This window comes from Cryptomeria japonica, chromosome 3 (assembly GCF_030272615.1).
Source record: "Cryptomeria japonica chromosome 3, Sugi_1.0, whole genome shotgun sequence".
Taxonomy (NCBI): domain Eukaryota; kingdom Viridiplantae; phylum Streptophyta; class Pinopsida; order Cupressales; family Cupressaceae; genus Cryptomeria; species Cryptomeria japonica.
Window position 1 is genome coordinate 876,812,592 of NC_081407.1, and position 136,999 is coordinate 876,949,590.

Sequence of the window (136,999 nt, forward strand, 5' to 3'; positions counted from 1 at the left end):
ATGGTCATAAGTCAAAATATTGTAGAATGAATGTTAAATGTCATGCATGTGGAAAGTTTGGACTTTTTCTAATCATCGTAGGTCAAGGAATGACACTGAATATGTCAAAGCAATTCAAAAGAACAATGTTACATGTTATGCATGCAACAAAATAGGTCATATTGCTAAGTACTACAGAAGCAAGACTCAACTGATTAGCAATGATAAAGATTATGAGAAAGGAAAGAAGAAGGTAGATGCAATACAACAAGATCACACTAAGAGATGGGTTAGACAATCTGAAGAACCAAGTGAAAATGCAACAACATCGGTAACTCCACCGATAGAATAGAGCATTCCTGCACCAGCAGGAAATTCCATAGGTAACTGAGGCATAGGCCTTAGGGGTTGGCAAATTCATTGAAAATATTGCATATTCCCCTAGAGGAGATTGGAAGAGATCTAGAGAGTTGATTTCATCATTGTTGAAAGTTCACCTGGCATAAGACTATGAAACCGACATCCAGTAGGGTAGATCACGAAGCATTTATGATAGAGAAATATTAGGGTTTATTCGCTGATAAAAGGGGAAAGTGGATTCATTTTCACTCACCTTTCCATTCAAACATTCAGAGTAAAGTAAAGATGAATTTTAGGCGAATTAAGAGTGAGCAAAGACAGTTTGAAAAGATTTCAAGAAGTTATCTAAGAAGCACTCAATCTTCCAGCGACGTTCACTTTCAATTATTCTTCAAAAATGGAATCTAGATCTTCAGTTCCTACTTTTTTGGCAAATCCAACCATTATTGAAGTTAAGGATAGGCTGAGGCCCGTATTCAATGAGGTTCTCTTGATTGCTAAGAAAGAAGACTTTGCAGGAGCATTTTATAGGGTTTGTGATGGCATGATGTATGTTGAAGATGTGAGGGCATACATTCACTGCACCCTGGAGGATCTGGGCATAGAGGAAATCAAAGGCATGTATCAATCCATCATACTGGGCATCTCTAGAACCATCAAGACGTAATACAAAGCAATTGAGGATCTAGGGTTAACCAGTATTATGTACATACCAGAATTCAAAGATGAGATCATCAGATATGTTCTGAGCATGGTTCAAATGAGTTCATCTAGCTGGATCACCCTTACATGATCATCAAGGAGGCTATTCAAGAAGTCAGCGGCTTACCCAAAGTTGGACAAGAACCTGGCAAGAAAATTTCCAACAATGAGGCTGAGAAACTCACCGGTGCAACTCATGATAGAAGATCAATGGGGATCAGCACAATCACTTACACTAATGTGAAATTTGCAAGCATGATAATAGGTTATAAGGTAACTCAATCTAGCCAATTGAATTCTATTGCTAGTTCTTGCATTCATGTTGTATATCAGATGTTGACGAATGATGCAAAATATGATTTATGTGAATGGTTGAGGAGTGAATTGATGTTGAACCTTGGAAAGATCAAGGGAGTTAAGAAAGGAACTTTTACATACAGAAATTTGATTGTGTTGTTTAATGCTTTACTTCCTGAATGAGCTATCTCATCTAGGGAAGAAGTGTTGGGCTCATGACATACTAGTAGGTATGCAGATCAAGGAAGAAATTATTGGTCTTGCTACTGGAAGAGATGAGAAACTTTGGGGTTATTTCAAAAAATTCCAAGAAAACATGAGGCAGAGGGAGAGGTTATCAAAGAATATTGTGGAGAAGTACTCCACTGATATTTATTTCATGGGAAACACTAATGAAACCCTCATGGAAGTAGTTGAACCAAGGACCATATGGGTTACAAAACTTGGATATGAGGTGGATGATAACATTCTAGACCTCTATGCAAAAATGCTGCTAGATGCCCTATTGGATGACAAAATAGAGAATTTTGGCATGACAGAAGAGAAGGCCTTTGAAGTCAAAACTGGCTTCAACAGGAAGAGAAGGGAGAAGAAAATAGAAAAGATGTCTATATTTGTGCAGAATGTCATTCACATAATAGATACTGAAATGGGTTATGTATCCAAAATGGTAGCAGAACCGGTAGTGGCTAGTATTGCAGAAGTAAAGAAGCCTAAAGCTTACATTTCTACCATCACTTCTGACTCTGACCCTGAGGAAAATGAACCTCTAGCTTTTAGAAGGGTACAAAGGAAGAAAGTAGATCAACCACCGGTAGAGTAGAAGAAGGTGAAGCCTAGGAGGAGACATATTAGAAAGGCAACTAAACCTACTGCACCGTCACCTCCGGCAAGGAAGCCTATACAAAAGAGAAAAATAGTTACATCTACTTTGGCAACCCCAAGCAAAAAGAAGAAGAGTGATGATATTGAGTCTGGTAAGACCAAAATGACCTATGTTGAATTAATTGATAAAATTACAAAGGATGTAATTTTGAAAAATGTATCTATGTATTATGAGGATTTAGAAGAAAGTGGGTAGAATGAGATAGAAGAGGCAATTTTGTTGCATATGGATATTTATAAGAAAGCCTTAGTAGAAATTTTGAAGGAAATACCTTTGTCATTGTACAATAAACTAGATGTGAGAAGACTTGACGCAGTCAAGAGAGATAGGGAGATCAAAGAGGTAGAACTTTTGACTTTATGTGGTGCTATTAGTAATGATGAAATGAAGAGATGTATTGATGTTGCTAATAGGACAATTTTTAGTAGTAAACCCTGACAAATAAGCCTAATAATGGGCAGAGTTAATGAGGTGATAAATGAGACCAGTGAGGGTTGGGAAAAATTCTTCCAGAAGAATCCAAACTTTCTAACATCTCATGAAGAGTTTGTTAAGGCAACAACTTCCACTATTCCAAATAAATCAAAAGGCAAAGGTATTTTGGAAAGTTCAACTCCAATTTTGACTAAACCGACAGTAACTATAGATATATAGACACAACCGATAGTAAAGGAAAGTGTACAGTCTATACTGGCACAAACTATTTTTGAGCAAGGCAATGTACATGATATTGTGAATATTGTGGATAATGCTCCACTAGCAGTAATTGACATTGCACCAAGTGGTGAAGCCACCAGTGCTAAAGAAGATAAGGTAAAGGGAATTCAATCTACATCGACAGTTCATAATGATTCCTCGACAAAGGTTTTGGCAATTGACACTTCTCAAGTTGAGAAAAAATCAGTCACTGAAATGAGTCAACCCGAGTTAATGATGATGGCTACTCAGAAACTATTAAAGGAGGGATCTATAAATAAGTGAATAATAGATCAATCAGTTACAGTTTTGCATAAATTAATCCCTGATTGTCAGATTGAGAATAAAGCGATCCCTTCCAGCAAGGTTAAAATACTAACAGAGCACATATCTAACAATTTTCAATCACTGCTGCAGATATCATACCGACATGCATTAGAAAGATTTTCTATGGCTAACAAAGCCATCTTTGACCAGATCATTAAAATAGAGAAAAATAAAATTGAAGCTAAACTCATTCTTATTGAGAATTGTTTGAAACAATGTACAAAAATATACAGGGTCTTTTTTAACATAGAAATTCTTACAACAAATGTAGATAGGAGATTAAAGGAATTACATGATAAGATAGCTAGCATTGCTAATTATTTTGATGGATTAACCTCACTGACAACATCTGTTGATGGAAAAATTTTGTCCTTGGAGAACCAATTTTTTGCTTTTGAGAAGGAAAGAGAGAAAGGAGTCTTAGAAGATTGGTGAGTCCCAGATTGGATTCACTGGGTGTACATAAAAGAGAGTGTATGGACATGATTGCTAAACCCACACCGACATAATTCAAAGAGAAGGAAACACTAGCACACTTACTAAGTGAACTAGAATACATATCTGAAACTTTTTAAATCGGCTCGGATACATACCTACAGTTTCTGGTTATAAGGCTTACCCAAAAATTTTGAACTTAGTCAAGCTTCGGTAAAACAAAGAGTATTTCTCAGGGGGAGCATATTTCAGTTGAACCGACAGGAATCCATTTTTCACATGAGTGTTTCCATAAATGCCAAAGGTTGGGAATTGACACTCATCGGATTCATTTTGTTGTCATTGATGGCAACAAGATAGAATGGAAGTCATATACAAGCATTAGGAGGCATTTATCGACAGACACCGACATTGGAGTATCCAGGGTTACACAAGCACCGACATTGGCACCGGCATCAAGTACTTAAAGGAAGCCGACATCAAGGAAGATTTATTTAGAAAATCATTTTGTAATAATTGTCAAGGCCGAAATTGAATATCTTATGTAATGTATTATAAGCTGACATAAGACATATTGTTTGTAATGGGTATATAGGTCAGTGTGTTAGGTCATTATGATATATTATGATTTTATGTGAGGATTGAACTTGTGGATGTGGATTGTGAATGTGAAGACCATTTGTATGCGAATATTGTATCATGCAATGATCTGTAAACTTTTTGTAAGACATTCTTGGAGGGAAGCTGATACCAGTAGTAGTGTTCAGGGTTTATGAACCGGTAAAGAGAAGAGCTAGAACCGGAACACTATTTGGCATAGCAGATGCTTTTTGTGAGTTCATTTTCATTGTTTTACTTCAGCATAAGCTTGTAGTCAGTGAGACTCTTTAGTGATGAGCAGTGTGCTCTAGGCAGTGTGCCTTCCTGCATGTGCAGGCCCCCATTATATGTAATATCTTTCATATGGCCAGTGAACTGATATTGTGGGTCACAAATCCCACCATGGTTTTTCCTCTTTGAGGTTTTCCATTTATAAATTTTTTGTTATGGTGTTCATTCATGTGGATGGTTTATTTGCTTTAAGTTATGTGTTTATTTGTTTACCAGTTTATATGTGTATGGTATAAAAGGATAAAATCTTATCTTATCGGCAGAACACTAATTCACTCTCCCTCTCAGTGTTCTTTGATCCCAACAATTCCTAGTTTCCTCTATCTTCTTTTTGACACCATATCACTCATAGGTCTTCATAAACCCACACAAATTTTCTAAAGATAGTAGTACATATTCTTATTATGCATCTAGAATCTAAGTCTTGTTAGCCTATAAGACATCATAATTAACAAGTGACTTCATCTTCATGAGACTTCGATTTCATGATTCAAAAAATTATCACATATGACCTTCAAAATTGTGATGGTCCCATAGCTATTATATCTCAATTTTCATTCCTCATCCTTATAGCTTCATGTTATGTAGAGAAATAAAAAAAAATCTCTTGATTTAAGGTTATGCTCTTGCTATGTTGGTCATGTCTTTGTTTATATAATTTTCATGTTATTTGAAATTATTATTTAATTATTTGAAAAACTTTGATCCTTTAGTCAATTGATATTATTCCTTGCTTTTTCATCATAGTTATCAAAAGCCACTTCTAATATACTACAAATAAAATATCTTAAATATGCATCAATAGGTGACTTATTGAAAATAATTTATAATATTTAAAGGCATTAATCCATCCTATTTCTTAGGAAAATTAATACCCTACCCCATCATGAGCTTCACTTAAGGATGTACTGAGAAATTCTAGTTCGCCATGGATGAAAGATTGTTTTTTTAATTAAACTTTTCTATCAAGATTTAATATGTAGAAAAAAAATTACCAACTAACCTTGTATCTCTAACTATAATTATGGATTTAAGAAACCCAAAATCCCATGTATAAATTACTAAAAAATATTTTAGTTAGTTATTTTCTTCTGATAGTATTTCTACAAGAAATTGAAATACACATCTTACATCATAGTTAAAGTACCATAAAATAGTAATTAGTCACATCTTTATTCATTGGAGTCTACCACTTATAAATTCTTCCTAAATAATTTTTCACAGTCTTGTGGGGATAAAGGTATAGAAAATCCTTCTTTCCTCAATTTATATTTAAATTAATTATAATAATTGTTATAAATTATAATAAATATTTCTAGTCCTTACTCTATTTTAGGCCAAAGCATATCCCTTTATCAATGAGGCATTAGTTTTCCAATACAAAAGTGACCATCGCTTTGGAAGTGTACATGTTCCCTTTTTTAAAAGCTTGTGTCCTCTTGGAAGACATAATTTTAATACCTTAAGACCTTAACAAGTAATCCATTTTAAAGAGGATCAACCATTATTTTCCTTGTACATTAACTTGTCATACAATTTATTAATGTATTCTACTTAAGTTCTTATCATTTAGATAATCTTCTCTTTAATATTATATTGGTTTTTAAATTATAAATGAGTTACCATATAGCCATATTCAAAATATATGACCTAGCAAAAATATAACACAACATTATGATTTCCTTTTCTATCTCCTATGATATTATAGTTCTTCTTCAACAAGATATTGCATGTTTTATAAACATTTATTATGATCACTTTTCACTCACCACACTTGCAATAATTTTTATCTTCTTTTAAATATTCTCAAAAATTATTATTCCATTGAATGTTATCAATATTAAAGAATTGACCTAGAATGTTCATTCTCAAGGTCTTTCATGAGGTGTGTCCTGTAAAACACATTCTATAATTTGATAGTATGTATACAGATGGATTGAAAAATTTAAGTTATTATGCTTTACAATATGTGGTTTCCCCTTGAAATAATTCTTATTGAATGGGTGGCCAAGGTTTTCTTGTCACATAGGATTCACCTTGATGATGTCTAAAATTAGAAGGTATTTTTTCTTTTACATTACTAAAGTCAGACATGTAAAAGCCCTCCTCAAACATTCCCATTTCTTTGTCTATACAACCTTGATACTTTGCACACTTTATACTTAAGTATACAATATTTTGGTTGAAATCTCTTTATCTCTCTACAGGGTGAACTTTAATGGGGTAGCTTTCTCATGCTAAAATTTATTGACAAAAACAATAGGCTTGTTAGGTAATCTTTTTTTTTTTCAAGCAAGATAATTATTTTTAAAATCATTTAGAAAAATGTGTCCGTGTTTAAATTTATCTTCTAAAGATCTAAAGGAGATCTTCCATTCAATTTTTACCATGAATAGTATGATATGAAAATGTTTTATTATCCTTGAAATGGTCTATCATAAATTTAGCTATTTACCTATAAGATACATAGCTAGTTAAAGAGAGGCATGGTATTACACAAACAATAATACGGGGATTTTATTTAAATATTAACTATCCCTATTGTCAAATATTGTGGTATATATGAAAAAATTGTAAGGCTATATCTAGTAGAGATTACAAATACAAATGGATTGATACAACCATATTGTGAACTTATTAAATTTTTAACTAGTCCTTTTCCAAATAGATAATGTTTTATTTTTTGGGTCCAAATATGATAAATAAAAACTATTATGGTAGCATGTGATTTCACCCAATTTTAATTCAATTTTTATATATATAGTTTCATAGTGAATAAAAATTAATATTTTAATATCTTGGAAGAGTATTTGATCATTGTGCAACTTAATATAATTTGGTCATCCATCACCCATCTCTAACATTAAAAGTTTGTGATATCTAATCTTTTTGGTTTATATTTAACAAATTTATTATGAATTTGCACCTATGCGATAGGAGGACACTTTCTTAAAAGTTGGAAAAATAGATTGATGTTATAGCTCTACTTTAGTCTCCCATTCATAGAAAAGTTTACAAATAGATTATGGTTAATTTGTATTATAATTTTGTATTATATATTATATCATTTCACTATATGATAGTAATTATTTATGTGGACATGCATATTTCTCATATGTTAATATTGATTATATATTTTGATTGATTAAAGAAGGATAGGCCCAAACCTTTTACAAAACCACTAAAAAGAAACTATTGGGGGTGCATGAGGGATGCACCTCGAGAAAAAGACCAAACCATAAACAGACACAAAAAGAATGATTGAAAACCAAAACAAAATCATTACACAAATAGATAGAAAAAAACTAGACAATCAACCACCCACCAAAGATGCAAAGAAATGGTCTACTAAGTGGGGTACTATCATCTCTCGATTCATGGCATAAAACTTTAATTTTATCAAAAAAGAAAAAAAGATTGTTGAAGACATTCCCATATGACATAGAAACAAAATCTAAAGTAGCCTTCACAGTGGAGGTGATGGAGTCCAACACAATTGTACCTAAGATTACAAATGTTGCTTCCTCTTTTCCTTCCTCCTTTCAATCTCATTTTGAATGGCATTCAGAGAGGAAGAGTGATTTGTTACCATTTCTTTGCTTAGGATAGTCATCTCCTCAACATTCTAGTTTGGGGCTCCATGGTTTTCCTTCAAATCATGAATATCATACCTTTCATCCCTTAGATTGATGTTTGCTTGATCTCTTTGAGTTTATCTTCCATGACCTCCCAATTTTCTAGTTGTCTCGCCATGTCATTATTTGCCATCCAAACCCTCTCATCTTTTTCTTCCATAGCCCAACTGTCTTCATGAGCCTCAACCTCAGCAACTACTTCTAGCCCTTTGATCTTTTTCTTGGTGACATTTAGCTAGGAAAGGAGCCAACAAATGATAACATCTTGTTTATTGATGATCTCACATAGACCATTAATTTTATCAAACAAATAAGGGGAATCAAGATTAAGGAAAAAATAACCAGGGAGTAGAGAAAGGGGACCTAAAGGGGGCTTTCTCCACAGAATCAACTAAATACCAATCTTAACCCATAGTCGAGGAAGAATAAGATTCCTCAAAATCCTCTTTCTCCTCAAAGTCCACTAAATCTATTTCCTTAAAAGGGGGAGCAAGGATATTTTCTTATTTCGCCACATGAAGAGGGTTGAACCAGGTGGGGATTTGTTTAATCTTAGATGATAAGGCCATAACGGGGTCAACCTTAGGAATAGGGGTTCTAGAAAGTTCCACCACCAGGTTCGAATAAGAAATGATACTAGAAGAGATCATAGGGGTCCAACTAGATAGGGTCAAAGGCAAATGAAACTTATAAAGTATCAAAATTAATCCTTGGTGAAAAGGGAGAGTATTCTTGGCTCTAGTCAAAACAATTGACTAAGATAATGAGGAGAAAACATAGAACAAGAAATTTATTTTAACACCATACATGAGATGGTTCAACTTGGGAAAGAGGTGGGTGTGAAAATGTTTGAACCTCCTATTCAGTGTGAAATAATTCATGATAAAAAATACCATATCTTTCTAAGCCATAGGGATATCCTCTCTATTGTAGCCACTCTAAAGCCTCAAGACACCTTCACTTGGTTTGAAAGTCTCTTGAGGTCATCCTTATAAGTATCCTTAGGATTTCTAGGGAAGATCACACCATCGAAGGATACACTAGTAACAACACCAATACTCTTTGCAAAAGTTGTAAATATATGCTCCAATTTTAACTTCGCCTTTCTCCAATGATTGGTCAAATTCCTGTGAGAGGGCATGGTCAAAAATCTTCATCACCTCCATATAGTTCATGTGATTACATTTCACCATCTTCAACCATAGATTTCCATTATTCTTGAAGTGATCCTAATTGTTTTATTTAGTTTGTATTAGGTCACCACCCATAGCTAAATTTTTCACAAAGAAACTAGAGGGTAAAAATAGAGAGAGAATCCAAAAACTAGAAGTAAGAAAGGGACAACACAAGTTGGTATTGGGCTAGGATTAACTAATGTTAGTATTAAAGGCCCACAACCAAAACAATAAGTAATTGGTTGATAAGGTGGTTATGACAAGAAGTAAAAAAGGAAATCTTAGGATTATTCTATATCATTAGGACTTATGTCAGCTAAGATAGTGGCATAAATATTAGCAAGGTGTTCGTGTAAATCCATCCATATTTTAATATGACTGGAAAAAGAGCTAAGATTAGCTAGCCTATCTGCCAACTTATTACCTTTCCACTATGTGATTAATTCTAACTTGGTCTAACATAGGGAGAAGATCAAGACATTTGGAGATGAGGTATCCTGATTTCCTATCTATCTTAGGTGTCTTTTTAATGGTGTTATTAGAATCACCTTCAATAATGATTATTTTGATTCCTCTATCCTTCACAATCACAATTCCATCATAGACTGCAACCAATTCCACAAAGTTTGAGGTTTGAACTCCAAGATTAGTTTCGTAGGATAGAATCATTTTACCATTTGAGTCCCTTATGACCCCACCCCCACCCAACCCACCTAGGTTACCTCTCAATGAGCCATCAAAATTGAATTTCAACCAACTGGTATTGGGGGGACCATTTAATTGTATTTCTAAAACCAATAGGAGGAGGAGTGAAGATAGAAAAATAATTCACCAAACTCCAACTTCTAGCAATCTGCTAATCTAATGATGAGGTTGAACGGGAGTGCTTGGTCTTCACAAAACATTCCATATTCTCTTTAATATTGTTAATTATGGAGATGGATGAAGAATCCCAATAACATTTTATATCTTTGAATAGTCTATTGTTGTGTTCTTTCCATAAATTCCATCCAATATGAAAGAAGGTCTGTCACCAAAGTTCCATCACGAGGGGGTGAGTTGACATAGGATATCAGTTCTAGAAACACTTTCTTTAGGATCCTTATTCCAAACCTAGGCAACCAAGAACATATTGGTAATTGTTTGTCTAATATTCTCAGAGAAAGGACAGTGAAACATAATATGATTTATACTTTGTTCCTCCTTCTCGCACAACACACATCTATTCACGAAATAAAAAACTTATTTCTTTAGGTTGTCAATAGTAAGGATTTTATCATTGCAAATAATCCACCAGAAGAAACAAACCTTCAAAATAATTTTCACTATCCAAATATTTGACCAATTAAAAATATGGGGTGGGTGATAGAGAAGCAAGTTCAAACCCCAAATTGAAAGAGTACTTACCATCCTTAGAGGAGACCTAGAGCAACTTATCTTCATCTTTCAATTTGATAAAACTGAGATTATTAAGAATCCTAAGAAACTTCTCAGGAGTCATTCTCATCAGATGATCAAAGTCCACGGAGTTAATTCTCCACACTGTAGAGGAAGAATTGGTGATCCACTAGTCTTTGACATAGCTCCCAAATCTGTCGGTTAATTCTCTTTCAATAGCTAAATAGAAGGGGTGAAACTCCAAGGGGATAGGGAAATAGCACAAATATTTCCAGAACCTTATACTACTCCTATTTCCAAACTACCATAGTATACCTTTTTGAAGCAACACTCTAGTCTTAAGAAGGTTGTTCCAGACATGGGATCCCCTAGGAACAATATTAGAGACCAAGAATGCATAATTGACCTTCCAATAAGTTATTTGTTATTCATCACTATTGACCAATTAGAATTCTCAAATAGAAGCCCCTGCCCAATCTTCAGCACGAGGGCCATATTTAGCAAACATGAGTCTCTAATATTGACTATATGTTATCATTGTACATTTTAGAAAAAAAATATTTATTACACATTTATCATGTATCAATCTATGGGTATAAAGTGTTATAATTAATTAAATTCATAGTTATGTATAAATTTTTAAAATTTTAATATATTTATTATGTACTTATAAATAAAGTTCTATTAATTTTAATTTCACATTAATTCTTGTTGGTGGTTCGAATAGTAATTGAATATATGAAATGAGTCATTCATCTTAGCTCTTGACCTTGCAAGTTTACCCTTAATTCTTTATACACGAAAAATAAAAAATAAAAATAAACACGTATCGGACAATAAAGATAGTCAAAGAAGAGCCTAATTTCATTGACTAAAAAAAGTGACATTTTAAAAAGAGACTCACTGTAATTCTATTTTAAAATCTTCGCTATTTAATAATATGATTGGTATAAGATGACAGTCCGAAGAAAGACAATGTAACTCAAACTCCTAAATTTACATATCAAAATATGCTTTGAAAAATAGTACACATCATCTACTCTAAGCTCTAATAGGATAAGTCTCACTTCCTTTAGACATCCATTAGATTGACGATGACAATCCACCCCTTGACGATGATAACAAGTCGTGACTCCATAGATTTGAACAACTTTTAAAAAGCACAAGGGACCTCCTGGACCCTTCCATATCCTACCAGAACTCATTTCCACGTTCAACGATCACCTGAAAAACACCAGCCCCAGATAATGCCAAAAAACAAGGATAATTCTCCAAGCTAGAAGACTGAGCAGTGCTACAAATATTGGTGGATTTTCAATGTAATAGATGACTGAGGAGGTAAATTGTCCTACGTATATTTCACTTTCAGTAGCAGAGCCGCTTCTGACAATTGAAATCCCTGCGAAGGAGGGAAACTAAACCATCGTTCGCCCATTTTCTCGAGCTTGACTAATTATAACATCAAGAATTCAAGTGAGAAAGGAATCTAAATCAAGGAAACTACGACTGGACTAGACAGAACTGTAAAACACAGAGGTTGACTGATCCTCATATTCCTTATCTTAAAATTGTTTTTAATTTTGTGAATAAGAATTCAAATTGTCTAGAGTTAACTATTCTACCTAACCATTACAGAGTTAAATAGTCAAATAGCCAATAATAAATGTTTGTTTTATTTTTATTGATCAAAATTATTTTTGATTGTTGAATTGAATTTTATTTAAGAAAAAACAGTCAAAAGAACTTTCCATCTATATCTTAGCAAAAAAAAATATGCTATTTTTATTGACCAAAATAAACTTTGACAGTTAAACTAAATTATGTTAAAAATAACAGACGAAAAATAATTTAACATCTCATATATAGAAAATAATTTTTCTCTCTTGACTCAATTAATTAGATTTAAAGATAACAAGAACTAAAGACCATGTATATAAATATCTTAAAAATTCTTTTGTTAAGAAGAAATAAAACACTATTTATGTTTTAAGTCGTTCACATCAAACACGCTTCTCTGGGTTTTCCCTTCCTGTTTAATAGAGATAGATACACCTTTGCACAATTATCTTAATTTTGTGAAATGAGAAATCTAACGTTTTGTGTGAAGATTGATTTTACAATTGTTTCTTGTCAATTAAAGCTTTAATCAACAAAACGATCCACTCGATGTCAATTACAAAAAATTAAATATCTCGTGTACGAGAATTGTTGTGTTCCTATAAATGACTCCACTCATAATGTCCACTTGGAAAGTATTGCAAAATTACAGCTTTCTAAAGATGCGACTAATATTATGTACTAGTCTTTAATAATGGGTTAAGATTATGCCATCTATTATGGTTGAATTCTTAGAGGTTTGACTCCTTTATGTTTGAAATTTTTAGGTGATGATAACGAAATGGATTGGTTTTCTGTGTAGGTCTTTAAGTTATTGTGAGTCAACTTAGCTCATAATTGTGCTATTTAATATCATGAAGAATGTGATAATTAGTTGAGAATCTGATGTAAAAGGTTATTGATCTAAAACAATCTAGTATTATGAAGGAAGAGAACTAGATCAACAACCATTGAAAGGGAGATATTAAATATTAAGGATTTCAAATTTGTCATGATGTGCATGGGGTTTGCATTCCTTAACGGGTTTTTTATTCTTGCAATTTACTTTCTCAATAGCCTATGAAAGGATTTTCAGGTGATAAGCAAGTTCTAAGGTCTAGGAGTCAATTGGATTTACAAAATGAAAGATTTCACTTTGGCAAAATATTATGATTTTGAGGAGAATAATGTCGCAGTGAAGAAAGAGTAAATATTTGCACAAGCCTATGAACTAATTTTCTTTTACTTAATTACATCAATGTTCTTTATAAAACTGTCTTCTTCAAATTCGTGTGGATATTTTTTATTTATTCCCTACATAAGGAATTATAATGGTGTCTAAAGTTTGAGTGTTGCACAACAAACAAAATTGATGTTTGGACGTTTGACAATTGATTTGTTTGACATTTGGGTTGAATTGTTAAGATTCACACATTAAATTGGCTTCATTTGTGTTGACGTGTCTATGACTTCCTCCATTCAAATATATGGAGAGTTTCACACAATTTGATATCAATGATATGTATCTAAAGAAGTTATAGGTTGAAGTGTGGCTAATGTGGATCAAAGAGAAGATTTGTTCTTGAAACTTTGTTACTTTGTATTTACTTTCCATCGAATGTTTTTGGAGGTATAAGATTGACTTTTTGATCAGTCCATCATTCATTGACATCAATATTGTCCTTTTCTAATAATGCTATGGATATCTCAAACATTACTTGTGCTTTTGAAGCCATCTTTGTTACACCTGAGAAGTCCTCAAAAGATTCATATGAGTCATCAAATGGATAAAGTCTAACAAGATCATTTTAGAGGCTAGCGACATCGGAGGATGGAAGAATTTTCATCATCTCAAGTTAGCTTTTTTCTTTGAGATGATGTTTTCCTTGAGAAGCGTTTTTTGTTTTAGTATTTCTTGCTTTCAATTTTCCTTTTGATGGCGGATTTGAAGAATACATGTGTTGTGAAGATTATATTTTGGTGATAGGTTTGAGATTTGGTGTTGAGCTCAATATGGATTGTTGTTGAGCGAGCTTTAGAGCATATGATTGAGAATTATACCCTTTCACAGTCATTAGACAATGATATAGATCTTTTGTATCTCTTAGGGATCATTGTTGAATAATTCAAGACTACGATTCGAGAGTTCAGGATTGAGAGCTTAAGAACATAGCTCAAAGCTACAACTTTTTGAGGGTCAAGAGACAACTTGATGGAGATCCACTTGGTTCAGGATTAGCTTCTTCAAAAGAGGTTCTTTCAAAAATATGTATTCATATAATGTAATCACCAAGTTTTGTTGTGTAAGCCTTAAGGGGAGTTACTAGGTAAAGTTTTAGGATCAATGTAATAAGGGGGGAATGTTGGTGTAACTATGTAATGTTCTATTACATTGATACTGAGTCGTTAAGAAAGGTTTGGATATCATATAGTTATACCAACCATACATCTCCCTTTATATGTGTATGCACCTGCCTACATGTTAATAGATCAATCAAGTTTTCATAATTATGCATTTTCAATTTTTGTGAAACTTGATAAGTTTTTCTTAAATAATTTATAAAAATGTGTTTTTATTGAAATTTATCTTTCTAAATATCTAAAGGATGTCGCTAATTTATTTTCTACAATGAATTGGGTGCTATGTAAATATTATTTTATCATTGAAATGGTCTCTAATATTTTTTCCGCTACCTATATTATAAAAAGCTATTCAAAGGAAGACATGGTGTTGCAAACATTGTAATATGATGAGGCTTGTATTCCAATATTAGTTATCATCATAATAATTTATTGTGGCATTTATAATAAAATAATAAGGATAGATGTAATAGAGTTTACAAATGGCTTGATAGAGCCATGCAATTGACTATAATTTTTTTAGTAGTACTTCTATTCAAATTAGGTAAGTTTTGACTCTTGGGGTCTTAAACAAATAAATAAAATCTATCATGGTAGAATGTGTTATTGTATTTTCACTTGACTTTGATTCTATTTATATGTACATATAGTTTCAAATTGCACACAAATTATTATTTTGATATCTTAGAATTAAATTTGATTATTGTGCTACTTATTATTTTTTGTCCCCCATTACCCATTTCTAACATTATGAAAATGTGATAACTACTCCTTTTGGATTGACATTTTACCAATCCCTTGCCATTTGGCACCTATGAGATAAAAGGGAACTTTCTTAAAAGTTGGCAAAAGATAGAGGTTATAACTCTAGTTTAATCTCCCACCCATAGGAAGTTACAAATAAATAAGTGTCAATTTACATTAAAATTTTATATTATATATAATATCATTTTACTACATTGTAGTATTTATTATGTAGAGTTCCATATTTCTCATGGTTAATAATTATTTAAATGTTATTTTTGTACAAATCCATAAAAAAAAATTTAGTAGATATTGATAGAAAATGTTGTAATTAATTAATTGCATACTTGAGTATAATATTTTCTATTTTTCATAATTCTTTTATGTTCTCATGGATAGATTCATATTATATTTACTTCCACATGATTTGTTGTTGATGCTTAAATGGTAATTGAATGTATGAAATTATTCATTCAACTTGGCTCTTGGTCCAGCTAATTTACACTTACGTTTTTCTAGACAAAGAAAGACATGTCTTATTTATATTCATTAATGGGTCACAAGGATCTAAGGAGAAAATTAAAATAGTCAAAGAAAAAGGTTGTTTCCTTAGTTCAGAAAGATGAAATGCCAATAGTGGACTCATTTTAGTTTTATTTATAAATTTTAATGGTTGAAATCAAGTGAAACTATATTTAAAAAATAAAATGAGAGGTTCTAAGGAATGATAGTGTAGTTCTAAAACAAGTATGCTTTAAGAAATAGTGCACATCATCCACTATAACCTCTACATTAATGGCCAAATTAGGACGATGAATCTCACTTTCTTTAGACATTCATTAGATTGAGGATGATTATTAATTCTTTGATTGAATCTAGCTTCATGTATATCTTATATGAGAAGATTAAGTATAGTTTCATGATTAAAAGTCATAACTCCATACACTTAACAATTTCTTTAAAAGACAATGACAATGGGCATCTTGCACCCCTCCATATAATACCCAAAAACAAGGAATGGAATGGGTTGGCTACATATTGCATTAGGAAACTAAATTTTATTTAAAATTTAAATTTTATTAATGTTTGGTAGAAGTAATGTGAATGGCGTTGGGTGGCTGCATACTGCATTAGGCAACTGAAGACTATATGAAATATGCTACAAATACTTAATAAGAGTAATCATACTCATGGTGGAAAACCTCAAAAATTCTTCAAGAAGAACATAATTAGTATTCTAATTATCAATTTAAACTCACTACCTCCAATATATACCCTGCTTATCCCTTGTATATCACTTAGCCTATAGTAGATACAAAAATATAACACATAGGAAAATCTAATTATCTAAATAATAATATAATAAAGAACATATAACATAACTATGATTTAATAAAGCCACTAGTTTGCTATTCATAACCAAATGCACACTCTAGGATCAAGGGAACAACATGATGGTAATCCATAAAGAAGTAGTGTCGTCACTATTGATAAATTATACATCCTTTTGCACAAAATATTCATATTCCATTTGTCATCTTCAATTGGTCAATTCTTATATTTCATGAGATACTTGGTGATTTTCCTAGTACTCAACTTATTTGTGCATGTCTAGAGAGCTTATTTTAGATCCAATATGAATCTTCTTCTTTCATCTATCTCCAGTCATATAGTTTGTGTAGGAATCTATCAACCATTTACCTTCTTCAAATTAGAATCATGAAAAACTAGATGTAGTTGATTTTCCACAACATATGTGGTAAGTTTGAATGGATTGAAAATTTTGTGTGCAAGATTATATAAGGGAAACATGTGTAGTTGAGACGCACCCAGAAAAGTTACTATCAAACTAATATATTTTGCATAAAAGAAAAGAAAATTATATCTTTAAGTAATAGTCACAAAAGAGCTTTTGAATTACCCAGCAAATGAAACAAAATTAAAACAAATGTGTACACAAGCTAAGATGACATGTCATGAAGAACTACCAAAAAATGATGCACACATGCAAGTTAATCTACACATAGAAAGCTTCGAGGACAAAGATAGTAGTTTTGAGAGAAACAATATTGTGCCAACCTAAAGATTATTTTACATCATGAATAAATTATGTGACAAATCTGAGTTTTAAAATAAAATTAAGATTAATAAATACAACAAAATAATTAAATAAAAAAATAAGACCATTAATCCAAAATACTAACCCAACATAACATAAAATAAAAGCATTTAAGACATGCACAATTTTCTCTACGAGAACACTATCCCACAATTTATTTATTACATACCATAATGAGTATTTGGGCATTGAATTTATTTTTATTTAATAAGAGTCGTGCAATTTTATTAATGTTTGGTAGTGCAATGTGAATGGTGTGGGGTGGTTGCATACTACATTAGACGACTAAAGAGGATGTGAGGGGCCCTGATGTTGGTGCGTGTTGACAAACCTTTCCACATCTATATTTTTTTTTTAGATATAAAACATGAACACAATAAATACCTTATTTTTTTCCATGAAATATGAGGGATTGTATAAAGGATTTAGTGTTCAAAAATTGGTCCCTTTGTGTTCAATACAAGTTATTTTATATAATAATATGTTGTTTTTTATAACAACTAAATAATATTTTGTGTTCAATATTGGTCCTTTGGTGTTGGATATAATTGTTAGAGATAACACAATTTATGATTACTAATAGGGATTTGGTATATTTAAGTTGCATATTATCATATTTTATATAGAAATGTGATATTATATTAATAAAAAGTGATAACTTTTTTATTCAACTACTAGGGATTTTTAGATTAAGTTTTCGTCAAATCTTTAAAAAGTCATTTTTTGGACATTTTGCACTAGATGTTTTATTTTGATGAGATGAAAGATGAGTCATGCCTTCAACCTTAGTTGTAGATACTTAAGTGTTCAGTTTACATTTCTAAGAAAAATGAAGATCTCATGATATTCCATGTGAAAGCTGAAGTGCCAAAGTGAGGTCTAAGTTAGGACAAAATTCTAGGTAAGTACAATTTAAGATGTGAGAATAATGCTGAATGAATATTTTAGGGTTTCATTCTAATATCTACATTGTAAATTTTATAGAAGTTAGAATAGAAATAAGTGATTTATTTGATAATTAATATTTCCAATAAAATTATTTTAAAGATCGAAAACAAATTAATTTATTCAATATTATTAACATCTAATGCATGAATTAATAATATCATAGTATTCATATAGCCTGAGTTGGCCTAGTGGTGGAGAACTTGTTCTCTTGAAAGAGAGGTCACAAGTTCAAATCCCAAAAAGGGGTAGGGTATGTACACCTTATCGGCTTCAGCCCATTACCTATAAAATAAAAATAAAAAAATATCATAGCATTCAAGTTTCAATTGATACCAAAGTAGGGTGTTTGGTCGTGATATAGTTCATATTGGTAGCAACATAGAACTTGTGCGAAGCATATACCTATGTAGGAGAGGTGGAAGGCTTACCATACTCCATGAATGGCATTTTATGATTTTCAGAGTATGAGTTATGGAAAAGAAATAGTTATCACGTGTTATATAGTGTCCCCATTTTTTTCTCAGTGGGTTTAATATTATTGTTTTGCTGACTTTTTCTATGGAGGTCTATGGTTAGAAATGGCATGTGTGGCATTGGAAAAGGATAGATTTTTTGACAAAGTTGCCATTGCTTTCATATGTTAGCCATGTCATACATAATCTTCCTTAAAAATAATGTTGGTCTTTCTAGTTTTTTATAGAAAAATAAACTACTGTAGTTGTGACTGGTTTTTTTTAATTGGCAACCTTCTACTTATTGATATGAATTGAAGGATATTATTTCTTGGTTAATGCAACTATTAATTGATGTTTAAAATTGTGTTTAAAATTGAAACAATAATAAATTTATAGAAAGACATTACAATGGACTTTAATGAATAAGGTGTGTCATCCAAGGGGTTGAGCTTAAATGGTTAAAACAATGGGTTCTCACTGTGGAGACCCAAGTTCAATTCCCAATAGGGACATCTGAAGTGGAATTCTAAGTTGTGACTCTTGGCCTTCCATAGGATGGGGAAGGTCTTGGGGTCAATCTAATAAAATATTATAATAATAATAATAATAATTCAAAGATATGTAATGGGCTTGGGACCCCCTACTATGTCCCCACTAGTTCATAGCTCTAGTCAAAAGCTATTCAGGCTTCAGCCAATTACTGATCAAAAAAAATGAATAAGGTGTGTCATATTTATCTGTGGAAGAAATAAGCAACTATCATAAGGCATCAAGATGCCCATGGAGATTCAATAAAGATAAATAAGGTGTTTTATCTTGACTATTATTTGGAGAATAAGAAAAAGTGGGGATTCAAATTCTTTCAAACTTAATGGTATGTGATTTGTTATTATTTTGTTTTCCAAATATTGGGTGAAAGATCTAGCACTATGAAGCATTATAGTTTGTAAAAAAAAAGAAAGGCATTGCTTTCTTGTTCTTGTCAAGACTATGTGAGAAGTACTTTAAATATCATACTCATAGGATTTAGCTAGTACTCGAATCATTTACAAAGTTATCTTTTAAATGAAATTTTATGCTTTGGAGAAATAAAGTGTCTAATGTTCAAGAAAAGGAAATAAGGCATGTATATGGGAGAGTTTTGTTCATGTGGTTAGAAAGGGAATAAAGGCATAAATCTTCTTGCAAATTGAAAAGACAATGAGGAACATGTTTTTCCTTAGTGCATTCATTGGTTTAAAATTTTATCGAGTCTTCAATAGGATAAAAACTTATAAAGAGTTCATCATATGTATAACACGAAATAAAGAATTGTCTTTCTAAATTTTTGTGCTTGTGGATCTATCCATGCTACAATTGTTAGAACCTTTGAAGGTTTAAATATATCTTCAAACAATAGTTCTTGGACTTTTTCGGCTATCTTTACTACATCCAAAGAGCCCTCCAAAGAGTCATCAACAATATCAAATGGATAATCTATAGTAGGTCAAGTTTGGAGGTTGATCGTACTAAAGGCTAGAGGATTTTCATCATCTAATTCATCTCCAGTTAGTTTCTCACTTTGAGATGATCCTTTGCATGAGAAGTGTTTTTGGCATTCTTTGTTTCCTTTATTTTCTTTTTATATTGGTAAATTTAAACAATACATGCAGTGTGATGTTTACTTTTCGGAGAAAGTGGGGGATTTGGTATTGAACTCAATATGGATTTTTGTCCACTAAGTTTATGAGTGTATGATTGAGAATTATACTTTTGTGAGGGCCATTGGGAAACTTGATGGGGCTCTGTAAATGCAATCCAATAATTCAAGAATTTGATATTCAAGAGTTTAAAGAAAAAAGAACTCAATAATTCATCTGAGAGCTATACCCTTTTGAGAATCATGAGGTAGCTTGATGGAGCTTCACTAGATTCAGGATTTTCTTATTCAAATAAATAAGTTCCAAAACATATGTATTTATCTTGTATTTAACAAGTTTTTCCATGTAAGCATTAAGGGGGATCCATTGGAAAGGTGAAATTTAAGGAACAATATGACAAGGGGATGGATATTAATATGTTTATTTGTCATCACATTGTTTAATTGTTAAGTTGGTAACATAATGATAATGCATAACTATATTCTCTACATAATTATAATGCTCATATTTATTTTTATTTTTCTTTTTAAATGATGAATTAATAATATCAAAGAATTTATCCATCAAGAAGAAGAACAAACACAAGAAAAATAGCGATAAAAAAGACCAAGCATATGAGAAAGAACAAGATAAAGAACAAAAGAATGAATAAGAATCTATAGAAGAAGAGGGAGTGAAAGAAAAAAAAGAGACAAAGAAGAAGAAAAAGAAAAAAGTTAGCATTGAGGAAAAATCCTTTCTAAAGATGGAAAATGGTATGTCCTTATCCCTATAGTGCCTATTGGGTTATGTGTAGTAAACTTGTGGCTACCTTATCATTATTGATAATATTATGTATTTATTTGGTTAGCCTAGGACCTATATGCTATTGTCTAAGTATTCTTTGGGGGTATATCTAGTATAAATATAGTATATATATAAGATATAGATATTATTTATTATCATTATGTTCAGTATTTTATTCTTGTTAAATACTATTGGAGGTATCCCTCTGAAAGTGTATTAAGAGGTGTTATCCTCAAAAGTGGAATTTTATTATCATGTATTTGTACAATATTTCATACTATCTTCCCCTTTTGTGCATGTTATTTAATGATACTAAGGGTATGTGAATGCTCATATAACAATAAATAGAAGCTTATTGCATGAAATGTGTTTGATTCAAAGAACTCTTCACTTCACTAGATCCTTCATGAGGGATATAACTTAGCTAGGAATGATAGCTCTTCTAGGATTAATTAAAGACCACTAGAATAGGGTCTCTAACGGTAAAAATAAATAAACTACTTGTAAGATAATTACACATAGATATTAAAAAATATATTTAGTGTCACTAAGTTTTTTTCCACTTTCTAATCATTTAGATCTTGAGAGGATGATTTGAGAGAAAACCATGGGAAATTTATAATTTTGTTATAGAAACTAAACCTAGAGTGAGCTTTCATGATAATTGTAATGAACTTATGAGAGAAATTAAGACAATTAACACAAATACACACATAAAAGATAAAAATATAAGGTTTTATATTATCTTCATGTTGCCACTTTGAAGGGGCATCCTTCCAATAGAGTATACACTCCAATCATAAGTATCCAAAATGTCTTCTACTTTGATAGTCATTAAAATATAAACTCTTATTAGTAACTTTTAATTTATTTATGTAGATTAAATTATCTATTCTATGTAACTATGGGATACATTACAGAGCACATGGAAGCAAATCATTGTTTAACATTACAAATAGGTGACTAAAAAAGAATATACAATAAAATAATAGTAGCTAATAAAAATTACACCTATCAAAATGGAGATCATTAATACATAGCTTGAAAAAATTTGCACACAATATGACATAAACCTCAACCTAATCTTCTTATCTTGACTCAAATGGTCCAAGATAACTTTCACCACATTCATTCATGCGTACTAAATTTGATCTCACTTATAGATTTATCCTTTATATAGAAGTACATCCTTGATAGGATCTCGTAAATTCAGTCATATCTCCCTTTTATTTTAAGATTACCCTTTTATCATATAGAACAACTACTTGTCACTATGCCATTTTTCCTTGAAATCGTACATGGTACCAAATCTAATAATTCATGGGAATGATGTATGCCACTCAAATTTAATTTGGTTACTTGGGAATGATGTATGCCACTCAAATTTAATTTGGTTACTAGTTCTTACTATATATAAAAAGTAGTTTGTAAGGAATGGAAGGCTAACTAGAATACCTTGGCATTACCAGCGGTTCTTGATTCTCTTCAGCTCCATTATCAACCAATTCTTGCTGCACCCTCCGCTGGTTTTTTAAAGACCAATTGTTCATAATCTACCTCAATTTAATTATTCATGGGCTTGGTATCGTACAAGCGAATTATCCTTAGATCAGCTGAAATTTGTAGGAACTCTTCAAAGCTCTCAATTTGCAATACATTTAACAATGATATTCTCCAAACAAAAAAATAAAAAAAATCACATCATAGCCCAAAAAATTGAGGCAATTGCATTAAAGCTCACTTCCATATTTATTATAGAGCAATAGTAACGAGTCTCAGAAACACATGAAATGAGAGTAAGTACTAAACATGTGAAACAGAAGCGACTTACATGAGACTCCAGAGGCAAATTATTCTAAGATGGAAATACTCAATTAATATAAGCATCTGTAGTGGAATCAGGCTCCCACAAATCATTTATGTTTTTGATACATGGAACTTTCTCTAGCTGGTATTAATAAACTATAAATCGGAGCTGTGAGAAGGGTAAGAGAGTGGCGGAGAATAATTCTCCAAACAGGAAGCCTGCTCTGCTATAAATATTGGAGGATTTGTTACATAATACACGGCTGTGGAGCTCTCATGGTTGTGTTTTCCCTCATATGTAGTGATCACTATTCCTTTATCATGTGCATCCCGTTGCACTCTCTTTTTAACCTCACAGTTGCTGTAAGAGCATCGGTAATAATTCCTGCACACAATCATAGAACGCCGTAATTATTTATTAGATGGTTGCCTCCTCTTCACGACGCATCTTAGAAAATGTAAGCAATCAATCAATCAATGACTCGACCAAGTAATATGCTTAAGGAAGGTCTCCCGAAACTTCAGCTTTCATGATAGTCACGACCGATATTATGTTTCGTTAAAGTTTAATATCTACAGTAAGTTCAATTTTAAATTTAATTGATTTTAATGTAATGATTTTTTTATTTGTTTGTCACAGTTTAATTTTAATTTTTCATGCATATATATATATACATTTTTAAATCGATAATTTTTTATATCTATTATTATTAAAGTAATTTGAATATGTCATGAAGATAATTTATTTGTTGTTTTACAATTTTAAAACATAAAAAATAATCTAATTTTAATACTTTAAATAACTCAAATACATTTAAATAATATTATTATTTAATTATTATAAAATATATATATATTTAATATGACAAATAAATATATAATTGTAATGCAAAATCAAAATAGTCTTATAATTTCCTATTCAAATTTGTGTCTATGATTTTATTATATGTATGCAGATAGATTGAAAACTTTATCGTAATATGCTTTATATGTGGGTTCCCCTTGAAATAATGCTTATTGAATGGGTGGCCAAGGTTTTCTTGTCGCATAGAATTTACCTTTATGATGTCTAAAATTAGAAGGTATATTTTCTTTCGCATTGCTAAAGTTAGTCATCTAATAGCCATCCTCAAACATGGCCCTTTCATTGTCTATACCTCCTTGATAATTTTCACACTCTAATATTTCCATAGAAAGTTCTTTATGTCCTTATGAGATTAATTTTTTTGGGTTACCTTTCTCATGCTAAAATTTATTGATCAAAATAGTAGGCTTATTAGGTAATCTTATATTTTTTCAATCTAAGATAAATTTTTCTTATACCATTTAGAAAAATGTGTTTGTGTTTAAATTAATCTTTTAAAGATATTAAGGAGATCACACATTCAAGTATTATCATGAATTGTATTTTATGAAAATATTTTATTATCATTGAAATGGTCTATGATAAATTTTGCTATTTATCTATAAGATAAATAGCTAGTGAAAGAAAGGCAAGGTATTAAACAAACAATAAAATTGGGCTCTTATTTCAATATTAGCTATCACTATCGACAAATATGATGGTATATATGAAAAAATTGTAAGGGTGTGTCTGATAGAGATTACAAATGGATTGATAGAGTCATGTTGTGAACTAAGAATTTTTTAACAGTCCCTTTCCAATTAGATAAGGTTTGACTTTTTGGGTCCAAAAATGACAAAAAAGAATCTACTATGGTAGTATGTGATTCCACCTGATTTTAATTCTATTTTTTATATACATAATTTCAAATTGAGCAAAAATTAATATTTTAATATCTTAGAAGAACATTGGCCATTCTGCAACTTACTATAGTTTGGTCCTCCATCACCCATTTCTATCAATGAATTTTATATATATATATAATCACTTAAATTTCCATTCTAAACACTCATTGTGAATTTTCATTAATGAAATACTTTCTTAAATGTTGGAAAATATATAGAGATTATAGCTTTACTTTAGTCTCCCATTCATAGCAAAAATTATAAATAATTATTGTTAATTTGTATTGTAATTTTCTATTATATATATTAGAACATTTCATTATATAATAGTAGTTCTTTCTGTGGACAAGCATATTTCTCATGTGTTAATATTGATTATATTTTATCGTTGCACAAATTTTTAAAAAGTATATTTAATACAAATTTACTATGTATTGATATGAATATAAAATGTTATAATTAATTAGTTGTGTGTAATATTTTACATCTTTTAATATATTTTTATGTACTTATAGATAAATTCGTATTAGTTTTACTTCCACATGAATTTTTGTGTATGATTCGAATGGTAATTGGATGTATGAAGCTCTTGGCCTAGCAAGTTTACCCTTACTTCTTCATACACAAAGAAAGACACATATATTATTTATTTATATCAATGGATAATAAGGATCCAAGGAGAAAATAAAGATAGTAAAAGAAAAATGTAGTTTCATTGGCTAGAAAGGGTGGTGTTTTAATAGGAGACTCCATTATTTAACAATATGTTTGATATAAAATGACAAGTCTTGAGGAAAGACAATATAACTCTAAAACCCACAAATTGACATATCAAAATATGTTTTGAAAAATAGTACACATCGTCCACTATAGGCTCTACATTAATTACTAAAATTGGATAAGTCTCACTTTCTTTAGACATCCACAAGATTGCAATGTCTAATCCCTTGATTGAATCTAGCTTCATCTATTGCTTGCATAAAAATAATTAAGTATATTTTCATAATTAAAAGTCACAAATCCATAAAATAACAAATTTTTAAAAACACAAGGGACCTCCTGGACCCCTCCATATCCTACCAAAGTCTATTTCCAAGTTCAACGACCACCTAAAAAAAACTAGCACCAGATAATGCCAAAAAATAAGGAAATTTCTATAAGAAGATTTAGAAAAACGCACACGAAAGCAATCAAATTTTGAAGTACAACATTTACCATATACAAAATTCATAACCTGGCCATGTATACCTATAATATAGCAGTAAAAAATTGTCAGGGAGTTTACTAAAAGTAATATTTTTTCTGGTGAAACCTAATATCTTACAAGTCTCTGGATTAAGTAATTTTAATATGAGAAGTCCAAGAAAGCAATACCTTCACCAAAAATAATGAAAGGAAATATAAGAGAAAGGAAAGAAAAAAAAAATCCAAGTAAGTTTAATGATGAATTAAATGTTACCAAGAGAAATGCAGAAACCTTAGAGCAATCACCCAAATGTGAAGGAGGCACAAAAACTTTTGAAAGGGGAAAAGAAAAGAAAAACCCCTTGTTTTATTATGAATGAGGCAATGCCTAAAATGTGTGTGTGTGTGTGTGTGTGAGTGAGTGTGTGTGTGTGTGTGTGTGAGAGAGAGAGAGAGAGAGAGAGAGAGAGAGAGAGAGAGAGAGAGAGAGAGAAGCTCTTTACAATAATGTCATTAAGGAGAAATAAAAGAGGAGGCATCTCTTAAATAGAGATGAGGAGAGGAGTTACAAAGTAACTCCCAAATCTATGAATGCCACCATTCATAAAATATGTGTGCCATGTGTCCACATCCTCTTAAGGAGGAAATCTAATATTCCTTAATAAAGGAAAATAAAAGAAATGACTTGTCCTCACACATATACTAGAGGACAAATTGTGTGTAGGGATTCCAAAAGAATATCCTAAACTAAATACAAATAAACCTAAGTCAAGTAAATATTAAATATTCTAACACCCCCCCTTAAGCTTTACTTGAGGATTTTACATCAAACCCTTCAATGGGTTGCAAACCAAGATTTTTACAGTGAAATTGGAACTTCTCGTTACAAAGTGGCTTGGTCAAAATATAAACAACTTGGTCTTCCCCCTTGCAATAGAGGAATGAAACTTGCTTGTCTTCAATTTGTTCTCTAATAAAGTGGTGTTGGAGAGCAATGTGTTTTGTCCTTGCATGGAAAATAGGAATTTTAGCCAAGGCAATGGCACTTTGGTTGTCACAATACAATGGAGTTGGTTCGTGTTGAGGTAAAACCAAATCTTCAAGTAGTCTTCTAAGCCACAAGGCTTCTTTGGAAGCATTGTGAATCCTTTGTACTCGCCTTCAGTGGATCCAAGAGAGGTAGATTGTTGTTTTTTACTATTCCAAGAAAGTGCTCATAAACCAACAAAAAAGCAATAACCACAAGTAGATTTCCCATCATTGGGATCTTCGCTTAGATCGGAATCAGTAAATCCTTTTAAAGTAAAATCAGAATTTGCATCATAAAACAAACCTACATTAATAGTTCCTTTAATATATCTTAAAATTCTTTTAGTAACTTTATAGTGTGTTTGTTGAGGTTTAGACATGAATCTTGAAACCAAACCAACACTATAAGCAATATCTGGCCTAGTAAGAGTTAAATAATTCAAACTTCCAACTAATTGTCTATACAAAGTAGGATCAACAAGTGGAGTTTGCATATCAAGCATTAACTTGGTGCCTAATTCAATAGGAATTGAAACATGGTTAGCATCATTCATTTTAAACTTGTCTAAAAGATCGTGAGCATATTTACTTTGAGATAGAAAAATACCATTACTTGTTTGCCAAATTTGCATTCCCAAAAAATAATGTAAAAGTCCTAAATCAGTCATTTGAAATTTTTTATTGAGTTGAAACTTAATTTCAGAAATCAAATTATTGGAAATTGAAGTTAGAATTAAATCATCTACATATAAAATAATAATCACAATGTCATTTTCATTATGTTTAATATACAAATTTGGATCATTTTTGCTTCTAATGAAATCTTGAGAAAGAAAGAATGGATTAATCTTAGAATAAAATAAAATGAAACAATAGAATAATATCAGTTCCATATTTGTTATAGAGGAATGGTAAGCAGATTTGCAGAAATACTTCAAATTTGCTGTTGCGTCCTAAACTTCCATTGTTTAACTTGCTGAGCTACATACTTAACAGTACAATGTAGATGCCTACGTGAAACTGAAGTGACCTGTATCCTAGGTGTGCACGATAGTCTTACGACAAATTAGGGTTGAGAGAGCGGAGTAGCATATTTCTCCAAGCTAGAAGACTGCTGTGTTAAATTGGACGATTTTCATTGTAATAGACGACAGAGGAGGTAAATTGTCCTACGTATATTTCATTTTCAGTAGCAGAGTCGCTTCTGACAAGTGAAATCCCTGCAAAGGAGGGAAACTAAACCATCGTTCCCCATTTTCTCGGGCCCCGGGGACTCCTCCAAACGACACATAACATAACACGAAGAAATCAAGTGAGAAAGGAATCTAGATTAAAAAAACTGCGACTGGACTAGACTGAACTATAAAACACTGAGGTTGACTGATCCTCATATTCCTCGTCTTTAGTATTCATTCCTTTTCATATTTTAAACACAGTAAAGCTTTTCTGGGAGCGGTAGACGGTCTAGATTGGGGTATAAAATGATTGTGTTCTATTATTTAGAAATGTTTTTGTTTTCTTGTCTAATTATTCATATTAGAAGTGGATAACATTTTTTTTAATTTTTTTTATTAAAATTGTTTTTTAATTCTTTGAATGGGTTTGATTTTTGGAAAGACATTCAAGAATTCAAATTGTTTATAGATCTATCTAATCATTACAGAGTTAAATAGTCAAAAAGTCAATAATAAATGTTCTTTTTATTTTTATTGGTCAAAATTAACTTTGATTGTTGAATTGAATTTTATTTAGGAAAACTCGGTCAAAAGAACTTTCCATCTACAAAACAGCAAACAAAATTGTCTAATTTTTATTGACCAAAATAAACTTTGACTGTTGAACTGAATTAATTTAAAAATAACAGACCAAAAATAATTTACCATCTCATGCATAAAAAATAATTTTTCTCTTTTAACTGAATTAATTAGATTTAAAATCAACAAGAACTAAAGACCATTCATATAGATATATAATAAAATTGCTTTGTTAGAAAAAAAATATTGCTATTTTGTTCTAAGTCGTTCACATCATACAAGCTTCTCTGGGTTTTCCCTTCCTGTTTAATAGAGATAGATACACGTTTTCACATTTACCTTGAATTTTGTGAAATGATAATTCTAACGTTTTGTGTGAAGATTCATTTAACAGATGTTTCATTGTAATGAAGCCATCTGACTGTGCGCAGTACACATCGCATCGATGCGGGACATGGTTGGATAGAAGATGATCCTTCGCAGCAAAAGTGGTGGCGTCCTCTTCACGACGCATCTTAACACATGATTCTAACTTGTGTCACTGTAAAGAAATAATGTTTGCACTGGTCGCTGAATTGAAGTATAGCTTTAATCATCCAAACAGCCCACTCGATGTCAATTACGAAAAGGCAATATCTCCCGTACGAGAATTGATGTGTTCCTATAAATATGACTCAACTAATAATATGCACATGGAATGTATTCATGTGATATTACAACTTTCCAAAGACGCGGCTGATATTATGTACTCGTCTTTAATAATGGGCTGAGGTTATGCCATCTATTATGGTTGAATTCTTAGAGGTTTAATTCCTTTATGTTTGAAATTTTTAGATGATGATAACGGATGGATTGGTTTTCTGTGCAGGTCTTCAATAGGTTATTGTGAGTTAATTTAGTACAACTTTTATTGTTATAGTAATTGTGATATTTATTATCAGAAAAGATTAGAAGAAAATCTGATGTAACAGCATCATTGATCTAAAATAATCTTGTATTAGTCAAATATTTTTTATTTTTTGTTTTACAATTATTTTGAATGTTTAGATTAATAAAAGCAAGATAGGTTGGAACCTTTACATATCTGCTAAATAGCAACCTCTATTGCACATGAGGAATGGGCACCTAGCCAAAAAATAGATGACACCAAAAACCAACCAGCCACCTACCAAAGACACGAAGGGATGGTTTACTAGATGGACACATTACCCTCTCGCCAATCTTTACATAGACCAATAACTTTATCATAAAATGAATTTTTTTTTTGGTTCAAAACCTTTGTAGAGCCCGGAGTGCTAGACTGTAGGGTAGCCTTGACCAATGAGGTAAGGGGTTCCATTGTTGTAGAGGGAGTCTCTGTGTATCTCTTGCACTTTGCCTTCCTACATTCAATTTCCTCCTTAATAGCAAGCAAGGAGGTTGAATTCTTTAATACCATCTCATGGTTCAGCATAGACATTTCCTCAACTTTTCTCTTTAGTCCTAACTCTCCTTCTGCTTTGCCACTGCATTTCTCTCAAACCTCTAGGACAATTTCTTGTTTAGATCATTTAGCATCATCTCGACCTTGTCCCATTTTTCTAATTTTCCATCCATATCACTAGCAGCCTTACAAACCCTATCATCCTTTTCCTCCATCACCCATTGCTCAGCCCTAGCCCCTACCTCTACCATTGCTTCAAGTCTATTTATCTTTCTTATGGCCACATCAAACTACGAGAGGAGCCATTTAATAACCGTGTCTTTCTACCCAATATCCTCTTCCAACTTGGATACCTTTGCTTTCAAATTATTGGTGTTGGAATTGGGGGTAGAAATATCTTGTCGAGGTTGAAATGCAACAACCTCCTCAAAGGTAGCAGCAGACCAGTTGGACTCCAAGGCTAAGGAGGACTCGTATTCCTCCAAAAGCCTCCTCATCATATGATTCCACTAGCTCCATTTCCTTAGACGATGGGGTTTGAGTATTTTTCTATTTTGCCCCTCTAATAGGGTTGAACGGAGTAGGTACTGGCTTGGCTTTAAATGAAGATGCAATATTGGGGTACAATTTTGAAATAGGGGCACTAGAGAGCTCCACCACTAAATTTGAATCCAAGAATGGACCAAAGGAAATCAACAGGGTCCCATTGAATGAGGATAAAGCCAGGTGGAGGTTGTTAAGCCTTAAAGACTACACTTACAAGGGCTAGGGAAATTGCAACTATAGTTTGACTGAGATGTCTACTACCTATGTATTAAATAACTGGTAGAAGGGTTACGATGGAAATAAAAAAGTCAATCTTTGAATTATAGTTCATCATGAGTCCTTATGTCATAAAAGATAGCAACAAAAACTATATCAGGGATATCAAATATCCATCCATATTTTTAAACGATTGGAAAATGGCCCCAAAGAAGGAAACCTATCAATAACTTTATTCCCTTTTCATTTTCTATGACTAAAACTGACATGGCTCATCCCATGAGTGAGGTCTCGACACTTGGCAATAAGGTGCTCAAATTTCCAGTTATGTTTAGCTTCATTTTTTAGCATTGAAATAGTGCTTTCTGAATCACCTTCTATGATGATTCCAACATAACCTTTATCTTTTGTAATAACTAAGCCATAATAAGTTGCTACCACCTCTACAACACTTGAAGTTTGCATCCCCAAGTTGGTTACTTAGGTTACGACCAAATTGCCCCTATGGTCACGTGTGACCCCACCCCCACCTGCCTAGCATGAATTTCACAATTCTTTTGAATATTTTTTAATTATTTTATAATTAAATGTTGTAGATTTTTTTATTTTATATTTCAGAATATTGTTGTAGATTTTTTTATTTTATATTTCACAATATTTGCACATGTTTAAGCAAGCTTCATATCTATCACTATAGGCATACTCATTTACATTTCATGTTGCATTCATTGTTAATTATAAATCTTTTCATGTATTCTAGAACATAATCTATAAAACACATTCTAGAAATCCTTTCTACATTTAGCAAAGTTTTTATGATAACATATATGTTTATCATGTTGAGGACTCAAATTAGACTATACTAATAGAACTTCATTTTTTTAATTCAATATTTTTTTAATTTTACATTAATTTTTAAGGCTCTTCATTTAAATTGATCCATGTATGAAATTAATTTGAATTTAGTCCTTTTAGGATTGGATCAATCAAGTTCAATTTCCTTCCCTTAATATAATGGTGATCCTATGAAAATTAGTGGCTTTATCCATTAAGGTGGTGAAACCAAAATTTTCAACACCTTACACTTACTATGTTTTCTTGGTGGGTTCCCCTTGAAAGAATGCTTAGGAAATAGTTGACAAATATTTTGTTATCATATAGGATTCACATTGATAATGTCCAAAATATGAAGGAGTTTCTATTTTTTACATTGCTAAAATTAGCCATGTGAAGGCCACCACAAACATAGCCCCTAGTTTGTCTATACATTGCATTCCTAACTATTTTCGCATCCAAGGCCTAGGACTGTGTAATAAATTAGTAGATATCTGTTTAGGTCCCTATATCAGTAGATTTTCTTGGATTACCTTTCCCATGCTGAAATTTATTCTCGGAAAGAGCGTGCTTGTTAGTTAATCTTATTTTTGTCAAGATTGATAAGTTTTTCATAAATCATTTACAAAAATGTGCTTGTATTGAAATTTATCTTTCTAAATATCTAAAGGATATCACTCATTCATGTTCTACAATGAATTGGGTTCTATGTAAATATTTTATTATCATTGAAATGGTCTCTAATATGTTTTCCCCTACTAAAATTATAAATAGCTAATGAAAGAGAGGCATGGTATTACAAACATAGCAATGTGAGGCTTGTATTCCAATATTAGCTATCATCATGACAATATATTGTAGTATATATAAAAAAATCATAAGGATAGATCTAATAGAGTTTACAAATGGCTTGACAAAGCCATGTAGTTGACTATAATGTTTTTACTAGTACATCTATTCAAATTAAGTAAGTTTTGATTCTTGGGGGTCTTAAACAAATAAATAAAAGCTATCATGGTAGCATGCGTTTTCACATGATTTTGGTTCTATTTTTATGTACATATAGATTCAAATTGCAAAACAAATTATTTTTTTGATATCTTAGATGAGCACTTGATTATTGTGCTACTTTTTATATTTTAGTCCTCAATCACTCATTTCTAACATTATGAATTTGTGATATCTACTCCTTTTGGATTGACATTTGACCAATCCCTTGTGATTTTGGACCTATGAGTTAGGAGGGAACTTTTTTAAAAGTTGAGAAAAGATAGAGGTTATAGCTCTACATTAATCTCACTCATAGTGAGTTACAAATAAATAATTGTCAATTTCTATTATAATTTTGTATTGTATATAATATCGTTTAACTATATAGTAATAGTTCTTATCTGGATTTACGTATTTCTCATAACTATATTTATTTAAATGTTTTTTATATACAAATCCATATAAAAATTATATATCAGATATTTCACATATATACATATTGATGTATTATATTTACTACAACATGAATTCTTGTTGATTCTTAAATGATAATTGAATGTCTGAAATGATTCAAAAAACTCAACACTTGACCTAGCTAATTTACAATTACATCTTCAATAGACAAAGAAAGACATGTCTTTATAAATCTTCAATCAATCGGTCACAAGGATCTAAGGAGAAAATCAAAATAGTCAAGGGTCTTGCATTCTGCAGCAGACGCACTTCTGACAAGTGAAATCCCCATCGTTCGCCCATTTTCTCGTGCCCTGGGGACTCCTCTAAACGACAGCTAATATAACATCAAGAATTCAACTGTGACAGGAATGTGCGGCTGGACTAGATTGAATCGTATAACACAGAGTTTGACTGATCCTCATATTCCTCGTCTTTAGTGTTCATTTCGTTGCCATTTCAATCACAGTAAAGCTTTTCTGGGGGCGGGCGGCGGTATAAATTGATTTTCTGACTGTTCTACTATTTTTAAATCAGCTGATTTCTAGATACATATTCAAGAATTCAAGTTGTCTAGAATTAATTATTCTACCAAACTCTTTCAGAGTTCAATAGTCAAACAGTCAATAAATATTTGTTTTATCCTATTTTTATTATTCAAATCTGACTTTGACTGTTGAATTGAACTTTATTTAAGAAAAGCCAATCAAAACAACTTTCCACCCAGACCGTACATTAAAGTGTTGTCTTATTTTTATTGGCCAAATTGAACTTTGACTGTTGAACAAAATCATGTAGAAAATAATAAAAGAAAAATAATTTTACATCTCATACATACAGAAATTTTCTCCCTTGACTGAATTAATTAAGTTTAAAGACAAAGAGAACCAAAGACCATCTAGGAGAAGAACATTATACTGCATATTTTCCAATTATCATTCATTCCTTGTTCATTATTTTGTCTTTTTCCTCCATAATTGATGCATTTGTGTATGTCACTTTGAAATGCATACTTTTTGACCCTTGTGTGCATAGCGAATCTGAAATTACTAAAAAAATCTTAAAATCAAATATACTTTACACAAAACTAATTATAAAATACTCTATTTTTGTTCTAAGCCATTCACGTCATACACGCTTCTTTGGGTGTTTCCTTCCTGTTTAACAGATAGATACGCGTTTGCACAATTAACTTGAATTTTGTGAAATGATAATTCTAAGATATTTCTTGATTTTACAATTACTTCTTTATGATGAAGCAGTGCACATCCCATCGATGTGGGACACCGTTGGACATAAAGGATCATTCGCTGCAAATACCAAAGCATTTAGAAAGTGGTATAATGTTTGCACTGGTCGGTGAATTGAATCGAATTGAATTATATTATAGCTTTAATCTACTTGTCTCTAATAATTGGGTTAAGGTTATGCATCTATTAAGCTTGAATTCTAAGAGGTTTAATTCATTTATGTTTGAAATTTTTTCGAATATCATAACGGAATGGATTGATTTTCCGACAAGTCTTTAATATTAATAGGTCAATGTGAGTCAATTTAGTATTTTGTTATTCAAAAAGTTGCAATTTAACATCTTAAAAATAGGAAAATAAGAATGTAAAGATTAACAAGTGTCACATAGTGGCTAGTTCTTGTCATTTTAATATTATAATTGAAATAGTGAATGTAATAAGATAAATATATATAAAATAGAAATAGAAATTGTCAATGTAAGTGTAAAATTATATGTATTGTAATTTGATTTTAATTTTGATTTTAAGCAACGATATTAGAAAAGGGTAAGATACATTGTAATAATATTCAATTATATTCCATTTATAATTGTTAGAGTACAAGATAACCCTACCCAACTAAAATAAATAATTTTAATACTATAATAAATAAAATATTGTTATTGTAAATATTATACTATTATTAAAAATAAGATATATTAATAATATTATTTTAGTACCAAATTTTATATTATTAAATTGTGTGAGGATAAACTTAACCTAACTAAACCTATATATATATAGAACACAATAAGATTGAATTAGGCTAATAGAACGTTCATGTTTGTGCATTGAAGGAATATTTACATATTGGAGGTGCAATAAAAGTTAAATGCATGGAAGTGTAAAAATTGCTAATTATGATTTGAATTTGGGAATGTGTGTAATCAAAGAGAACTAAAGGCTAATAGAATAACACATATTTAACACAATATTTCATCATTTACTAATATTTAACTATAGTAATATTTTTGGTCAAATTGGACACAAAATTAAATGAAAGTTTATACAATGTATAATAGTTTAATAATAATAATAACTTTAATGAATGAATAGTTAACAATTTAATTTAATAATATTATTGCAATTTTATATAATCCATAAGGATAGAAGTATCCACCAATATTACAATAAAATAATAATTATTAAAAACAATATTTTTTTTTAATTACATGTGTTATAGTAAATATAGAAAAAAATTAAAATGTGAAAAAATATTTATGTCATAATTTATTCTTCAATATTCAATTTGAGTTATATTACTCAAATTTAGTTTTAAATTTTTTAAAAGCTTTTATTTTAGTTAATTATTTTATATTGTTTTAACTTTATTCTAATGAAAATTATAAGATATAGAAGACAAAAGTTTGAATATTATGTGAAAGTATATATTCTTCATTTATTAAATGTTTCAAATTATAATCAAGATGAAAGAAGTCTTTATTATAATAAGATGCAAATTATTTGAGCCAATTAGATTGAAGAAAAACAATTTTAGTAATTTGAAAACTTAAAACTCATTTTTCTTAACTATTGAAATTTTTTTTAAAAATGCATGGAAAGGAAAAAATCATAGATATAATTGGTGAAAGAGAAATTGAATAATAAATAGTTAATGAAAATTGGGTGCAACCAATTGCAATAGTACTAGCCTAACGATAAGTACTAATAAGGAAAATCTAATGTAAGAGCAGTTTTGGTCTAAAACAATTTGGAATTTGTTAAATTTTATTTTTTGTTTTCCAATTATTTTAAATGTCTCTTGATTATTTTACAATAAAATGTGCTAGGTTTTTGACATCATATTTTAGAATATTTGTGTATATTTAATCAAGCTTCATATCTATCACTACAGGCATAGTCATTTGAATTTCTTGTTATATTCAGTTTCAATTATAAATATTTTAAATGTGTTCTTGAACATAAGCTATAAAACACATTCTATACATTTATCTTACATTTACCAAATATTTTATCATAGAATTGAAGTTTATTATCTTGAGAACTTGAGTTAGATTGTACTAATAGAACCTTCTATATCACAATATTTGAATATATTTAATCAATCTTCATATCTATCACTATGGGCATAGTTATTTGTATTTCATGTTGCTTTCATTTTCAATTATAAATATTCTGATGGATTCTTGAACACCAGTTATATAACACATTCTATAAATTCCTTCTACATTTAGCAAATATTTTAGAGCATTTAAATTTATGATCTTGAGGACCGAAATTGACTATGCTGATAGAACCTTGTTTTTTATTTTCAAAAAACCTTTCAATCTTACACCAATTTCTAAGGTTGTTCCTTTAAGTTTTTATGTATGGACTACTTTAAATTTGGCGGCTCCTCAAATTCATTACCATGAAAAATAAATATTATATAATGAGATCTATTTGATTCCAAGATTAAAAAATGATAAAATTATTTGGTATTGGGACCATTGATCCTTATTAAAAATTCCCTAGGCTAGTTTTTTATGATTACATATGGTGCATGTCATATTACCTTCACCTAAATAAAGAAAATTCCAATATCATTTGTCAACATAACACAATAGCACATTATAAGGGCATGTCATAATCTTAGCCTAAGAAGTAGCACATGAGAAAAGAAAATTAGTGAAAATATCTAAACAATGTAAAAATAAATTAAAATGTGACATTATAAACATATTTTTGTTTTTATTTCTTATCATGTTTTAAAATTATTTATGTTTTAATGTAATTGCTACTTTTGATTTAGTAGAGAAAGTGAGTCCTAGAGACAATATATTACCAAGATCAATATAGATGAAGGCACAAGTAGAGAAGCTCATAATGAATAAAAACTAAAGAAGATGTTAAAAGGTGACGTAGAGATATATCTCATCATTATTAGAGTGATGAAGGATATATAATAAGATTGATAATAGAAGATATGATATAAGTAGAAAATGGCATGGAATATGTTATGTGGGTTTGTTTAATGGAACTTGTTTCAAATTTGGGTTTTGAGGCCACATAATGTATTAGTTCATCCAAACATAAGGGCAATTAAGTAGAAGATCTATTAGAACCACAAAAGTAGTGCATATTGGTTTAGAAGGGTCACCACATGAAAACATAAATGCACTAGTGAGAGGTGAGTTTTGGTTGATGGTTTCTTTTAAGCTTGCTAGAGATTATCTAAGTGAGATAATGAAAAGGTAATGTTTTTAGTGCTATATACAATTTTGGAGGTAAATGTTACAAAGTAATCAATGAGAGTAGTAATAATATTGATTTCAGTTCAATTGAAATTATTGGAAAGATAAATTTGAAAGGAGTAGAGAATTTTAGTCCTTATAAACTCTATTGGTTGCAAGATAATCATATTGTTATACTTAATGAAGAATGTGTTTTGTCTATCTACATGTTACACTATTATTAATGTTTCTCATCACAAGTTAACCCACACAAAGACTGCACAATTATCTTCAATTTTGTATAACTCAAAATATATCATTTTTATGAAGATTAATTTTACTATCCCATTCATAAGGATTAGGTTATTTATTTTATCTAATTAAAGGGATCATTACAAAGAATATGTATGGAAACTAATATTTAATGTTAACATTAGGTGAGAGAGTTTTAGAAGATTTTTTTAATGTGTTATGCAAGTGGTAAGTGGGAGTCTTCTAATAGTGTAGTGTAGATGCAAGGAAAGGATGCAAAAGATAAGGATTTAATCAAGTTTTCTGCAGATGGAACCTTCTTTCTATAAACTCAAACTGTGAATTGGTGTGAAAATTGTCATAACTTGTCTATCTCTTGGATTTAACCCATGTCTGGTGAAAAGGATATCAACACTAATAGTAAGATTTGTGGGTCCTCCCACTCTTTGATGACATAAACTAGCAACAATCCCAGAGGTTGTTGGAAGGACCTTTTTAATAGTGGTTGGCTCATTCCAAAAAATGGTGTTTTTATTGAGCATATTGATAAGGGAACATTCTTAAATATCACTGACCCATCCTTGAACCATTCTCTAGCTAAAATGAAGAGCTTTTTGGCTGGAAAGTTTCTAGGTAGGCACATGTAGATCACTACAATTCATAAATGAGAAGCTGTTAAGTGGTTTGTTAAGGGTAGCCTATCTATCTCAATTCTTCTAAAAGATATATTTTGTTTCTCTTTCTCTCTCCAAGAATATTTCCCTCATGTCCTTTATATTGGGCCCTAGTTCTATGGGAAGAAAAAAATTCTTTTCTATAAATGGCACCTCATGTTTAACCCAAAATTTCATTTGGTTGGTGCTATTCCAAATTGGGTCCAACTCCTAGGTCTCTCTTTGGAATTTTGGGATGAAGAGATCATTGCAGGCATTGTGAACACTTTTAGGTAGTTTATTTCTCTGGATGCCATCATTTAAAAAGGATTGTGTTTGGTGTTTGTGAAGTTTTATGGTAGTGTTGTGTCTATGTCATCTTTACCACATTCTATTAAGTTGAAATTTCATCTAGGTTTGTAGATCCAACTGATTTAATTTGAGAACTCAAATCCTTTTTGATATCTCTTCTCCACTACTAGTCATCTCTATAAATAACTATCCAAAGGGTTCCTATAGGGATTTGTCTCATAGGGTGAAGGGAAAGGGTCCGTTGGTTTCTACCTTGACTGAAGTGATGTCTAGTTTGACTCTTTACCTTTGGTGTTAGCTTCGAAGTCTATGATTTTGGAGATCAAGGTGGTGGATCATCCAAAGCCTATGTGTAAGGAAGTTTCACTCCCTTTGGATTTAAATTTCAATTAGAACCTCTCTCTAAATGGCATTTTGGACTCCCCTCTGAAAGTCTCCCTAGAGGTTATGTTGTTGATTCTTGCATTGGAGTTCTTAGATAATGGTGTCGGCTCTCTAGCATTTTATTTCACTCTAGTGAAGAACACTTCAAGTCTTATTCTGGATATTGTCCCTTCTATGGTTTTTGACTTTATGAAGGAGCTCTCTCCTTATGGAGATAACTCAATGGGTGCATTCCTTTAGCTCATTACTCCTCTACAAGGACAAGCTCCTATTTTTGTAGAAGAAGATATAGTGGTTTCTTCTCCTTGAGCATCAAAACTGAGGAGCCTCTTCCTAAAAAATTAATTATCAGAAGTAGTTGGAATGCTCCCTCTTCCTCTCCTTTTAAGAGTCCCTTTCTTAATACTATAAGGAAAACTATGGATGTGGGGAAGAATCCAAAGTTGGGAAGAAAATATGTGAAGTATTTGAGATAATAAAATGCATCTAGGGATGTGGTTAATGGTAGACAAACTATTTTGAAGTAGTTGTGCTCTAACAAATAGAAGAAATAATAATCCTTTCTTCGAATATTAGGGGATTGAATGTTTGCCATAAATAGATTCTGGTTAAAAATATAGTGAAAGATTTGAATTCAGACATTTTTCTTCTTTAAGAAACCAAAATGAGTTTCGGATCCTTTAAAAAAGTTTTAAACCTCATTTGGTCCTTTTCTAATATATACCTATGAGTGTTGATGGTTCTTTTGGAGTTATTAACACTATGTAGAAATCCCATAACCATATGGGGACCCTCAAATACTAGGATAAAACTCTTTGTGTTTTATCTTCATGGATGAAATTTTAAAAGTGGAGTGGATTCTCACTTGTATCTACCCACCTAACAATTTGGTTTTGAGAAGAGCTCTTTGGGATACACTAATTAATTTGTGATCTAACTTCTAGGATTGCAACTAGATGTTAATAGGGGACTTTGAAACCCCTCTCTATCCCTTAGAAAATATGGGTGGATCCTTTAACATTTTTGAGAGCATGTAGGATCTTCATGAGTTTTTGGCTAAAGGTAATTTGTTTGTGTAGCATCGTAAGTTGTACACATTTGAGTAGGGTGTCCAATTCCATGGCTAGTTAGCACTCATTTTAGTATCTCTCAGTATACTAGGCATTATAGGACTTTCATATGCTTTTATTTTAAATATATTGATTAAAATATAAATCCTTTATTTATTTAAATTTCATCACACTCTATAAATTGTTCACTTTATTATAGGTGTTCCCTTGAATCATTTTATCCCGATTCATCCTTAATCTTATCTCAATTTCAACTTCCAAAATGTATTTCATATCTCTATACATCATGGGTTGAGCCATTGACATGGAATTGGCATTAGAACTCTATTATCTTGCATCCTTGGGACTTCATTATCTTTCATCCCTAGAAATTCAAAGAAAAATTGTCATGACTAAGTTGTCCCACACCTCTTGGTGCTGCATTTTTTCCTCAACTTTAATGAGGATGATTTGGCAATCCTAACCAACTCAAAACTCTCTTTGTGCAAAAAAAATAGCTAATTTAACTCAGGTTTTTATCAAATTTAAATCTAAGATTTCATGTATAAGGCAATTCACTTCTTCATTTGTGGAGACTTTTAAAGAGAAAAGCTTATGCAATTTAAAGAATCCCAATGAAGTGAAAGCGATTCTTTGAAGGAGTCCTAAATCTGCAAATCAATCAATTATCAAGACTTTATCAACATTCATTCAACTATGGAAGCTCAAGAGACATTGGAGGATAATAGGAAATCATCAACTAATGATTGAATTGTACATCTTCCTAAGGAATTCGATATGATTTCATGTTATTCTTATGTTTCTTCCATTAAGCTTCAGATCTATGTTATTGCTTTAGATTTACATTCTAATTGTGTGATTTAAGGCATTTTTAATTCAATCATTATCATTTAGGGTTTTTCTCTAATACATTTGAGTAGGAATCTAGTTTGCATATTAGACATTTTAGATCATAGAAATCTTAGACACAATTAAGATTCATAAAAACACACTTTATTCCAACTCCAACATCAGCTATTTGTGGAGGTGGAAATCACCAAAATAGGGGTTGACCAAGGTTAACCCCTATATAGCCAGTACCCCACCATTTTTTTTCTTTCAAATGTAGTAATAAGTACCCAACAAAGCCAGGAAGCTTAATTTAGCATCAAGAGGTTGATAAAGACTTTTTCCCAAAATTTTGATCTATTTTCTTGAGATCGAGGTGATTGGGCACCCTTGTCCAAACCAGGGTGACTCTATCCTTAATTTTTATCAATAGACTTGATAGAAATTTGATAGAAAGTCTCAAGGTGTTTATTTGCCATAGTCTTCTAATTAAACCAAATTTTTAGTTAGAAGATGTTGATTTAATTAGAATACTAGGAGAATAAAGCATTCCAAACGTACAGATTCAACTTCAAATTGTAGTTAGAAGTGCACAACAAAATTTTCTTTCCATTTCTATGTCTGTTATAATATTTATGTTCATTTATTAGTTAATTACAAGAACACAAGTTTTCATTTACTTCATAATTTATTCATAGTTTCACATTGTTTCAACATGTATCCATAGTTCATTCATTTTATAATGTAGAAAAGGAAGAGAAATCCTAGAAGTTTAATTTGATTTTCTTCAACAAGAGTTAGTCAAATACAATCACTCCTTTAGGTGATTTCGCATTCCAATGTTTGTATTGAAGTGGATCTTGGTCTTAGTCCTACACGGTTCCATATTCATCCATTACATTTTTGTAAATCCAACTTTATTTCATTGAATTTTTTGATTTACATGTTCATTTCATTACAAAATAACAAAAAAGCACAAAAAAAAATATTATTTACATACATTGTGTTTTTTTAAGATTTATATACATTTTTACATTAGATCATTTCATTTCATTTTAAAAGTTAGCATTTCTTTTCAACAATGACAAATTTTTATTTACAAGACTTTCATACCTATGATAGTCCCTTTTCCTATGATGATTATCCTTTCAAGGAGACATATAGTAGGGAAGAACTTGATGAGGCTCTTTATGATTTCCTTTATCTTAAGCCTTATAATTGCTCATTTTGCCAAAAATTGTTTAACATAATTACTATGCCATTTTTTTGTGATTATTTGGATAAGTTGGATGACACTTTTGATAACATCATTCCTACCAAATCATCCTCCAAATATTCAAAATATAATAATATGATGGTATATGACAACCCTCTTTTTGAATATTTACCTCCTATTCAATATAAAAATCAAGCAATTAGTAGTCATGACTTTGTTATGTTGGCTGATGCTTTTGAGGATTTCATCTCTACTAAATCTTCCTCGAAAACTCCTAAAAGATCAATGTGTAAAATATTGATCAATATGATAAATGTGAATGGATATGAAAAAAATCTACAAACACCTAACAAGCTTATGATTGTTGCTAAGGGTGGTACTCCTCAAAATCCTCAACCTCTTAATAAACCAGTTATTGTGGTTAAAGGTGGTTATAATCATGATACTTCTCACACTCCTAATAAACTGATCATTATTGTTAAAGGAGGTTATTCTGCCAAAATTCCTTAATAATTTTCCAAACAAATCACTCAAGAGAGTTTCAATGTGCTTGCACACATATATTAAACACTAGAAACAATAGGCAACCTAATATTCCTCTAGTTATTCCTTCTTCTCTTCCTATTTCTCAACCAATGCTTCCACTAGAACCTCATCTCTCACAACATCTTGGTAAGGAGTATGACCTCATTGAATAACTTAAAGCCACTCTTGATAAGGTATCTCATTGCGATTTAATTTAAACTCCATCTTCACATCGTGGAATGTTACAAGATGCCTTAAGGAGGTTAGATGTTCCACCTATTGTTACTTCTAATAATATGACTTTCATGATTGATTCTATGAAGGAGCCTAAAGCTAAAATTATATTTACTCAAAATGAATTACCTCCTAATGAAATTGAAAAGTAATATGATACTCTTATGATTTTTGTCCTTATTAATGGTGTAGACACCTAAAATTATCCAAGACCAATTAAATAAATATTTTTATTTATTTAATTATCCCCTTTTCTTCTATCAAGTAAATGAATTTTTATTTATTTAATTAATTCACTTATCCTTTTCTAAGCCCTTTTCTATCTTAATTTAAATAAATTATTTTATTTATTTAAATTCCTTTTTCCCAAGTTAAATAAATATTTTATTTATTTAATTATATTGGCCCTGGACCCTTCTATTATTTAAATAAAAAAATATTTATTTAATAAATTCATTTAGATTTTTCTTTCCATGACAAGTAATGTTTGTCTCTTAATTTACCTCTAACCAACTTCCCAATATTTTATTATTTCCTATAGCTACTATGTAATCTTAGCTGATCTTTTATCCTTCCACCTCTTACTCTCAACCCTCCATTTTTAGGATGATCTCTATAAAAAAAGTTCATTTCTTCCTCTTTCCATAAGAATCAAGTTCAAGCATGCCTACACTTTGTTGAATTGCATACACCAACCACATTTGTTCATCATTGTGCTCTTGTGTAAGCAACAAATCTAAGACCAACCGTATTAAGCAAGATCAATGAATATAAGAGGACAATGAAGGTTAAGCCCATGGAATGTGTAAATGGTATAATCTATTTTAGTTTATGATTTTGTATGCTCTTTTGTTCTTCATTGATTTTATGTTAGATTTCTTTGTAAGTATAGGGTTTTGTGGTTGAATCTTGTACTATCTAAATCTGACATAAACAAATGGTAATGCGACAAGAAAAACCTTAATGGACAACAAATTTGGGGTTAATGTTTGTAGAATAATATTAAAATTGATACTTCTCTTACAAATTATAAGTTAAATGCCCCTAATCATTCTTTGTTTGATGTCTGGTAGATGTCTAATTTGCCTCTTAAACCCTAAACCCTTTGTGGGTAAGTCTTCTTTGTGTTTTAAATTTTGCATTATATTGTTGAAGTGACTAGCAACAAGTGGTCTCCAATTTTAAGTTACAACCTTAAGTCATGGTTCCTCATCTATTACTCGCCACTTTTTCCTAGTAAACTATCTACCTAGTATATATTTTTCCTAAGTGCTAGTGTTGATTTTTCTAAAGTACTTTAAAAGTTAAATCAACAGCTCGCATGGCCCTGTGGCTCTCTAACATGTCAGAATTATTTAACCTATTCGGAGAACATTGACCATTTGATCATCAAATGGGCCCATTGGAGGTTGGAGACACATTGGAGTGTGTTGGCACTTTCTCATTTGATTGGAGCCTCATGAAGCCAAAGTTGTGAAAACTCAATCATGCCCATGCATCTAGGTGGGGCCCAACACGAAGGAAATATAAGCAAAGACTTATTGAGGGGTTTTATCTTTTAATCACAATTGTCCATTTCTATGTGACCATTGTAGATTAATGGGAAACAATTACTAATTTGAATGTTCTCTCGTATATATGAAATAAATGGTGAGATGACTAGAGTAGATAGATTTTGTAAATGTTGTAGTTGATTATAAGAATCTTTAGAATCATTTCACTGTACAAAATTATTTGCACCTATCAAAATTGGCTAACTTGAGGTTTGAGAAAAGTTTTCGATAGAGAGGATTTTGTAGACTACATTGAACTAAACATAATTTGACTAGTTAAGCTGATAATCTTTTCAATTCTCTTCTATGATTCTATTCAAAATTGTATGTCTTTTGAGCTATGAACTATAGGATCACGTATGGTGGTGTTAAAAGTAAATTCTATGAAACCATAGTAATAGAGCACAAACCCTAACCTAATAATATGAGTAGGAAACCTCCAAGAAATATGGATGACGATCTCATCAAGTAGTTGGGTGGTAAGATAAGTCCATTTCCAATACGTGGACAAGGATTTCAAAAAAAAATTTGTTGGATAGGCTCCATGGAGTCAGATATGCTAAGCTTTCGAAGCCAAGTTGGGACTCTTTTCAACATTGGTACCAAAACAGGGGTGCAAAGATCCCCATGAGAAATGGATGGGAACTTGGTCTTGACAAGCTTGTAGTACCAAAAATATTTTTTGATGCAGACTTCACGAGAATATTGGTGTAGAGATATATGTGTGAAAGAAAGCAATAATCACTGCAACTGGACAAGAAATGATCAACATTGATAGGGTCATCATTTTAGAATGTTTTAGTTCAGGCAAAGCCAAATTGACTAGACATGATCTGCATAAGCTGGAAGAGAATTATAAAGTACATGATAAATTGTATAGGGCCAAGTAAATTCCCAAAATGGAAGTTTCTAGATAGAAGGCCAATTCCAATTTAATAGTTTGAAAAGGATCCTTTCTCTATTGACATATTTTAAAACTACTTTGTGAAGACATACTACAATCTTTATCAAACGCTAGGTGAAAATGCAAAGGATAAGATGCTTATTGATATTATGTGTGTAGTTGCTAGGTTCAAGACATGATGAAGAACACTAAATTTAACTTTACACAATATTTGGAGGTGTAGATACATGAGAGCAATGTTAAAGCCAAATCTAATTTGGAAAAGTTTTATTTTAGATGCTACTTCGTCATTTGCCATATAATTTTTAGGAGTGGAAAGAAGTTATGGGATAGCGGTTTGTAACTCAAGGTGCAAGATGATCAAGGAATAGACTCGTTGGTTGAATATTGGACCTATGTTTGGGATATGCATTGTGCCCATTTAGATTTTCTCACATTTGAAAAAAAGTTTGTTTAGAAGGTGTTGAGCTACATTGCCATTTTAGAGGTGAGAATCCATTAGAATGTGATGGACTTCCTCAAACTTGGAAAAATAAGGATCTTGGAATTTCACATAATTGGGGAGATTAGCTTCTCCACTCCAAGAGTACTACCATCAGATTTTATGGGACTCCAATTTAACCTCACGTGTTTCTTAAATGTGGTCCTTGGAGGATTGCTTTCTTAGAAGCCATCTAGCAGTTGAGGAAAATGGATTACATACTATTCATGAAGCCACATAAACCCTCATTATTTCGTACACAATGTAAGTTTGTAGATTTCATAGTAAGAAATAAATATGGCTTGGACCAATTGTATTTAATTTTAAAGATATATCAAATGAGCATGAAAATATCTAGAAACTATGATCTAGAAGGATATCTGAAGTCTCTACAACTTGAATTCAAACATAAGCCCTAGGATGATGAAGAAATCATTAGAAATTGTACAAAAAAGAAGCAGAATATGGTTTAGAGAGTTGTGGTCATCAAAAGGGAAAGGGAACCTAGTTCCCTGGATTTTTCAATGATGAACATGATTCCCTTGTAAAGATTGTGAAGTTTCTACTTAGTGCTCAGGCTCTATTGGACAAAGAAATTGTTAATAAAGGAAAGAATCTTGCTATCTCTAGATAACCCCATGCTAAAAAGGTGAAAATAGAAGAATAGCCTATGAAGGATAAGGGGATGAAAGTTATTGATTTTGAGGAATCTCAGAATGCCCCAAAGGTAGCACAAGAAGAGGAGGTCATATGACTAGTTGACTATCCATCTACACCTCCATCTCCAATAGGGAAAACAATAAGAAAAATTATGCTAGTGATGTCCCCAAATAGAACCATTGAGAATTCAAAGATTGAAGATAATCCCACTATGGATGTAAGGCCCTTGATTGCAATCAATTCATTAGTGATGATGAATTTGTGAAATCAATAGAATTTAGAAATTTTGTGGTAACAAGGAGGGAGGAATATCAGAGAAGAGTGGCAAAAGAGAGAAACAAGAGGCCAGCATAAAGAATGGGCCAAGAATGGTGAGGAAGACATGAAAGAATTTAATTTCAATGCTAATAATATAACTCTCCAAAGTAGGGGAAGAAGATAGTAAAAGATGTAGAAGGTTTGTTGTTGCCTAGATGGGATATTGCCACTTATTTGGCCTTCCACATTTAAAGAAAGGAATACAAGAGAATTTACCATTCAGAGGAGGAGGTGGAGCAAGATTTGTCGGGTTCAATCTTTAGTCCTAACTTTGGACTATGGTTTGTATGGGCTTTGTCACAAAGAACTTACAAACCGGATTATTTTCAAAACTATGATCAATTTAAAGGGAGTTCATTGATCAAGAGAGTGACTAATACTTCTACTCCAAAGGTAGCATACCTAATGGTGAACACTGCTTTGTTCAGCAAGGCAGACATAGATAAACTGTATACTGATCATGAAGATTTGAAGGAGAAACATAATCAGAAGCTACTAAAAAAGATTGAGATATTCTAGGCATGTATAGTCCTAGTTATCCAAGCTCCTATAGCTTTAGTATTTGAATGCGCAAAAAGGGAGTCTTTGGTGATTGAAGTAAAATGACTGAAAGATATATTGGAGAAATAGAGGGCCTCGATTTAGCAATTTATAGTGAAAACAGTGACTAGTTTGACCCGTGATAGATTGTCAAACATAAATTTCAAAATTGATGATGCTTAAAGGCGGTACTATGACCTTGTAAATGTAAAATTGAAGTCCAATCATGGCTAGTAAGAATATTGTTTCATTCTAAGAAACAAAACACACTACCTTCCAAAATAAAATTCCTTGATGCCAATGATATCATAGCTTCCAAGAAAATAGAATGCGCAAATATTCAACAATGAATTGTAGCTATTAATTAATACATGCATTGGATATTTAAAAAAATTGGTTTGATAACACGGTTCATGACAAGGTTATCCTTGCCTTTGAATGAATGAAAATTTTTACCACAAATATTAATCGATCACCTTCCTTTGACAACGCTGTCTCCTTTCAATAATCGTTGCCAAATTAGAGTTTAGGATGAAAAAACGAATTGAAAAACAATAGATAAATAGAATTAACAATACACAAAACAAACAATGAGATACACATATTTATTGTGGTTCGGCAATTGCCTACATCCACACTTGAAGCAGGGGAATCACTCTATTATTCACCAATCTGGTTACATATACACAGTTGCAATCAACTCCAGCAATTAACCTTCATTAATGAATTATAATCAGCTCTTAAAGAGCAAGCAAAGAGAATATGAATAGCCAAGAGTTTTGGTGGCAAACAAGGAAGGAGTCCATTGGACTTCAACTTCTAACAATCTCCCACTAAAGGCCAATGAACTGCTGCAATAAGTAGATTCCCATACTCAGTTCTACTATCAATTATTAGAAAGGCCGAGAGAAGCTTGGAAGAAATCAAACTTCTCCCACTTAACTACTTTAGTGAGCACATCAGCTGGATTCAGGGCAGTATGAATCTTATCTACATGAAACTTGCCTTCTTCGACCATATGGCAAACATAATGACTGCGAACATCAACATGTTTTGATTACGGCTGAGATGTCTGATGTTTAGTCATAAAAATTACATTGTTGTTATCACAAAACAAAGCAAAATTTGATTTCTTCAAACCCAACTCACTGAACAAGAGTTGCAACCATACCATCTCTTTTGCTCCCTCAAAAAGAGCTATGTATTCTGCTTCTGCGGTTGATTGAGCAACTGTATGTTGCAATTTTGACGCCCAACTAATCGCTGCCCCAACAAATGTGAAAGCATAACCAGAAGTAGACTTTCTTTTGTCTAAGCCACCGGCAAAATCAAAATTGGTAAACCCTTGCAAAACTGCCTTGTCCTTTCCAAACCATAAACAAAAATTAGAAGTACCTTTGAGATACCTCAAGATATACTTAACCGCCTCCTAATGTGATTTGCCAAGATTAGCCATAAATCTACTCACCAAACCCACGGAATGAGCAGTATCTAGTCGAGTAGATACCATAGCATACATGAGACTTCCAACTGCAGATTTGAATGAAATTTTATCCATAAACTTCTTATCTTCTTGTGTTTTAGGAAACAATTGAGAAGATAACTGAAAATGAGAGGCTAAGGGTACACAAACAGACTTAGCATCCACCATACCAAATCTGTCCAAGACTTTTTTAATGTAGTCTTGCTGAGATAGTTTGAGTTCTCTCTTTTTTCTATCCCGAAAAATAGTCATTCCTAGGATCTTCTTTGCTGCCCCTAAATCTTTCATGGAAAATTCCTTCGCTAAATGAGTCATAAGTTCACTCACAATCCTCATGCTTGTGCCGACCACTAGCATATCATCCAAATAAAGGAGAAGAATGACAAATTCACCATTAGGAAGCTTCTTGTAAAAGATACAAGGATCAGACTCGTTGTGAGTAAGCTTGTGATCAATCATGAACTTGTCAAATTTAAGATACCACTACTGGGGGGCTTGCTTAAGCCCATACAAACTACGTTTCAATCTGCAATATAGGTGTTCCTGCCCCTTTTTAATGAACCCTTCCAGCTGATGCATAAAAAGTTCCTCATCAAGGTCACCATGGAGAAAAGTCGTCTTCACATCGAGTTGTTCAAGTTCAAGATCCCAGGCTACAACTAAGCCCAATACTGCTTGGATGGTAGTCATTTTAATTACTGGTAAGAAAATTTCTCTGAAGTTGAGGTCTTGCTACTGAGCATATCCCTTTACAACCAGTCTTGCTTGAAATATTTTGTGACCATCGGCTTCATCTTTTAGTTTGTATACCCATTTATTTTTTAATGCCTTTCTGTCAGGCGGAAGTGACACCAATTCCCATGTCTGATTTCTCACTAGTGCATCCATTTCTTCGCACATTGCAGCGTGCCAGTTATCATGGTCTACATTTTTACAAGCCTCTTTATATGTTGCAGGCATTGTTTGATTAGAGATGAGCAAAAATGGTTCAACCTCTTCACAAAATAGTAAGTCATAATAAAAAAAAATTGCAGGAGGTCACCTCTGTCTAGTTGATTTCCTCAATTGACTCTTTGTTTTAGTAGTAGATTCATTCAATTTTTGCGATCCTTATTTATGCAATTTTACATCTCTCCCATTGTCTCTGGTTATGTCCCCTTTAATGACTCTGTTTTTTAGTCTGGTTTGATCCCTGTTTGTAGGGTAATCAGAAACTTGTGGATTTTTATCCACGTTTGATGCATGCAGATCGTAGGAGGGGAACTCCATAGAATTTTTATCCATGGCATGGGATGGGCGAGAGGGTTGGGTGCGCAAGGCCATGGAAACATCCTCATAGGCCTGCATGGGAGGGAGACTCTGCGGGTGGACTGCGGAGGTGGATCCTGCAGGGATCACGTGGAGTGGACTGCAAGAAGCCCGCGGTAGAGGTGAGGGGACTATGGGAGAGTCACGGGGGGGACTTCTAGGGGCCTGTGGAGGAGTGGAGGAAGATGCGGGGATCTTACGCAAGGAACTGCAGGCTGCGGGTTGTGAGGACTACGGTGGGTGTGCTGCACGTGAAGATTGCGCAACATGCCATGGGGAGTATACATCACAATTTGTAGAATGCGGTGGAGGTGCAGAGCAGCGTGAAGGATGCCCAAACAATGTGGAATTACGTGAGCCAAGATGCTCACCATAAGGGTGATCTTCCAAGTTTCCTCCAACATCGGTGCTATTTTGGGGAGGATTTGCTTTGTTTGGTAGACCCCCAAATTTTGAATTAAATGAAGACAAAACATTTTCAACACTTTCTTCATCATTCACAGACTAAGAATTGTATTTAACTGATGTAGATGTCATAGGAGCTCCCATTGAATGAGAGACTGGAGGCAGAGCGTTGGTAGTCAAATTCTGAAATAGAGACATAGGGACATAATCTGTCTCTAATTTATTTCCATCTTGTAGTGCAGGAAAAGAAGTTTCATGAAAAACTACATCTCTGCTACGAACAATCCTTTTGTGAACCGAATCCCACAATCTGAAACCAAACTACTCTTCTCCATACCCCACAAAGATACATTTCAGTGACTTTGGATCCAATTTCGTTCTCTTTTCCTTGGGTATATGCGAGAAGGCTTCACATCCAAACACATGAAGATGCGAATATGAAATCCTCTTCCCTTGCCATTCCTCTTTCGGAATACCAAAATCCAATTTAGATGATGGACTTTGGTTAAGTAAATACATTGTTGTGTTACACGCTTCTGCCCAAAATTCTTTGCCTAAACCTGCCTTAGACAACATACATTGTGCCTTTTCAAGAATTGTTCTATTCATCCTCTTGGCTGCACCATTTTCTTGAGGAGTGAAAGGAACAACCTTGATTCTTCTAATCCCATTATCAACACAAAAATCATCAAATTCATGTGAACAAAATTCCCCACCATTATCGGTTTGTAAGCATTTAATCCTATGCCCAATCTGATTTTCAACTAATGCCTTGAAAATTTTAAATTTTGAAAATACTTCAGATTTCCTAGAAAGCATATAAATCCATACTTTTTTTGTACAATCATCAAGAAATGTTACAAAATAGTTATCTCCTCCAATGGAGGTTACCTCGGTCAGTCCAAAAACATCTGAGTATACAAGCTCCAGCGGTGTTGTCTTTGTATCATGCCCACCTTTCAAAAAAATGACTCTCTTTTGTTTGCCATAAAGACAATGTTCACAAAAGGCTAAGTCAACAAGCTTGAGGCCCGGTAGATGATTTCTTGTATGCATAACATGGAGACCTTTCTTGCTAATGTGCCCAAGGCTTTGATGCTAAAGATCTGCTTTGTTGTCCTCAATCACCATTGCAAGTCCCACTTCACCATGAGTCTTAAATATGTATAGACTTCCCACTTTATTACCATTTGCAATCAACATGGTACCATGTGTTAATTTCCATGTATCTGGGAGAAAATTAACATTAAGAACTTGACCAAAGAGTTGTCCAATGGATATCAAATTCTACTTCAATGTTGGGACATGGCGAACATCTTTGAGCAGCCATGTTTTACCACCTTCTCATGGTGGCAATACATCCCCTTTGCCTGTAATTTCACAAGCTTTGTTATCTCCTAAGAAAACATTGCCAAAATGACCTTCATGGTAGTTAATGAATGCTTCAAGACATGAGGTAGCATGATAGGAGGCACTGGAATCAAGTACCCATGAATCCGGAGAAGTGTCAATTGTTGAAAGGATTAAAACACTATCATCTTTATCATACACTATATTTGCTTCACTGTCCCACACTCTCTCTTGTGCTCTTTTGAAATTTCTGCAATCCTTTTTCACATGACTAGCTTTGCCACAAAACCAACATTCACCATTTCTGTTTCTAGACTTCGATCTCTTTGCTGATTTTGAATGTCTATGGTAATTATTTCTGCCTCTATTATGACTTCTACCTCTATTATCGGTGCTGACCGTCATTAAGGCTTCACCAGATGAAGGTTCATCATTCTTTCTTCTCAAATCCTCGCTGAGAAGAGTAGTTGCTACATCATTAAAAATCAACTTATTTTTACTGGATATAGATGTGCTAACTGTTGTTACAACACCATCCCAGCTGCTTGGTAAAGAACATAATAACAAAACAGCCTTGCTTTCATCATCTTGTGTCATCCCTACCGAAGTCGCTTGACTAATCAATGTATTGAATTCATTGATGTGGTTTGCCATAGCACAATCTTCCTTCATTTTCAGTTTGTACAAGCGCTTCATAATAAAAAAATTATTTGCACTCGATGTCATTTCATACATGGTTGAGAGTCTATCCCATACTTCTTTTGTTGTTGCATCACCCATGACATTCAAGAGAACATTATTGGATAGCGAGAAAAAATTGTTGCTCTCGCCTTTTTGTCCAATTTTTCCCAATCTTCATCAGCCATCCCAGCTGGTTTTTTTGCTTTCCCTTCAAGCGCGAGTGAAAGGTCTTGCTTTATCAGCAAAGACTCCATCTACACTTTCCATAACCCGAAGCTCTGACTAGACAACTTCTCTATCTTCGATTCTTCCATGATTCTGGAAATTCAAACACCAAAATCTAAACAACGATCTACCCTTGTTCTGATACCAATTGTTAGGATGAAAAATCGAATTGAAAAACAACAGATAAACCAAATTAACAATACACAACACAAACAATGAGACACACAGATTTATCGTGGTTCGGCAATTGCCTACATCTACACTTGAAGCAGGGGAATCACTCTATTATTCACCAATCTGGTTTACATATATAGAGTTGCAATCAGCGCTAGCAATTAACCTTCATTAATGAATTACAATCAGCTCTTAAAGAGCAAGCAAAGAGAATATGAATAACCAAGAGTTTTGGCGGCAAACAAGGAAGGAGTCCGTTGGACTTCAACTTCCAACAGTAGGTACAAAATAGCTCGATAATTGTTTATCGCTACCTCAGTTATAATATCGAGCCTAATTAAAACAATGCTTGTCCGATATTAATCAATGGTACGGTGAGATCCAAATAGCGATGCAACAGAAATAATATGGCTTTATAAATAATTGTATCACCAACTGTTTATCTCTAGGAAAAATGAATGATCTCAGTCTTTTAATAAATATTACTTTTCTAAATGTTAGATTAAAAAAAATCCTTTTATATTGCCATATCCACTTTAGATAAATCAATGCTAATATATATTGAAACACACTTTCAAAAACTTTGGTCAAAATGATCAAAAACGCATGGGAATAATGATATCGCACTACTAAAAACTATGCCTACAATCAATATTGAAAATCGATGTGTATACAGCCTTGTGATGTAGCATTTAGCATTGCCAATGGAGAAGGTTCGTACAAACTTTACAATCGATTCGAAGAAAGAGATATCACAGTCCTTACAAAATCACAATTACTTTTGTCTATATGATACTGCCACCTTTAGTATCGCATCAATGCTGCAAATTGATTACGTGATTAAATCACTCCACTAATCAAAATTGGCTAAAAAAATAGTTTATATCACGACAACCAGATGTGGTCGAGGAAAATTGATATCGCTTCTGAAGATGGAGATAGTACTTATATCTCTACAAGCATATGTGAGATCGTAGGAAAATGCAATTTGAATATCACTGCCAAAGTCGATCAAATACTAAAAACTGCAAACTTGGCAGGAACAAAAATGATAAGTTGCTCCTCCAATTGCTGCAGGTATGTATGTCGCTACAACTGATAGATGGAAAGAAGAAGATATCACCACAGTCAGGAACAACACTAGTGGGGTGACATCTGAAAATTCTGCGAACTTTCATTGCTGAAATGATGTCAACTCTGTGAACTGAATTATAGGAAGATGTATAATAGATGTCTTATCAACTGCTCAATTCTTTGAACGGGATGGTAATTTTCCTTGACAAAGCTATGCTATCATGTTGGAGAAATTATGAGCCCATGAAGCTGCACACATTTCAATGGATCAATCAACAAACTATCCAACCACACATGAGAATGTTGCAACTTGAGCAATGAAGAACAATGAGACTGAACTTTCTATGAATGAATATGAATTGATGATCAATGGATATGGTACAATGTACAAATGAGTTTCTTATATAGGCAAGTGAAGGGCGAGTAGTTACAACTACCCTATGATAAAATTAAATGCATAATGTTGACTCATCTTTATCTAGATTGACACCTAAGATAACTAACATGAATGATATTAAATGAATTTTTCATGTGACAACTAAGCTATCCTAAGTAAACATGTGTGAATAGATGCTAACAAAGAGCTACTTAGGAAATATCCTTATTCACAACAACACCCCATGCAGCTTCTTCTAGTCTTCTTGTGGTCTTAGGCAACGGGACCCATTGTCCCCTTTTCTATTCATCACAATGGCTAAGGTGCTTGGTTGTAATATCAAAGGGGTTGTAGCCAGATGTAGGTGGCTTAGACTCACAGTGGCACCTAATATAGATTTGATCACACATCAACTACTTACTAATGATATCATGTTATTTTGGATGGTTAACAGAGAAGAGGCATTGGTGATTAGGAAGGTCCTTGACAAATTCTATCAGTTGTTAGGATAGAGTATCAATTAAAAAATGTATGATGTATTTTTCTTTAATACTAATTCCAGAAAATAAAGGTATATTGCAAAAAATTTGAATCTAAAACTAGCCAAGCTCTCAAGGAAGTTTTTAGGCCTACCCTTATTTGAGAGAATTAATTGTTTGAGTCTATTGAATTAGTTGATAAATAGTTGTATCTCTAAGTATAGTGCTTGAAAAGGTAAATGGCTATCATCAACAAGAAAATGAATTATTCTTAGTGTTGTCTTGGTAGCTTTACCCAATTATACAATGTTCTATCTAAAATTGTCAAAGAAAGTTTATGAGACAACTGATCAAATCATGAGATACTTTTTTGGGGATTGGGACAAAGATCAAAGGAAGATTCCATTGGTGGATTGGGAAAGCATATGCCAATTTAAGGAGGCTAGGAGATTGGTTTGAATATATTGTGCACCATCAACATAGCCTTGGGGGCCAAATTGGTGTGGAATATGTATAGCTATAGTAATCAGAAGTGGGTTAAGATCCTTCAAAACAAATATTTGGATTCCAATAACCTTGTGTGCATCCTTTTAGTGTGTGATCCTCCAAGGATTTCCATGTTTTGGAACCTTTCGGTATCTTGTAGGGATGTCATAATTATGTATTTCACTTGGAACCTTAATGATGGTAGAAAGACTACCTTTTGGTCAGATTGTTGGAATGCACATGAGGTGATAGACATGATGTAAAGTTGGGAGGAACTAACGGATGTGTGGATTGGAAAGTGGGGTTCAAGGGTTAGTCATTACATGGAGAGTGTTAAGATTAATAGATAGGCGATCTAAAGATGAAATTCATGTGTCCAAATAGGTTTAAGGAAAAACTAATACAAATTTTGGGTGACAGACCGATTTGGTTGTCCAAAGGGGAAGCTGAAGTAGTCTCTTGTGGAGGAATTTTGGAGTTAAATCTAGTGAAGTTTGGCTATTAAATTCAAACTCTGAGAGAGAACAAAGCTAACTAGACAAACCATTTAATGGGGGTAGTAAATTCTACCCAAACTTGGGGCTTTTTCTTGGGCACCAATGCAAGGTAGGATCCTAACAAGGGATAGAGTAAAGAAGATTCAGATTGTTGAGCTAGTGAAATGCTATCTATATAAAGCTAATGATTATATGATAGACCACTTGTTGCTAAATTATAGACTGACTCAATAATGCTATAAAAAGATAATGCATTTAAACTTGAGTATTAAACTCCAGTATGTAAGGAAGTATGAGCCATGTTCAATGCCTAGTCAATGTTACATAAAGAAGAAATCTTTAGTAGAATTTAGGTGTGTGTGCCATCCATCGTAATCTAGGAAATAGAGTAGGAGCAAAACCATAAGATCTTTCAAGACAATGAAATGAGAGAAGATCATTATATCACCAAAATAGAGGTTGGTATAGTTGAAATAGCTAATAGTGATGCAGGGAATCAAAGTCTAAACAAGAGCAAGTTCACCATTTGGGATGATCGGGTGACTAATACATGGTTGAGTCTTAGAGTTGCCACCATTTGTGGGGTTCAGAAGGTTGATTTTCTCTCCAACCGATGTAAGGATATAAAGTGGCAACCTCTTGTTGAAAGGAAATTTTAATGGGGCTGTCAAAGGTAACCCTAGATTAGCCGATGTGAATTATATGGTTAGGAATAGTGAGGATCAGATCCTTTAATTTGTAGGAACTAAATTGGGGACTACATCGAATAATGAAGAAATATTTCATGCTACTATATTGGGAATTTGGACATGTAGATATTTTCAATGTGATTGTTTTCATCTAGAAAGATATTCTCAAATTATGATAAATGTGATCTAGATGTGTCAAATGCCATTTTGGAAGTTGGTGAGAGCGCTTGGTCAAATGTTCGAAGATATTAAATTCTTCAAAAAATTCACTACCTTGCACATGTATCGTGAAGGGAATAAGATGAAAAATGAGGTTATGAAGGTGGTAGTCAATTTGGGCATGGAGGTGCAAACAATCACTTCACTGATGAATTAGCATGGGGATGCGTGTTGTCACTTTGCAACAATATTCCTCGCACATCCCATGCTTTTAGATGGGATGACATTTATTATGAGAGTTTTTAGATGAGTTGAATAATGATATATTTGATCAGCATATGCATGTGTGGTGGCTTTTTAAGTAGTGAGAAGATAGTAGCAGTTGCATTTTAACATGTGGTGAGCTCAATAGGCAATATGGATATGTCCACTTGCAAAGAAAATGAATTATCATTTTATGGGGATGCATTTGAGTAAGCTTAAGGGAGATTTTTAATTCATGAGTGGAAGTTATGTTCCATACTATCCATTTGGTGTTGGGTGATGAATAGATAGGTGATAATGGGCACTATAAATTCAATACCGATATAAGCTCCATGTTTGTTGCAATGCTTCTAGATGTTATTGAGTCAGATAAGATGGCAGATAATTTGCTGTCAAAATTAGTATGAAGTGGTGTGATGGTTTGAAGAGCTACCTATTTCATATCATACCTAGATAGGGCCTAATTCTTAATGGCTACATGTGGCAAAAGTAGGGTGTGGAATGTGCCAACCTATTGCAAGTGTATATAGTGTGGGGTGTGAGAATGGTTGTCTAGACGTTACACAACCAAGCTAGGACTGGTATAAACTTCCTAAAAGGTTGTGTGAATAGGGTAACAATCGATGATAGTCATCAGGCCTATGTCTTGGTAGAGGAGGTAGATGAGAATGACAATGTTGCAACTAGTAATGAGGCTGATTTATTGTTGATAGGTAATGACTTGACTTGGCCTCCCTTTTTGGTTGCCAAGGTGATAGATATTTTTTGGCTTTTTGGTATTGGAGTTAGTATGACATGCTAGGGCTTTAATGTATTTTTAGCACTAGTAGATATAATTAGGTGTGGGGTTAGTGAAATTGTTTGAATATAGTATATGTAGTATGTGAAGCATACTTCTACAATAGATTGTAATGTCCCCCATTTTTTGGGTTCTCTAGCAAGATTTAGTAGTTGACACTTTGGATTCCCGTCAACTTGTTTAGAAGAGTAATGTGATGTTTCCGATGAGCTCAGTTGGTTTATGGGTGCTAAACACCACTTTCCACAGTGATTTTTGGCCTCTCGATTGGTCTCCAAGAATCTTGGAGAAGCCGTCTATTTTTAGTAAGTCACTCGATTGGCCTCGTTTTCTATTATTCTTCATCTGGATCACTTTGGTGCGATCAAAATTTGATTCCAATGTGTTTTGACAAGGTTTCACAAATTTGGTGCATTGATGAGTTATTTTAATTATTTTACTAAGGTTTCTTAAATTTAATTAAATTTTTTAATTCCAACCTTAGTGTTATAGCTCGTTGGAACCGGGGCAAAAAGTTTTAAATGTTGGGCACATAAAATAGCGACCTTCAGTGTCAAAATATTATTATATTTTTGAAAGGGTCATTTTTAGAGGAAAAGGGGAGTTTAAATTAATAAAGTGACTAAATTAAAGTACATTTCTTTATAAAGTCACTTTATTTTACGATGCCTGCAAGAAGTCGTGTCCACTTTTTGGCCAAAAAGTAGAAGTTTTTTCCCTATTTTTTTGATTTTTTCCCGTTTGACCTAAATATTTGAAGCACTTAAGAATTAATCTTGAAAAAAGTCAGTAATAGAAAATGTAGTGCTTGAAGTCTATTTTCCAAATATGTAACTTATTTTAATACCCAGATCTAAAAATGAAGTTTGAATAGGCATTACTAAAACCTATAGCTTAAAAGTCACTTTTCAGGACCATATAATGTCTGTGTATGACAAGCATAATTTGACCTAAATGAAAGTATTTTTCTTTATCCTTTTGGGAAAAGATCTATAACTCACTCACCTTTGATGAGGATTTTTTTTGTAATTTTTTTATTCGACATAATCACTGTTTTGAAAATTCCACGTGTACAACAAGCATAATTTGACCTAAACTTAACATTTTTGGATTTTTTTTTTATAAATTTTTATATACCTATCTCTAGTTTGATGTCATATAATTCAAAAAAATTATTAAAAAATTATTAAACCCTATTATTTCGAGTTTGTTAATATCAGGTACTTAGAATAGGAAATTCAAATTAAACATCTAAATTTTTTGTAATTAATCATTTAAGACACATGACTTAGGGGGATTGGCCTAACTAGGACAAGTGGCTTAAAGGGATCAAACTATAAATAGGACAATTGGCTTAAGGGGATAGGCCTAATTAGGATGTATGTGGCTTAAGGGGAAGAAACTTTAAATATGACACGTGGTTTAAGGAGTATGGTCATAATAATACAAGTTAAAAGGGGCATGGTTATAATTAGTTAACTACATACTAGATATGTGTCTTAAGGGGATGGTCATGCAATTAGGATACAATGTGAGATCTTATGTGGTCAAGTTGGTTCATAAGGGGTATATTGTATAAGCTAATGTTAAAAAGGTGACATTGTGTCTTAAGGGACCGTCATATCTATATGTGGTCCTAAGGGGTTAGACGCATGTGTTTTAACACGTGTCCCATTAGGACCACATATTCAACCCTTTTTAAAATTAGTGATCCTAATTGGGACATGTGGCAAGAAAGGGGATCAAACTAAATAGGACATGTAGCTTAAAAGGGGAATGAATTTGAAAATAGGACATGACTTCAAGGGACACACATGTGTTCTAATGTACATGCATGAACCCTTAGGGCCACATAATATGATGCCCTAGAGCACTATGTGATCCTATGGGGTCATACATGTGTATGGTCCTAAGGGGTTGAATGCATGAGTTAGAATGTGTACATGTATGATAGGCCTTTAGGACGACATTGTGTTCTAAGGGGTCATATGTGATCCTAAGGGGTCATGCATGTGTTAGAACACATGCTTGACCCCTTTTAACATCCTAGTAGTGTGGCTTATATGTGGTTCTAAGGGGTCACACATGTGTTCTAAGACATGTGTGACCCCTTAGGATCACATATGACCCCTTAGAACATAATGTGGTCCTAAAGGCCCATCACACATGCATGCATTCTAAATCATGCTATAATATGGACATGGCTTAAGGGGATGCAAGCCTAATTGGAACATGTGGCAAGAAAGGGGATCAAACTAAATAGGACATGTGGCTTAAAAGGGGAATGAATTTGAAAATAGGACATGGATTTTAAGGGGACACACACATGTGTTCTAATGGACATGTGTGACCCCTTAGGACCACATATCAACCCTTAGGTACTATATTATCCTATGGGGTTGTACATGTAAATGGTTCTAGAAGGGGTTGAATGCATAAGTTAGAATAGGTACATGTGTGACAACCCCTTAGGACTGTTACTATTTACTAAGTTGTCATTAGTTTTATGTCCAAAGTCATCCTATATACTCTAATCGGTTAATACTACCAAAATATTCAGTCAGTAAGTACTAAGGCTATTGGTTACAAAAGAAAGGCTAGTCACCGAGCTGCCTATCGAGTTAAGTTCCTATGCCTATCGAGCAGCAAAGAAGGTATACCGAGTTAATCTGAACTGAGTGGAAACATGTTACCAAATTCAATGAACCTGGACACATGTGGAAACGTGTTACAACATTCGAGAACAGGGAACCGTTATTACATAGGAAATTGCATTCAAATATTTTGTATGATTTTGAGGAAGTTTATCTAATGAAATAATTTCTATGTTTATTCATTCAATAAAAACATGTTTGTATGTTCGATGTATGAACAAGATCACTGTCTCAGAGATCTATATATACGAAGTAATTTGAGTATCAAAAAAAGGAAGAGAAGATTGATGATTTGAAAATGAAAATCATGAGAGAAGATAAGATGTGAAGAGTGACAGAGATATTCAGAGGTCACTAAGAAGGTTTTTTTTTACAAAATAGTTTAAGGGATAGAGTACACAGAAGAGGTCACCGAGTTGATTTATCAATTACTGAGGTATGCTATGAGCAAGGTAATTTTATATTGAGCACATAGAGTCTGCTATAACATTTCAGATGTAAAGTTGCAGATATTTGTAAAGATTCTTGATTGAATTATTTGAGTTGTAATAGAAACCTTTAACAGGGTAAAAGACTCTAACAAAGTCTATAAATTGTAAAGCCTTTAACTAGGTACAACATTTTGTAAAAGTGTTTGTAAAATCCTTTAGCAAGGTAGATCTAAAGATCTTGATACTCCTAACAGGGTAAGCTATTAGAAATAGCTAAACATGTAGCTCTAACTGAGCAACCTTTATTATTGCAGTAGTGAAGTTATGGGTGCCATCCCCACCACAGTTTTTCTCTCTAACAAAGAGTTTTTGTGTAACCAAAATATTTGAGTTATGGAGTGAAATGTGTATGGATGTTATTTCTATGATTATGTTTTAGCATTATATATTATGAGATCGGCTATACACAGTTTATGTTTATCAGTAAGATTGTTTTTGAAGAAAAGTTTTGAAGTACTGATTCACCCCTCCCCTCTCAATACATTAGCTTTCCTAGTTGGACCAAACAAGGACCATATTGTGTTCTAAAGGGTCATATGTGATCCTAAGGGGTCACACATGTGTTAGAACACACGCGTGACCCTTTAGAACCACATATGAGCCCTAGTTTAACATCCTAGTAGTGTATACATTATATCCCAACTACTAGGATATTAAAAGGGCTCATATATGGTCCTAAGGGGTCACGTATGTTTTCTAACACATGTGTCACCCTTGAGGATCACATATATGACCCCTTATAAGACAATGTAGTCCTAAAGGCCCATCACACATGCACGCATTCTAACTTATGCTATAATATGGACATGGCTTAAGGGGATGCATGCCTAATTGGGACATGTGTCAAGAAAGGGGATCAAACTCAATAGGACATGTGGCAAGAAAGGGGATCAGACTAAATAGGACATGTGGCTTAAAAAGGGAATGAATTTGAAAATAGGACATGGATTAAAGGGGACACATGCATGTGTTCTAGAATGTACATGCATGACGCCTTAGGACCACATATGACCCCTTAGGACACTATGTGATCCTATGGGGTCATACATGTACATGGTCCTAGAAGGGGTTGAACGCGTGATTTAGAACACGTGCATGTGTGACGGGCCTTTAGGACCAAATTGTGTTCTAAGGGGTCATATGTGATCTTAAGGGGTCATACATGTGTTAGAACATACACATGACCCCTTAGGACCACATATAAGCCCTTTTAATATCCTAGTAGTGTATATAATATACCCTAACCACTAGGATGTTAGAAGGGATCATATGTGTTCCTAAGGGGTCATGCATGTGTTCTAACACATGCGTGACCCCTTAGGATTATATATGACCCCTTAGAACACAATTTAGTCCTAAACGACCATCACACATGCGCGCGTTCTAACTCATGCTATAATATGGACATGGCTTAAAGGGATCTAGGCCTAATTGGGACATGTGGCAAGAAAGGGGATCAAACTAAATAGGACACATGGCTTCAAAGGGGAATGAATATGAAAATATGACATGGCTTAACGGGACACACACATGTGTTCTAATGTACATGTGTGACCTCTTCGGACCACATATGATCCCTTAGGACACTATGTGATCCTATGGGGTAATACACATGTACATGGTCCTAGAAGGGGCGGAATGCATGAGTTAGAATGCATGCATGTGTGACGGGCCTTTAGGACCACATTATGTTCTAAGGGGTCATATGTGATCCTAAAGGGCCATGCATGTGTTAGAACACATTAGTGACCCCTTAAGACCACATATGAACCCTAGTTTAACATCCTCATAGTGTATACAATATACCCCAACTACTAGGATGTTAAAAGGGTTCATATGTGGTCCTAAGGGGTCATGCATGTGTTAGAACACATGTGTGACACCTTACAACACAATGTGGTCCTAAAGGCCCATCACACACATGCCACCTTTTTAACATTTATGTACACAACATGTACCCCTTATGACCCAACTTGACCACATAAGATCTCATATATTGTGTTCATACGTCCATCCCCTTAAGTCAGGTATCTTAAATGATTAATTACAAAATTTGTAGATGTTAAATTTAAAATTCTTATTCTAAGTACATGAAATTAACTAATTAACTAATTATGACTATACCCCTCTTAAAACATACTATTACGATCATACCCATTTTAATGTATACTAGGACCTATTAACTATATATATTATTAAATGCCATATATTAAATAGCATAATAGGTCCTATTAACTATATATGAAATTAAGTAATTACGATCAAATTAAATAGAATTACTTGACCAAGTCTTAAGGGATCCCATTAAGACACATGTAAAATTAAGACATGCACGTGTCTTAAGGGGATCCCGATCGTAATTATTTATTTAAAATGATCCCCTTAAGCCACATGTGTGTCCCATATTTAAAGTAGTTCTTCTTTCCTTTACTTGCCACATACATCCTATAATCTAGGTAGATGGTATTAAGCCACATACATCCTAATTAGGCCAATCCCTTTAAGTCATGTGTCTTAAATGATTAATTACAAAATTTATAGATGCTAAATTTGAAATTCTTATTCTAAGTACATGAAATTAACTAATTACAACCATACTGACCTCTTAAATAACATGTAATAGGTCCTATTAACTATATATTCAATTTATTAAACTTAATTATGATCAAATTAAATTTAATTTTGACCATGTCCCCTTAAGACAATGTAATTAGGAAATGCATGTATATCCTATAATTTAGGCTTGTCCCCTTAAGCCACATACATCCTATAATTTGTAGATGCTAAATTTGAAATTCCTATTCTAAGTACATTAAATTAACTATCATTTGAACTAAATTATAGGACATGGCTTTAGGGGAAATTAATTGATTAGGACATGTCTTGGCTTAAGGGGATGGGTGCACAATTGTGACATGTGGCTTAAGGGGATCAAACTAGAAATAGGACATGTGCCTTAAAAGAGGATCATTTGAACTAAATTATAGGACATGGCTTAAGGGGAGATTAATTGATTAGGACATGACTCGGCTTAAGGGGATGGGTGTATAATTGGGACATGTGGCTTAAGGGGATCAAACTAGAAATAAGACATGTGGCTTAAGGGGATCAAACTATAAATAAGACATGTGGCTTAAAAGAGGATCATTTGAACTAAATTATAGGACATGGCTTAAGGGGAAATTAATTGATTAGGACATGACTCAGCTTAAGGGGATAGGTGTACAATTGGGACATGTGGCTTAAGGGGATCAAACTAGAAATAGGAGATGTGCTTTAAAAGAGGATCATTTGAACTAAATTATAGGACATGGCTTAAGGGGAAATTAATTGATTAGGACATTACTTGGCTTAAGGGGATGGGTGTACAATTGGGACATGTGGCTTAAGGGTATCAAACTAGAAATAAGACATGTGGCTTAAAAGAGGATCATTTGAACTCAATTATAGGACATGGCTTAAGGGGAAATTAATTGATTAGGACATGACTCGGCTTAAGGGGATGGGTGTATAATATGGACATGTGGCTTAAGGGGATAAAAATAACAAGGACAAAAAAAATTAGAATCTAGATGGAAGTGCAAAATAGTAAAGTTCACATTTTAAATGAAATATGAAAACCTATATATATTTTAAAAGCAATTTATATCAATTTAAATCATTTCAAACGACATGTAATTTTAAAACAAGTATACGTACCTGTATATATTAAACACTTATTCCATTACATGTAACACAATTGTGTAAGAGGTCTCTATATATATCAAACAATAATATTTAAAGCATCTACATGATTAAATGGTATGTAATAAAAAGAAATTATATATTTAATATATATATATATTAAATATACATGTACATATATATATATTAAATATACATACATATATACATACATACATTTAATGTATACATACCTCTTTATTTAAATACTTATTCCATTGTACCATGTGCATCCTCTTTTTTTTCGAAAGCATTTATAATTGTCTCATGATCTTCCATTGAAATTGTCCACAACTTTTTATTACTAGGTCTGCTGCGATATCTCACTAGTTGTATTTTTGTTGCAACAATCAAATGTGAGTAGTGTATTATCTTCTTATGTGTTTCATAATCTTCAAAAGCAGACAAACCATTCTTCCTTGTCAAATATTTCTTTAGCAAAGTTCCAACAACTACCACTAAACCAGTTGGATAATGAAAACCATCATCATCTTCTTGAGGATTAACTAGTTTGTGCTTAGTCTCAACACATCAAGCCAACCAATATTCCATTTCCTCTTCATTTTCCTCAGGTGCAACAACGACATACACATGTCCTAGACAAACAAAATTAATAAATTATCAAAATTTAGAATTAAAAAAATACCATTTTTAATTTACACTAAATATAAAAAAGTTTGAAACTAATTTTATTAAATGGCCAACAAAATAATAAAAAATGATTACTTTTTTGTACAAGGTCTGAAACATGATCATAATCATCTGATGCAAACAATTCATCATTATCTTCAATTGTGTTAATATGATCTTCTGCTTGAGTAGGAGTCAACGATCTTTGATTCCAATCTTCAACCCATTCAGTATTCTCACATACATCAAAATCACCTGAAATACAAAACTGACAAAAACATGCAAGTTCCCTTATCTATATAGTCCACATGCTTGCATTTGAACTCTTAAATGAATGTCATTTTGCCGATCCGCTAATCGTCTCACAATCAAGTTTCGACACAATGTTTTCCTCTTCAACTAACCAAAAGAATCATTGAATTGTAGAGTTCACACTTGATCGAGTAGATAAGGTTGTGTTGCACCAATCTACAATTGCACGTGCATCTTTAAATTTTACATTATCTTCAAATTTTAATTGCTCTCTAGCAACAATTCTTTTAACACATGCACCAGCTCCATCATGTTCTCCTTTACCATGTCCATCTTAAAAAAAACTCCATATATGTTGGATATTGTATTCCTTGTGAGCTCTGCTTAACCAATAAAACATTCAAGCATTCTTGAATTGTCCAGTACAATTACCTGAATATATAAGATGTTTTGTCATCTGGATTCCTCTTTCTCTTATATTTCTATAAAATATGTTGAAACAATATTGAACAAACTTTGACGAGTGCATCCTATTATCACTCACATAGAAATGATACTCCCTTAGGATTTTTCTATCATCCTCTGTGCTATCATCTGCGTGTCTATATACAATATGAACAAAAATAGCAACTTGAGTGGAATTGTAATATTGAGATTGAATTTCCTCTTATGGCTTAAGAGTAGTTTTCTGCAAAGTCCACCACTGATAGTATACTTCCAACTGGAAATGTATTTCTACATGTGTGAAATTGAGAATCAAGCCATCTAGCATGTTGAGAGTGTGTCACATATTTTGGTACAATCTTACTTTTAAATTTTGACATGAATGTATGTACACTAACCTTCTCTGTGATTAAATCAACATGCTTTCCTGTTTTCCCATCCTTTAAGGGATAGCCAACATTTTTAAATCTTCTAACATCCACTAGTTGTTGTCCAAAATTAGTTTCACTACTCTCATGCATACATTCTACTAGTGATGAAAAATTGCCACAACTAGAACATTGTCCAGAGATACATGAATGTAAATAAAATAATTGCCCATCGGTTCTTTGACAAAATAAACTTGCTACAAATTCCTCGATTGATTTAGGTGGCATATCAGTACCACATTCTTGGATAAGCATGTTACTATGTAAAACACAACGTATGTATCAAAAAACATCAAAATAGTAATGAAATTACACGTGTGTTTTACAACAACAAGAGACTCTTTTCTTGTTAATTTTCACATACCAGGGCTTGCATTTTTCAAATGATCTTTGACTTATAGTAATATTTCCAAATAACAAAACTTCATCCAAAATTTTTCTATAAAATTTAGTTTGAGTTGTGTCTAATAGGTGTTTTGGATGAGGGTCACAAATTTTACACCCCACTCTCAACTTTAGAACATCTCTAGAATTAGATGATACCCTTGTATTATCATGCTAGAACTTTTCAACCAAAGATTTCACTTCAATATTCAATTTCATATATGACCTGCAAAGTCTACCACTAAAACTCCAACTGTGGTTGATTGGATCACTATCAATACTTTCTCTTCTTTTAGCTGCTCTAACCAATGTTTTAGGATGCATCTTTAAAATTCCACTAATGTTTCTTACCATCTTTTTATTCAAGGTTGCTTTATTCACTATGATAGTTGTTATAGCTCGTCGCGCCACATTCTTATCTTTAGATTGAATCGTTGTACCAATAGATTCAATGGCACTTGCAACAGTAGACATAGCATGCTTAACAGATTCATCTTTTTTTGATGGTTTCACATAGATGCCTATTTTTTCCATCACTTTTCTCATTTTCCACATTCTCATCAATTGCATCATAAGTTGACATTGAATTGCAAGTTTTTTTCGATAAAAAAAATTATTTGTATATTGTATTGGCATATGTTCTTATCTATCTCCAAGAAATCTTACCAGGAAGATTATCCAGAACCTTTTTTTCAATTTTTATAAAAAATGTTTCCTTGATCTTTAACAATTGGAGGATTTTCATTTTCACCATGTTCAAAAGGATTTTCACTTTCAACATTCAAAAGAATTTCATCTTTACCAACATGAAGGTTCTCATTTTCATGGACAATTCTATCAATCTCAACATTGGTATAAACAGCTTCTACTAAATCATCAATATGAATATCACCTATAATCACATTACCCATGTCTTGGAGAGAAGGATTTGAAGATGTACCTAGATTTGAGGATGTTGTACTTGGAATATTCTTCATAATTGTTTCATTCACATCAACATCATCCATAATTGCATCATCTATGTCCATCTGATCCCCCAAGGAATCATCTTGAATGTTTCTCTCTTCCATTGTTGTGGATCTAGAAGCATCAGGATTATTCATTTGTCGAATCGTCATTCTTCTATCACTTTGACGTTTGGCCTCCTTCTCTCGTTCTTGAATTTCCTCGACGGTCAATTTCCTCTTTTGTTTCTTCTTCTAGCGTTGTTTAGACCCGATGACTAAAAACTTATGCAATAAATGCCACCTTCAAAAAATGGATCTAAAATTGAAACAAAAGAGCATCCAAAGGACAACTAAATCATAATATATCATGTAAAAACTTGCACATTTGAAGACATGTTTTATTACATTAAATGATCATTTATTTATACAATTCCGAAAAAAAAATTAATGAAAAAACAAAATGGGATCCCGTTTTAATTCAAAATGGGATCTTGTGTTGTTTTTTTATTTTTAAATAATTTGCAATATAAAACGAGATCCCATTTTCAACACGGGATCCCATTTGTAGAAAGTTGTTTTTGGGGCCCGCTTGTAGGTTCGGAATTAGGCTTGGAAAATGGTTCGAAAAGCTGAACCTGAGGCTCAGAACTAGTTTGACCTACAACTTCAAGCCCAATCAAGCTTCATACAAAAAAATGACTTCAAAAATATATCTGAACACCTAATTTTCAGAATTTTTTTAAACAACAAAAATCCATTATAGTACACACTGTCTAGATTCCAAATATATATTTTTTTAAGAGAATGGATCAATATTTTTTATTTTAAAATAATTTCTAATGAAAGAGATCCATAAACTTGAAATAACGTGGTTTTTTTAAATTTTAATGACTTTTTTGTCTTTAAGTTTTTTGAAAAAAAATTATATGGCATCAAACTACAGACAAATCTATACAGTTTAAAAAAAAAATTTAAAAATGTTAAGTTTAGGACAAATTATGCTTGCCATACACGCGGATTTTTCAAAACAGTGATTATGCCTGTAAACACCTAAAATTGTCATGTCTAATTAAATAAATATTTTATTTATTTAATTATTTTTAGCCTAACTCTTCTATTAATTGAATAAATCTTTTTTTATTTAATTAATTCATTTATCCTCTTCTAGCCTTATTTTTCATTTAAATAAATAAATTTATTTATTTAAATTATCCTTTTCCTAAAATAAATAAATGTCTTATTTATTTAATTGATCCCACTTCCTCTATTAATTAAATAAATCTTTATTTATTTAATTAATTCATTAACCTTTCTACCTATGACACATGTCATTCATCTCTTAATTCCTACACTACCTACCCTCTCATTATTTTCTTATTTATTTTACCTATCCTCTAATCATAGCCGACCATTTATCTCTTACACCTCTTAATCTTATCCCTCCATTTCTTATGGTTTGTTCTATATAAGGAGAATGCTTCCTTCATTATCAAGCCCCAAGGACATATACATTCTAATCAAGCATCCTAACATTCGATCTTTCATATGCGATCCTACTTGCAACCACATTTCCGTTCTTTGTTGAGCTCTTGTGCACATAAAATCTGAGAGAAAATATATCAAGCGAGATCAATGGAGATAGAAAGAATGGAGATCCAAACCCTATTGGACATGTGATGGTATAATCTTTGTGATTTCATTTGATTTGCATTATCTTAGGTAATCTTCATATGTTATGGTGGATCTTTGTTGCTGTTAGGCTAGGGTTTTGTGGTTGAATTCATTTAGTCTTTCAATATTGTTGTTATCCATTTTCACCATATACATTTTGGCACACCCGGTGGGACTCTTGTCCCTTTTACATTTAACATCTTTTGTGCAGATTTTGTGTTTTTGAAGTTGCAGATCTGACATTTCCAACAACATTTCGACATTTTCGCGTCTGCGCATCTTCGGATCACGTTTTTGATTTTCTGTCACATTTGTGACATCTGGAATCGCATCTGTGCCTTCAACATTATTTTACTTTTTTGCAGATTCTAGGAAAGGCATCTGTGTTCCCTATTTGCGTTTGTGAGGCCTCCAGACACGTTTGTGTTCGGGAACCATGTCTATGTCAGATCTAACCGCGTTTGCGTATTTATCTAGCGTTTGTGTTATTGATAACCGTGTCTGTGTTCATTTTTTGCATTTTGGTTTCTTTGATTCAGTTTTTCATCATTTGGATTTCAGATCTAGTTTATATTGAGCTAACATCTTCAGATCTAGCTAACAAAATTGTGCAGCTTGTCTTGAAAGAAAAATCATTTTGTCGAAGGCCCCTAGTTCACAAAGTCTTTTGGATCTAAAATTTACCTAACTTGTGTGCTTGCAGGAAGGGATGATCATTTGAAACAATCCAAACTACTAATATATCTTTGTTGCAGGACCTTAGCAAGGGTTTTTGATCTTTATTGTGTGTCTTGTTTTTATAGACTAGCAAACACTTCAATTGGTGCACTAAAATTGAACCAGTGTCTTTTGTGTCTTGGGCAATAGGCTCTTTTTATTTCATCTTTAGAGGGATTGTCTCCCTGTGTGGTCATTAGGACTACTAGTGAGGAGAGAACGACCCAAGTGGTAGCGAGGAAAACCCACCTCTTCTGAATCACTATAAACAACTGTATCCATGGTGAAAGCTATAGATAACGTGTGCTGATTAGTTCATACCAACACTATGTCTCCCCATAAACTCGTTTGATCAAATTTATTTGATCAGTTGTAGGGCGTAACCCCTACTGGCTGGGAGCCTCCTGTATTTACAAAGCTAAAAGTGTCGCATGTATGGCAACATGAGCGGATGCCCTTACTAGCACCTTTTTGTTTTATAAGACAAAATCCTTCTAGTTGTTGGGTCAGGAGGTCAGACCTCTGGAGCAACCTACACACATATGGTTCTTAGTAGAGATACAAAGTTTGCCATGAAGGAGTTTTCGTGGGGAGTGATGCTTGGCTGCCTCGAGAAGTGAGTGCCAAGGGTGGAGCCAGTGGGGTCAAGAATCTAAGTATCCGCTCTGAATAGCGTAGCCTCGAGGGAAACCCCATGTGGGATCAACAACTATTGTCCTGGCCAGCCATAAAAATTGTGCTTGTCTTATTTTGAACAGTCAAACATTCAAGACATTGTGTCTTTTGTGTCTTCAAGTGTATGCAAAACAATTTTACATCAAACAACACACTTTTCTGAGTCATTTTGAGTCTAAACACTTAAAAACATTGAGTTTTCATCAACACTATGTCCTCTTGTCAAAGAAAACAGTCAAAAATTCACATTTAGTCACAACAAACAACTTTACAGATTGGAAAAATTGCACTCAGTTTTCAGAAACACGTCTGTGTCTAATAGAACCGCGTCTGTGTCATCTATCTATGTTTGTGAAGGGCAGAAACACATTTGTGTTCTCTTCAACATTGCATTTACAAAATATCAGAAATGCATCTGTGTCTGACAGAACCACATTTGTGTCATTTAAGCGTGTATGTGAAGTATACAGGCAGGTCTGTGTTCAGAATTGAAAATGTTTACAATCCAGTAAACAAGAATGACCAGTTTCAGACTTATTGAGCTTCCTAGGTATCTCTTTGGGTTTTCATCTAGCATTCAACCTATCTTTGGGTCTCACAAAGTCCATCATTGCTTCACACCTTACATTACATTCACATTTGTCTAAACTTGAGTCAAAAGGTCACTTGCTTGTCCTCATCATACTTTGTCAACACACTACATACAACAACATTTTGCTAAGTGGTCTCTCATCAAGGTCTATCACCTTTGGGTCTCATTTGGTCTTACTTAGAGTCAAGGTCAACTTACCTCATCAATAGAAACTATCATCTCTTTGGAAGTCACACCTACTCTACTACATACATACTTGGCCTTCCACTTTGGACATTGCAAGTACACCTCAGATTCATTTACATTCCATCCAACTCTTGGTCTTCCATACTCTTTCCATTTCCATCTAGTCTCGTACATCTTGGTCAAGATCTAGTTCATGGTTGAAACCCATTGCCAAAAATATAGGAGAGAAACTAAAGAGGCTCAAGAGTCCGCAAACATAAGTTCCTATGAGTATGACAATGACATCTTTTTCAATTCTGATCATACTACATTACTTGACATGGATGCTTATAGAAATATTCCAAATGTTGAAAACATGGACACTACAAATAACAATGGTACACACAATGACAATATGGACAACATTTCAATACATTCAGCATAAGTGGAAGACTCCATTATGGATCCCCATTTCAATAGATTGGTTGAGGAAATAATGAGGAGAGATAGACAATACTTCTTACAAGTGATGGGACAAAGTGGAGCCAAGATCCCTCATTATTTTGACATGTCTCAAATAATGGAAAATCGACCTTTGCAACAACCTCACCTCAACATGGATCAAAGGAGGCTTAATAGTGGAGGCAATAGAGGACCACGTCTTATGCTTGGATCACCATCATCTTTGTTTCAAAAATCAGAGGTCCCATACACACATGGTCAAGCATATGATACTCACCTTCGTAGACCATTATGGAAGTCTTATGCAGAAAAATATGCTCAATCACATACCAATGCTAAGGATCAACCACCAAAGCAATTGGATATTCAAAGGCATTCTCAAAATTTGGACACAAGGAAACCCCATGTCAAATTTGGGGGCAACACACCAGAACAAACTCATGACATTCCTGTAGAGTATGGTATACATGGACAAAGCAGATATTCTATTCGTCATCATGACTCTATACCAAGTGGTCCATATACACAAAACCATTATAGACCTCCTCCATATGAACATGTGTATGATCAATATCATCCATATATGCAACATTCTCTTCCTCCACCCGGTGCTTCAGGCATGGGGTATGGTCCAAGAAGTTGATCTCCACCTAAGAACAATTTGGAGCAGCAAATTAAGGACTTACAAAAGAAAATGGAGGATATAAATACACTGAAGCCAACTTACACAATGAGAGACATATGTCCCTATCCATTTGACAAGAGCATTCCAATGCCTTCATTTCCTACACACTTTGTGACACCTAAGTTTGATAAGTATAGAGGAAAAGGGGATCCTAAGACACATATAAGACAATTTTTCATAGCCTGCATTGAGGTAGCAGCAGAAGTGACATATTTGATGAGATTATTCCCACAGAGCTTACGTGATCAAGCTATGGAATGGTTCTCCCAATTCCCACCTAGAATTAAGTCATGGGGTGACTTAGTAGAGGCATTTATCCAACATTTTTCATACAACATAGAGACAGACATATCGGTCACTACCTTGTGCAACACCAAGCAAAAGGATGGAGAGTCTTTTTCATCATTTTTGCAAAGATGGAGGAATCTAGCCAACAGATGCTCTTGTGAAATTCCACAAAAATAAATGGTAGAGATGTTCACCTAGAATGTTAACAAAGACATTGGTTATGACCTAAGAAAAGCTTGTTTGTCCACCTTCAAGGACGTCATTGAAAAAGGTTTAGTAACAAAGAAGGTCCTAATTGACCAAGGAGTAATTAAGATATTCAAAGAAAACAAAGAGGGCTTTAAAGGAGAAGACAAGCCAAGATTTTGGAGTAAAAACAAGAACACAGTCAATGTTGGTGTTGTGGATACTAATACAGTGGGACCCAAAATCATTTTTTCTGGATCAAGCTCTACAAACAATCAAGTGAATACTCAAACAACTTCCAAGTCACGAAGGAAGTACACTCCATTGGGAGAACCACTAGAATCAGTTTTCAAAAAGCTAGTGGCAAACAAAATAATAACAATTCCAGATTTGCCTCCATATGAGCCAAAGGTCAAACCAAATTGGTGGAATGATGATGAGTAGTGTGAATTTCATAAGAGCAAGGGCCATAAAATAGGAAATTGTCATTGACTGAAGAACATCATACAAGATCTCATTGATAGAGGTGACATTGAGATTGAAGGACACTCATCCAATCAAGAACATGAAATGTTTAAGGAACTATTCCCAAAATGTGACAAGGGAAAAGCTAAAGCCACAGATGACCAAACCAACTATACCAGAGCATCTTATAACTATGATTCAACTATAAATCACATTTTGATGGACAATTATGTCTCTACCATTATCATCAATGACAAAACACCTGAGAATTCTACCCAGAGACCCAAGATCGTCCTGAAAGGCATCGGATCTTCTTCTGAACCAACCTCTGAATGTAATGTTACAACTCGTCGAGGTAAATTCACTTTGCAAGGTGCTCTAGCTAAAAACACCGCTTCCTCATCAACCAAGCATGAGTATGACCTTATAGAACAATTAGGGAAGACACCCGCACTTATTTCCATCCTTGAGATTTTACACATATCCCCTGCACATAAAGCTATTCTTGACAAAATCTTGAGAGACACTTCTGTCCCTACTGATCTGAACGTGGACCAGTTTCAAGCCATGGTGGGATACCTTTCCATTCCACACTCCCTTACATTCACAAAAGCCGATGACGCCTCCATAAGTTAGCCACATAATGCACCTTTACACATTGAAGCCTTCATACACAAACATCGAATAAAACAAGTCCTGATAGATGGAGGAGCAGGTCTAAACATTTGCACATTGAGCACTATTAAACAATTGGGATATTCAGATAAAGATGTGAATTCTACAAACAAAATTACCATCAAGGCATATGATAATGAAGAGGGTTCATCGAAAGGCACAGTCACCTTGCCTCTCAGAGTTGGGCTAGTTACAAAGGATGTGGTTTGTCAAGTCCTAGAATTGGATCTCACATATAATATATTACTAGGATGACCTTGGATTCATGAAATGAGGGTAGTCCCATCTACATATCACCAATGCATTAAGTTTCCTCACAACGGAGTTAATGGTGATCCTAATCCATTCATATATTGCAATAACTTGAGACCAAAAATGGAGATGATCATTCCAAGTAATAGGGAAGTTGTTCCTTCTTCGACATACATTGATCCTAAATCATTAAAACCTTCAATGTTGAAACAAGGTGAGCTTAAAGGGAAATATCAGGATAAGGGCCTGGGTGAATACACTTTGAATCAAACCATGTGCTTACAACAAGTTATGAGTTCACCAAAAGAATATGGACGACCACATCGTACTAAGCGGGTATCTATCATTACACTCAAATGGGATCCTACAATCTTCCAAAAGTGGGGAGGATTGGAAGAAGAAGACTTATACAAAATGCTTTACAAAGACCCTGAAAATGATACACAAGATCACATCAGCATACCATGTGAAAAATATGGCAAAGGGTTCAAGATCCTACAAAAATTTGGGTATGATGGCAAAAGTCCTCTTGGCTTAAGAAAGGAAGGCATCATTGAACCTTTACAACTAGAATTGACATTAAAAAAAGAATGCTCAAAAGGACTTGGTTTCATGTCTTCCAAGGAAAACATTCGAAAGACAGAAGAAGAAGTCAAAGCTACCAAAATTCAACAAGAGAGTCGCTATTCCACAAACTCCAATGAATGGGAATGGGATTCAGACAAATCCTCTAGTGACTATGAACTCCCCGAGACATTTAGAGAACCAGGTGAACCCACAAAAGAAGAGGAATTTTATAGAAAATTTAAAGTTGGTCAAGAGACAACCCCTGAGGATCCCACATAGTCCTTGCCTCTAGGCTCTAGGTCGAAATCGCGAAGAATGAGAACACATGTCCCAGAATATGCTACTAGTGATGACAATTTGGATTTGTTCACGATCGAGATAGATGAGGAGAGTGCCAATGATGACATCGATAACTACCTCGACATACATGAATATAATTGCATCTTCACTCTTAGCCCTGCTAAATTCGAAGACATCAAAGGCCTTCCCCTTGTTCACCACCAACTTATTGATTGGGACCATGAAGGACCTACACAGTTTGACACATTCCAAAATGATGAAGCCTTTATTGACTATCTAGGCATATGAGATGATCTTCCCCCTGGGGACTATAAGGCAGGATACACTATAGAACTCAATAGCGTGGCATATTTTGGTGAGGGTGTCGGGCCTTCCAGTCGCAAAAACATAAAATTAAAAACAAATAAAGGGTCTTATGGTGAAAACCATGTTGTGGCATTGTCTGACCCAAAAAGTAAAAAGAAAGGGCGTATCTAAGGGCGAAAACCTCTTTGAGGCACCCGAAGATGGAAGGCTCGACATTCTCCCAGCATCATATGAAGAAAAATCATCTATGTTGGTAGAAGAGACCATCAAAACAAACATTGGTATAGAAGAAATTCCACATAACATATTCCTAGCTCAATCCTTGACAGAGACAGAAAGATCAAAGTTCATAAGTTTCTTCACAGAGCGACAAATCAATTTTTCATGGTCATATGCTGATATGCTTGGATTGGATTTGGATTTGGTAATGCATCATTTGACGGTTAAACAGGGGCAAAACTAGTGAAACAGAAATTAAGAAAGATGCATCCACAAGTTGCATTATTAGTCAAAGCAGAGCTTGAAAAATTATTGGATGTCAGATTCATACGCCCAATTGATTATCTTGAATGGATCTCCAACTTAGTGTTTGTCAGTAAACTAGATCATATCATCAAAATATGTACAGATTTTAGAGACATCAACAAGGCTTGTCCTAAGGATGATTTTCCATTTCCAAATATTGACTTGATCGTAGATCTCACAATAGATCATGCGATGTTATCTTTGATGGATGGATTCTTTGGTTATAATAAAATAAAAATCGCATCTGAGGATCATCACAAAATAACATTCACTTGTCCTTGGGGAACTTTCTACTAGAATGTCATGCCCTTTAGCCTAAAAAATGTAGGCGCTACATATCAAAGAGCCATGACTACTATCTTTCATGATCTCATGCACGTTACTGTAGAAGATTATGTTGATGACCTCTTGGGAAAATCAATAGACAAAGATACACACTTGGACATACTTTCAGTCATTTTTGATCAATTGGAAAAATACAAGGTAAGATTAAAACCCAAGAAATGTGTCTTTGGAGTAACGTCCGGGAAGCTCTTGGGATTCATTGTCTCAAAAAGAGGAATCGAAGCCGATCTAGCAAAAGTCAAGGCCATCCTAGAGATACAACCACTAAGAAATATCAGTCAACTTCGATCTTTGCAAGGGAGACTCTAGTCGATACAAAGATTCATAGCACAACTTGCAGATAAATGTAATCCTTTTCAACACTTGCTACACAAAAACATCAAATTCAAATGGGATGATAACTTACAATAGGCTTTCTAAATACTGAAAGATTATGTTCTGAATCCGCTAGTATTGATGCCACCAGTTCCATATCAACCTCTATTACTATACATATCAGCTACTTCAATAGGACTGGGGGCAATCTTAGCACAACAGGTTGCTGAGGGCAAAGAAAAGGCAGTTTACTATATCAGTCGCACATTGGTGGGATATGAGCTAAACTACACACCAATTGAGCGTGCATGTCTTGCTGTGGTCTTTTCTTCACAGAAATTATGACATTACATGCTAACTCATAAAACTAAGTCCGTCGCAAGGATCGATCCATTGAAATACCTTCTCAATAAAGCAATGCTTACTGGGTGACTAGCCAAATGGGTTATGCTCCTGAGTGAATTCGACATTGAATATATGGATAGAAAAGCAATAAAAGGACAAGCTATTGCAGATCAATTAGCAGATGCTCACATGATAGATGATGTTCCTCTAACTTCGGAATTCCCAGATGAATTCATCTTGACAATATCACATACAAAGCCTTGGCAGCTATACTTTGATGGCTCTTACACACAACATGGTGCACGAGCTGGCATCCTCTTCATAACTCCTCAAGGGGATTCCATATGAAAATCATATCGATTATCATTTCCTTGCACTAATAACATAGCACAATACAAAGCATTAACAACTGGATTACAAATTGCAGTTCAGTGGAAGATCCAGGAACTTCATGTCTTTGGGGACTCTCAACTTGTAATTCGTCAAGCAACTGATGACTACCAAACAAAGGATGAAAAATTAATGCCTTACAAAAGAATGGTGGATGACCTGAAACAACATTTCACGAAGTTAGACTTTGAGCAGATACCAAGAGAGCAGAATCGAGTCGTGGATGCCATGCCTACAATTGCTTCACTAATCGATCTACCACATAATGAAACCCGCTATGAGTTCTTGGTGGATAACCTTTTGGTTCTCTCGTATGAGACCACTCCTACTAAGATGATATGTATTGTTGGCCCTGATTCCCAGTTATATGGTTCCATTTTCACATACCTTTGTGACAATACCCTTCGTCCTAACTTATCCAATAACCAACATCGCACTTTCATTCGCCAATCTTCTTGATACGTCATTTTAGCCGATATCCTATAATGTTGAGGTCTAGATGGCACTATTCGTTGATGTTTAGAAAGGGACAAAGCTCAGATTGTGTTACGTGAATTTCATGAAGGGATATGTGGTCCACATTCTAGTGGTCCTACCTTAGCCAAGAAACTCATCAGGACTAGATATTACTGGCCCAATATGGAAAAAGACTCATATCAGTTTGTCAAGAAATGTAAGAAGTGTCAACTTCATGGATACCTCATTCATGCACCAGCACAATAACTTCAACCAATTGCAACTCCTTGGCCCTTTTGTCAGTGGTGACTCGATCTCATAGGTAAGATTCACCCTCCTTCCTCCAATGGTCATAAATTCATCATCACTGCCACATATTATTTCACAAAATGGATCGAAGTCATGCCTCTTTGGTGCAGAATCACCCTTCCAAGATTTTCCTCCTTCTTTGTTTTGTTGGGGTTATGCTTCTTTCGAAGCCATTGTATATGTAATAAGAGCCATGAGCTCATTTGTTTTTGACTAGGTCCTAGTTTTAGGTCCTTAGTGTTTTTGTTGTGATTTCTTGTGTAGGAGAGGTTGAGTGTTCCTTGGATGTGTGTTAGGCCTTAATGGTATGTTGATGTCCTTAGGATAGCCCAAAATAGGCTTAGGAGTCATGAAAAGCAACAATGGAAAAGTTGCTCAAAAGATGCAAAAGTTGCATGACAACTTTTAAAAGTTGTCAAACAACTTTTCCACCCAAAAAGGTCAAAGACTCTTATTGAGCATGGAGAGCCCTAATTTTGGCACACCAACCAAGGTCTGGGTAGTATAAGTATTTCCAAACCCTAAGTTAATGGGTTGGATGTCAGACATTGTATGACCCAAGTAAGAAAAGCTTGACTATGACTGTTTGTTGGTTACCAGTCAGTTTGAATGAAGCAACCGAGCAAGTTAATGGATTGATTTTCATGTAAAATTGTGTGGAGTGTCTTCTATGGTGTAAATAATTTCATTGTGAGCAATTATATTAGGTTTTTATTTGCAAGTTGTGTGTGTTTGTAAATAGTTTGTAAATTGCCTTCTCACTGTCCAGTTTTGGACTGGTTTGTGCAAATGGAATCATAACTCTATTCCCCATTGTGGAATCACCATGAAACCATGGGGAATGAGAGTAGAGACCTTGTACCATAGTTCTATGCAAGTAGGGCCCTTGAAAATGTAGGGAGGCCAACAAGAGACCCAATCCTAGGCGAGATTGAACAGTGCCTGGCTAGGAAGGGTCAAGTTGGAGAGGTCTTGAAGAGCAAGGTTGGTCAGAAGAGAGTACACCCTTTGGAGGAGGTGTAGAGGAGTGTGTGAAGCACCACTGGTGTGAAGGAGGAGCCTCCACCAATCTAGACAAGGTGGCTAAAACACAAAACATCCACTGTGACCCAGGCAGACCATAAAAACCCTCACAAAACCCTTAAAAACTCCAAAATTCGCCCTAGGCACTGTACGGCCACTTGGAGGCCCAAAACAAGAGAAATCCTTGATCCCTTGCCAAATGAATGGTAGTCCATTTTGGGAGTTTGGGTAGTTTGTGCATTTTTTGTGAGAGGGAGCCCTAAAGGACCGGGTAGGAGGCCTAATTGGTCCTAATCCTTGTAGCCCTATTTTGTAGGCAAAACACAAAATAGTGAAATCGGTAAGGGGTTGAAAGCTTGAAACCTCTTGGGGGCACATGAATGGATGGAAAGACCATGAAATAGACCTGATATAACCTTGCTAAGACCTAGGAAGGTGTGGAACAAGCCTAGCCCTTATTAGCCATAGTAAGGGGTTTTGAGTCTCATGAGCAGGTGAGACCTTAGGAGAAGCATTGTAACTCATTGGTGGGTCGAATTGGGCAAGGTCAAGGGATTCCTCAAGCAAAGGAAGTCCTAGAGACCCTAGGGTGTGTAGAGAACACTAGGTGATCCAAGGAAAGGATCCAAGAGCATAGAATAGGCTAGTCTATCCCAGACACCATCCCATCACTCTTACACAAGTCACTGGAAAAAACATTGCTACATTCATTCTCAACTATATCATTTGTCGATACGATATTCCTGTTTCCATCATCATTGACAACGGGCATCCCTTCAAAAATCAGGATGCTCATGAACTCTGCGATCGCTTCCATATTACTCATCATTTCTCCACACCTTATTACCCCCAAGGTAATGGTCAAGTTGAGGCATCTAATAAAACAATCCTTAAAATCTTAAAAAAGACAATCAACGACGCTGGCCGCAATTGGCATATCCAACTTAATCCTGCACTTTGGGCTTACCGCACAAGCGTCCACACACCTACAGGAGCTACACCTTATTCACTTGTCTATGGCGCTAAAGCTATCTTATTGAGGTCGAGTTACCCTCTTTACGAGTCTCTTTGCAAAACATTATCAGTAATGAAGACTACAGGGTCTCTCGCTTACATGAACTTGAACTATTGGATGAATGAAGATAAACTGTTTTTAATCATCTCAAGGCTTATCAACAACGAATGAGTCGCAGTTACAATCATAAAGTCAAGCCTCACACATTTGAGGTAGGTGACTTAGTTCTCAGAGAAAATCCTAAAAATCAGCAGGACAGAGAGAAGAAGGGCAAGTTTGAACCAAATTGGCTTGGTCCTTACATCATCACAGCAGCCTATGGATCTGGTGCATATCAACTCTCAACCACAGAGGGTGAACCTTTTGAGGACCCTATCAACAGTATGCACCTTCATAGGTTATACACATAGCTCTTCAGCATATCCTAATTAAAAATAAAACTAAAAAATAAAAAATAAATAAAAAATACAAAAAAAATTCATAAACATAAAAAAATCGTTACTTGGTGAAAACCTGGCAAACAAGTGCCTTGTGACAAAAAAATTGAAAAATAGAAAAATATTTCGTCCAATGGTGAAAACCACTTTGGTGGCGCCCTAGGCAAGTACCATGGTGAAAACCGGGTCACCAACGCCATGTGTAGAGACATTGCTCCTCCCTCTAGGATTCGATTTCATCCTTCACTTTGCACATACTCACAGCCTATCCATCCATAATAAACTTACCCATTCCCATCATGGCTTGTTATTGATCTACCTAAGATTGATTAGCCATCCATAATAATCATTCCTTTTCACCCCTTTTCATCCATAATAGATCAGCTCCTATCTGTGGCTAAGGAAAATCCTACGTCTAGTAATGGGTGTGGAATTGAGAGCATCACATGTTCCGAGGAGTACAGTTTCTTCTAGTTTTCTTCAGTTTATCTGTGCACAATCTGCAATAAAGTAGCATTTGCATCACAAATCCACAATAAAATTCCATCTTCTTCGCAATAAAGTATCAGTTGCATGGATTCAGTCAGTTTCAGATGAGACACGATAGCAACAATGAGCTTCAACAAATCAAATCTTTCAACAGACTAAGACAACATTATGGTTCAGTGCTATCTATCGTTTTTGTGAAAGTAAACATTGTGACCACAATCAAATAAGACTTATACAAGTGACAAGAGACACTAAGCTTGAGGACTATAGTGGATGTTGGTGTCGAGTCTTGGTTTTATTTTGATTTTATCTTTTGGTGACATGTCTTTTAGCTTTTTTGGGATGTCTCTGACTAAAGATTCTATCTCTAGGATGTCTTTGACTAGAAAGGCGAGGATGGGGTATCGTCACCTATTTTTCTTTGTTGTCTGTGGATTGTCTCTTGGTAATGCTATGACTTGTCCAAGGATATGAGGACAATGTGAGTCTAGTATGAACTAGGGCATTCTTTGTTTGCAACTGTCTTATCTACATGCAAACGGATACAATGACTTTCTGGGTCGAACATATGCCTCGATTGTCATAACCTACTTGCCATAATAAAGCTCAATGATGATAACGCACAAGAATCTCTTTCACTTCCATATCTTCTATCTTCCATCCCCCTTTCTTGATTAACTTCCATCGTCCTTGTTGAGTCCATATAGTCTGCTATCACATGACTGAGTATAATGACACACCCAAAACATTTGTATCTCATGTAGTTGCACCTGCATTATCACATATATAAGCATTTCATACATACATATAAATATCACAATTGCATCATATCCTGCACACAACACATGTTAGCACATTTTACATTCTCATCATGTCAATAATCATTTGCAATATCATATTCATCTAAGGATTTCATACATTTACATTCACATATGCATAACATATAAACCCAGAAAAAGAACAAAAATATTACATTGCATCATATACATATTTATATCACATAGAAACATACATCATGAAACATTTCATCACATAGGTACACATGCATATAGCTACCGCAAGGATGAATCTCATATATATATATAATCATAAGTGTCATGATACAATGATGTCAAAATCATATGACTACAATCACCTGAAGGTGTCATCATACAAAATGGTACAAAACTGATACTTAAGGTTTTGAGTTTTTTTGGATGAGAAAATATCTTAGATCTAAGAAATTTTCTAATTTTGAAAGTGTATTTTAAGATTTCATTCTAACATCTATTCTCTAAATTTTATAACAATTAGAATATAAGTAAATGATTAATTGCATAATTTGTATTTCCAGCAAAATTATTTTAAAGACTAAAACTAAATTGATTGATTGGATATTTTTATTGGATATCAACATCTAAGCCATGAATTAATAATATCATAGCATTGGGCCCTCAATTTGGTACCAAACCAGGGTGTTTGGTAGTAATATGGTTCCTATTGGTAGCAACATAGATCTCATGTGAAGCATATACCTGCGAGAGGTGGAAGACTGACCATGTTAGTGTAGGTTTTTTTATTTTCCTTATGTTAGGGGGTATTTATTTTTCCTACACATATATTATTAAGCTTGCTTAGGTTATTAGGTGTGGTTAATGTGAGGACACGTGGTGGAATACATTAGCTACATGTGTAACTCTCCACCTCACATGGGTAGTTGAGTTACACACCATCTTTTGGCTTGTTGTGCCACCTCTCATAACCACTATTTTGTCATTTCCTAAGTGGGTTATGGGGTAGTTGGGTTTCTCACCCTCTTTTGGCCTTATGTGCCACCTCTTATAACTCCTTTTTTGTTTTCATGTAAGGAGGTTATGCCACATGTTTTGACATTTACCAAGTAGGTAAAAACCTCCCACCTTTTATGGGGTAGTAGGTAAAACCTCCCACTTTTTATGGAGGTGGGAGTTAATGCACCTCTTGGTTGTATATGCTATTATTTTTCTATATAATAAGCAATATACTCTCACCTTCACTAGTCAAGTGATAGCTCGGTGAGAGTCTTCTCTAAATTCTCTTCTTTATCTCTATTTTTCTCTCATATCAGATTTATCTTCATTCAGCTATTTTGATCTTCAATCATTCGTTGCTTGGAGTTGCATGTGATCTATGACCGACATCAGATCCTGGCTCGATTCTTGCTTCTCACAAAATTTAACATGGTATCAAAGCCATGTTGTCTGGTATAGCTCATTGGTTTTCTAATTTATTTGACAGATTTGAGATTGTTAGATGGCTAATATTTTTCATAAAAACCAAGTATGCTCTTCTCCTGCATTTTCATGTGATCTGGAGAATCAGAATAGTTTAAAGGAAAATAAGCTTCTAGTTAAATCTGGTTTTATATATGTGTTCTTTGAGATCTGGGTGATTGCAGCATTTTTGGTAATATTGGAGGTTTCTTTAGCATTTCCAGAGTGTCCAGAAGGCTTGTGAAAATCATAAGTGACTTTTATTTCACCAAATTCAGAGTTTGGAGAACACAGTAAAAAAAAAATTAGAGTGAAATATTTTACTAGAGCTATTTTCATTTCGGCCCTAGTGTTCTAACCTCCGTTCATTTTCAGAAAAAAATATTTCTGGGTTTTGTTCCTAGCATCGAAAAACTTCTGGGTTTTGGAGGTTTTTTCTAGAAAATTAATAATTTGTGTAGAAATTGAGTTTCAACAAGGCTTAAGCCGTTTTTCTATCAGGAAAATTCAGCAACCTTTCTTAAAAGTTGCATAACTTTTGCCTCGGGTGTCAGTTTTTTGCAAATGAGTACTTGACGGAAAGATGGAAATGAGCACTCTTCATAATTGTAGGTCTTATTGAAATATTCTACCCTTATTTATTAGATATTGTAGGTTGAATCATTTGCATATTTTTTTTTCCCTTCTATAGATCATATCTTTCTTCTCACAACTCTATTTTACAAAAATGAATAGTTGTTGGAAAGGTATTAAGATACATTGAGCAGCTATAAGGCTAATTTTTTCAGATTTTGTGTTAAATTTATATGTATTTAAACTTTCTATTTTGGCCATTAAAGCCTTAGAAAGCATTGTAATCTGATAAAAGCCTTGTAAATGCACTAATTATAAAGTGTCAACCTTGTAATATTTGGGGGGGGGGTGATTTCAAAGACTAGTGGAAAGGGGGGGTGTCTCTTGTGTCTTCTTTCTTGCACTCTTCTTGACTCTTTGCAATCTTCTTTTCTGCTATCATGGATGCATCTATAGTTCCACTTTTAACACCATATAATTACTTTGAATGGAAATCTAAGATGATAATATATCTGAAAATACATGGATATCATCGTGTTACTATGGGACTTGAAACTGAACCTCAAGATGCTGCAGAAAAGATTAAATGGTTTAATAAATGTGATGAAGCTTTTGGTACATTGTGCATGTCAGTCTCTCCTGACCTTCTTTTTCACATTGAATCTACTACTACACCAAATGCAGTATGGACTACTTTGGGAAACCTCTTTGGTAAGCAGGATGAACTAAGAGGTCATCAATTGGAGAATGAACTCATAGGGTTAAATCCAACCAATTTTGATACTATACAAGACTGCTTCACTAAACTTAAGTCTATAAGATTGCAGTTGGAACAGTGTGGAACTAAGAAAGATGATAAGCAACTGATCTTGAGTATTCTTTCTAAGCTTGGTCCTAACTATTCAGTGTTTGTTTCTACATTCTATGCTATCAAATGTGCCTTAGGTACCACATTCAAAATGCCTTCTTTAGATGATTTTGCTGCAGAACTCACTAGGGAGTAGGACAAATTGGTTCAAATGGGTACAATAAAGCCCTCTAAGTCACATGCCTTAGTTGTAAATCAAGGCACAAAAGAACAGAAAGGGTCTAGTAAGCAAGATAAGAAACAAAAGAACCAAGGAGAGAAGAAGAAAGATCAGAAATCTGCTACTTCAAAAGCAGACAATGAGACCTCTTCATCAAAAGGTGAACAACCTAAGAAGGAGAAGGTCAAGTGTTCTTATTGTAAGAGGCCTGGTCATGATGAACATAAGTGTTTAAAGAAACAAATTGATCACCTTTCAAATCTTCTTGAAAAGAATAATATCAAGGTTCCTGATTCAGTCAAACAGAGTTCATCAGAAGGATCTTGTAAGGACATAGATAAGAGTAAGGGGAAAGGAAAGGGTAAGGCCCTAGTTGCTATTGCTTCACAACCAAATTCTTGGATAATTGACTCAGGTGCTTCACACCACATGGCTTCTTCAGAAGATGATTTCACATCTTTAGAGCCATGTTCTATGCCTTCCATCCTAATGGGTGATGACACTCCTGTTGAAGTGCATGGGAGAGGGTCTGTTGATGTGGGTGAAGGAACATTTCAAGATGTCCTTTGTGTTCCATCTTTATCAACTAATCTCCTATCTGTTTATCAAATCACTCACACTGGTTCTGGCAAGCGAGTTAAGTTCACACCAGATGCAGTGGTAATCAACGAAATGCATAATGGGTCTATTGTTGCTGAGGGAAAAGCAGATCATCATTCTAGATTATATTAGTTTTCTCACTTTGTTCCTAACTCTCCTTCGACTGTTTTACTCACTCATGCAGATGAGGTGAGTTGTTTGTGGCATCAACGGTTTGGCCACTTGAACTACCGTTACTTGCAACAACTCAGTCAACAAGAAATGGTTTCAGGGTTCCCTTCTATTCGATTTTCTGATGGAGTTTGCCAGGGGTGTATTCTTGGTAAGCATCTAGAGGAGAAGTATGATAAAGGTAAAGCTTGGAGAGCTACACAACTATTGGAGTTGGTACATAGTGACTTGGCAGGACCATTTCCACAACCATCTTTCAGCAAGGCTAGATATGTCTTGACATTTATTGATGACTTTTCCAGATATACATGGGTTCACTTTCTCAAACAAAAGTCTGAAGTCTTTGAAAATTTTCTAGATTTCAAAGCTTTTGCAGAGAAACAATCTGGGAAGTTCATCAAGATTCTGCGTACAGATAATGGGGGTGAATATGTTAATAATTAGTTTGAACAGTTTTGTGCTTCAGAAGGTATCAACATGCAGCACACAGTTCCATATAGTCCTCAACAAAATGGTGTAGCAGAACGAAATAATAGGTCCTTGAAGGAGATGGCTAATTGTATGATTCACTCCAAGTCTTTGGCACCTCAGTATTGGGCAGAGGCCATCAACTTTACGTGTTACATCCAGAACTGAGTTCCTCATAAAGTTGTGAAGGGGGTAACTCCCTTTCAAGCTTGGACTCGTCGAAAACCCACAATTAAACACTTTAGAGTGTTTGCTTCTCTTGCATGGGCCCACATTCCAGTTGAAAAATGTAAGGCTATGGATCTACAGAGTAAGCCTTGCATATTTGTTGGATATCCAGATGATGTCAAAAGGGTATAGGCTTCTCCATCCCACTACTCATGAGTTGTTCATTGAGAGGAGTGTTTGTTTTGAGGAGAGTTATTCTAGTTCTTCTCATACCACTTCTCCATCCAATATCACATTGAAGAAATTGCATTATGATGACAGTTCTTCAGAGGATCTTAATCCTCCTAATCTTGATGAGGAGTCTTCTTCCTCTACTTCAGATGGTGACAGTGATGATGAGGATTCACATTCCTCTCATAGTCATCATTCAGAGGTTGATGATTCTCCCCCAGACTCTCCAGCCTCAGTGCCTCTTTGGGCTCGACAAACATTTGAGTCAGCAGGAGATTGGCTTGGTGATCCATTAGATACTAGAAGAACAAGGTCACAATTTCAGCAAGCTCCACATCTCTTCATTGCTTCAGCTTCTGATCCATAGTCCTTTTGAGAAGCTTCAGGTGTTCCTGAGTGGGATGCTACAATGCAAGAAGAGTTCAATTCCTTGGAAAGGAATCACACATGGGATTTAGTTCCTCTTCCTAAGGGAAGGAAACTTATTCGATGCAAGTGGATCTATCAAACAAAATTTGCAACAGATGGGTTGGTTGATAAGTATAAGGCTCGCTTGGTAGCAAAAGGTTTTTCCCAAGTTCCAGGGGTTGATTACTCTGAGACTTTTGCTCCAGTTGCTAAGATGAATTCCATCCGACTTGTTCTTGCTATAGCTGCAGCCCATCATTGGGAAGTTCATCAGATGGATGTGAAGAGTGCATTTCTTCATGGTGACCTTCAGGAGGAAATCTACATGGAGAAACCACAGGGGTTTGTTCAGGATCCTTCACTTGTGTGTTGACTTCAAAAGTCTCTCTATGGCCTCAAACAGGCTCCTCGAGCTTGGTATGCCAAGATGGACTCATTCCTTTTGACAGTTGGTTTCACTCGGTGCCATTCTGATCCGAACGTATACATTCTGCAATAGGATGAAACTCTCACATTTCTGGTTCTCTATGTTGATGACTTGTTACTCACAGGGAGTCACTCATCCACCATCAAAGCAGTGAAAATTGCTCTACATGATAGATTTTTCATTTCAGACTTGGGTCTTCTACATTACTTCTTGGGAATTGAGATCACTCAATCATCTTGAGGAATCTTCCTTGGACAACCCAAGTATGCACTTGATATGCTCTCCAGATTTCACACGGCTGATTGTAAGCCTGCACCTACTCCATTTTTGTCAGGGGTCAAACTTGAGGCTAAGTGCTCTTCACCCTTGGTTGATGGCACTTTATATCGATAGCTTGTTGGAAGCCTCATTTATTTGACTCATACGAGACCCGACATTTCTTATGTTGTGGGCATGGTCTCTAGATTCATGCAGGAGCCACATGAGTTGCATTGGAAAGCAGCTAAGCGGATCCTCCACTACATTCAGGGTACTCACAATTATGGAATTCAGTATGTAGCAGGTGTGGATATTGACTTGGTAGGATATACGGATTCAAATTGGGCAGGTGATTCTTAGGATCGCAAGTCTACTTCTGGGTATTGCTTCTCACTTGCTTTTGGTCCAGTTTGTTGGTAGAGCAAGAAGCAGTCTGCAATTGCTCTTTCATTGACAGAGGTCGAGTATCGAGGGGCAGTCAATGCCACCACTGATGCTATTTGGCTTCAAAATATTCTTACTCAGTTTGGTATTCTAGTTAGAAAGCCTACCATCATCTTTTGTGATAATCAGAGTGCTATACAGATCTCAAGAAATCTAGTTCATCATCAGAGGATGAAACACATTGAGTACATATGCACTATATTCAGGAGCTCATTCAGGAAGGCATCATTGATCTTAAGTATTGTTCTACATCGGAGCAAACTGCGAACATCTTCACCAAACCTTTCACCGAAAGCAAGTTCCTTCATTTGCGATCTTTGCTTGGGATGCAAAAGGTGTCTACTTCAGGAGGGGCTTCTTAGTCCTTCATTCTTTCTCTCTCTATTTAGGGGGGTCTATTCCTCTTATGGGGGGGCTTCTTCTTTTAGGGGGGATATTTATGTACATGGGTACCTAACGTGGTCTCATTTGCCGGGAACCATCTTTTCACCCACCTAAGCTACGCTTAAGGGGGGGTGTTAGTGTAGGTTTTTTTATTTTCCTTATGTTAGGGAGTATTTATTTTTCCTACACATATATTATTAAGCTTGCTTAGGTTATTAGGTGTGGTTAATATGAGGACACGTGGCGGAATACATTAGCTACATGTGTAACTCTCCACCTCACATGGGTAGTTGAGTTACACACCCTCTTTTGGCTTGTTGTGCCACCTCTCATAACCACTATTTTGTCATTTCCTAAGTGGGTTATGGGGTAGTTGGGTTTCTCACCCTCTTTTGGCCTTATGTGCCACCTCTTATAACTCCTTTTTTGTTTTCATGTAAGGAGGTTATGCCACATGTTTTGACATTTACCAAGTAGGTAAAAACCTCCCACCTTTTATGGGGTAGTAGGTAAAACCTCCCAATTTTTATGGAGGTGGGAGTTAATGTACCTCCTGGTTGTATATGCTATTATTTTTCTATATAATAAGCAATATACTCTCACCTTCACTAGTCAAGTGATAGCTCGGTGAGAGTCTTCTCTAAATTCTCTTCTTTATCTCTATTTTTCTCTCATATCAGATTTATCTTCATTTAGCTATTTTGATCTTCAATCATTCGTTGCTTGGAGTTGCATGTGATCTATGACCGACATCAGATCCTGGCTCGATTCTTGCTTCTCACAGAATTTAACAGACCATACTCCATGACTAGAATTTTATGAGTTTTCAACTATGAATTATGACAAAGAAATAGTTATGATGTGTTATACAGGGTCACCATTACTTTTCTCAGAGGGTTTAGCATTATTGTTTTGCTGACTTTTGCCATGTAGGTCTATTGTTAGGAAAGGCATGACTGGCATTGGAAAAGGATAGATTTTGTGAGAAAATTGTCATTGCTTCCATCTACTAGCCGTGTCGTAATTTTCCTTAAAAATCATGTTGTTCTTTCTAGTTATTTAGAGGACAAAATAAAACACTCAAGTTGTTAGTAGTTTTTTTATCGACAACATTCTACTTGTTACTCTGAATTAAAGGAGATTAATCGCTGGTTAATGCAAGTAGTGGTCGATGTTGGAAATTTTGTTGCAGATAGAAACAATCACCATTCTATAGAAAGCCATTGCAATGGAGTTCTTTGAATAAGGTGCGCCATATATATTTGTGGAAGAAATAAGCAACTAGCATAAGACAATAAGATGTCATGGAGATTCAGTAAGGATGAATCAGGTGTTTGATCCTGACTATTTTTTTTAGAATAGGAAAAAGTCTGGATTCAAATTCATTCAAATTTATTGGTATGTGATATATTATTATTTTATTTTCTGAATTATTGGGTGAAAGATCTAGCACTACGCAACATTATAGTTTGTGAAAAAAAAGAAAGGCATTGTTTTCTTGATCTTGTCAAGACTATGTGAGAAGTACTTTAAATGTCGTAATCGTAGGATTTAGCTAATATTCAAATCATTTACTAATTTATCTTTTAAATGAAATTGTACAATAAATTGTCTAATGTTCAAAAAAAGGAAATAACACATGCATATGAGAGAGGTTTGTTCATGTAGTTAGAAAGGAAATAAAGGTATGCTTAAAAGGCGTGAATCTTTCTAGAAATTGAAAAGACAACCACAAAAGGAGCATGTTTTTCTTTGGTTCATGCTCATTAGGCTAAAGGATTATAAGGAGTTTATCATATGTATGATAAGAAAAAATATATATATTTCTAAACTTTTGTGCTTGTGAAGCCATTCATTCTATATTTGACACAATCTGAACAAAGATTCAAATGGATCTCCAAACAATTATTCTTTGACTTTTTGAGTTATCTTTGTTACACCCAATGAGGCCTCCAAAGACTCATCAATGACATCAAATCAATAAGCTATAGGAGGTCATATCTAGAGGCTGGTGGTACTAAAGGCTAGAAGATTTTCATCATCTCTAGTCAATTTCTTACTTTGAGATGGTGCTTTGCATGAGAAGCGTTTTTCTCTTTCTTTGCTTTCTTTCTTTTTTTCTATGTTGTCAAATCTTAACTATACATATGTTGTACTATTTAATTTTTGGAGAAGGTAAGGGAATTGGTGTTGAACTCAATGTGGATTTTTGTCCAATAAGTTCATAAGAGTATGACTGAGAATTATATTCTTCTCAGGGTCATGGGACAACTTGATGGAGCTCTATAAATGTAGTCCAATAATTTAAGAAATTAATATTCAAGAGTTTGAAGAAAAGGGAACTAAATAATTCATCGTAGAGCTACAAGCTTTTGAGATTCATGAGGTAGGTTGATGGAGCTCCACCATATTCATTATTTGTTGCTTTAGAGAAATACCTTCCAAAAAAAAAAAAATGTATCTAACAATTTTTCCTATGTAAGCATTAAGAGGGCTTCCTTGAAAAGGTGAAATTTTAGGAGCACAATAACAAGTGGGTAGATATTAGTATAATCTAATTTGTTATTGCATTACTTACTTGTTTAGTTGCTACCACGATGGTGATGCATAAATATATGCTCTTCATAATTATAACGCTCATATTTTAAGATTTTTTTTTGTTCTTCAATGATGAATTAATAATATCAAAGTATTTAACCGTCAAGAACAAGAGACATAAAAATAATGAGAACAAAAAGTAGAATGAGAATACGAAAAAGAGTAAAAGAAAGAATAATAATAAGAACAAGAAACTATAGAAAAAGAGGAAGTAGAAGCCTAAAAAGGAGATGAAGAAGAAGAAAAATAAAAATGTTATCACTGAGGAAAAATCCTTTGTAAAGAGGGAAAATGGTATGTCCTTATTCCTATAGTTTGTATTGTGTTATGTATAGTCAACTTGCGACCATCTTATCATGTTATTATGTTGTTCTATATTTATTTTCTTATCCTAGAGCCTAAATGTTGCTATCTAACAATTCTTTTTTGTTATATCTAGTATTAATATGGTACATATTAGTTATTATCATCATGTTGAGCAATGTATTCTTCTTAAATATTATTGGAGGCATCCCTATCAAAGTGGATTAAGATGTTCTATCCTCAAAAGTGGCTTATTATTATTATTATTTATTTGTAAAATATTTTATATTATCTTACCCTATTGTGCAATTTATCTAATAATACTAAGGTTATGTGAATATGCATAACAATAAATAGAACCTTATTGATTTCTAGGTGTTTGAGTAAAAGAACTCTTTGCTTCACTAGATCCTCTATAAGGGATATAACTTAGCTAGGAATGATGGCTCTTTTAGGATTACTTAGAAAATAGTAGAATAGGGTTCATAAAATTGAAAATAAATGATCTAGTTGTAAGAGAAATACACATAGATATTGGGAAAAATATTTAGTGTCAATAATTTTATTTCAAATTTCTAATCATTCAAATGTTGAGAGGATGATTTGAGAAAAAACGGTGGAAATTTTTAATAGGAAATGGACCTAGAATGAGCTTTCATACAACTTTGTAATGATCTTATAAGAGAAATGAAGATTATTTACACACACACACACCAAAAAAAAAAAGATAACAATATAAGGTTTAATATTATCTTCAAGTTGTCACCTTGATGGAGCATCTTCCCAACAGAGTATACACTCTGATTACAAGTATCCAAGATGTCTTCTACTTTGATAGCTATAAAAATATAAACTCTAATTAGTGACTTATTTTTTCCATTGATGTAGATAGATTATTTATTCTATGTAATGATGGGACACATTAGAAAGCATATGCATGCAAATCATTGTTTAACATTACATATAGGTGAGTAAAAACAATATGCACCAAAACTAATGCTCGCTAATAATAATTTCACCTATTAAAATGGATTTCATTAAATACATAGTTTGAACTACTTGCACACAATATGACATGAACCTCAACCTAATCTACTCATCTTGACTCAAACGGTCCAAAAGAACTTTCACTACATTCATTCATGCATGAAATATTTGATCTCACTATTAGATTTCTTCCTTATATAGAACTACACCCATGATTGGATCTCATAAATTCAATCATATCTCCCTTTTATTCTAGGATTACCCTTTTATCATATAGAACCGCTATTTGTAACTATGCATGTGAAACTATCAATCACAATGCATGTTACACTATTAGAGTTGAGTGTTTAATCTTGTGTATTGAATGATAAATCTTAAGACATCAATAATCATCAAAATATAATAAAAACATCATCTATTAATCATGAAATGAATCCTAATTTTAAGTACATATATTAGCATTCATAATAAACAATAGGTATTTAAAATTCTAAATGATTTACATCAATGTGTTTTTTCTACAATCTATCTTATAGAATCATTAGAAAGAAAAAATAAGTCATATATTTTATAATAATAGATTTCACAAACATTTTGTATCATACTAACTCCAAAACAAATATCATTCACAAATTAAACAACATCACAACATCCTCAAACTAAATTGCATGAAATTATTTTAACCACATTTAGAGAATAACTTAAGCTATAAACCACCCAGCCTAACATAATAAGAGTCGTTCATTATCCTTTTAATGGAAGCCAATGTTTCCTTGAAATCGTACATGGTACCAAATCTAATAATTCATGGAAATGATGTATGCCACTTTACAATTCGTTCTCTTAAACAAGAAACTGCCCATTGTTTTCGTTTTTTCTTTCCTTGCTTTCTTTTATCTCCCATGACATGTTAGATACCTTGAACACTTTAATCTGTGGGAGAAGAGTGTGCAGACTTTGTAACATAATCTCCTGTTTTGTTCCACTGAAATTATGTTTGTTTATATAGTTCTTACTATATATAAAAACTAGTTTCTAAGGAATGGAAGGCTAACTAGAATACCTTGGCATTACCAGCGGTTCTTGATTCTCTTCAACTCCATTATCGACCAATTCTTGCTGCACCCTCCGCTGGTCTTGCGGAGACCAATTGTTAATAATTTACCTCAATTTAATGATTCATGGGCTTGGTTTCGTACAAGCCAATTGTCTTCATTAGCTCAACTGAAATTTGTAGGAACTCTTCAAAGCTCTCAATTTGGAAATAGATTTAACATTGATATTCTACTACTACAAAATAAATTTTAAAAATCATATCATAGACCAAAAAAATTGAGGCAATTGCATTAAAGATCGGTTCCATATTTATTTTAGGGAAATAGTAATCAAGTTTCAAAGAGAAGCGAGTAAGAACTAAACATGTGAAAGAGAAGCGACTTACATGAGACTCTAAAGACAAATTATTCTAAGATAGAAATACTTAATTAATATAAGCATCTATAGTGGAATCAGACTCCCACAAATAATTTATGCTTTTGATACATGGAACTTTTTCTAACTGGTATTGATAAACATGAAATCAGTTGGGCTGTCTGAGGAGTAAGAGAGTGGAGGAGGACAAGTCTCCAAACAGGAAGCGTGCTCTGCTACAAATATTGGAGGATTTGTTATGTAATACACAGCTGTGGAGCTCTCATGGTTGTGTTTTCCCTCGTATGTAGTGATCACTATTCCTTTGTCCTGGGCATCCCGTTGCACTCTCTTTTTAACATCACAGTTGCTGTAAGAGCATCTGTAATAATTCCTGCACACAATCAAAGAACGCCTTAAGAAAATGGCAGTCTTTTGAAAAATTTCAAACCCTAAAATAACAGTTTTTTAGAGTTTATAACGGACCTGGGATTAGGGTTTCCCTTTATGAATTTCTTTCCATACTTTCGCCACTTGAAACCGTCCTCCATAATGTCTGATTCAGATCTGGTCTTAAAGGCATGCCTCTGAGGTTTTTCTGGCTTCCTCTTCTGGACATTATAACCGCTTCTGTTTCACAGAAATAAATGGACAAGAATAAAGGACAAATAAAAGCCGACAAAATAATTTCTGTTTCGGAAAGCTACTAAGGTAAGAAGGTAATTTGGATGCCTTGATCGCTTACGGAATTATTTTCGGCAGCTCAGAAGGGAGTCCCGTAAAGTTTTCCATTTTGAGCAGCGCAGCCTGTGGCGAAGACGCTGAAGAAGAGGCTCTTCCTTCAACTTCAAAAGAGGCTTTGGATTTTGCAATAAATGGCTGAAGTTCATCAAAAGAGTCTGCTGATTCGTCATTTGGAAAGACAAATTCGGAGAAGGGTTTGAAGGATTTGTTCTGGTGCGAATTCACGGCATCTGAATTCTCCTCCAAATATCTGGCTTTGTGGAGCATAGCTGCCTGTGGCGACTGAAATCCCTGGGAAAAGGGGATCCTGAACAACCCTTCGTCCATTGTCTTGTGCCCTGCACAATCTTACAGATAGCAAATTAATATAGCATAAAGAATTGAGGTGAGAAACTATACCTAGGTTAAAGACCGAGACTAGACCTGGTGAATCGTGAAGCCCAGAAGTTGAGTATTTCACATTTCCTTGCAGCTGCAAAGGTCTTGGTCGTTTCGGAAGGGCTGTCTTTTTCGGCCACCAATTACGGTGTACAAAAATTAACAGCCATCTGATCTGCGTTTCCCGTCAGTGGTTAACATACGAGGTCACCTGCGACAAATATCTTCAATTTTGTAAAACTCGAAATACACCGTTTCTTGTTTAAGTACATCTTTATTAATTATCCATTATTAACAACTCTCAGTACATCCATTCATAAATGTTACATTTTCTCAAATGCGATTTTTTCCCTTAGATGAATCATTGCTTTTGTAGAATCAACAAATATTTCATTAGACAGATATTCTAAGTGATACACTAATCATGAATAATTATAAAAATCTTCCAAACTGTAATGTTGTCGTAGAAAATGACCTTGGAAAGAGCTTTCATACAACTTGTAGAGAAATTAATATGTCACATAAATAGCAGATACATAGGAAAGAGAGTATTGCAGATCACATCGATGTCGGGCATCATTTCAAAGGAAAGAAAATGCACTGACTGTGGGAGGCGATCGAGTGATCCTTCGCCTCTTCTAACTGGTGTACCTGTTAACACATCATGTTTGTACTCGTAATAAACGGCCTACTGAATAATGGGTTCTCTTAAATGACTAGACCACGTACTACGCTTAACGAAGGTCTCTCGAAACTTCAGCTTTTATGACAGATATTATGTTTCATTAAAGTTTAACGGATTATAGTATTTATTAGGGTTTGAACCTTTGAAATATAGTTTGGTCAAATTTTAAATTTACTTGATTTTAATAGAATGAACTTTTTATTTCTTTGTATTTTTTTAATATTTATCTGGTTTAAATTATAGGAAAGGATCAGTGGTTGAGCGCGTTCCAATTCTTGTGATGGAAGTTGTTGATTTAATACCGCATACTTGTTGATTTAATGTCCAACTTTTGTAAAACATTGCACCAATAGTTGTATGATAAATACCAATAATTGAATGAAATATACCATTTGTTGTGAAAAGTAACCAATCATGTGATGCCACCTATTGGTGTCACTTTTTTTTTTGACTGTTTTGGACACCTTGGCAAAAAGCATGCTGATGTGGCCCTGAAACCTTAGTTATAAGCAAGGGACTTGCTAAGTAAGCTACTGTAAAAAATTTGGAGTGATTTGAAATTTCCATGTAGGATTTTGAGAAGCGCAAAGTTAGGGTACACAACTACTGGGTCCTCTCCCCTAGTAAAATATTATTTAATTGATTCTTAAATCAAATAACACTTTATATTTAACGTTCTTAAAGTGAATTGAATATGGGGTAAGGATAATCTATTGATCATATTACAAAATAAAAAATATTATATAATTTTAGTACATTAAACAATTCAAATACATTTATATAATATTATTATTAAGTTATAGAAAGTATTATCAAAATATAAATATTTATTTAATATGACATAGAAATATATAATTATAATACAAAATTAAAATAATCTTATTATTTCCTATTCAAATTTGTGTCTATTTAGATAGAAATGTCTAATGTAATAATATACTAATATAGAAATTCTACACATAAAATTTAGGAATTTGCAAAGAAAATTGAACTACTTTTAAAAGAAAATCAAGTTGGTTTCAAGGTAGGAGAATATTATTATTTAAAGTAACAATTAAATTGTGCAAAAACATTACAAAACTCAAAATTTTATCTTGAAAAGCTTTAATTTAGAGGGTAAACTAGTTGTGTGTGAAAATGGTGTTGCTATCTACTTTATTAACTCTATAATATAATTATAAAAAGAAACTTCATTTATGTCCTATACTTCTACTAATCTCATTTCTTAAAACCAACAACTAAAGTCCATAATATTTTAGAGTGTGAATTTAATTTTTCTATCTTACCTTTATTAACTTGAGAAAATAGATAAATCAAGTAAGTATTCATTTATGCCCCTCCTATTAATCTTATTCTTACAATCAACAACTCGATTCAATAATATTTTCTTATTCTCTCACAGCTAAAAACAAATTTAAATACAACCATCTACTATCCATTATATATAGACATCTCATGACATCAACATTATTTCGGGCCTTGAAATAGCTTATTCAAGCAGATGAAACTAAAATGATGATGCAATTCAAATTCAAAATTTAATGTCTACTATCAAAGAACACTGGCATGGTTTTGGTATAGTCTATCTTCTATGCAATCATGTTCCTATCTAAATATTTTTTTTAAATATTTATTATTACATTTTCATTCGGGTATTATAATTCACCTTGTTGTTCACATTCTTCATTTTCACAAATCTAAACTTTGGATAACACCTCTACCATAGAGATGTTTTGGTCTTGTAGAAGTTGAGTGAGATAATAGGTGGGATAATAGTTATCCTACTTGGACTCTATAATAATTATTGCACACTTGATCTTTTGATATTTAATTTTAGTTTTTATGTTTCTTTGACATTATTCCTAGTTTTCTCTATCTTCTTTTTAACACCATATCACTCATAGATCTTCCTAAACCCACACAAATATTGTAAATATGGTAGTACCAATTCTTCTCATCAATAGAGAATCAAGGACTCATAAACTTATAAGGGATCATAATTAAAAAGTGATTTCCTCTTCATGAAACTAGGATTTCATGCTTAAAAAACATATCACATGTGACCTTCAAAATTGTGATCGTTCCATAGCTATTGTATCTTAAATTTCATTTCTCATCCTTCTATACTCCCTTTGTCCAGAGAAATTATTTTTTTTCTCCTAATTAAAGGTCATGCTTTTTTTTAATAAAATATTCATGTTATTTGAAATTATTCTTTAATCTTAAGTTGAACTATCTATTAATTTTTTAAAAACTTTGATGCTTTAGTCAATTGATATTATTCCCACCTTTTTATTATATTTATCAAAGTCTACTTCTAGTGGACTAAAAATATAATATCCTAAATATGCATCAAGTAGTGAGTTATTGTAAATAATTATTAATATTTAAAGGCATTGGTCCATCCCATTTCCTAAGAAAATTAATATTGTAGTTCACCAGATCTATTGATGGATGAAAGATTGTACTTTTTAAAAAAAAAATTCTCTCAAGATTTCACATATAGGAAAAAAATTACCAATAAACCTTGCATCTCTATCTATAATTATGGATTTGGGAAGCCCAAAGTCCTACCTCTAAATCATTAGAAAATATTTTAATTAGTTATTTTATTATGGTAGTATTTCTACAAGAAATTGAAATTCACATCTTATAGAATAATTAATATATGACAATTTAGTAATTGACTATATCTTTATTCATAGGAATTTACCACTATAAATTCTTTCTAAATACTTTTTCATGGTCTTCCGAAGATAAAGATATAGAAAAGACTTCTTTCCTCATTTTATATTTAAATTATGTTTAATACATTTTATAAATTATAATAAATTTTTTCCATTTAAGCATATGCATTTATCAATGAGCCAGTAGTTTTCCAATATAGGAATTACCCATCACTTTGGAGGTGTACAACTCCCTTATTATTAAAAGTATGTCCTCTTGAAAGACATTATTTTAATACCTTAAGACATTAAAATAAAATATCCATTTTCAAGAGGAAAGAAATTCTTTATCTTTTACATTAACTTGTCATATAATTTATTATTATATTTTACTTAAGTTCTTATCATTTAGATATTCTTATCTTTAAGATTATAAGTGAGTTACCATATATAGATATTTAAAATATATGAGAAACAAAAAAACATATGATGCAACATTATAATTTCCTTTTCTATCTATTATGATATTATGATGCTTTTTTAGCAAGATATTGCATTTTTTATATATATTTTTAAAACATTTTCAAAGATCACTATTCCAATAGTTATTATCACCATTAAATAATCGACCTAGAAAATTCATCTTTAAGGTCTTTCATGGGATGTGTCTTTTAAAGAACATTCAAATGTAGTTATTCCCATTCTGTAATTTGATAGTATGTATGTAGATGGATTCAAAACTTTACTATGTTTTATATGTGCTTCCCCTTGAAAGAATTCTTATTGAATGAATGGATAAGTTATTCTTGTCACATAGGAATCACCTTGATGATGCCTATAATTAGATGGTACTTTTTTCTTTTTCACTACTAAAGTTAGTCATATAAAGCCCATCCTCAAACATTGAACTTTCTTTGTCTATACATTCTTGATATATGCATGCTCTAGATTCAAGAGTATAATATTTTGGTATAAATCTCTTTATGTCTCTATAGGGCGAATATTTTTGGGTTACCTTCTCATGCCAAAATTTATTAACCAGAATAGTAGGCTTATTAGGTAACCTTATTTTTTTTTAAAAATTACATAAAAAAATTTAAATCATTTAGAAAAATGCGTTTGTGTTTAAATTGATCTTTTAAATATCTAGAGGAGATCTTTCGTTCAACTTTTACCATGAATTGCATGCTATGAAATTTTTCTATTATCATTGAAATGGTCTATGATAAAAATAATATATATTTACCTATAAGCTAAATAGCTAGTGAAAAAATAAAATGGGGCTTTTATTCCAATATTTTATTTCCGTATTGTGAAAATTATGGTATATATGAAAAAATCATAAGGCTATATCTAATAGAGATTACATATGGATTGATAGAGCCATGTTGTGAACTTCAGAAAAATTTTACTAGTCCTTTTCCAATTAGATAATGTTTGACTTTTTGAGTCCAAAAATGACAAATAAAAACTATTGTGGTAGCATGTGATTTCACCTAATTTTAAGTCTATTTTTTATGTACATAGTTTCAAATTGAACAAAAATTAATATTTTAATATCTTATAACAACTTTAGATCATTGTGCAACTTATTATAGTTTGGCCCTCCATCACCCATTTCTATCATCGAAAATTTGTGATATCTAATCCTTTGGATTGACATTTGACAAACTCATTGCGAGTTTGTGTCAATGACATAGGAGGGTACTCTCTTAAAAGTTGGAAAATAGATTGATGTTATACTTCTAGTTTAGTATCCCATTTATAGAAAACTTTAAAAATAAATTATTGTTAATTTGTATTACAATTTTCTATTGTATACTATATCATTTCACTATATAATAGTAATTATTTATGTTGAAATGCATATTTCTCATGTGTTAACAATGATTATATATTATTGTTGTACAAATTTACAAAAAAAATAAAATTGATTACATATTTATCATGTATTCATATGAATATAAAATATTATAATTAATTAAATTTATAGTTGTGTGTAATTTTTCAAATTTTAAATATATTTTTATGTACTTATTGATAAAGTCCTATTAGGTTACTTCCACATGAATTCTTGTTGATGGTTCAAACAATAATTGGATGTACAAAATGAGTCATTCATCTTAGCTCTTGGCCTAGCAAGTTTACCCTTACTTATTTCTATACAAAGAAACACACATATCTTATTTATTTATATTAATGATCGATAAAGATATAATTCTATGTTAAAATCTCCATTATTTAACAATATGCTTGATATAAAATTATAATCTTGAAAAAAGACAATATGACTTTGAAACTCATAAATTTACATATCAAAATATGTTTTGAAAAATAATACACATCATCAACTATAAGCTTTAACAGGATAAGTCTCACTTCCTTTAGGCTCTAGTAGGATAACTATCACTTCCTTTAGACATCCATTAGATTGACAATGATAATCAACCCCTTGATTGAATCTAACTTCATCTATAGCTTGCATAAGAAAATAAAATACATTTCTATGATTAAAAGTCATAACTCCATAGATTTGAACAACATTTTTACAACACAAGGGACCTAGACCTAGGCCTGGAATTTGACAGGCAAAATGACCATTTTTTCACTTTTGAACCGTATTTGACAGCTTAAAAAATTAGTAGAATGTATGCATTGACATGCTATTTTTTTCTAAAACCATATAGCTGACACTTCCAATTATAAATAAACTGTAAAAAAATATAGTACGTAATATATATATTAGTTTAGAATATTTATTATAAAAATATATATTTATTTAGAATATTTTGAAATGGAAGGATTTAGAATATGGAAGGATGTAGTTGTTTCTAAATTTATAATATTTTAATATGATTTTTTAGAATAGTTATATTTTTTCATATGAATTTAGAAACTTGTCATAATTGAAATGATAGAATATAATTGATAAAATATTTTAATATGATTTTTTACAATATATCCTATTTTTTATATATGAATTTAGAAACTTAGTCAGTTTAATTTTTTAAATATATTTAATAAGATTGTTATAGAAACTTGTCATAATATATATAATTTTAAAATTTTAATGTTTATTATTACTAAATTAGTAATTATTAATTGATTATCATTTAATGTTAATATATAATATATATTAGTATATTAATTTAGAAACTTATTTAGTAAACTTCAGATTTTTGCATATATTACTAATTTATCATTATTTTCTCATTAAGACAATAGTTTTTATTCCTTCCCAAGAAAAATGTGCATTGCATTTTGGTGTGGCTTCAATCTTCTACTTTTATATTTTTTGACAGTTAATATTTTTCTTAAAACGTCAAATAAAAGACGTTGAAATGACTAAACCGTCATAAAAAATTCATATAATAGATAGGGGTGACCGTCAAATTCCAGACCTCACCCCTCCATATTCTACTAGAACTGATTTCCAAGTTCAACGACCACCTGAAAAGAAACGCCCCCAGATAATGCCGAAAAACAAGGAAATTTCTGAAAGAAGATATAGAAAAACGCACACGAAAGCAATCGAATTACAGCATTTACCATACACAAAATTCATAAACTGGCTGTTTGTACCTATAATATAGCGATAAAACACTGGGGCGTTTACTAGAAGTAAGTGTGCTTTTTAATGAAAACTAATCTCTTAAAAGTCTCTTGATTAAGTACTTCTAACATGAGAAGTCCAAGAAAACAATGATACTACCAAATACCAACAAGAACATAAAAATGAAACAATAGAATAATATCAGCTCCATTTTCGCTATAGAGGAATGGTAAATAGATTTACAGAAATACTTAAAAGCTTGCTGTTGCGTCCTAAACTACTTTTGTTTTACATGCTTAGCTAAATACTTTACAGCACAGCGTAGATGAGTAGATGAAACTGAAGTGACTTGTATTCAAGGTGTGCATGAGAGTCTTACGAAAAATTAGGGTTGAGACAGCGGAGTAGGATAATTCTACAAACAGTGGAGGATTTTCAATTTAATAGATGACTGAGGAGCTAAATTGTCCTATTCTTATTTAATTTTTTTTTTATTTATTCATATTAGAAGTGGATAATATTTATCTTATTTTTATTAATTATAATTGATTTTCAATTTTTTGAATCAGATGGTTTTCAGAAAGACATTCAAGAATTCAAATTATCTAAAATTAACTATTCTACTTAACAGTTACAGAGTTCAATAATCAAATAGTTAATAATTAAATAGTTAATAATAAATGTACTTATTTTTATTGATCAAAATTAATTTTATTGAATTGAATTTAATTGAAGAAATTTCTCCCTTTAGCGCCCAAAACTAAAGACCATATAGATACATATCTTAAAAAATTGCTTCCTAAAAAAGAAAAATCATCACTAATTTTGTTCTAAGTCGTTCACATCACATCATACACGCTTCTCTGGGTTTCCCCGTCCTGTTAAATAGATAGACGTTTAAACAATTATTTCGAATTTTGTGAAATGATAAATCTAACGTTTTGTGTGAAGACAAATTTTACAATGATGAAGCCCTGTGAGTGTGTGCAGGGCACATCACATCGATGTGGGACATCGTTGACAGAAAATGATCCTTCGCTGCAAATGCCAAACTATTTAGAAAGTGGTCGCCACCTCTTCACGACGCATCTTAACACATGATGCCCTAACCATGATTCTAACTTGTGTCCCTGTTAACACGTGATACCCTAACCATGGGTGGGGAAGATCACGTATCGTGTTTACACTGGTCGCTGAATTGAATTATAGCTTTAATCAACTCGATATCAATTGCGAAATGACTCGACTAATAATATGCACTTGGAAAGTATTGCGAAATTATAGCTTTCTAAAGACGCGGCTGATATTATATACTCGTCTTTAATAATGAGTAAGGTTATGCCATCAATTATGGTTGAATTCATAGACGTTTGATTCAATTTAGTATAAATTTTATCGTTATACTAGTTGTCCTATTTAATATTATGAAGAATGCACAGATTAGTAGAGAATCTGATTTATTGATCTAAAACAATCTAGTAATAGTCAAATATCTATATTTTTTATTTCACAATTATTTTGAATGTGTTTTTATTGTTTTGTAATTAAATGTAGTACATTTTTGGTATTATATTTCACAATATTTTTATATGTTTAATCAAGTTTCATATCTATCTCATCTAAATTGAGTCATGTACATAAATTACTTTGAATTGGTCCTGTTCGAATTGAATCAATCGAGTTCATTTTCCTTCCCTTAATGTAATGGCGATCTTATGAAAATTAGTGGCTTTATCCATTAAGATGGTGAAACCCTAATTTTCAACACCTTACACTTACAATATTTTCTAGGAGGGTTCCCTTTAAATCATGCTTAAGGAATGATTTATATATATTTTCATTCACCTTGATATTGCCCAAAATATGAAGGAGTTTCTCTTTTTACATTCCTAATATCAGCCATGTGAAGGCCACCACAAACATAGCCCCTAGTTAGTCTATAAATTACATTCTCATTTATTTTCACATCCTAGACTTAAGACTATGTAATCTTTTAGAAGATGGAGCTTTAAGTCCCTATATGGATAGATTTTCTTGGGTTACCTTTCCAATGCTAAAATTTATTGACCAAAAGAACATGCTTCTTAGGTAATCTTATTTTGTCAATCTTCATAATTTTTTCTTAAATCATTTATAAAAACGTGTTTGTATTGAAATCTATTTTATAGATGTGTAAAAGATGTCACTAATTCATGTTCTACAATGAATTGGGTGCTATGTAAAGACTTTATTATCATTGAAATGGTCTCCAATATTTTTTCCCTTACCTATATTATAAATAGCATGGTGTTACAAACATAGTAATATGAGGCTTGTATTCCAATATAAGCTATCATCGTGATAATGTATTGTGTTAGTTATAAAAAATCCATAAGGATAGATCTAATAGTGTTTACAAATAGCTTGACAGAGCCATGTAGTTGACTATGATTTTTTCACTAGTACTTCTATTCAATTAGGTAAGTTTTGACTCTTAGGGCCTTAATAAAGTAAATAAAAATTATTATGGTAGCATGTGTTTTCATTTGGTTTTAATTCTATTTTTATGTGCATATAGTTTCAAATTGCATACATATTATTTTTTTAATATTTTTTAATAACACTTAATTATTGTTCTACTTATTATATTTTAGTCCTCCATCACCCATTTCTAACATTATGATTCTTTGATATCTACTCTTTTTGGGTTGGCATTTGATCAATCCCTTGTGATTTTGCACCTATGAAATAGAAGGGCACTTTCTTAAAAGTTGGAAAAAGATAGAGGTTATAGCTCTACTTTAACTTCCCACTCATATTGAGTTACAAATAAATAATTGTTAATTTACATTATAATTTTGTATTATATATAATATCATTTAACTATATAATAATAGTTTGTATGTTGACTTACATATTTCTCATGACTAATATTTATTTAAATTTTATTTGTGTACAATTCCATAAAAAAAGTATTTATTACATATTTCTCATGTGTGTATATTAATAGAAAATGTTATAATTAATTAATTACATAGTTGAGTATAACTTTTTCCATTTTTCATATTTATTTTATGTTTTCATGGACAAATTCCTATTATATTTACTTCCATATGAATTCTTGTTGATGCTTAAGTGGTAATTGAATGTATGAAATGATTCATTCAACTCTGTTCATAGGCTAGCTAATTTACACTTTCATCTTCATAGAAAAAGAAAGACATGTCACATTTATTTTTATCAATGGGTCTCAATAAGAGACTTCATATAATTTTATTTAAAAAAAATTACAATTGAAATCAAGTAAAAATATATTTAAAAAATAAAATGAAAGATACTTAAAAAATGATAGTATAGTTCTAACTTCATGTATAGCCATTATGAGAAAATTAAGTATATTTCATGATTAAAAGTCATAACTCCATACACTAAACTTTCTTTGAAATACAATGATAATGGGCATCCTGGACCCCTTCATATAATGCCCAAAAACAGGAAATTTTCTGCAAGAAAATTCAGAAAAACGCACACGAAAGCAACTGAATTTCGAAGTAGATCATTTACCTTATTCAAAATTCATAACCTAGCCATGTTTACCTATAATATAGCTGTAAAAAAACATGGGGTGTTTACTAAAAATTAGATTTTTTTTATGAAACATAATCTTGTACAAATATCTAGATGATGTATTGTTAAAATGAGAAATCCAAGAAATAATACTATTGCCATAAAAAAATAATATAAAAAAGAAAGTTGCATAAAATCTGTAAAGAAACATTGTTGCAGAGGAGAAACATTGAAGGAATTCAACGTAATAGATGACTGATGTGCTACAAACATTGAAGGATTTTCAAAGTGATAGATTACTGAGCAGCTAAATGAATCTCCAAAAATCTCCATTATGTAGGAGACGCGCTGCTGACAACTGAAATCCCTGCGAAGGAGGGTAACTAAGACATCATTCGCCCGTTTTCTCGTGCCCTGGACACTCCCCCAAACGACAGCTAATATAACATCAAGAATTCAAGTGTGAAAGGAATCTAGAACATTATAGAGTTCAATAGTCACACAGTCAATAAGAAATATTTGTTTTATCTTATTTTTTATTGGTCAAATTAGACTTTCACTGTTGAATTGAATTTTATTTAAAAAAAATCAGTCAAAACAATTTTTGTTAAAAAAAAGTTGTTCTATTTTCATTGGTCAAATTAAACTTTGACTGTTGAATTGAATTATGTTGAAAATAACAGATCAAAAGTAATTTTACATCTCGTAAATACAAAAGAAATTTTCTCCCTTGACTGGATTAATTAAGTGTAAAGGCAACAAGAACTAAAGACCATCAAGAGAAGAGAAGCTCTATCATTCACTATTTGCTCACCCAACCCTCCAATTACTAACATTAAAGAAACCAAAAAAATGATATCTAAAAGCACATTAATAAATTTAAAATGTACCAATAGTGGTTCAATTTTAGTCTTTTTGCTTCATAATTTGCTCATTTGTGCACAACTACTGGATCATTTGCGGATGACCCTATGTACATAACCAATCCCACAATGTGTGTCATTACTATCTAGAAGCCAAAACAATAGATATAAGTAATTAAGCCACATATATAAACAACAAAAAAAAACTTGAAATCTAATATATCTTGTAAAATTTGTGAATGCACAAAATGAGCTATAATCATTTTTGTTTTAAGCCGTTCACAGCATACAGTTCTGGATTTCCCCTTCCTGTTTTACAGATAGATACGCGTTTGCACAATTATAATTCTTTCTTTATGATGAAGCTCTCTGACTGTGCGCAGAAAATGGTCCTTCGCAGCAAATGCTATTTAGAAAGTGGTCGCCTCCTCTTCACGACGCATGATAACACATGAGATCAGTTACAATGTTTGCACTCCTCGGTGAATCAACTAAACGACACACTCGATGCCAATTACGAAAAGGCAAGAGCTGCGTACGACAATTGACTCGACTAATAATAATATACACCGGGAAAGTACCACTTCCTTATAAGACGCGGCCGAGATTATGTACTCGTCTTTAATTATTGGGTTACGGTTATGCCATCTATTAAGTTTGAATTCTTAGGGGTTTGATGCGTTTATGTTTGAAATTTTTTTAGATTAACGGAGTGGATTGATTTTTCCTGTAGGTCTTATATCATTGTGGGTCAATTTAGTCTATTCAACAAGTTGCAATTTAACATCTTTTAAATTAGGAAAGGAAGAATGTAAAGATTAATTAGGAAAATCGAATGTAAGAGTATCTTTGTTCTAAAAGAATTTGGGATTTGTCAAATTTTATTTTTTGTTTTACAATTATTTTGAATTTTTTTGATCGTTTTAAAATAAAATGTGGTAAGTTTTTGATATCATATCTGAGAATATTTCCATATGTTTAATCAAGTTTCATATCTCTGATCATAGACATAGTCATTTGAATTTCATGTTGTATTCATTCTCAATTATAAATCTTTTAATGTGTTCTTTAACATAAGGTATAAAACACATTCTATAAGTTCCTTCTACATTTAAAAAAGAATTTATCATAGCATTTAAGTTTGTTATCTTGAGGACTTGAGTTAGACTATACTGATAGCACCTTATATCTCACAATATTTACATATATTTAATCAAGCTTCATATCTATCACTGTGGGTATAGTCATTTGTATTCAACATTGCTTTCATTTTCAATTATAAATATTTTGATGATTCTAGAACACTGGCTATAAAACACATTCTATAAATTCCTTCTACATTTAGGAAAGATTTTATCATAGCATTTAAGTTTATTATCTTGAGGACACAAGTTTGATTATGCTGATAGAACCTTGCCTTTTTATTTTCAAATAACTTTTGAATTTTACACCGATTTCTAAGGTTGTACATTTAAATTTTCATACATGAAGTACTTTAAATTTGATGGGTTCTCACTTGAGGTTTTATGATTAAAAATGAATTAACACAATATCATTAAACATAAATATTATAGAATGAGGTCTATTTGATTCCAAGACTTGAAAATGATAAAATCATTTGGTATTGGACCACTGATCGTTATTATGAATTCTCTAGGTTAGCGTATTATGTTTACATATGGTGCATGTCATATTACATTTAGTTAAATAAAGAAGAGTCCAATATCACTTGTGAACATCACATATTAGCACATTATAAGGGAATGACATAATCTTAGCCTAAGAATTAACACATGAGAAAAGAGAATTAGTGAAAATGACTAAGATAGGTCAAAAACAAATAAAAATATGACATTAGAAATGTATTTTTGTTTATAATATCTTATTTAATATTACTTTAATCAAATGGTACTTGTGAGCTTATATAAGATTTTATGTAAGTGCTACTTTTGATTTGGTAGAGAAAGTGAGTCCAAGAGACAATAGATTTCCTAGATCAATATAGATCAAGGCATGAGTAGATAAGCTTATAATAATGAAATAAAAACTAAAGAAGATGTTAAAATTTACCATACAAATATATCTCATCATTATTAGAGTGATGAAGGTAAATATAATAAGGTTGATAATAGATGATATGAAATAAGTAGAAAATGACATGGAAGATCTTATGTGAGTTCTTTTAATGGAACGTTTTTCAAATATGGGTTTGGAGGCCACATAATATATTAGTTCATCTAAACATAAGGACAATTTTATAGAAGATCTATTAGAACCACAAAAGTAGTGCATATTGGTTTAGAAGGGTCACCACATGAAAAAATAAATGTACTAGTGAAAGGTGTGTTATGGTTGATGGTTTCTCTTAAGCTTGCTAGAGATTATCTAAGTGAGATAATGAAAAGGTAACATTTTTAGTGCTATATACAATTTTGAAGGTAAATGTTACAAAGTAATCAATGATAGAAGTAGAACTATTGATTTTAGTTCAATTAAAATTCTTGGAAAAATATAATTGAAAGTAGGGAATTTAATTCTTTATACTCTTTTGGTTGTGAAATAATCATATTATTTTACCTAATGAATAATGTATTTTTCCCATCTACATGTTACACTCTTGTCTATAAGGATTGGAAAAATAATAAAGATTGCACAATTATCTTCTATTTTGGATATATAACTCAAACTATATCATTTGTATGAAGATTGATTTTATTATCCCATTCATATAGATTAAGTTGTTGATTTCATCTAATTAAAGGGATCAATTACAAAGAATACGTATACAAACTATTATTTAATGTTAACAATGTTAGGTCTCGGAGACAACTGAGAGGGGGGGGGGGTTGAATCAGTTGTCCAATAAATTCAACCAAGATTAACTTAACCAAAACTTAATGCTTAATACGGGTAAACCAAACTTTATGCCTGTAGACAATTTTATCAATTAATTGCAGTACCGGTAAAGATTAATGCATGAAACAGAAAGACAACAACATCCACAACACATAACACAAATATTTGTACGTAGAAACCCTGTAAGGGGAAAAACCACGGTGGGAAGCCTTACCCACAATCAAATGATACTACTGCAGATAGTATGTGTGTACAATATGGATTCTACACATGCAAAAAGGCTAGCTGCCTAGAGCTCACTGCTCAATCACAAAATGAGAGTCATACTGACTACAATTGGATGGTTAAATCCAATAATAATGTAGTGCATAAAATAGCATCTTCATATGCTGGATTCATTACCAGTTTAGTTATGATTGCCTTCACAAAAAACTTCCTTCAACCTTCAAATGATGTCTGCGCGTATAGCTCTGCTTATTTTCGCATATACCTTATTACAATTCTTTTTCCCAATATCATATCAATCTCATAAATGAGATCTTACATTTATACCATAACATAAGACTAATTGAATAGGTCAGCTCACTAAAAGATATTATAATAAAATCAATTATAAATAAATCAATATCTAAGGCATGATGTCGGCTCAAATGTATTTACAATAATAATAAATCATCTCCATAACGTGTCGTGCTGATTTGGAATAGATATGCCTGTCGGTGCATATCCTGGACCTATTTGCCGGTAACAACAAATATGCAAACCTGAATAAACAATTAACCAAATCACCAAAACCAGGTGATTGAATAATGTATTTGACATAACCAAGTAGTCTCCAAGTCATTCCAAGTGTCGGTGAACAATATAATCTATCGATGAACCAAATACCAATGACTGTGCATAAGTCTCTGACTTGCCGGTGAACATAAGCAAAATCTCCAAATGCTGATAAGTGTTGACAAGTGATGACAGTTGTTGAAATCAATGACAAAACCATATCAACATATCCAAAATACCAACAATCTCCCCCTTTGGCATTGATGGCAACACAAGATGGAAAAACCATCAAAGTGCCAAAACAAAAATGCCAAAAACCAAAAACCAACAATCTCCCAAAAATCAAAATACAGATACAAAGAGTAATCAATCTCTCCAACAATCTCTCCCCAAAGTAACAATCTCTCCCCCAAGGGATAATTTGTTTTTCCATATCAATCTCTCCCCCTTTGACATCAAATGCAAAAGAATTATAAAAAAATACCAACTCATTCAATATACCAACTACTGCCCTTGAGAAGTAGCTCTCCTCATCAAAGCCAAAATAAAATATTTCTTTGTTAATTCTACCGGTTGATGACAAACATCAACTGTCTAAGTCTCTATCAGTGGGGGTAGGACTCCAAGTTGCTCTCTAAGATATTCGAAAATCTCCTTAGGCCACAAAGGATTTGTAAAAATATTTGCAATCTGCTCTTTAGTATTCACATAAACCAATTTTACTTCTTTTGCTTCAACATTCTCCTTTAAAATATTAAATTTGATAGAAACATGTTTAATTTTAGAGTGAAATACCGGGTTCTTTGATATATCAATTGCTGCCATATTATCACAATAAATAGTTATAGGTTCCTTGCATTTTACCTTTATGTCCTTCAACATTTGTTTGATCCATAATACCTGTGTATAGTTAGTTGTTGCTGCAACATATTCTGATTCTGATGTTGATAGACTTGTATAACTCTATTTTTTGCTCAACCATGAAATTAGTTTGCTACCAAGAAAAAATTATCCACCGGTGGTGCTTTTTCTGTCATCCACATCTCCTGCCCAATTAGCATATGTGTATGCACATAAGTCAAAATTTTCATCTCTAAGATACCATAAACCAATATTTGTAGTGCTTTGTAGGTACCGGAAAATCCTTTCCACTGTTGATTCATGATTTTCTTTAGGATTACTTTGAAATCTTGAAACAATACATACTGCATTCATAATATCAAGTCTTGTTTGTGTCAAATACAGTAAACCTCCTATCATAGACTTGTATCTAGTTGGATTAATAGGTGTTGATTCATCCTTCAAAGATAATTTATCAGTTGTAGTCATAGGTGTGCTTACCAGTTTACAATTTTCCATGCCAAATTTCTTTAGTAATTCCTTCAAGTACTTAGATAGACATAGGAATATACCTTTATCAGTCTATGAAATCTAAAATCCTGAAAAGAATTTTATCTCTCCAATCATAGACATTTCAAATTATTACTTTGTTAGAAAATTGTTTACACAAACCATCTTCTCCTCCAAAGATTATATCATCAATAAAAAATTCAATAACCAAGATGTCATCATTAGTCACTTTGTAGTATAGATTGTTGTCAGCGTTACCTTTAGTGTATCCAAGCTTCAAAAGATATTTGTCCAATCTAGCATACCAAGCTCTAGGAGCTTGTTTCAATCCATATAAAGCTTTCCTTAACCTGCAAACCATGTCTTTGTTATCTGTCAAATAAAATCCATCAGGCTGTTTAATATAAATTTATTCTTCAAGATCTCCATTCAAAAATGCACATTTAACATCTATTTGATATACTTTGTAGTTCTTGTGTGCTGCAAAAGCCAATAAAAGTCTGACTGCCTCAATTCAAGCTACCGGTGCAAAGGTTTCATTGTAATCAATTCCTTCTTTTTGTGAATATCCCTTACACACTAATATTTCTTTGTTTATGATTACCTTACCATCTTCATTAATTTTAATTCTGAAAACCCATTTAGTTCCAATTACATTTTTGTCTTTAAGCCGAGGAACTAATGACCAAGTGTTATTTCTTTCAATTTGTTCCAATTCATCTTCCATAGCTTTAATCCAATATTTATCTTCACATGCCTCATTAATTGATGTAGGTTCAATTTGAGAAATAAGACATACCTCTTCATTTGCCAATCTTCCTCTAGTCATAACTCCTTGAAATTTGTTTTCAATTATCTGATCTTCAGAATGATTCAGCGTTACATATAGGGGTATTTTTGCTTGTTGTTGTTCTTCAGTAACTATTGAATCTCCAAATGATGCCAGTGTAACTGGATCACCATTTGGTACTAGTGTATTCATAGTAGGTTCATTTGTGATTATCTCTATTGCCGGTTCAGAGTCTGTGTACCTTGAATTTCCTCTAAATTGTTCATCAATCTTCACATTTGCACTCTCAACAATTTTCTACAATCTCTTGTTAAAACATCTATATGCCTTACTCTTAGATGAATAACCAAGAAATATTCCTTCATCACTTCTAGGATCAAATTTGCCAATATACTCATCTCCTCTAATATAGCATTTACTTCCAAATATTTTGAAATATTTAAGAGTAGGAGTATTACAAAACCATAGTTCATGTGGGGTCTTACCGGTTTCACCTTTGATGTGAAATTTCTTGAATGTATAAATAGTTGTATTGACCGCTTCTCTCCAGTATATATGAGGTAGATTTGCTTCTGATATCATACTTCTAGCTGCATCCAAGATAGTTCTATTTTTTCCTTTCCACAACTCCATTCTGCTAGGGTGTCTGAGGTGCTGACAACTATCTTCTGATCCCATTCACTTCACAGAATGTATTAAATTCCTTAGATGTGAATTCACCTCCTTAATCTGATCTCAAACATTTGATTTTCTTGCCGGTTTCATTTTCTACCATCACCTTGAATAGTTTGAATTTCCCAAATGCTTCAGATTTCTCCTTGAGAAAAGTAACCCAACACATTCTAGAATAGTCATCAATGATTAGCATAAAATACCTATCTCCTTGTATACTTCTAGTTATTGTTGGACCACATAAATCAGTATGAATTAAATCAAGAACATTGTTAGACTTCTCTGGAATACTCTTGAAAGTTGCTCTAACTTGCTTTCCAAACTGACATTCCTTACATTTCGGATTGTGAGGTTTAACAATCTTAGGTAAATCTCTTACCGCCTTAGTAGTACTGATTTTCACAATGCAATCAATATTTACATGACAAAGTCTCTTATGCCATAACAAACTTTCATCAATATGTGCAATCAAACATGCTTTCTCATTGTTGTTCAAATGAAAGATATTACCTCTAGTTTGATTATCGGTTGCAATTTCCAAACTAGTTCTATTTAAGATTTTGCATTTACCATTCTTGAATTGTAACTAAAATCCTTTCTCAACTAATTTACCAACACTCAAAACATTATGCTTCAATCCTTCAACATAGTAATCATTATCAATATTGTGCTTACCATCAAAAGATATAGTGCCTTTTCCTTTGATCAAACAAGCTTTATCATCTCCAAATCTTACTAGACCTCCATTGTATTCTTGAAAGGTTAAGAATTTACTCTTATCACCAGTCATATGTTGTGAGCATCCTGAATCAATAATCCATTCATCCTTATCTTCAACTTTAGCTACCAGGGCCTGCTCTATCGGTTGAACAGTAGGTGCTGGTTGATCTTCTGTTATAGCAACAAAAGCCATCCATTATCTGCAAGATCCTCATCAAAATCATTAGTAACTCTTTCATTAACATAATAACAAGATTTGTCTCTATTCTTCTTAAACTTGTATTTCTGATAGTCAAGGTTAGGCTTATATTTTCTTTTAGCTTCTTCTCTTAATCTTGCATGTCTATCAAGACATCTAGAAGCCATATGACCAATCTTAGTACAGTTAAAACATTTAAAGGGTGCTTACCTTCATACTTACTTCCAATTGGACCTTTAGGAATTTTCCTTGCAAATAGTGCTTCAAGTTGTTCCTTTTCTCTTCTGCTTTCTTCAAGTTCTCTTGCATAGAAGGCTTTCCAATTAGATTTATCAGATGATGATGATGCTGCAATTGATGATGATTCCTTAAAAGCTAGATTTGTCTTAATAGTAGTAACAGGACCAAATTCCTCAAGCTCAAAAGCTAAAAGTTTTCCAACCAAAGTGTCTCTAGATACTGATGCATTAAGCATTGTTCTCAATTCATTTATAGCAGTAACTTTCATTTTATATGTCGATGGCAAAGCTCTTAAAACTTTAGAAACAATCTCATCTTCACTTAAGGTTCCTCCACAACATTGTATACCCAAAACAATTTCATTTACTCTTTCCATAAAAGCATAAATTATTTCTTCTTCTTCCATTTTTAGACTTTCATACTTGACCCCGAAGCATTCAAGTTTTGAAATTTTGACTGTGGAATCTCCTTCATTCAATGTTTCTAGTTTGTCCCAAATATCTTTAGTAGTAGATCTGTCTGACAATCCTATGACTTGCTGATCTGATAATGTGCTCAAAAGTGCATCTCTTGCTTTGCAATCATTTTCCTCATCTTTAGCCAAGTTAGCTGGAATAGGTTGACCTTGAGTAGGAGCAGTATAGCCATTCTTTGTAACATCCCATATGTCCTTTCCAATGCAATTAAAATGTGTCTCCATCCCAATCTTCCATATGCCATAGTTAGTTCCATCAAGTTTCAGACTGTCCTTCCTGAAATAGTTAGAAGACATTGGATCTCCTCAAGCTATTAAACTACTGCAAAAAGAGGACTACGATCTGATACCAATCGTTAGGTCCCGAAGACAACTGAGAGGGGGATGGGGGGGTGAATCAGTTGTCCAATAAATTCAACCAAAATTAATTTAACCAAAACTTAATGCTTAATATCGGTAAACCAAACTTTATGTCAGTAAACAGTTTTATCAGTTAATTATAGTACCGGTAAAGATTAATGCATGAAACAAAAAGACAACAACAACCACAACACATAACACAAATATTTGTATGTGGAAACCCTATAAGGGGAAAAACCATGGTGGCAAGCCTTACCCACAATCAAATGATACCACCGTAGATAGTATGTGTGTACAATATGGATTCTGCATATGCAGAAAGTCCATCTACCTAAAGCTCACTCCTCAATCACAAAATGAGAGTCATACTGACTAGAATTGGATGGTTAAATCCAATGATAATGTACTACATAAAATAGCATCTTAATATGCTAGATTTAGTACTGGTTTAGTTCTGATTACCTTCACAAAAACCTTCCTTCAACCTTCAAATGATGTCTACGTGTATAGCTCTACTTATTTTCGCATATACCTTATTACAATTCTTTTTCCCAATATCATATCAATCTCACAAATGAGATCTTACATTCATACCATAACCTAAGACCAATTCAATAGGTCAGCTCACTAAAAGATATTATAATAAAATCAATTACAAATAAATAAATATCTGATGCATGATGTCAGCTCAAATGTATTTACAATAATAATAAATCATCTCCATAACACGCCGTGCTGATCTGGAATAGATATGTCTGCTAGTGCATATCCTGGACCTATTTGCTGATAACAACAAATATGCAAACCCAAATAAACAATTAACCAAATCGCCAAAACCAACTGATCGAATAATGTCTTCAACATAAACAAGTAGTCTCCAAGTCATTCCAAGTGTCGGTGAACAATATAATCTGCCGGTGAATGAAATATCGGTGACTATGCATAAGTCTCTGACTTGTCGGTGAACATAACCAAAATATCCAAGTGCTGATAAGTGTTTACAAGTGATTACAGGTTTTGACATCAATGACAAAACCATATCAACATATCCAAAATACCAACAAACAATAGGTGAGTGTTTTACAAGATTTTTTAAATGTGATATGCAAGCTTGGTGGGTGGGATTTTCTTGATAGTACAATGAAGACATAGGGAAAGGATGCAAGGGATGAGGATTCAATCAAGTTTTCTGTAGATGGAACCTTCTTGCTATCAACTCAAAATGTGTACTAGAGTGCATGTTATCATCTCCTATTCCTTGATAGGTGGAGGGAGAGCTCCAAGGTAAAGGTGGGTCTATCCCTAGGATTCACCTTGTGTTTGGAGAAAACAACGTCAATGATGATAGTAAGATTTGTGGGCCCTCCCCCTGCTCGATGGATTCAACTAGCAACAATCCCTAGGGTTGTTGGAAGGACCTTTTTAACAGTTGTTGGTTCATTCCCATAGATGGTGTTTCTATTGAGCATACTAGCAAAGGCACATTCTTAAATATGAAGGACCCATCCTTGAACCATCATCTAGCTAAAATGGAGGGCTCTCTGGTTGGAAAGTTTATGGGTAGGCATTTGAAGATTATTGTGATTCGTAAATGAGTTGTTGCTAGGTGGATAGTTAAGGGAATCCTGTCTATCTTAGCACTTTGAAAAGGTATGTTTTATTTCTCATTCTCTCTCCAATAAGATTTCACTCACATCCTTTCTAGTTTTTTAGCATAACTTCCTTACATGAAAACAAAAAAGGAGTTATAAGAGGTGGCACATAAAGATGAAAGAGGGCGAGAAACCCAACTACCCCATAACCCACTTAGGAAATGACAAAATAGTGGTTATGAGAGGTAGAACAACAAGCCAAAAGAGGGTGTGTAACTCAATGACCCATGTGTGGGTGGCAGTGGCATATATAGTTGAAGTAATTTTCCATGTGTCCACCTATTAATCACTCTTAATAACCTTACAAAGCTTAAAAATATATGTGTAGGAAAAAATAAATACCCCCTAACATAAGGAAAATAAAAAACCTACACTAACACCCCCCTTAAGTGTAGCTCAGGTGGGTGAAAAGATGGGTCCCGACAAATGAGCCCATGTTAGGTATCCATGTACATAAAAATCCCCCCTAAAAGAAGAATCACCTTGCATAATAGGAATCCCCCCCCCCAACCATATAGAGAGATAAAATGAAGAATGAGGGATTAAGAAGTCCCTCCTAATATAGATAGTGAATGCTATTAGGACCTGGAGGCAACTGAGATGGGCGGGGCGAATCAGTTGTCTATTAATTTCAACCCAAATATAACTTAACCAAACTTAGTGCATAATACCGGTAAACCAAACTTAATTCCAGTAGACAGTTTAGCAGTTAATAACAGTACCGGTAAAGTTTAATGCATGAAAAAAAAGACAAATAACATCCACAACACATAACATAGTTATTTGTACATGGAAACCCTGTAAGGGGAAAAACCACAGTGGGAAACCTTACCCACAATTAGAATATACTACTGTAGATAGTATGTGTGTACAAATAGGGTCTGCACATGCACAAAGGCCAACTGCCTAGAGCTCACTGCTCAATCACAAAATGGGAGTCACAGTGACTACAATTGGATGGTTAAATCCAATGATAATGTACTACTCAAAATAGCATCTTCATATGTTGGATTCAGTACCAGTTAAGCTCTCATTGTCTTCTTCATACCTTCCTCGAATCTTCAAATGAAGTTTGCATGTATAGCTCTACGTATATTCACATATACCTTAATACAATCCTCTTTCACCTTCTCTACATAATCTCACAAATGAGATCTTACATATATACCAAAACCTAAGACCAAATGTGTAGGTCGGCTCACTAAGAATATTACAATTAAATCAGTTATAAATAAATTGATATGCAATGCATGATGTCATCTCAATGCATTTACAATAATAACCAATCAATAAAACATCTCCATAACGTGTCGTGTTGATCTAGAATAGATAATGCTTGTTGGTCCATAACCTAGACCTATTTGTCGGTAACATCAAATATGTCCATAGAATATCTTCGACATAACCAAGTAATCTCAAGATGATAACAAATCATCCTTAGTGTTGATGAACAATATAACCTATCGGTGAACCAGATACCGGTGACTATGCAGAAGTCACTGAACATGCCCGTGAACATAACCAAAGATCTCCACAAGGATAAGTGTTGACCAGTGTTGACATCAATGACATAACCAATGCAACACATCCATAATACCAAAAAATGCATCCCAAGAAAAGCGCACAAATAAAGGAACTTGCTTTTGGTGAAGGGTTTGGTAAATATGTTTGTAGTGTACTTCGATGTAAAACAATATTTAAGGTCAATGATGCCTTCCTGAATTGGCTCCCGAAAGTAGTGCATATGTATCTCAATGTGTTTTATCCTTTGGTGATGAACTAGATTTCTTAAGATCTATATAACACTTTGATTATCATAAAATATGATGCTTTTTGACTGGAATACCAAACCGAGTGAGAATATTTTGAAGTCAAATAACCTTAGTGGTGGAATCGACAACCCCTTGATACTCAACCTCTGTTGATGAAAGAGAAATTGCATACTACTTCTTGCTTGACCAACAAACTAGACCAAAACCAAGTGGCAAGCAATACCTCGAAGTAGACTTGTGATCTTGAGAATCACCTACCCAATCAAAATCTGTATAATGACCAAGTCGATGCTTGCTTCATAATAAATTCCATAATTGTGTGTACCATGAATGTAGTGGAGGATCCGCTTATCTTCTTTCTGATGCAACTCATGTGGCTCTTGCATGAATCGATAAAACATGCCCATGTCATATGAAATATCAAGTCTTGTATGAGTCAAGTAGATGAGACTCATGGAAACAAGTTGTTGGTATGAAGTGCCATTAACCAATGGTGAAGAGCATTTAGCTTCAAGTATAACCCCTAACAAAAATGGAGTCGGTGTAGGCTTATAGGTGAAATCTAGAGAGAATATCAAGTGCATACTTGGCTTGTGCAAGGAAGATACCTAAAGATTACTAAGTAATCTCAATCCCCAAGAAGAAATGAAAAGGCACAAGTTTGACATACAAAATCTATCATGTAGAGTAGTTTTCACTATCTTCATGGTGGATGAGTTACTCCCTATGATCAATAAGTCATCAACATAGAGAACCAAAAATGTGAGAGTTTCATCCTACTACAAAATATATACATGTGAATCAAAATGACACCAAATGAAACCAACTACTAGAAGAAATGAGTCCACCTTGGCATACCAAGCTCAAGGAGCCTTTTTAAGGCCATAAAGAGACTTCCAAAGTTGACACACAAGTGAGGACCCTTTTTAAGGCCATAATTAGACTTTCAAAATGTAGATTTACTCATAAAGGTCACCATGAAGAAATGCACTCTTCAAATCTATCTCATGAACTTCCCAATAATGGGTTGCAACTATAAGAATGACATGCTGAATGGAATTCATTTTAGCAACTAGTGTAAAAGTATCAGAGTAGCCAACCTTGGGAACCTAGGAGAATCTTTTAGCTACCAAGCAAGCCTTATACTTATCAACTGATCCATCTACTAAAAATTTTGTTTGATAGATCAACTTAGATGAAATAAGTTTCCTTCCCTTAGGAATAGGGACTAAATCCCATGTTTGATTTCTTTCCAAAGAATTGAACTCTTCTTGTATTGCAAAATCCCACTCATGAACACTTGAAGCTTCTCAAAAATACTATGGATTAGAAGTTGAAGAAATGAAGAGATATGGAGAATACTAAAATTGTGACCTAGTTCTTCTAGTATCACATAGATCACCAAGCCAATCACTTGTTGACTCAAATGTTTGTCGAGCCCAAAGATGCACTGAGGCTGGAGAGTCTGGGGAAGAATCATCAACCTCTTAATGATGACTAGGAGAATAATGTGAATCCTCATCATCATTGTCACCATCTGAATTAGAGGAAGAAGATTCCTCATCAATATTAGGAGGATCAAGATCCTCAGAAGAACTATCATCATGATGCAATGTCTCCAAATTATAGTGGATGGAAAAGTGGTATGAGAATAACTGGAAGAACTCCCCTCAAAATGAGCACTCCTCTCAATAAGCAACTGATGAGTAGTGGCATGGAGAAGCCTGTACCCCTTGACATCATTTGCATACCCAACAAATATGCAAGGATTTCTCTACGAATCTATAGCTTTGCATTTATCTATTGGAATGTGGGCCCATGCAAGAGAACCAAATACTCTAAAGTGCTTAACTGTGGGTTTTCAACCAGTCCAATCTTGAAAAGGAGTTAGCCCCTTCATAGATTTGTGAGGAACTCAGTTCTGGATGTAACACTCACAATTTATGGCCTCTCCCCAATACTAAGGTGCCAAAGAATTGGAGTGAATCATATAGTTGGAAATCTCCTTCAAGGACCTATTCTTGCATTCTATGACACCATTCTGTTGAGGATTATATGGACTATGTGTTGCATGTTGATACCTTCTAAAACACAATATTATTCATACTAATTGTTAACATATTCACCTCCATTATTTGTTCATATAATCTTGATGGAGTTCCCAAATTGTTTCTCTACAAAAGCTTTAAAATATATTAAATTTTCAAAGACCTCAAACTTTTGTTTCAAAATGTAAACCCATTTATATCTTTAAAAATTATCAATAAATATCAAGACATATCTATCCCTATTGAAGGATGGTTGTGGAATGGACCTGCCAAGCAACTATGCACCAACTCTAATAGTTGTGTAGCTCTCCATGCTTTTCCTTTATCATACTTATCCTCAAGATGCTTACCAAGAATGCGTCCATGACAAACTCTATCAGAAAATTGAATAGAAGGCAACCCTGATACCATGTCTTGTTGACTAAGTTGTTGGAAGTAATGGTAGTTCAAGTGGCCAAATAGTTTATGCCACAAACAACTTACCCCATCTGTATGAGTGAGTAACACTGTTGAATGAGAGTTATGAGAAAAGTAAGAAAACTAATACAATCTGGATTAATGATCTACTTTTCCTACAACAGCTATAGACCCACTATGCATTTCACTCATTACCATTGTATCTTGTGTGAATTAAACTCACTTGCCAAAAATAGCATGAGCAATTTAATAAATAGATAGGAGATTAGTTGATAAAGATGGAACACAAAGAACAACCTCAAATGTTCCTTTTCTCACATCAACAGACCCTATCCCATGCACCTCAAAAGGAGTTTCATCTCCCATTAGGATGAAAGGTATAGAACATGGCTCTAAAGAGGTGAAATAATATTTTGAAGAATCCATGTAGGGTGGAGTACTCAAGTATATGATCAAAGAATTTGGTTGTCAAGCAATAGCAACTAGGGCCTTATCCATTCCTTTCTCCTTACTCTTATCTGTGTCCTTTGAAGATCCTTCTGATTAACTATGTTTGACTGAATCAGGTACCTTGATATTATTCTTTTATAGAAGATGTGAAAGTGATCAATTTGTTACTTTAAACACTTATCTTTATCATGGCCAAGCCCTTTATAGTAAGTACACTTGACCTTCTCCTACTTAGGTTGTTCACTTTTTGATGAAGAGGTCTAATTATCTACTTTTGAAGTAGCAATTTTTTTATCTTTCTTCTTCTCTCCTTGGTTCTTTTGTTTCTTATCATACTTAGTAAACCTTTTTTGTTCCTTTGTGCCTTGATTTATAGCTAAGGCATGTGACTTAGAGGGTTTTATTTTACCCATTTAAACAAATTTGTCTTGCTCCCTAGTAAGTTTTACAACAAATTCATCCAAAGAAGGCATTTTTAATGTGGTACTTATGGCAAATTTTCTAGCATAGAATGTAGAAACAAATATTAAATAATTAGGACCAAGCTTAGAAATAATACTCAAGGTACCACTTTCTTATCAACTTTCTTGGTTCCACACTATTCTAACTACAATCTTAAAAACTTGCACTTTGTGAAGAAGCCTTGTATAGTGTCAAAATTAGTTGGGTTTGTTAGATAGTTCAAATAACCAGAAGACAACTAAGAGGGTGGGGGGTGAATCAATTGTCTCAAATTACCGGCACCTTAATCAATCAAAACTTTAATACGAGAACCTAAAAGATTAATACCAGAATGCATAAACCAAATACCAGAATAGCAGATACATAAATTAAGCATAAAAAATAATCAGAGAATAAATACCATCCACATGATACCAAGATTTGTACGTCAAAAACCGGTAAAGGGAAAAACCATGGTGGGAATCCTACCCACAGTTAGATAATACTTTTGCAGTAAGTATGTGACTTACAATTGAGGGGCATGCACTTGTAGGAAGGCCAATATCCTGGAGCACACTACTCATCACAAAAGGAGTCTCCCTAACTACATAGAAATCTAGACTACAATCCATAGAAATGAATGAACTGCAAGGATAGCATCTCCTATTCTTGAGTATAGTTCCAGTTAAACTCAATACTGGAGGACTAAATCCTCTTACATAAACCCAACTTGATCTCCAATGATTGACCAAATCCTCTACCTGAATGATTATTACATTATTCGCTCATTACATTCTCACACATGATCTACAAGGAGATCTTACATCATATATATACAAACCCTAGACCATAAACAATAAGGTCGGCCACCGGACAATAATAAAATTACATAGTTACAAAAAATGTCGGCCTAAGACCAAACAAATAATATCCAACCCATAAGATATACCAGAAACACATTGAGAGGTCCAATCCACATGTTACATTAAGCCGGTTCATAACCTAGATAAACTACAACCCAATTTAGGTCCACACACACTAAAGAAATGATCCCAATCCACCAAGTCTCAAACAAGATCACCATTAGCATCTTGAATCTCCACTAGAAGCCACACCAACACCACTTATGCATATCATCAAAGATATTCAACAAGGCTCTATCGGTGAAACCCTCACTGGAACCATAAACCAAGCTTTCTAGCAAACATGATAGCATCCGATCACTAGATCAAAACTAACTGACTGAACATGAATCTGAGTAGCATGAATAAGCCAATTTCGTAATCCAAACATATCGAAGCATACCGGATCATGCTGAATGAAATCCAACCAAAAACCAAATTGTTGGCATATGCACACTCCAATGAGACACTGTATGTGATTGAAGGTTTTGTCATTGATGAAAACCTTGCAATCCTATGGCACCAGCAAAAGCATTATACTGGCATCAGCAGATCATAGTCTACATCGGCATTCAGGACACTGACACTAGCACAGAAGAAAGGAAGTATATCGGCACAGAGGCCGACAAGATTTTGTTATACTATATTTTGTTTATTATTGTAAAAATGTGTAAGCTAACTTGGAAAATTGTAAAATGACTCTTATATATAAAAGAGATCATTGTAGACATTTGTGATATATGCAGAAGCAAAAAAAGAGAAAGTATTGGGTAGACCTATTGTGCGAAATATAGGTCAAGGGGTATATGTAAAGAACAGAGTAGGAACCGGTACTGAATCTAGCATTGAAGATGCTATTATAAAGCAGTACAAGATATTGGATTTGTATAATCCTTATTGTAAGTCAGTGAGACTTCCCATTGAGCAGTGAGCTCTAGGCAGTTGGCCTTCCTGCATGTGCAGGCCCCTATTGTAAGCAATATTCTCTTATTGGCAAGTGAGTGAATATTGTGGGTCACAAATCCCACTGAGGTTTTTCCCACATCGTGTTTCCTCATTAAAATCTTGTGTTATGGTGTGCTTTTCATGTGGATGTTCTTGATTCTATTTATTGCATTATTTCTTGCATATCGGTACACTATTATATTATGTTCTGCATGTTTTAAGTTAAGAAATTCCATTAACCGGTCAGATACTAATTCACCCCCCCTCTCAGTATCTGTGGGATCCCTAAAAATTGGTATCAGAGCTTGGTCCTGTATTTTCAGAAGCCTAACAGCTTGAGGAAGATCTTGACACCGGTAAAGATGGAAAATCTAATGAAGCAACTTGAAGGAGCTCTTATAGACTATGATGCAGAAAAATTGAAAAATATCAAACTAGAAGATGATTTAAGGGCAACTCAGGACATCATTCAGGCACTTCAAGAAAATTTATTGTTGTAAGAAATAAGAGAAGAGCACTTTGTGAAAAATTACAAAATGAGAATGAAGAAAAGGAATCACTTAATGATATAATAAGCAAGTTGAAACAAGAGATCATGACAACAAAAAATGAAATGCAGGATATGACTATGAGATTTTGCAAAGAGATTGAGGATAGGAAGAAGAATGAAGAAGAATTATCCAGAAGACTAAGTGATGCAGCAAATGAGAACACAATACTTAGCTATGAAAATGACATGTTGAAGACAGATCTGATGCATACTCAGAATGACTCAAATGAACTGACGAGACAAAAAGAAGTCTTAGAAAGAGAACTAGAAACTACAAATCAACACATAGAAAAATTCAAGAAAAGCTCAGAGGAAATTGGCATCTTGCTGAAAAATCAAAAACCTAAAGGTGACACTTCTGGAATTGGCTTTGAAGTTGGTGACAGCTCTGGTACTGCAAATACTTAGGATCACAGAAAACCAGTAAGACAACCTAATGCCTATAAATTCAATGGAAAGTGCTTTAACTGTAATAAGTATGGTCATAGAGCAAATGAATGTAGATCTAGAAATTATCAAAATATCAACACACCCACCGATTAATGTTCTAAATGCAACAAAGTAGGTCACAATTCTGAAAACTGCAGAATGAATGTGAGATGTTATGTTTGTGGAAGATTTGGACATTTATCTAATCAGTGCAGAACACAAACCGACATAGGTTATGGAAAAGCTATTCAGAAAAATAATGTAACTTGTTATGCATGTAACAAGATTGGGCATATTGCTAAATTCTGTAGAAGTAAAGGAACACAGGTAGACAACAAAAGTTCTAGCTTGAAAGCTAAAGAAAAAGCTAAAGAGGTTAAGCGAGAATTCTCAAAACAATGGATTAGAAAAGATGATCTAAATATTGGGAATACTCCTCCACTGGTAGAACCAACCAATGCTTCACCAGTAGGACAGAGCAGTGCTCCACCGACAGAAAGTTCTTCATCCAATTGAAGAAAGTTTCTTTGAGGGTTTGGCAATCTAATGAAACATGTATTATTATTCCCTCGGTTAGAGATAAGAAGTTGAAAATTACTTATTACCGGCAAACAATGTTAAGTGAATACTTAACCGGCATGCAATTAATGTGGTAGATGGCAAATAGACACTATAAAATTAAGGTTTTGGCTCCATTTCATTTCATCAAGATTTAAAATTTATGAAGAGTGAAGATTCCGAGCTAAGGCATTTCGAGCAAGAAGCAAGAACACTCCAAGCAATCATCCATCCTAAAGGCAGTAAAAGGTATTTAATCATGGCATCCACCTCTGCAATTGAATATATAGAAAACCCTATTGTTGTTGAAGTGATAAAAAGACCTAGGCCTGTATTTCAGTTAGTTCTTGAGATAGCAAGGAAAGATGATACCTTAGGTGATTTTTCTCAAATTCCTAAGGGAGTTGTTTATGCTGAAGACCCCAGAATGTACATCCACTGCAACATTGAAGAGTTAGGAGATGAAGAAATTAAAACCATGTTTAAAACTATGATATGTGATAATACCGAGAATGTAAAAAATGAACACAAGATCATTGAGACGCCGAGGATTTACAGAGATCCTTAGCATTCCTGAATTCCCCAAGGATGTGATTAGGATAGTCTTAAGCAGGGTACATGGTGAATTTTTCTGGTTAGATGCAGTCCACAAAATCACCAAGGAAGCTGTGAAAGCTATCACAGGGTTACCGACCATCGATAAAAGACCAGATAAAACCAAGAAGGTTTCCAATGACCTAGTTATATACCTAACTAGTGCTACATTCGACAAGAGGTCCCTAAGAGTTAATGATGTAACAGATATCAATGTGAGATCCACCAGCATGATATTAGGATATAAAGCTACTCATGCAAATAGACTTAATTCAGTTTCAAGCTTATGCATTAAGAGTGCTTATGACATGGTCACAGACAATGCAAAAATTGATATATGTGAATGGTTAAAAGATGAATTAATTGACAACCTTGGAAAGATCAAGAGGGACAAGAAAGGAACTTTCAGGTTTGGAAATCTGTTAGTATGTTTGATGCTACACATAACCAAATAGGTTCCTGGTATAGGTTACAAAGAACTTGGATATGATATACTGACAGGCAAACAATTAACAGAGCTATTCAATAATATGGGTGAGAACAAGGAAAATAGTATTCATGATTTTTTTCAAGCATTAAAGACCAAAATGAAGAAAAGAATAAGGTTATCACAGAAGATTGTAGACAAATACAAAGATGAAATATGCTTTGTAATCAAGAAAGATAAAATATGGATGGAAGCGGTCATCCCAAGGACAATTTGGGTAACCGAGATGGGCTATGAAATAGATGATCACATAGTTGAAACATATGCTAAAGCACTTCTGGAAGCCCCCAGAGAACCTAAAGAAGAAGTATTTGGTAGTGCTGAAACCATAAAAAGTCAAATACAATCTAAGAAGAGAGTGAAAAAGGTTGAGGTAGTTGTAAGGAAAGGTTCCAGACAAGCAAAAGCCATCAAAGAAGATGTATTGAAGAAAACCGGTATAACAGAGGATGAGTTAGCAGCTCCACAACCTGAAACTCACCTATCACCGGTAGGTACTTCTTCAAGAAGTGAGATGCCTGCAAATTTCAAAATAGATTTAAGAAAAAGAGATCCCTCACCAGCAACCACACCCTCACCCAGAAGAACAAGGCAAAAGCAACAAGCAGTGAGATCTCCGGTAAGAAAAGTAACACCAAAGAAGAAACTGACACCCAAGAAGAAGAAGAGGACAAACAAAGACTTGGCCCCTCTTGATATACTGCTGAATGAAATCACAGAGGAAGGTAAATTGAAGAACATAGAGAAAATATATGACACTCTAATAGCTGATGAAAAAGAGCAAGTTGAAAATAGTGTTATATTACACATGGATATGTATAAGAAGTTTTTAATGGAAGTAGTCAATGAAATTCCAGATGAACTATTCAAAAGACTAGAAGCAAGAAGACAAGTAGTGATAGAACTATATAAGAAAATAAAGATTGAAAAGCTACTTGTTGTATATCCAGTAAACTCTTCCCAAGAAATTGATGACCTAATTGCTCAAGCCAACAAGATAGTATTTTCTACTACACACAGGCACATTGCTTTAATGGTTGGAAGAGTAAATGAGGTGACTAAAGAAACTGAAGATGGATGGGATATATTCCTAGTTGAGAAAGAAAAAAAAGAAGAGTACAGGAACCCCAAACCCATAAAAGTTTATCAAAAAGATAGAGACAAGGGGAAAGGAAAAGTTGGTGGACCACATAGTATCAAGGTTAGAGACAACTTACCCCCACCTCCTTTAAATACTCCACAAGTAAAAACAACAACTATAGATGATCAACTGGCAGTTAAGAGAATGGATGTAGAGGATAATAATCCTAATCCTAAAGTCCTATATACTATGGATATTGATACTCAGAAGATCAACATAGTGGTAGACAAAGATACAACAAATAAGATTCATATGGCTAGTGAGCCTCCGGTGACTGAGGAAACTGATAACTCACAAGAGAAACCTACAGAAAATAAAGAGAAAAAGGTAGAGACTCAGACATAGACTAAGACAACACAACAAACAGAGGAACAAATAAAGCAAAAGGCTCTGAAATAGGAATAGGTACATAAGGAAACAATACCACCGGCAACTAGTGAAAAACCTTTGCTTAAAGAAATGTAGACACAAACAGACCTACCAGAGGTCAATACAAGCTTGGTTACTTCCACCGGTACTCAAATTGTTGATTCATCATCAAGCTTCAAATCAACCAAGGTGACTAAGGTACTATTAGATTCAATCATGAAAATAACCGATTGCAGCTCACAAGCTTACAAAGCAATTGATGATTCCATACTAATTTTGAAGGTAATTGCTCTCAACTGTAATATAGACAATAAAGATTCTTTAGGACAACTAGATACACTGTGTAAATATATCTCAGAAAACATTGAGAAAATAAAAGAAGAGTCAGTGAAGGATAAACTAGAAGTTGAAAAATAGAAATTCTTTGATGAACAAATAAAGAAGTGTAATAGAGATTTTGACACACTTCTACTGGAATTATGTAATTTGTTGAAAGAGTACAAAAATTTGTACAAAGATACCTGTAAAAAAAACTTTTTGACTATAGATATAGACAAGAAAATGAGCAAGGTACAAGATGAGATCAATAAACTTGCAGATAGTTTTGTCAACTCACCTGATACACTATCAGTTTTTGAGGAGAAGATAACAAATTTTGAGGAAGAACTACTTAAATTGGAAAGAGAGAAAGAAAGGGTAATAAATAAGGCAAAACATTTGAGATCAAAACTAAGTCCAAGATTGGACTATCTAGCATCTCTGCAGAAGGAAGTATCTGAGGCACTAATACAGGGAAGCAAAACACTAGCAGAGCATTTGCAACATCTCACCGATATAGTGACGAGAACAAAGACAACAATAAATGATAGCAAAAAGTTTATGGACAATATAAACTTGATTTTGGGAGATCTTTTTCAAATTGTAACCACCTAGTTACAAGGTTGAAACTACAAACTCTAATGACATCTTGACAACCTTTGTCATTGATGCCAAAGGGGGAGTAGTGGGGTGAGAAAATTCAAATCATAGGACAGGAACCATATGCTTAGGGGGAGCACACACATTTTTGGTAACATTTTTGGACTTCACATTTTTGGATCATTTTTAAAATTTCTCATGAGTGTTTCCTTCAATGCCAAAGGGGGAGATTGTTGGCATATGCACACTCCAATGAGACATTTTATGTGATTTAAGGTTTTGTCATTGATGGCAACCTTGCAATCCTATGGCACCAGCAAAAGCATTATACTGGCATCAGCAGATCATAGTCTACATCGGCATTCAGGACACCGACACCGGCACAGAAGAAAGGAAGTATATTGGCACAGAGGCCGACATGATTTTGTTATACTATATTTTGTTTACTATTGTAAAAATGTGTAAGCCAACTTGGCAAATTGTAAAATGACTCTTATATATAAAAGAGATCATTGTAGACATTTGTGATATATGTAGAAGCAAAAAAAAAGAAAATATTAGGAAGACCTATTGTGCAAAATATAGGTGAAGGGGTATATGTAAAGAACAGAGCAGGAACTGGTACTCAATATGGCATTGAAGATGCTATTATAAAGTAGTACAAGATATTGGATTTGTATAATCTTTATTATAAGTCAGTGAGACTTCCCATTGAGCAGTGAGCTCTAGGCAGTTGGCCTTCCTGCATGTGGAGGCCCCTATTGTAAGTAATATTCTCTTATTGGCTAGTGAGTGAATATTGTGGGTCACAAATCCCACCAAGGTTTTTCCTACACCGGGTTTCCTCATTAAAATTTTGTGTTACGATGCGCTTTTCATGTGGATGTTCTTGATTCTGTTTATTGCATTATTTCTTGCATACTGGTACACTGTTATATTATGTTCTACATGTTTTAAGTTAAGAAATTCCATTAACCGGCCAGATACTGATTCACCCCCCCTCTCAGTATCTATGGGATCCCTAACACAAACAGCCTACCAGGACTAGAAGGATACTAGTAAAGCAACCAAAACAACTAGTGTTGACATCAATGACAAAACATCAATGAAACACATAATCAATTCCTCCAAATGGCCAACAATCTCCCCCTTTGTCATTGATGGCAACACTAGATGTGAAAAATATCCAAGTGCCAAGAAATGTCAAACAAGTCTCCCCCAATGGAAGACAACCAACAATCTCCCACAAAAAGATATAGCAATGAAGTTCTGAAACAAAGACCAAACTCCCCATGTGAATGATATCTCTGTAAATCTCTATTTTTCACATATATCTCTCCCCCTTTGTCATCAATGCCAAAAATATGACAAAAATATCAAAGCAAAACCATAAACTGTTGAATCACAAAGCTAACTACTCCCTCTGAGCAATAGAATCCCCACATCAATTTTGGAATGAATGATATTTATGATAATGCATATCAGACTAATGCCAAATAACATCATTCAGTTCTCTATCGGAGGGGCAACAACCCCTAATCTATCTCTCAGGTACTCAAATGATTCTTTAGGCAAAGGTTTAGTGAAAATATCTACAATCTTCTCTTTAGTGTTCACATAAACCAGTCTTACTTCATTTTCTTCCACCTTCTCCTTGAAAAAGTTATACTTGATAGATATGTTATTAGTCTTAGAGTGAAATACCAGATTCTTTGATATGCCAATAGCAACAGAGTTATCACAGTGAATAAATATCGGTCCAGTGCAATGCACTTTAATATCCTTCAACATTTTCTTCATCCATAAGACTTGTGTAGAGTTAGTAGCAGCAAAAACATACTCAGCTTTAGCAGTAGATAAAGAAGTACATGATTTTTTCTTGCTAATCCATGAAACCAACTTCTTCCCAAGAAACAAAGCTCCACCGGAAGTACTTTTCTGGTCATCAACATCTCTAGCCCAATTTGCATCTGTATATGCACATAAACTAAAGCCATCATCCTTAGGGTACCACAAACCATATTTTGATGTACCTTGCAAGTATCTAAAAATCCTTTTTATCACACTCTCATGATTTTCTCTAGGATCACTCTAGTATCTAGATGTAATACAAACAACATTCATTATGTCAGGCCTAGTTTGAGTCAAATAAAGCAGACATCCAATCATAGATTTGTATCTTGTAGGATTTATTGGTGCATAAATATCTTTCCTTGTCATTTTCTCACTTGTAACCATATGAGTACTTACCAGTTTAGAATCTTCCACACCAAATTTCTTCAACAATTCCTTAGCATAATTAGTTTGACAGATGAAAATACCTTTATAAGTCTGAGTAATCTACAAACCTAAGAAAAAATTAATTTCCCCAATCATAGAAATTTCAAATTCTCTCTCCATATTCTTAGAAAATTCCATGCACAACTTATCTTCGCCTCCAAATATGATGTCATCAACAAATACCTCAATAATCCATATATCATCATCGGTGACCTTATAATATAGATTGTCATCAGCATTACCTTGAGTAAACCCAAGCTTCAAAAGATATTTATCTAACCTTGCATACCAAGCTCTAGGTGCCTTTTTCAATACATATAAAGCTTTCCTTAACCTGCAAACCATATTTTTATCATCTGAAAGTAAAAAACCATTAGGTTGGTCAATATAAACTTCCTCATCAAGATCCCCATTGAAGCATGCACACTTAACATCCATATGATAAACCTTTTAGTTCTTATGGGCAACATAGGCAAGAAATAATCAAGTACAACTTCAATCCTTGCTACAGGTGCAAAAGTTTCACAATAATCAATTCCTTCCTTTTGAGAATATCCTTTACAAACCAATCTAGCTTTATTCCTTACAACTTGACCATCTTCATTCAATTTATTCCTAAAACCCCATTTAGTTCCAATAACATTCTTATTTTTAGGTCAGGGAACTAAAGTCCATATGTTATTCTTTTCAATATGATCAAATTCTTCTTCCATAGCTTTCAACCAACATTCATCTTTACATGCTTCAATTAATGATACCGATTCAACTTGAAAAATTAAACATACCTCATTAGATGCCAATCTCCTTCTTACCATCACTCCATTGTTCCTATCCCCAATGATGTGATCTTCTAAATGATTCAATCTCACATACCTAGGAGTCTTCTAACTCTCTGTTCTGCTTCCCGATTCTTCAGTTAGTGTTAAATTTTTTGATACTTTTGGAGTAACTGGTTCAACATTTTGTTCTGGTAAAGGTGTTATCAGTTCAGTTATGATCATTTCCACTACTGTTTCTTATTCATAAACTTTGATTTGACTTCTATTTAGCTTATCTACATTGACATTAGCACTCTCCACAGTTCTCTGCATCTCTTGTTATAAAATCTATATGCCTTTATTTCATTAGAATAACCAAGAAATATGTCTTCATCACATCTAAGATGAAATTTTCCAATGATATCATCTCTCCTGATATAACATTCACTACAAAATATTCTAAAATACTTAACTGTAGGTGTATTTCGAGACCTTAATTCATAAGTTGTCCTACTGGTTTCTCCTTTGATATGTACTATGTTGAATGTGTAAACCACTGTGCTCACTGCTTCTCTCTAGTAGATATGAGGTAGACTAGCTTTCATTGTCATTATTCTAGCAACATCCAAGATAGTTTTGTTCTTCCTTTCCACAACTCCATTTCGTTGAGGTGTCTAGAGAGCAGAAAATTGTCTCCTTATACCATGCTTTTCACAAAAGTTATTAAACTCACCAGATGTGAATTATCCACCATGATCTAACCTTAAACATTTAATCTTCAATCCTGTCTTTGTCTCAAATTTAGCTTTAAAGATTTTAAACTTTTCTAAAGCCTTAGATTTGTCCCTTAGAAAAGTAACCCACATCATTCTAAAATAATCATCAATGATTAGCATGAAATATCTATCCCCTTGAAAACTTTTAACTCTAGTAGGGCCACACAAATCAGTATGAATAAGATCAAGAACATCATTATATTTATCGTGTATACTCTTAAAAGAGGTTTTGACCTATTTTCCCATTTGACATTCTTTACATACCAGATTATAATGCTTCACAATATTAGGTACATCTATAACTGCCTTAGTTGAACTGATCTTTACAATGCAATCAAAATTCACATGACATAGCCTTTTATGCCATAGCCAACTCTCATCAATTTGTGCAATCAAACATGTCTTCTCACCAAAATTGAAATGAAATATATTACCTTTTGTCTATGTACCGGTTGTGATCTCCAAACCAAATCTATTAATGATTTTGCATTTTCCATCCTTGAATTGTAATTGAAATCCATTATCCACCAATTGTCCTACCCTAAAAATATTATGCCTCAAACCTTCAACATAATAAGCATTATCAATATTGTGCTTACCATCCAATGATATAGTTCCTTTTCCTTTTATCATGCATGCTTTGTCATGTCCAAATCTAACTAACCACCATCAAATTCATGCAAATATAAAAACTTCCTTTTATCTCTAGCCATATGATGTGAACATCCACTATCAATCACCCATTCATCCTTGTATTCAATTTTAGCAGAAAGTGCCTTCTCTTCAGGTACATTCTCTTCCTTGATAGCCAAGAATACCCATTCCTTTCCATTATCAAAACCACTAGTAGAGTCAGGTGTCAGTTCGTCATCAAAATTAGTCACACCTTCCTCATTTGCTATGTAGCATGATTTGTCTCTATTTTTCCTGTACTTATACTTGTTCTGATATCCAGGGTTAGGCTTAAAAGATCTTCTAACTCTCTCTTCAAATCTTGAATTCCTTTCAGGACATCTAGATACAAAATGATCTACCTTATTACATGCAAAACATTTAAAAGGTGCTTTTCATCAATAATTACTTCCTACCAGTCCCTTAGATAATCTTCTAGCAAATAGGGCTTCAAGTTGCTCAAACTCTTCATCTTCTCTTTTTATATCATCCAATTCCTTTGCATATTAGCCTTTCCAATCTTTCTTGATAATTGATGATGTAGATGCATGAAAATTAGGTTCAGAATTCACAGCTCTAGAAGGTCCAAATTCTTCAAGCTCAAAAGAAGATGATTTCTCAACCAAGGTATCTCTATTAACATAAGTATTAGCCATTTTTCTCAATTCATTAACTACTATATCCTTCATCTTATAAGTCGGTGGTAAAGATCACATAAATTTAGAAGCTATTTCACCTCCACTCAGAGTTCCACCACAATATTGAATTCCCATAACAATCTCATTTACCCTTTCCATGAATGCAGTAATTGTTTCATCTTCTTCCATCTTCAATTTTTATTATCTCACCTGATAACCATCAAGTTTGGCAATCTTCATAGTAGGGTCACCTTCATTAAGAGTCTCCAACTTATCCCATATCGCCTTTGCAGATGATTTGTTAGTTAATCCCATTATTTGTTGATCAGAAAGTGCACATAAGAGGGATTCTCTTTCTCTACAATCATTCTCAAGCTCCTTATCCATTTTTTTCTGGAGGAGGGTTGCCAGATGTGGGATTATGAGGTGTAACACCATTCTCTATAATCTTCAAAATTTCTTTGCCAAGACATCTCAGATTAGTTTCCATTTGAATCTTCCAAACTCTATAATTTGTTCCATCAAGCCTAAGAATATGTCTCTGAAATATAGCTCGAGATGAACTAGATGAACTTGAACTGATAGTCGCCATAGTATCTTCCTCAAGTGGTTAAGCTTCTGCAAAGAGGACCAAAGCTCTGAATAACTAGAAGACAACTAAGAGGGGGGCTGGGTGAGTCGGTGGTCTCAGATTACTGAAACTTTAAGTAATTAAATTTTTAATACCGAAACCCAAAAGATTAATAGAGGAATGCATAAAAAAAATGCCAAAATAGTAGATAAACTAATTAAGCATAAACAACAATTAGAGAATAAATACCATCCATATGACACCAAGATTTGTATGTGGAAAACCCAATAAAGGGAAAAACCATGGTGGTAAGCCTACCCACAGTTAAATAATACTTTTGGGTAAGTTCACAAAGATGGTGGTAAAAAAAGGGGGGTATAAGTGGACATTTTTTTTTTCTGAAATCAGGTGAACCTAAACTTAGAGGCAAAATTTGAAAGTCATCCACTCAAGATATGAAGATAATCAAAGAAAAAATATTGTAGTACTCTGAATCTAGTTTCCAAACTACTAAACTTTTTCAAAATTGGATAAGATTAAGGGGGTCAAATCCTTTGCGCATGAAAACCTAACCCTATTTTTTTCTAAAAACATAACATAGTGTCTGACGTGCACATCAAAAAAGTCATAGTTAGATTTAGTATTTTGACAAATCCTTTGGCAGAAAGATAGTTAAGAGTGAGCACTAGAAGATGTGTATTTTTTTGTAATTTTTTGTTGATTATTTTGTCTTTTATGTTTTTTCCAATCGAGCACATCCTGAAAATTTGGTACTTGTTCATGCATGACGCATAATTTGCACTAAAAAAATCAAAAATACAATTTTTTGTTTTTAAATTGTAAAGAATCAAGTGCACTACAAAAATATATAATGTTTTTTTAATTTGGATACGTATATCAAAAGTTATTCAAAAAATGGTGCACCTATGTTTGTGAGAACTATGGAGACACTAGTAAAAGAAATTCAATAATAATATGTTATTGTTGTTCAAATTGAAAAAAAATTATATGGTTAGAAAGCTTAGAAGATGGGTGAAAATATGGTGGCAATTTTAAAAATACCCACTTTATGAAGTGTAAACCTGATGATGACAAAGTCGATAAACCAAGTTGATAAAATAAAACATGTCAAAAATGAGAGAAATGGAGGGGAAAATCAAACTTCCAATCTGTAGCTTTGTCATCCAGGCCTATTTCCAAGCCTAAAAAGTCAAAAGTGCGTACAGGGTACGTATGGTTTAAAAAGTGCGTATGGGGTATTTATAGTGTAAGAAGCACGTATGCGCGTGTTTCCCATTAAACAGCACGTACGCACTATCCTTATTATAAATATTGCGTACACGCTATTGTATAATATTATGTTCTATGTATAATATGTGTATATTCATATAATAAATGTAATATATAATATGTGTATAATATGACAATGTATATAAAATATGTCTATATACATATAATATATTAAACATATATATACACATATAAGTGTATCGTCTCTCTCTCTCTCTCTCTCTCTCTCTCCCCTTCCTCTCTATACCCCATCCCTCTTTCTCTTCTTCTCTCCCCCCATACCCCACTGCAACTATGTCTACACTTCTATAGAAGTAAGTGAATTTATTTCTTATCTGCAACTTCCTCTTTGATTTTTATCGTGTATTCTCTCCTCCCTTCTCTACCTCTCCCTTCCCCCATGTTCTCTCCCTCACTCCCTCTCTCTCTCCTCTCCTCCCCTCTCCTCTCTCGGCCCTCTCCCTCTCTCTCCCTCTCCCCTCTCCCCCTCCCTCTTCTCCCTCTCCCACCCCCCCTCTTCTCTCTCTCTCTCTCTCCTCTCTCTCTCTCTCTCTCTCTCTCTCTCTCTCTCTCTCTCTCTCTCTCTCTCCCTCTCTCGCTCTCTCTCTCCTCCCCTCCCTCACTCTCTCTCTCTCTCTCTCTCTCTCTCTCTCTCTCTCAACCTTCCCTCCCCCCTCTTCTCTCCCTCTCTCCCTCCCTCTAATCTCCTTCCCCCCTATTCTCCCCTCTCTCCCTCTCTCTCCCTCTCCCCTCTCCTCTCCCTCTCTCCCTCTCTCTCCCTCTCCCTCCTCCTCTCCCTCTCTCTCCCTCTCCCACCCCCTCTTCTCTCTCTCTCTCTCTCTCTCTCTCTCTCTCTCTCCTCTCTCTCTCTCTCCCTCTCTCTCCCTCTCCCTCTCTCGCTCTCTCTCCTCTCT

General features: G+C 33.4%; 1 protein-coding gene across 1 annotated transcript; it reads right to left on the reverse strand.

The window, feature by feature from the left end:
- Positions 1-23,342: 23,342 nt before the first annotated feature.
- Positions 23,343-95,947, reverse strand: LOC131874414 (probable WRKY transcription factor 51). Its single transcript, XM_059217782.1, has 5 exons — positions 95,887-95,947; positions 95,721-95,798; positions 95,299-95,635; positions 95,040-95,183; positions 23,343-23,621 (listed from the first exon to the last, which is right to left on the reverse strand). The coding sequence occupies exons 1-5, from the start codon at positions 95,945-95,947 to the stop codon at positions 23,393-23,395; spliced, it is 849 nt and encodes a 282-aa protein (XP_059073765.1). The 3' UTR covers positions 23,343-23,392.
- Positions 95,948-136,999: the final 41,052 nt, after the last annotated feature.

Excerpts from the sequence above, each read along its gene's own strand:
- LOC131874414 (XM_059217782.1), bottom strand. The coding sequence starts at position 95,947 with ATGTACTTAAACAAGAAACGGTGTATTTCGAGTTTTACAAAATTGAAG. Across the intron at positions 95,184-95,298 it reads GAGCTGCCGAAAATAATTCC|AAGCGGTTATAATGTCCAGA; the intron begins GTAAGCGATCAA and ends TCTGTGAAACAG. Across the intron at positions 23,622-95,039 it reads AAGGGAAACCCTAATCCCAG|GAATTATTACCGATGCTCTT; the intron begins GTCCGTTATAAA and ends GATTGTGTGCAG.